Source organism: Camelus dromedarius, chromosome 12 (assembly GCF_036321535.1).
Source record: "Camelus dromedarius isolate mCamDro1 chromosome 12, mCamDro1.pat, whole genome shotgun sequence".
NCBI classification, from domain to species: Eukaryota; Metazoa; Chordata; class Mammalia; order Artiodactyla; family Camelidae; genus Camelus; species Camelus dromedarius.
The window spans coordinates 25,123,448-25,267,626 of record NC_087447.1 but is presented as its reverse complement, the minus strand read 5'-3'; the positions used below and the strand labels follow the sequence as shown (position 1 = coordinate 25,267,626).

General features: G+C 35.4%; 2 protein-coding genes across 2 annotated transcripts; one reads left to right on the top strand and one right to left on the bottom strand.

The window, feature by feature from the left end:
- The first annotated feature begins 48,628 nt into the window (after positions 1 to 48,628).
- On the top strand, positions 48,629 to 64,474 carry EIF3M (eukaryotic translation initiation factor 3 subunit M). The gene is made up of 11 exons (XM_011000476.3): positions 48,629 to 48,761; positions 51,149 to 51,281; positions 52,109 to 52,247; positions 52,523 to 52,646; positions 52,801 to 52,895; positions 57,584 to 57,667; positions 58,635 to 58,734; positions 59,362 to 59,443; positions 62,714 to 62,857; positions 63,769 to 63,829; positions 64,280 to 64,474. The coding sequence occupies exons 1-11, from the start codon at positions 48,720 to 48,722 to the stop codon at positions 64,398 to 64,400; spliced, it is 1,125 nt and encodes a 374-aa protein (XP_010998778.2). The 5' UTR covers positions 48,629 to 48,719; the 3' UTR covers positions 64,401 to 64,474.
- A 138-nt stretch (positions 64,475 to 64,612) lies between these two features.
- Positions 64,613 to 141,863, bottom strand: CCDC73 (coiled-coil domain containing 73). Its single transcript, XM_064492471.1, has 17 exons — positions 141,302 to 141,863; positions 126,849 to 126,920; positions 115,679 to 115,750; positions 113,969 to 114,004; positions 112,982 to 113,056; positions 109,825 to 109,863; positions 103,992 to 104,127; positions 103,676 to 103,755; positions 92,425 to 92,556; positions 91,875 to 91,934; positions 90,235 to 90,351; positions 84,303 to 84,413; positions 79,779 to 79,913; positions 75,006 to 75,186; positions 72,441 to 73,913; positions 70,230 to 70,363; positions 64,613 to 65,095 (listed from the first exon to the last, which is right to left on the bottom strand). The coding sequence occupies exons 1-17, from the start codon at positions 141,518 to 141,520 to the stop codon at positions 64,877 to 64,879; spliced, it is 3,291 nt and encodes a 1,096-aa protein (XP_064348541.1). The 5' UTR covers positions 141,521 to 141,863; the 3' UTR covers positions 64,613 to 64,876.
- Between the last annotated feature and the right edge of the window lie 2,316 nt (positions 141,864 to 144,179).

Below are 144,179 nucleotides of genomic sequence, written 5' to 3'. Positions count from 1 at the left end.
AGCAGTTCCACTTCTGAAATCTATCTTCCAAATTCAAACATGTAGATATAGTCATCACAGAGTTGGTTATACAATTGAAAGAGTAACAACAGAAGTAAATCAACAAGGTGAAAATGGGTAAGTACATAATAATATATCCAAATTATGGACTATTTTGTAGGCACTAAAATATTTTATGAATCGCTTTTAGGACTGTGGGAATGTGCTTATGCTAGAATGTTAAATGTTAAATGAAAAAGAGGAGGATACAAAATTGTATAGGCATTATTATCACAGTAATATAAAATATTATTTTTAAAATTAAAACATGCACTATGTAAACTCTTTGGAATTTTTTTTCTCTGCTTCTTTATACTCAGCTTTTCATTCTGTCTACAATTAATAACTGTGGAACTTTTACAATCAGAAAAGATGCCAGTAATAAAATATAAAAACATTTGATTGATTAATATTAAAAATACTATAAAATAAAGAAAATGTCAAAATAAAATTTGTTTAGAAACTTACAATATCACCACAATAAATGCTAAATGGATCCAAGATCTAAATATAAAAAATAAAGACAGAGAGTTATTGAAAAGAAATATGGATGAATGCCTTTATAATCTGCAGTGAGGAAAGTTACTTTCCAACTAGAACTCAAAGACTGGAAGCAACAAAAAGAAAAAATAATAATAAATTTGAATAGACTGAAAACTTTTTATGGAACAAAATAACACTATAAGTAAACTACAATAGTAATAGCAACAAAAGACAAATGATGGAGCCATGTTTGCAGCTCTTATTTATAATAAGGGATAATTTCCCTAATATAAAAAGGGCTCTTAAGAAACTGAGCAAAACAGAAATGAGCTTAAAACATGACCATGCAGTTTATAGAAAAAGATACACAAGTAACTCATAAGTATATAAAATGTTCCCCTTCTTTCATAATAGGAGAAATGTACACTAAAACTGCAACGAGACACCATTTCTTCGCCAATTAGCCAGCAGAAACCCAAAAGCTTGGGAACACTGTGAGGCTGTGGGGGAACAGACCTCTCACACATTATTGGTAGGATGCAAAAGGGTGCATGATTATATAGGAGAATTTGGCTATATCTATCAAAATTATCCATGTATTTACCCTTTGACAAACCATATTACTGATAAAAATCTCTGAAGACATGCCTCCTCAAATGTGAAACAACGTGTGCATGAATAAATATAGCTATTCACTGTAGCATTATCTAATGGCAAAAAACAGAGATGGCCCACATGTCCATTAAAAGAGGACTGGCTGTATGATCCACGTAACAGTGAATTCTGCAGACATAAAAGAGAAAGTGAACCATTACAGAGAGCCCTCCAAGGCATATTGTTAAGTGAAAAAAATCAAGATGTAGAACTGCATGCATAGTTTACTACTTTTTATGTGAGAAAGACAGGGGGATATGAATATATATATATATTTCTTATTTTTTTTAAAAAAGAACTATAAGAAGATAAACTGCAATGGGTTAAAATGTTTATTTATGGGAAGAGGGGTTGGGGATGGGAGTGAGACTTCTCTAAGGATACCTTTTTATGTCACCTGGACTTCCTAACACTATAAATGTTTCATGTGTTCTAAAAATATACTTATATCAAATGGAGAAAACAAACAAGCCCTAAAATGGAAGCAAAGCAGAAATAAATGAACCTAACTGTACATCAAATTGATATCATAACCATACAGGGGAGAACTTTTCAAGGTATCTTTTGAATATAGTATTATTTACTGGGATTTATTGTAAGGACCAAAAGAATTGTACGTAAGTCTTAAACTTTACTCTGGTTTACAGAGAGCAAGAGAGAAAAATATCAAGCAAACATGGCAAATATTAAAAATTGTTGAATGCATGTGGTGGGTAGGCTGTTCATTGTACTATTTTTTTCTGCTTTTCTGTAAGTTTGAAATTTTTCAAAATAAAAATTTATAGCATTTGTTAGCACTGGCATGACTATTAGAAGATCTGGGCTTCTGGACCTAACAGTGCCACTTAATTTGCTTTGTGAACTAAGAGTCATTACGCTTTCTTCTTTTATTGAAGTATAATTGATTTGAAATATTATATTAGTTTCGGCTGTATCAGACAGTGATTCAAAATTTTTGTACATTACGAAATGGTCACCATGGTAAGTCTAGTTACCATCTGTCACCATACAAAGTTATTCCAATGTTATTGACTATTTCCCTATGCTGTATGTTACATTCCCGTGACTTACTTATTTTATAACTGGAAGTTTGTACCTCTTAATTGCCTTACCTGTTTCACTCATTGCCCCATCTCCCTCCTATCTGTCTCAGGTCCCTTTCAGCTCTATAGGTGTGATTGAATGACCCACAAGTCAATCTCTCACAACACTGAAAAACCCAACAGCAGCATAAAACTCATTACATGAGGGGACGGTGGAAAGAAGTTATCGGTTTTTAAAACATTTTTTTTTAACTGTTCTACTGAGTGCTTCACAGAACACTTAATCATTTAAGATCTTTGATCTATTCTTTGTGCTAAGTCTTCTCCTGCCAAAAACTGCCAGGAGTTGAAAATTTTTGATATTGTTTTATCCCCAACATTAACCCAGGAAGGAAAAACCCCAGAAATGTGTTCTTGGTAGGACTTGCTCCCAGGAGTTGTTCCCAAATTCTCACAAGCAAATGAAAAGCAAAATAAAGCAAATATCAGTGAGGTCAAAAGTCATCTCATTAGAATGAAAGTGTTTAGTACAAAGATATTCCCTAGTATTTTAATTAAATATAAACTTTTTCATTAGTTGAACTTCTGAGTTACTCTATGAAAAGCCAGCTCACACACATGTGTATGTGTGTACATATATATAAAGATATGCAAACGTATATAAAATTTAAAGCAAATGATTAAAGACTTTTATTTAAATTTTTCAATAGAGACCATATAAGCCCCAAAGCAACATCACATCTAGAAAAATTATCTGCTTAATCTTCCTTTTATTAGATATAATTACATTTTATTACAATCATTCATGGGTTCAAGTTGTGTGTGTGTATATGTGTATGTGTAAGAATGTGTGTGCACACGTGTGTGTGAGTGTGCATAGGCAGTGGGAAGAATGCCCTGGTCAGAAGCAGCTGTGTTATTCCCAGAATGCTCCTTCCTCCTTCCTTCCTTCCTTCCTTCTTTCCTTCCTTCCTTCCTTCCATGCACATTGACCAAAGTCCTACCACATGCCAGGCACTGTACCAGGGCCTGGGCAAACAGTGTAGAGCAGCACTGTGTCATCTCTTGGAGGAGACACCTGGGTTGAAAGCCTGGGTCAGATTAGCCTAAGAGGTGCTCTTAGGAAAGTTCTGCCTCCAGCTGCTCCTGAGGACATTGGACATGTGTGCTGTGAACAGAGGCAGAGACTGTCATGGTGGGGAAAGATGACATTCACCGCAAATGTGTGAGGAGGGACTTCTAGGGTCTCAAAGCGTGTCATGCTGTGGCTTGTGCTTTAGGGAAGCATCGCAAAGTCCAGCAGGAGCTGGTGGTTCTCATCCTCCACTGTCAACACTGGGCTCACCACCTCTCTGAGACTCATTTCCTGTTTAGCAAAATGGAGTGAGGATTTAACAACAACAACAAAATGTCAGGCACTAGAACTGGCATGCAGCTTATGCCCAAGTTGGGGAGAGAATCAGAACTTTAATCCTGGAAGTGCTTAGGCTCACTGCAACTAAGCCTTTCTTTCATTTATTCTTCACCACCACTCTATGAGATAGCTGTTATCATCACCTCCATTTTACAAATAAGGAAACTAAGATTCAGAAAGTTGGGAGACGTGTCCAGGATCCCATAATTAGTGGGATTAAGAATTCAAACCCAAGACTGTCTAAGCCCAAATTTTATGTTCTTGATTCTCACACCATAATGCTTGTGGGAAAGGGAAAGTCTGGAAAGATTGTTTTGTTCCCCGACCTAAAGGAATAAGTTGACCTATAAAGCTTTTTCTTTTGATAGTTTTGATCCATGACAGCTTCATATTTGTTAATATTATTTCTATAAACCAGGAGTTGAAAATTATTCCTACAGCAAATTGTCCTATACCTAGCCTGATTCCTCATTTTCATTACCCACCTCTCCCCTTTGACAACTGAACTTACGGACTTTTCACAAACCTTTTATATTTCTTATATTTATTCTTGCAAAAAGACTTGGTGTCTCCACATAAAGACATACATGAATCTTCATAGCAGCTTTCTTAAAATAGGGAAAAAAAACTGGAAGAAACTCAAATGTCCATCAACAGGTGACTGGATAAACAAATTTTGGTACATCCATACAATTAAATATTGCTCAGCAATAAAAAAAAAAAAGAACAAACTATGGGTACACATAGAAATACAAATGGGTTTTTTAAAAATGTTTCACTGAATGAAAGAGACAAGACACAAAAGAGTACATGCTCTATGATTCCATATAAATGAAATATAAATGAAATTCTAATCTATGGTGGCAGAAAACAGATCAGTGGTTGCCTGGGCCTGGAAGGTAGGATGGTTGGTGAGGACTGACTATGAGGGACACAGGGAGATTTTTAAGGTGATGGAAATGTGCTATATCTTGATTGCACTGGTGGTTACACATGCATTTGGCAAAACTCATTAACCTACACACTTAAAATAGATGCACTCAATTATATGTAAATCATACTACAAAAAGTTGGATTTTTTTTCAAAGCACCCTTGTGTCCAGTTTTGGAGTTTTTGTTGCTGTTGTTGTTTTTAAATTCTCCTTGCTCCATAACACTGTGTGCAGTTTGTGGCCATTGCGCTGTAAAGATGTCCTAAGGAGACTGGCTCTTAGACTTGCCACTTCCTACAAACAGATCTCCCTGGGAAAGATCAGATGGGTCTGTTTGGAAGTCAGCGCTGTTTTTCCATCACCAAGGGGATGGCTGCGGAACACCGCCCCCAAAGTTCATTATCTCAGCATTTAATGTTTTGTTTTTGTTTTTTCAAAATACAGAAAAGTAATTAAAAGACATAATGGGCAATAACCTCTGTGCCAAATTACCTTGTTTTAATTTGATGACGCTTTTGAATTGTTCAAGCTCAAATAATTAATTTAAAAACTGCCAGTCTCAAGATAGGATTTTTATTTTTGGAATGTGCATGCCAAGTATTGTAAGGAATGTTTTTCACGGTAAAATCTTAACCCCTAAGACACACAATGACCACTGGACCACTGATCTGCTTCAAATATTCAAGAGATAATAAGCCACAAGCTCACGGGGGGGAATTATTGCCCGGCCAGCCCCTCGCAGTCTAGGTGTAGACTATTTCTTAGTGACATTTATAAAACCCTATTCCTTTAATCAGATCATAAGAAGACCGAATCAGGTTTCAGATTCACTCGGGGTTGATAATTGAGCTCATTCCTGAAAGGGCTGAGGAGCACTAAAGCACTGAAGTGAAACCATGGAAATTAGTGATTTGAATAGGAGAATCGTGAACTTTGGTAAAGAAAACACTCCCCATCGGGGCGTTCACGGAGCAAGCTTCGCGGAAACCTAATATGATTAATGAAGGTAACATTAAGGAAAACACTGTGAATCTTGTTTTCTGTGGGAGAAAAGAAAGGGAAGGGGAAGGAAACCACCAAGCTCATCTCCACCCTCCAGTGTGTCACGAGGGGCCCACGTGGAGGGGCCGGACCCATGCTCCTCGCCCCGCGCTAGAGCCGCCATCAGTTCTCTGTTCTGCGGCTGCGAGGGCTGCCTTGGGAGCAGCTGGCCTCCCCTGACAAAACCAGAGCAAAATTCCAGGCCATCTTTTGTAGATGTTTGCTCTCCACAAGGGCAAGACGAACTTCCTAAGTGGGTAAGCTGGCTGAAGATCTGAGCAAACTGAGAAAAGAGAGGCAGGCCTGCCCTTGAACTCCGGGAGCCTGCCCAGCGGCTCACACATGCAGACCCCGGGGCGGGGGGCGCGGAAGTGGCGCCCCAGAGTTGCAGAAAGGTCGGGGGGTGGGCAGCCAAAGCCAGGCCTCGCGTCTCCGTCTAAGTAGGCGTTTTAGTGAGGGCAAGTTGGGGGGGGGGGGGGGGCTTTTAAAATCAGGTTTCTGCTGATACATCCCTTACAGGATGGCCTCACAGTCCCTGAAAGGATGGCTGAGTTTTAATCTCATCTATAAAATGGTTCGCAACCTGTGGGGTATTTCACGGAGAAGGGATCTGTGGGCCATGTAGAACCTGTGCAATGTTGAGACTATTCCTTTATCTTTTATCCCCAGCACCTGCCTGGCTCTAGCGTAGGCACTCGGAAGTGACTGCTGAATATACTGATCTGACTTCAAATTCAGCCTGTGAGCAAAGCCCTCCATCTAATTTTAGCTTGTACTTCTCTCCCAGCATCACCTCTTCCTCTAGGCGGTGTCCCTGGAAACCAAGTTTACTGTCGCTGCTGTACAGTTGACTTTGTCTCCTCCTACGCTCCCCTCACTCCCGTCACCTCGGCCACACTGGCCTTCAGGGAGTCTGTAAACCCACTAGGCAAACCCTGTCTCAGGAACAGCCTACCTCCCGCTCCTTCTTCAAGTCCCTGCTGAAGTGTCCCTTCTCAGTGAGACCTTCCCTCACGACCTTCACGTCTCCCAACCCACGTCCCTGCTCCCCGGCCCAGCTTCTTCCAGTAGTTGCCGCCTTCCCACCTGCTGTATGATCCACATCTCTGTCATGCTCATTGTTACCCTCCCAATTCCCCAGGCATCTGTCCACAGATGCCTGTAAGAGCAGGCTTTGGTCTGTTTCTAGTGTGACATCACTGATGTGTGAACAGCACCCGGTGCACAGTAGGCATTTAATAAGTTTTTGATGACTAAATGAATGAATTATCCAGCACTTGTCTTATCATACACTGTTCCCCTCTGTTGCAATTGTTTATTTAATTATCTGATTTCCTTCATGGATTCTATGCTCGATACAGGCAGGGGTGTTGCCTATTTCACTTAGTAAATACTCCCAGCTCCAGGCATAATGCCAGGCACACAAATCAGCCTTCCATAATCACTTATTGAAGAGTTTAACCACCTGAACCATCTTCCTAAGTATACTGAAATGGCAGTAAGGAGACTGAGATTCTAAGTGACATCGGGAAAATCTCTTGACCTTAGTGGACTCAGCTTCTCCATATAAACAATGATGAGATTCGGCGAGAGCAACAATAGGTCCTGTCCAGCTTTTGGATTCCACGGTCCTAGGCCTTCATGTCACATCTTCCTCTCTTCTTACTCATTTTAGAAGTCTAAATCATGTACAGCTACTAAAGATATATGATTTTGGAGATTGTTGTGATCATTGGGATTCCCAATAGGCATTTGAATGGGATGGAAGGTACATCTCTTGATACTGATGTCATTGCCCAAAGTCTGAGTCTTTCCAAGGAGGGATAGTTGATGTCAGATTAGGAAAGCATACGGATTTTTAAAAACAGGTCTACTTACAATAGTTTATCCCATTATTAGATCACTTTCTTCTAGTTTGAGAGTCAAAAATCTTAGACACATTACTTCAGAAAATCATAAGATCCACAGAAGTGACAAAAATCGCAGAGTTTCATGTCTTTTATGAAGTCAGTGAGAATTGGCTCAGAGGTCTCTGCTCACTTATTCAGGACCTTTTCGAGAGTTATCCCTTTGTTCTACATTCTAGATCTCTATCTTGGTTTCTACTGTTGGATGCCCATGTGATCTACAAATACCTCTTGAAACCATGAACTGAACTTTTGTCAGTTTTCATGGTGGGTGTAAGAATGGCTTTATTAATAAAGCATCTAGTGAGATGCTTTAATATTCCTATCTTTAGTTTATATTTTTAATGTTCTCACTGCTTTAAGAACTGATTGCAAATATTTGGCTTTTATTACTCTGCAGTCCCAAATCTGCCAGTTTTTTTAGTGTGCTAAGAATGCCCATGCTTTTACTGATTCTACATTCTCAGTAGATAAAGAGGTATTAAAATATTCTGAAAATGACTACACTCTGTTTCTATTTTTAAAATTCATTCTAGCTAATTCAGAAAAGGCTACATGTGAAGGTCCCTGGCTTAATGGCAACCAGTCCTCTCTGGGTCCTCCAGGTCATCAAGCCTGTCCCTTGCTGTGTCAGTCACCAAGCAACACTGGGCAGTTTCATCAGGTTGTGGACAAGTGTCCTCAAACAGGGCACCCTATTACATGTTGAATCCACCCCAGTGAGATCTTCCACAGAGGCTCAGCCAAGCTGGGGATGAGAGGAAGCAACGTAAGATGGTTGAGGAGGTAATAGTTGAGGACTCAAGGCAAAGTAATTCTTGGGAATTGGGGCTAGCATGTGCAGTGGTATGTGGTATGAATGTGTTTTGCGTGTACAAGAAATAGAAAATACCAGGGAAGGTGATGTATGGTGAGTAAGCAGTCACATGAGTCAAATTAATCTAAGTAAGTTTTATTTTTAATACTGAAGTAATTCCTTCATAGTTTAGTATAAATGATGGCTCTGGCAATAGTAGGAATGAAAATTTTCCACTCAGGCTGGGAATCCCCAAGAAAGACTGGATTCTGGACTTCTTGGCCAGACTAATCTTTAACTGGTGGCTGTTTAAATAAAGTTTCTCTACCTCTGAACTAATCTCTGTATAGTTCCTTTGCATTCTGGCCCCTGCCCCTCCTTTTCCATCTTTTACCACTTTGGACTTCCAACACCACTACCTTGTCCATAGTCCAGGACCCCTTGGGCCAGTTTGCACCTTTCTTCCTGACCTGTCAGAGCTTCTTGATTTATGATGTAGCGAGTCAGCTTCCTGATGGTCACTTCTCCTTACCCCTGATATCTGTTAGCTTTCACCCTTTGTCCAGCTTCCATGTCTGTCTCTTGTCTCTCTAACTGCTCACCTCTGGTGTCTGTACATAAGTACTCTGCCTGGTCCTGCCAGCATCTAGGTCCCCTACACTTTGATGAATGCTTTTATGCCTGGAGCTCACTTCCCCACCCTTAGGACCAGCCAGATGGCAAGACACCTAGAGAAGCAATGTTGGCTTGTAAGCACTGCTGGAATCAGGGTAAGGATTTGGGGCGCAACATCAGAATATGTCTTCAGAAACAACCTGCACAGGATTTGCTGACAAATACTAACCACCCACCTTGATGGAAAAGTTTCTTAAGCTCAATCAGTTTCTTCTCTGAACTCAGCACCTCTGTATTTTCTGAACCACACTGTTTGATACGGTGTTATAGTTTTACATTATTTTTTGTTTTGTGAATATTTTAATATTGCATCCCAACAAAATGTAAAGTTCTTGAAGAACAAGAACAGTGTCCTGTATTTTATTTGTCAATTTTATAAGTCTTGCGAGAGTGTTGAGCATACAATTAGTGCCCAATAAATACTGGTTGATTGACATTTCATTGTTTTAATTCAGCTGATAGTTTCTGACACTGGAGCAGAGGTTAGAGAAAGCATAGCACTTCTCAGTAGATCTGTGTCGTTAGAGATAGAGGCTACCTCTAACTTCCGAGGTAGCTAAAGTTAGAACGCTGGGAGGCTGAGCAGTACCACACTCCCACGTCCCTGAAAGGCCGGCAGTTTCATGATTCTAGACAAAAGGGCAGCTCTTCATGCTTTGTGTGATGATTAGATTGTTCGCTCATTTGTTAATTCAGTGAATCCTACAGCAGCTCCCCCTTATCTGAGGTTTTGCTTTCCACGGTTTCAGTTACCTTTGGTCAACCACAATCTGAAACTATCAAAAAGGAAAATTCCAGAAATAAACTGTTCATAAGTTGTAAATTCTGGGGTGTTCTGAGTAAGGAGCTGGAATCTCACACCGTCCCCCTCAACCCGGGATCCCCAGCCGTGGACATCGTCTGCTCCTCACATCCAACCATTGACAACCTCATGGCTCCATGATCCAGGATCACCCAAAGCAGATGATCCTCCTTCTGACATATCATCAGAAGTCAGCAACAGCCTAACGCTACATCACAATGACTATGTCATTCATCTCATCATGTAGGCATTTTATCATCTCACATCAGCATGAGAAGAAGAAGGGTGAGTACAGTACAATAAGATATTTTGAGAGAGAGAGAAAGAGGCTACCTTCATATAACTTTTATTACAGTATATTGTTATCATTGTCCTATTTTTAAATTATTACTTTAATTTCTTACTATGACTAATTTAGAAATTAAACTTTATCATATATCTGTATATATAGGAAAAAGTAGTCTATACAGGGTCCAGTACGATTCACTGTTTCTAGCATCCACTGGGGATGTTGGAATATGTCACCTGTCGTTAAGAGGAGACTACCATATTATTATTTTTTGAGCCATGAGCATCTATTACGTGTCAGGCAATGTGCTAAGCATTATGGAAGATGCACAAAAAATTCTGAACCATGATGTCTGGGGTGCCTTAGCTCAGCCTGAATTATGATCAGATAAATTCCTTGGCTCTTCCTCACGGAAGAACCTTGGGGGCAGAATCTTCAAACAATGGGCATCCCACGTCAGTATCTGAGCTGCTGGCTGGACTCCTGACTCCTCTGGAACATGTTGTCCTGGGGGACGACGAAACCATGGATCAGGACCTTTTGAATAAGGACTTCCACACTTCAGAACTTTCCTCTTCTTTTTGTAGCAGGATGTCAAAGCATTCCAATAAACTTCAAGAAATCAGAAGTATGAAAAAGAATGATTTTCAACTACTTAACTACTTTGTGTGCATAGTGTTAAGTGAAATAAGTCAGACAGAGAACAACAATTACCTCATGACTTCACTTACGTGTGTAATCTAAAAAACAAAACAAACAAATAAAATAAAACAAAAACAGACTCAGAGATACAGAAAACAAACAGGTGGTTTCCAGAATGGAGGAGGGGTGGCAGAGGAAATAGGTGAACCGATAAATACTAACTTGTATTCCAGTTATTTATTAAATGACAGGGATGTAATATACAGCATAAAGGGTGTGGTTGATAATATTGTAATAACTTTATATGGAGATGAATTATTACTAGACTTAGCTTGGTGATCATTTCATAATGCACACATGCAAAATTATTATGTAGCACCCAAAACTAACGTAATACTGTACATCAACTATATTTTAATTAAAATAGTGGAAGTCTGTCAAAAACATCCCAGCTTTTTATTCTACTGTTAATAAAAATAAGCCATTAAAAAATGAAACACCTGGTACAAATGCTAGATGGGAGGCTGGGAAAATAGGCATAAACTCAGAGCATCCAAGCAAACCAACACACTTGGTCACAATAATTTATAGGTAATTGATGCTGCTGAAGCTTTGCATTCGAAAATATTATTTCTTGAATGAATGCAGGACAGCCCTTTGGCAATGCCAATAGAAAAAAAAAAAAAGCTCAGAAGAGAAATTAAAATCCTCTACTCTGAAAAATGCCCTTGGAAATGTTGCAGAAGTTAGTGATAGCCCCATAGTCTTGATAAGTATTCTGTGGGTAGAGCACTCTGTCAATACAGGATGTAAGAAAACCAAGGTCTTGATGAATATCAACAAATGCAAACTGTCAAGCGTCAACTGCCAGTTTCTAGGGTTTCTGTGATTTGCACACGTGAACATTTCCTCCATGCAGGTTGAGGGTGATGGCATCCATGGCCAGTGTGAGCAGACATGGAGGATTAGATGTAAAAAACAACCATTTCAGACAAAGTAGATTTTTTTAATTGAATTATAGTTGATTAAGTTTGTTTTCTATGTCTGATGCTGTTTCTGTTTTGTAAATAAGTTCATTTGTATCATTTTCTTAGATTCCACATATAGGTGATATATAATCTGACTTACTTCACTTGGTATGCTAATCTCTAGGTCCATCCATGCTGCTGCAAATGGCAGTATTTCATTCTTTTTTATGGCTGAATAACATTTTATGGCTGTGCATACACACACACACACACACACACCATGGAATGTATATATGTATACACACAGGTATATATATATACACACACACATACAATCTTCTTTACCTATTCATCTGTCACTGGACATTGTGGTTGCTTCCATGTCTTAGTTTTTGTAAATAGTGATGCTATGAACATTGGGGTCTATGTGTCTTTTTGAATTAAAGTTTTCATCTTTTCAGGATATATGACCAGGAGTGACACTGCTGAATCTTTGGTAATTCTATTTTAGTTTTTTAAGGAACTTCCATGTTGTTTTCCACAGTGTCTGCACCAATTTACATTCCTACCAACAGTGTAGGAGGGTTCCTTTTTCTCCACACTTTTCAGCATTTATTATTTGTAGACTTTTTGATGATGGCCATTCTAACCAGTGTGCAATGAAACTTCATTGTAGTTTTGATTTGCATTTCTCTGATAATCAACGATCTTGAGCATCGTTTCATGTTCCTGTTGGCCATCTGTACGTCTTCTTTGGAGAAATGTCTATTTTGATCTCTGTCCATTTTACGATTGGGCTGTTCAGTTTTTTTTGGTATTGAGTTGTATGACCTGTTTGTATATTTTGAAAATTAACCCCTTGCCTGTTTCATTGTTTGCAAATATTTTCTCCCAGTCTGTCAGTCAAAGTAGATTTCATTGAACAGTTTAAATGTACCTGGTTGAATCCTATTTATGCTATAAAAAGTGAATACTTCATAAAGCCATAGAGATTTTGATTTATCACCACAGGTTCTGGAAGGATTTGAATCAGTTATTTAGAATCCAGGGCTTCTGTATCAACTGTAGAAATATCTAACTTGTTCTCTTGGAGGGTTGGGGAATAATGTCATTTCCCAGTTAAATTCAATTTAGAAAGATGTTGATTAAATCTCTTAATACTAGATACAGAGTTCTATGCTTGTATAAGAACTTTATACGTGTTTAATCTTTATAGCAACCCCATAGCATTGAAATAATTAAATTAGTAGATGCAAAACACTTAGGACAGTCCCAGACACCTGGTAAAGACTTAATAAATGCTGATAATAATTTTCTTTTTGGGAGAATTACAAACAGAAGAAATTTCAGAAGTAGACAGAAGTTACTGGAAAATTTTCAAGCAACTATTTAGATATCTGTTTGGGATTTTCTCATTCATTATTCATTTACTCAGCCAAGCATATATTGAGTGCCTAGTCATTGTAACCATTCTGATTATTTGAGACTGGTTGTCATGTAATCAACATAACTTAATCCCATCAAATAATGATCAATACAATTCCATTGTTACATCTAATTTAATTTCTTCAACCAATCTGAACTGAATCAGATAAACCATACAATAAAAATTTATGAGGAAAATAGCTTTAAAAATAGTTTGTAGATTAAATGAATTCATTCTGATGTTCAATTTCCAGACAATAATTGCCCTTCAGAAATGCCAGCAGGACACAAGATGCTGTAAAGTCAGAGAAATGTGAACATTAACTGAACAGCCGGGTCAGTTATGATGTCATTAAATAAAACGCACACTCACATAACCCCAAGCCAAATAGACCATAAAGCAGTTGATTTCTTTCCACACAGAAAGACCAAATGCATCTACCTTAAGAGTGAGGACTGTTTATGCCAATTAGATATTTTCCATAAGTTGAATAAGTATAATCAGAAGCTCCTAGGATTTGATTAAAAATATATTTAAAGCATGTGACAATATAAAATAACTGCAGCAAAAAAAAAAAATCAACAACGGAATTTTGAAATTAAAAATGTTTTGATATTCCCAAATCTTTCTGACCATAGTAGGTTAAATAAGATACAGCTAAGTGAAAAAGTAACAGATGTAATTAATAGTCATTCAATAAGTTTTGCTAAAAACTTGGAATTTTCTATCCCAGCAATTGAGAAAGCAAATTATTCTAATAGCTGAAGCACAAATCCTTTTATAAAATTAAAGGAGGATATAATATAGTTGTGAGCCAAAAGAAAATTTTAAATAATTCTTTATGCTAGATAATAATGTTATTTTAAACACACATTTTGGAGGGAGCTCAAGGAAAATGACATTGCCCTAATAAAACTTTGATTCTGTTTGTGAGTGAGGTTTTGCAACGCTGACATATATAAAAGAAAAATTGGAATACAATTGATGCAGAAATGCTATCTCATTCCAGTAATAAATAATAGCTATCCGTGGATATATAAATCATTTTTAAAAAGGCCTGTCTGTCTCATTAATCTTTTACTTTTTGTGGTTCATTATCATTCATCAAAATTTATAGTATATTTTTATAATCTTTGATTTAATTATGTACTGCCATGTGCGATGTTAGATTGTAATGAAAACTTAATCCAGAAGGAAAAAAGTGTAACTCTTAAAGGTTTGTGATCATAGAACTTTAAACAATTTTTAAAATTTATAAATTTCTGTGGCAAAGAACTATGACAGAGTGATCAATGAAAGACTTTCAAGATTAAAATAATTTACATGAGGGTGAAATTCTATGGGGAAAGTAGAATGAAAATATAAATTCAAAGGGAAGGAGAAATTTTAAACCGTTAAAGAGTGGGTCTATGTATCCCTTAAAAGGGTGATGAAAGGCATCATATCACTGAAGTATTCAAAGTATTTAAAGTCCAGTTTTACTTGAAAATGTCAATGATTCTAGTGAGCCAGAAATTATCTCATTTGCAACTTTCTAAACTTACGATAGCACTTTCTAATGGTCAACATAAATTATGCAGGGCATGCATAGTTCTTTTTTTTTTTTTAATGAATTTGGTACACATGACAGCAAAAACGTTGGAAGATCCCTGCTGTGGGATATAGAGCTGAACTGAAAGGGATGCAGAAGAGCTATTTCAGAGGAAATGGATTGGGGGCTGGGTGGCAACCCCTGCAGGGCATGAACCGCAGCTGGAAGACTAGAGAGAGAAGACGACGCATTTAAGGGGAAAATGTTTTAGAACAGCTTCAGTGGAGCCCGGGGCAGGTAGCTGAAGCCATGGGAGTAGTCAGATCATCCAGGTGAAAAGTTAGAATAAACAGAGCATCAGAATCTAAGGATGGAGCCTAAAGGGTAGAGAAGGTGGAGAGGACCTCCTGAAGATACCAAGAAGGTGTCATCCAAGAAGTGGGAAGAGAATGGGGAGGGGATATCATGAAGGCCAACGGGAGTTTTAAGAAAAAGAGTGGACAAGAGTGTCCATTGGATTTAAAGGGGAAAAGGATTACTGATGAATGTGTTGGTTAAGAATCTCCAGGAGGGAAGCCTCAGAAAGCAGGTTAAGCAAGAAAGGGGTGATGTCAAAAGTCAGAGGAAGAGCTGAGTCAAGGCAGCTGCAGTAACTTGCACTGGAGCACCTGGTGGCCTCGCCTTCAGCATGCTACCGTTCACCAGCTCAGCTCCGATCATTCTCAGTCTCTGAATTTCTATTCCAGTTTCAGACTTCTGGGAGATTGGTCCAGCTCAGGTCAGGTACCCACTCTTAAATTATCAGCCATTGCCAGCAGCATCATTCACACTCTTCAGAAAATTCTATGCACTTACTAGTCTAATAGTATTTTTGTTTTGAGAAGCATAGAGATTTGGAGGTAGAAAGGTCTATAGCAATCATCTAATCAAACATCTCTGAGTTTGTCAAAAAGAAGCCAATGCTCAGAGAAGTTTAGTGACTCATCCAAGGTCACACAGCTAGTAAGAGACAAGATAAAGACTTGACTCAAGCTTTCCCAACTCCTAAACCCATACTCACTCCACTTTAGTATGCTACTTCTCATATTTGATTTGTATGTTGAAGTGTAACATACTGTTTCTACTATACTATATGTGATTTTTTTCAGCATCCTTCCACTGTTGTGAAATCTACTTCTTTGGAAAAAGAGAGAGGTCTATAAACTGCAGAGTCTCAAATAGGAAGAGGAAGAGAAATTTCCATTAGATCACAGAGTCCTTGCCTTCCAGTCATGGGGATAAAGAAATCGCACTGGTTTAACTGAAGGGAATGGCTACTCAGGGCCAACAGCAGTCTCAAAACATGTAGCCTTCTGGGGAGCACAGGTCTGAATCTTGGCAGGGTCAACACGAGAGCTTAACCTTTTAAGACAGATAAATTGAGTTCTTGGAATGCCCCTGTCTAGTGGGCTCACAGGGGTCTTTTGGAAGAGTCCTTAGCTAAGTGAAATTCGGTCTGCTTTGCATCAACTTCACACAATCTTGAGATAATCTCAGACTGGATCTCCATGAAGCCAAAGCCAGCAATAGGAAATTCAGTCTATCAACTCTTTATTTGGCATGGGAGAAATTGCTAAATTATTCATTGCAACATTATTTATCTTAGTGAAGTTTGGAAACTGCCTTCCCCAAATTAGGAAATGTTTGAATGAATTATGATCCATTTGTACAAAGGAATATTGTATAACCAATGAAAATTATGCTTTCTTAGAATCTAAGCATCTTATACAGTTAATTTTTTCAATGATTTAGCTTATATTTTTGACAAATGTTGATAGAGTATTGACCCAGCCTGGGTGATATCATGTATGAATCACTTTACAATGTTTCCATTGATCAATAATATTATCTGGCCCATCCTGTAGCCTCCTACCTATGACTACTAACAGAAAACTTCTGGGGTGGGGTTCCTGAGGATGGGGGTGTAGTTACATAATTCTAGAAGTGGGGTTTTAATCCTTTACAGTATACTGAAAGATATGAAAACTCTCAAAAAGTTAAAGGTACTATATAAATTTGAATGCTGTATCTCTGTTAAATACTTTTTTCTAGTCTAATCATTTAATTAAATACTTTTTCTACTAATACCTTTTTTAACCGAATACTTTTTCAGTGTATAATTCTGGCATTGTAACCATGGTACAAATAAACTCAGACAGGCTATATAATCAAAAAGACTGTAGTAACAAGTCTTAGAAACTATGTGGAGAAATTGGAACCCTCATACGTTGCTTGTAGGAAGGCAAAAATGGTGCAACCATTTTGGAAAACAGTTTGGCATTTCCTCAAAGTATTAAACACAGAGTTACCATATGACCTAGAAATTCCACTCCTGGTATATATCTAACAGAAATTAAAACACATGTCCACACGAAAACTTGTGCACAGATGTCAACAGCATCTTTATTCATCATAGCCAAAAAGCGGAAAAAAACAAAACTTCTGTCCACTGCTAAATGGACAGACAAAATATAGTCTATCAATAAAACAGAATATTATTTGTCCATTAAAAGGAATGCAATACTAATACATGCTACGACATGAATGAACCTTGAAAACATTATGCTAAGTGAAAGAAGCCAGTCACAAAGGACTGCATATGTGTGTGATTCCATTTATATGAAACATCCAGAATAGGCAAATTGATAGAAATAAAGAGTAGAACAGTGGTTGCCTACGGGTGGAGGGGTTTGGGAGAAAATAGGGATTGATTGCTAGTGGGTACAGTTTCCTTCTGGAATGGTGAACTGTTCTAAAACTGATTGTGGTGATGGTTACACAACTCTGTGAAGATACAAAAAACCAGTGAATTGCACATCCTAAATGGATGAGTTGTATGGCATGAGAATTATATCTCAATAAAGCTGTTAAAAAATAAACTCAGATATGAAAGAGCTCTTCTCCAATTAAATGCAAGGTCACACACATTGGGAAGGGGAACATTTGTTTTCTTCTCTGAACTTGAAAGATTTGAAGTCCCTGAAAGTTAAGATTTCAAATGAATAAGAAAAGGCATATCTGAGGCCAACAACAAATGGGGAAAACACCCAATCTACAACTTAGATCAGAAATGCAACACACCTAGACTCATTTTTAATTCACCATCAAATGGTAGACGGCAAAGTTGATGCAAACAAACCGAAACATTCTGCTTTATACCTCTCCCATAAAAATAATCTAAAATATCACAAAAGTCAGTGGAAAACGATAATTTGCATGGTATTTAGTGATATCAGCTCCGTGATTTCCTTCAACAATTGATTCTAATATGCCTATCAGAAGTGATGTATCTTTTGATGTATCTTTTGCTTTTGCCAGAGGGAGGAAGCCATTCCCACATCATAATCACATCCTTATAGAAATTGAAAACGTGTGTTCAAGCCATGGTGGTCCTGCAAAAATGTAAACTCATAAAGGGGTTCTTGATTCATTGTCATCATTCATTTTGCTCACTGGAATAACCAGAGTTTTGCCAGGCTGTACAATGACGGATAGCTTTTTCATAAAAGGATATTTTACAAAATATTGAGATTTAGTCTATTTCTACCTGATAAATTCCTAGACCTGTAAACTTTGAACCCTCACTGGCCTTTGTTGCTTGTGACCTTGTTTAAATGATTAATGCTCTTTTAACAACTGCAGGCTGCAGGAGGCAGTATGCACTTACTGTGTGCAGATTTCTTTATTCAAGGCCAAATGAAGTTGTTCAAACATAAAACTGCTAATAGTATGCACTCTAGTACCTAGGGAGCTGTATCACTTTTAAATTTCAGGTGCCCTACAAAAGGACAGTATGTATTTTGAGATACATATTATTTATTTTAAAAAATTACAAAGGCCCCCTCAGTTTTTTTAATTTAAAAAAGAGTATGTTGACACGATTTATTCATCATCTCTAAACTAAAAATGAATGAATGGACAACAGGATTATTTAATCACATATTTAGAGTTATTATGGTTTTATCAATGTTTGGTAGCATTTTGTACCACTTTGCTGTCATGATTGTTATTGGTGAGTTATATCCTTATTGAACTATTATGAAGTCCCACCCCCACCCCCAACTCTATCCACTGTTAATATCCATCACTTAAATATTAAAGATGTGCATTTGCCAGAAGCCAGCAGAATTGCTTTTAAGGACTAGATGAAAAATGGACTGGATTTTTCCTAATTAACATCACTCTGGAAATGGTGAAGACGTAACAAATTTTTCTCACTGGCTTTATACCAGAGCTGAAAGCAAAACAAAACAAAAAGTTCCACTGGCCTGCAAAATGTTTTATTCACCCAGTGTTCCCTGAAAATGTTCATAGGAAATAAATTAAATTAGATGTCTTTAGCAACTTGCTTGGTATACATCATCACTTCCAGTGGATAATAGGATATTTGCAACCCTGAAAATGAATGTCTTTGATAAAATACATTTTCTTATGATTATGGTAAGGAGGATCTTCCTTGTTTAAGGATAAGGGGAAGCTGGGGGGGCATCCCAAAGGGTTAGGAAGAGGAACTTTGTTTTAAAGAGCTCATCTACAATGAATCAATGGATCATTACTTTAACACTGCAAACAAGACATTCCCTACCTCATTTGGGATCCACATCACCATATGCAGGGTTTTGGTCTAGCAGTTTACATAAACTATTACTAGAGGTAAGTTTTTTTTTTCTTAATAGCTCTAAGGTTAAAGTTGAAAATACCAACTTGAGGTTGTGCAGAAATGTGGCCATATTGAATGTCATTTCCACGTTTTGCAGTAAATCACTTCATTATCCATACTAATAATCTTCACTGGCTTTACAAATAATTGCTTTGCTAAACTTAAAGGAAGTCTGATTTTAATTTGCTATCTACATCTACATTCTCATATTCTTTTTATAGATTTCTTAACAAGTTATCAGTAGAATCTTCCTTCACTCAAACATAAGTGAAAGTTTTATCTATCTTGAGATATCACTAAAATAATTTATTGCTGGGGAAACAAAACCTTTTGTCTCAAAATATATTTCTTCCCGACAGCTGTGGTATTTCAGGGAAAGCACCAAAGCTATGATGATCTGGACGGCAATCAACCATTCTTAATAGGAAATTTTACAGACTTTTAATAAGATATCCTCAAATAATTTATGGGGAGAGGTTTTGAAGTGAAGAGGCATTGTTTGGCAATATGTTCTTCCTCTAATCTCAGGAAATTTAAATAAAAGAGTGCTCATTTCCTCTGAACTCAGCAGTTCTTAAAAAAAAAAAAAAAGGAAAGAAAGATTTAAAAAAAACACCTGCTACAACAGTCACAAAACACGGCTTACTTGCTTCAAACAAAAGAGTGCTAAAACAAACAAACAAACAAATACTTCAGTACTGTTAAAGGCTTCTCTTGTATACTTTCCGGTTAGGAATTTGCAAAAACAAATCCACAAGTCCAGGGTTGTTTGAAAATCAGCAGAGAGGCCTCCTCTGTTTACCAAACGTATAGAATCATGCCTGGGTCCCTTTGCTCTCTTGGACAAGTGGTTCCCCATTTGTCCTAGATCTTGACCGACCCCCACCTCCAGCTGTTTGTTTGTTTTGATGTTATCCTGATGCTACTCTTTAATTCTTCCCATTAAAGTTTCTACTTTCATCTTCCTTGATTTCCTACCATTTTGTTGTGGATTTTGGTTGCTTGGTTTTGGTTTATAATGTTGTTTTCCTGCTTAAAAACGGAGCTCTAAACTCACTTTACCTGTCATTACAGTGATGATTTCGTCATCCTAGGATACACCAACAATCATTCCATTTGGTTCCTACTTGTGTTCCGAATTCCGAGCCTCTCAGGCTTTAATGTACATACATATAAACCACTTGGGCATCCTGTTTAAAAGGTAGCTTTGACTTAGTGGTTCTGACGTGAGGCTAGAAATTCTGCATTTCTAAGAAGCCCCCAGGTGATACCAATGCTACTGGCCCTTGGACCACACTGAGTAGCAAGGACTAGATGATATCAAAGGTCTCTTCCAACTTTAAGTGTCATATCCTAGGAGTTTCAGTGAGGTTCCTCTGGAGTCACTAAAAGAATCTATGAAATGACCCAAAATCCTTAGCAGAAATTTTCTTTTTCATTTGACAATCACAATATATTGCTCTTCCTTAAGAAATGCAACCTGGAGGGAAAAAAAAACAAAACAAAAGAGACATTAGCTGATTAGAAGCAAGTGTGATTTTGAACATAATCTCTGTCTTGGGTCAAGAGAAATTTATTTTACTCATTTTCACCCTATCTCCTTCTCTCTTTCTCTCCTTTCTTCCAGTAACCTTGACCCCTCTCCCACAAACACGTTCAGTTGGGTAGCTCCTGTACTCACATAAATTTTGCTTTCGCTCATCAACCATCATCTAGAAGCTCACAGCTGTACTGTTAAAAGAAAAGAAAAAAAATAAAGGATCCTAAGCTATGCCTCTTATTAATTTACTTAAAGCCCAGTTATGTTCTCAAGGAAGGATAGGAAGAAATGTGGATTCATCATACATGTTCCCAAGATATCCTGAGGGTTTAGCCACTAATTCAGAAGACTTCTTTCTTCAATACCAACACATTGCTATATCCTTCGTACTGTATGTACAGCTAAGGATGGACAATGCCCAAACTTTCAGCCAAGATATAAATTGAAATTTCCCCCAAGCTTAAAAAAAATTGACTGGCTTTTAATCTATTGTTGTGGGCTGGGTTTCATGGATTTTTCTTTTTTTCCTCTTTAGAGTAAGAGCTGCACTAATTTAGAAAGGTGGGAGGCTGGTATCTCAGTTTTCTCTTTCACTTTTCTGTATTTTTTAAGAGCATAGGTCAAGAATGATGACCTCAGTTTTCCACGTCACTGGATGAATATCCAGTTTAATGAAAGAAAAGATTTCAAGAACATTTGTGTTTATGTTGGACAAATACAAGTGGAAATAATTTTTAAATCTTTCAAGAAATTACTTTTTGTAAAATTTCCAAATACATTTGCATATGATAAGCCTTAGATCAGATTGTCTGAACTACTCAGAGACCAAAACAACTAAGGTCTGACATAAATTCAAAGGCTTTCAGCAACAAGAGCAAAGCAAACTACAAGACAATGGAGAGTGGGGCAGGGGAAAAGGGAGAAGAGCAAGCTAGAACTGAAACAGTCCTCTCTTTCTGGGAAGGCTTCCCTTTGGAGAACACTTAGAGCTGTACAGAAGGAAGGGGATATCAGTTTATGCAGTATAGTCAATCCAAGGGATCAACGGTATAGCCGATGATGAAGACGTTATTTATTGCTGCCTAACAAGCCATCCTGAAACCTAGTGGCTTAAAACAATAGCTCTTCTTATTGTGTCTCGTAATTTTGTGGGTCAAGATTTTGAGAAGTGCTTGGCTGTTCCATGTGTTATCAATAGAAGTCACTTGGGGATTTTCAGCTGATGGATGGGAGGATTTCTGCAGGATCCAAGATGGCTTCACTTACATGTCTGGAGGTTTGACTGGGATGGCTGCAAGGTTAGGGTCAGCTGGGACTGTCGACCAGAATGACTTCATGAGGCTTCTCCAATACAGAGGCTTGAGGGGCAGACTTCTTACAAGAGCCAGTGTCTCAGTGAATAAGGCAGAATCTGCATGGCCTTTTTTGACGCAGTTTTGGAGGTCACACAGCATCACTTCTGTGTTCTCTTTTGGTCAGAGCAGTCATAAGCCTGCTTGTACTCAAAGGAAGGAGACATAGACTTTGTCTCCTGAAGGGAGAAGTGTCAAAGAATTTGGGGCCATCTTTAAAAACTGCTACGCCCTCAAATTGGTGAAATACTTCTCTAAATGGTAGAGGTTGGTATTTAACTACTGGCTAGCATAGAGAAGGCAAACTCAAATGTATCTTTTTTTCTCAGGATGTGTATAAAAAAGATATATTTGAAGTAAAAACTGTATCTCCTTATTCACATCATTTTCAGATGTACAAAATCAATTCTCTAAAATTTTATTATATAATTGGGCGATGATTCAGTTACTTTTTTTAGACTACTCACTAGTGGTACTGTATTCTGTTGCTACCTGCTTTGTAAGGCCTGCAAATATTTGTATCCACTGTCAACTACATGACAATAGGTTGTATCTCTTACCAATAATGATATACTGCTAGCATGTTGTAAGGGTTTTTTCAAGGTAGGGTTTTATTCAATTCCCTGAAGAAGAGATAATGAGTAGTACAAAGTCTCTGGGTATGTATGAATTAAATATTACACGGGGGCACAAAGATCATTGGTAGTAACAGTAGTCATGGTTTGTTTAGTGGCTTTGAGCCAGATATTGTTTTAGATCCTTTGCTCACAGTTTCCAAACTCCTGTCCACAACTTTGTGAGTCAGTTATTAAAGTTTTATTATTATTAACTACTAAAATATATTAAAATCCAGGGAGGATTTTTTTGAAAGAGAGTGATGTAAAATGATATGCAGAACTTTGCACACCACTCATTATCTCACACTTATAGTTGTTCGCTGTCCAAGCTGCTCTTCTCTGCTCCAACAACAGATGACATTTGCATGCAGTTAAAAAAATATTTGGCAAGAATCAAAAAAAAAAAAAAAAATTGAGGACTGGCCACAGACTGGCTCATCAGGGATAGTGGCACCCTCCCACCACCTTAAGGGCACATCTCAAGTACCTGATTCTCATGGGGGATGTATTTCTGAGCAACCTCTTCTACCTTTTTATCTGCAGGTCAATTAAATGTAAAAAATACATGGGGAGTGACTGCTAATGGGGATGGGATTTCTTTTGGGGATGATGAAAGTGTTCTAGAATTATATACTTGTGATGGTTGCACAACTTTTTGGGAAAAAAGTCCCCATTGAACTGCACATTTTAAAAGGATGAATTTTATAGTATGTGCATTCTAGTTCAACAAAAATATAAATATACTGTTAATAATACATGATTCTTATAGAAAAACTTGGGAAAGGACTATTATGAATAATTGAAAACCTTTCAAAAGACTTTAACTAGCAAAGGAAGTTATCACACTCAAGATATTGTAGACCACGATCTAATTTATATTTTCCACCATGGTGTTGACAGTACCAGCCACAGTGAGGTATTAAATTCTGCAGTCAGGCAAAATGAATAGTGAGTTAATCTTTGCCACTTGTCCCCACTTACTATCACCACACCAGCCACACTCCCTAAACCGCTCATTAAAATGTCATGGAAAGAATGTGACCCAACCTCCAGCCCAGACTATCATGGCTACCAAATCAATATGTAAACTCACACACTCCATTTGATCAACTATCCAAAGCAGTGTTTACTTTGAGATTCATTTGAAGTCACAGCACCAAAAAAACCCCACCAAACCAAAAATTGCTGCTCATGGTTACTAAGGTTTTCTTCTTTTTGTCTTTCCTCTACTTAAATGGTTTTATTCATTATTAAGGCTCATGTTATGTTAAAAATTGAGTTTTTATTTATGACCAAAAAAAAGGCCCCCCAAAAGGCCTGCCAATAACTAGAACTTAGTGAGTATGACAGTGGTACTAAAGTACACAGATAAAACACACAAAATATCTTAAATTCCAAGCATATATTGGTAAAGAAACATTCTTGAATCAAGTCACTAAATCCTAGAGCTGTAGCTATAATTGCAAAAGCTCCCCTCCGTGTGCTTCCACAACAAAAAATATTGTCCCAGATTTTTGCCACTGGAGATCAATATATGACGAGTTTGCCTCTGGAAGTGGCGGGGCTGTGAGACTGCTAAAAGTAGTAAAAGAACAGATCAAAGTCACATAGCTGAGCAGCAGAGCGAGTGGCAGCCAGTACCTTGCTCTGAGTTGGGGGTACAAGACACTGAAGCGGTGAAGTCATCTGGAGCAGGCGCTCCTTTGTAGCGCGCCCTCTCCTGGCATCCTCGGGCCCCTGCTGGCCCCGAGTGCCCTCAATGCTTGGAGCCCTCTGATGTCTTTCCACTCTAGCTGTCACCTCTGACCATGCCCTCTGCTCCCAAATTAGTCCTCCCATCTCTCTCCATCAAAGCTCCTATTTCCTCCCTGATCTCTGCCCATAAATGTTGGAAAAGGGATATGGAATACTTACAAGATGATGCTTTGAAAACTGCACAGCTCTATAGAAATGGCCCTTGTTAGTATGACTAATATGTTAATGCTCAATGTTGTTTATTTATGTATTAAAAGCAGTTGCTTGTGGTGATACCTTGACCCAAGGAAGGAGTCTGTAATGGTAGAAAGGAAACGGGAGGAATGTTTTGAGAGACGAAGGTTTCCCAACCATCTATCCATCTATCACATCACATCATAAAGCTGCTATCTACTCTCTGATATTGTTAAACATATAAGGATTCTGAATTTCATTAGTTTATGGCTAGAGGCTGAACTTTGCATCTTTAATGCTAAATTTCTTATTATTGTATGCATACTATCCATATGGCTGAGATAATGTGGATCACTTCACCTCAGTGAGTTTTTGACTATGTTTATCAAATGCTTATTATTACCCTGGGGCGTTCATTGTCCCAGGGGTCCCTTCTACTTCGGTTCTTTAAGTTACCCAGCCCACTAGCACCACACCCTAGCTCTTCCTGTAGAGAAGGCACAAACAGCAGAAGCCTCCTAGCCCCCACGAGGAACTTTTCCTAGATTCTCTCATCACTGTATTATCATGCTACAGTCTCAGATTCTTAGCTCCACACTCTTACTTCCATATATGCTACTTCCACTTCTGTTTGAAGACCCATCACGTTGCCTTCTGACTTTTCGAACTTGGATTTTCACAAGATTCTAAACTCTGCTCCTCCTCCCAGGTTTGGTATCCTACCTAGTGTCGGATGAAAACGCCACCCACACAGAACCTAACAGGGTCCACCTAGTCCAGTCGCCCAACAGAGAGGTGGCAGAATTTACACGAGAAGTCTTACCTTCAATGCTAGTATTTGTTTATAAGATAATAATTTGTCACATAATAGCTTACTTAGATTCAATTTTGCTGGGACAACCTGAGAAAACAATTCTTCTATTTCATAAGACTATTAACCCCATTTAAACAACTTCATTTGATGCCAGAAATGTGACGTATTCCTGCATGTCTTAAATAGAATGTATATTCCACAGTATGGTATGTTATGCTTCACATTTACTTTCGGGAGGCACGTTGTCATTTGCCATCAAAGGCTGCTGTGCCTATAGCAGTAGAAATAAAGAATACACCATAGAAGGAGGGTGTAGCTCAGTGGTAGAGTGTGTGCTTAGCATGCATGAGGTCCTGGGTTCGGTCCCCAGTATCTCCATTAAAAAATACATAAGTAAATAAAAATAAATAAAACCTAATTACCTCCTGCCACTAAGAAAAAGAATCTTTGTTTTGTCATGACCCATGTAATTTCTGTTTCCTAGTAGTCAACGTGGTAGATTAGCACTCAGCATCCATCCAGCCTTCTCCTAGCACTGTCCTTAGATGGCAGAGGCTGGAAAGCTGAAGTGAGGGACACTTCCTAGAGCCACTTTAAGCTACGTATATTGTTTCCTAGGGTTGCCATTAATAAATTACTACAAATTAGATGGCTTAAAACAATGGAAGTATATTGTCTCACAGTTCTGGAAGCCCAAAATCCAAAATCAAGGTGCTAGCAGGGCTGGGCTCTCTCTGGAGGCTCTCGGGCAGAATCCCTCTTTCAGCTTCTGGGGGCTCCAGGTATTCCATGGTTTGCGGCTACATCATTCCATGTCCATCTCTGCCTTCACCTTCACGTGGCCTCCTCTTCTCTCTGTGTCTTCTCCTGTCTCTTATCAGAACACTTGTCATTGGACTGAGGGTCCACTCAGATAGTCCGAAATGATCTCAGCTCAAGAGTCTTAACATATTTACTTCTGCAAAGACTCTTTTTCTAAATAATGTAACATCCCCGAGTTCTGGGTGAACATTATCTTTGGCAGAGCAACCATTCAACCCACTACACGAGGTTTCTGGATGTGAACTAGGTTCTGTCCGTTAGATGCACTGTGTGAGAGTCAGAAGGCAGAAGTGAGGAGGGGGCTATTTCTCCACTACCTTGGCTGAAGCTCTTGACAATCACAGTTATGAAGATCTTGGGATAGATTGCAGCAAATTAACGGGGACAGCCTTTAAATCTGTGAAGAGCAAGGGAAGTTCTTTAAAAACGCATTTAGGAGGCTGGGGGATCCTCCTGAGGAATGTGACAAAATAATCAAGTCTACTACAATTGTATCAAACGATCTGGCTGAAGCTGTGGGGGAGAAAACATGCCAACCAAGTGCCTTTGGAAATGGGGAGCCTGTATGATTGAAAACCAGAAGAACTTTCTAAGTATCATTTAAGATTCCCTTTTTAAATGATTATTTTCCTTCTTCATTCTTACCTAGGGCCTTCTATATAGAAGATATAAGAGAATCCTGGCCTCTTCTCATGAAAAAAAACTACATATTCTTGAAAATGCAAACTTTGTTCCTAGGCTAATGCAAAGGATGTGAAATGGTGGCCCAGGGGCCTAATTCAGCCTACAGACACACTTTGTTTAGTCTGCACAGTGTTTTAAGAATACTGCAATTAGTTGTTTATATTTCAAAAGCAGAGGATTACATATAGAAATACAGATTTCCGCCTTTTTTTTTTTAAATCAGAGGCTCCAGCAAGACTGAGCCCATACTTGCATCTGACAATGTGCGTGGCAATGATGAGCTGCAGTTAAGAACATGGTGGCCTCTTTAGACAAGACCTGCTATCCAGTTTGCCATGGTCTTCGCCGCTTAGCTTGCCTTGTAACATCAGATGCCCATGGACACCCGACTTTGCGATCCCTGAGATAATAAGAAGATTCAGGGCAACCCTATGAAAGATTGTGAAGAGGATGCAGCTTGTCCTTTCAGCCTGCATCATCTCCCCTTTCGGCACTATCCCCATCTTTCAACTCCACTTCACCCCTATTTCCCCAGGCTTCATAACGTCCTTCCTGTTTTCCCAGAGAAAAGTAACCGAACAGTGTGTGACTTAACATAGCATCTTTGCATTTGCAGAGAAGAGAGTCTAGAAAAGACTTTTTAACTGAAAGCAGTGGACCTTTAATGACAACATTCTAGGCACCATGGCATACTCTTGGCCACGAACCTTCACATCCCTGTTCTTCCTATTCATAAGATGGGTCTTGGCACATTCTCTGTATTAAAGCTTGAGAGGTGTGTCAACTAGAGTCAGGATTCTTTTTTTCTTAACATGGACATAGTAATAGTGAAAGACACTGGCTGGTGAGCCTTTAGTGTTGAAAATGACTCATTAAATTTATTTCTTCTTTGATGTCCAGTTCATGGCAAACTCTCATGGTTATTTTGCAAAGGAAGTCAGAGTTATCAAGTTGTGTTCTTTAACGGGGATTGATACACTCTTATGAAAGGGACTTTGCGGAATTTTAAAAGAACATTCATTTCCCTTCTTCCTAAGTACAGTAACCTTGCCGTGGCCCCTTGAGGATACTCAACAGCAGTGTGAATTTGCTGCTCTCTCATGAGTTTCACAACCCATCCAGCAAAGTATTCTGACTTTTCACCTAAATATCAAAAACTTTCAGTTAGCCAAGAGAAGAAAACATCATTATCAAAAGCCTTTCTCCTTGATTCTATGGAAACCGCTGACCATATATAGGAAAAATAGCAGGCAGCTGAAGTTTAGAGGGGGACATTCATCTTCCTTTTGCGATAAGAAGTTCTGCTGGTGACCTGGGAACTCACTCCACGCTTCATTGGCAGAAATGCTCTCTTTCTGCTTGAAAGCGTGGGCACTTCAGAAGTGCCTCCCCTCACAGGATGAGTCAAAACAATATCATTTTCCCTGATAGCTGCTGAATTGAAATGAAAGATTATTTATTTAAACTTTTGAAGCATGAAGCAAAATGCAGCCAGTATGCACAGTGTCTGTCCTAGAAACCATAAGTCAGAGGGAAGAGTTTATGAAGCATTCCGTCAGCAGGCTGATTCCCAGTTTCTTGTGTAAACCACACAGAGCATAAGGTTGCAGCACCAGCCTCTGAACTCTTATTAAAAAAAAGCAATAGTTTCAGCTCCTTAGTTCCTGCTACAGCACAATCCTATTACCTCTTCTTTCCTGACAAAATATGTTTTGAATTATTCCAAGGCTGATGGTTGATGAAAAGCTCTTCTATTACTTGCTAACAGTCATTGTTACTACCAAGAACAGTGGGTCTGAGAGCCCTTGCTGTCCCGCCTCCTGCCCTGTTGCCAGCCCCAGGGAACCCATGACATCAGCACCTAATTTCTCCTGTGAGTCTCACACAACCTCTAAAACCTGGTGTGGCTACCTGCGATCAGACCTCCTGCAAATTATCTACATTGCTGCTTCAGCTTAAGTTCAAGTTGCTAAAACAGATGTGGAAAGTGAAGTTTAACAACTGCCCAGTTAACTAGTCCTTTTTACTTTCTTTCTTCTAAATACGAGCCCTTCACTGGGTCCCAGAAGCCCTCGAAGGCACAACTTTTCTGCTTTCCTGTTCCTCTCCAAAATGCATTGCCTCACTCCCTATCTCTCATTCTAGGGTAAGCCTTTGTATTCATTTCCTACTATTGCTTTAACAAATTACCACAAATTTAATGTAATTTAAGAGACTCAATTGGCATAACAATTAGTCACAAGGTATAGAATCTAGTTGCATCCTTATTCAAGCAAACTACAAATATCTGACAATAAGACAATCAGGGAAATTTGAACTCTGATTAGATATTTTGATGATACAAAAGGAGTTTCCATCACTTAAAGCTACAATGATAATAAGGTTTTGGATGTTTGGAATTGTTTCAAATTAATCCGGAATGGAGTAAGGACCAATGGCTGAAACAAGATTGGCCACAAACGTATAACTATTGAAACTGGATGATAGGTACACAGGAACTCATTATACTATCCCCTTAATTTTTGTCTATGCTTGAATTTTTTCACATTTGTCTTTCGGATTTGAGGTAGAATCTTGCTCTTGCTCTTGGCTTAAACCTAACAGCAATGATGATAGCAAACTACTAGACATGGATTATTCAGGACATTTTATTTTAGGCTAAAAAGACACAGTGAAATGTCTTTAGCTGCCACGCATTAGTAGTCCAAAATTCCCCATGGACTTGTTAGTGAGGAACATAAGTTTCAAGTTCAGGCATTGGAGCGCTAGTTAGCTATTCCGTGCACCTTGCATTCTACATGAATTTTACTTGAATGTCCCACTGTGTTTTGTTATATATTAGGGCTAGACACGAGACTTAAACATGCTATAAATCCTACCAAGTTCATAGATGGCTCTTATTACCTGTTCTCAAATATCTTGATAATATTCGAGGCTGTAAATCTCAGGTGGGTTCCTGCCCTCATTGTACCTTGGCATTGGAGGGAAAATTACAAGTGAAATTCGGCCCTCCTCCTAATGCAGATTTTTCTAGGAAGAAAGGCTGAAAAATATAAAAATTATTCAAAGTAACAGCATGTTTATTAGATGGTAAGAATCTTCCAACTAAAGAGTTAGCTGCCTCTCAGTAGCTACATTATTATCTCAGTAAACTGGACTTAACACTTTGGAGTCATCACTGATGCGTCCTGTGTGCTCTTTTGGGGAAATATTTTTGGGTGGTTGCTGTATGCCTGTGTGCGGGGCACTGTGCTTGGCACTGATGACACAGAGGAGATGCAACACATTCCTGTCCATGAAGAAATCAGGCTGGTGAGTGGGAGAAGTGCATGAATGAAAATATCTGGCAAGCACTCTGATGGAAATGCCCAAGTTCCCCAGCTTTTGTCTGTTACCTTTCCCCCTGATTCTTAATGGACGTTGCCTGAACCATCATCCTGTGAGCCTGCAGGTGGCATGGTCCCTTTCTAAGAGACTAGACTTCAGTGGTTAAGAGTACAGACTCCACGACTTTCCTAGATATCTTTGATGCGTTTAACTTCTCTGTGCCTCTGTTTCCTCATCTATAAACTGGGGATGAAAAGGTTGTTGCTAGGATTAAAGAAATTAATCTCTATAGAGGTCTCAGAATAGTAGGTACCAGATGTGATAAGGACCTTATCCACTTAAGTGTCTTAAGTATCTTATCAATTTCTTCAGGCTGCTATATTCTCATACAGCACTTCTAGCTGTTAATAATGGCTTCTTTTAATTCTGCAGAGCACTGCTAATAAAAACTCTGGTGTTTATGAAAGCATTGCTAGAACCTAGGGTTCATTAATGATGCTCTTTTTCAGGAAGTCACTTTAGGACATCCCTCTGCTCAGCCCTCAGCCTACTGTTGGGTTGCAGGAGTCAGCTCTTAAACCTCAAGACAGAAGTCCTCGACAGCCTGTTCTCAGTCCCCACCCAAGTCAAGCATCCCCAAATTTCTCCCTTGTCCCCAGCAAGTAAAAGCCCTGTTTAAATAGTAATTTATACAGAAACACTCCCTGATCACAGCCAGACTGACTTTCACATTGCTCTATCCCAAAGTAGGATTTGCTTTTGCCTTTGCATAACTCTAAAGGCACAATAAAAGAGCAATCTTCTTTTCAAGAAGAATTCCGATGTCACTCCTAGAATAACTGACATTGTTCATAGAATAACTGACGATTACATTAATTTCATTTTGTTTAAAATTATTTGGGGCTCCTGCTACATATATAAAATATTATAAGTACAGAGAATGAATCCTGCATGGAAATCCAAGAAGGCTTCCCAGAAGAATGACATATAAAGTTTACCTTTATTTCAATATTCTCCCCAAATGTCTATGAGGGAATATGAATGTGAAGGAACTCGGAAGACATACGGCAAAACATAAGCAATGAGTATCTCCTGTGAAGGACTTTTGGTAATTATTTTCTTCTTTATATTTTGTGTACTTCCCGACTTGCTATAATGCACATGTTACATTTAGTATAAGAGGACAAAATGGCATTTAAAAATGTCTCTTATATCTGATTTTTCCTTCCCACACCCATTATCCTTACCCTCTCCACGTTCCTTCACTTTCATCTTGACAGTCCCCTGCTCAAGACCTACTAGTGGCCTCCTGTTGCTTTTCTCCTCAAGCCCTAATAACTCTGCCTAATTTCCAAGTTTCTTCATAATTCATCCCACCCCACCTACCCATCTGTGCTTTCCACGGCACACGCTCACCAGCCAAGGACATGATCCTCAATTTCAACAGGAAAATGCCTGCCTTTTCCCTGGTTCTGAGGGCTCTCAGGAAAATACCCCACAATGGCTAAGAGGCAGAACTAAATACAGAGATGCTCATGTATTTATCTTCTTTCTAGGAACTGCAATTATTTATTTACAAGAGCCATGATCGCTGCTATTAATAGCAGCATTTCATGAGTGAAGTTAAATAATTTGCCCAAAGCTATATGGCTAGAAGGTGTCACAGACTGGCTTAGGACCCAGGCCAGCTGGATGCCGAAGCCATACTCTTTCCAGGATTCCAGGCCCTTGGCAAGGGGAACCAGTCATATTTATAGTCACTATCAGTTGCGCTCATTGATACATCAGCTTTGAAACTAAAAAATTGTTTCTAACCAAGCTAATTCACTCCCATAACTCTTTTAGCTTATGCCTCATAATTTAGCACATTTAATTTAATTTTTTAAAAATTTTTATCTGGGGGAGGTAATTAGGTTTACTTATTTTTTTAATGGAGATACTGGGAATTGAACCCAGGAACTTGTGCATACTAAGCAGGCACTCTGCCACTGAGCTATACCCTCCCCTGGTAAGTATATTTTATACTATAATGTATTTTTGCTAATAGTTTCTTATATATAAATCTTATTTCCTTAATCATGTTATTGGTTTAATGAGGTGATGACCAGATGCTAAGAACTAACAATAGCACATACTAAGTGCACACTAAGAACTCACGGGCCGAGAACTCTATTTCAATTGAACGCTTGCTTTATCAAAATGGTATCTTAAAGGTTATATAATTCCCAGCTAAAAACCTTGAGTAAAAGGATGATTTACCAACTCAGAGGATGTTTAATAGACAATGTTTTTACAAAACCTAGGGAGAAGCTAATATACTCCTTATTAAACTAATTATTACATCATCCTTTATCAATATCTCCGACACACCAAAGGTTCTGCCACTCTTACAAAAATATACACCTTGTCATCGTCATCACCTACAAGTGAAAATGCAGATGGACATAAATTTTTCAGCGTAATGTATTTGTGGAACAACATGGGCTAGCAGGAAATGGATATAATTCAAAGGAGGAGACTTGCATTCAAGAAGGAGCCTAGAGAAATAATTTAATATGCCTCCAATCTGTTTTTACCCAAAACATACCTGAGAACGGAAAAGCAGTTGGTAGATGGACCCCAGATATTTCCGTAGCAAAACTTACTCATATTTGTTACCGAGTAACTCATAATTTTGAAAATGTCAAAATGTCATAATTTATTAGCATTGCTTTGGAAAGATGATCTGCATGATGCAACCTGTTATGAAACAAAATTTTCTACCTGGTGAAATATTTTCCTAGTTCCTCTCCCCCTTCTGCCTCATCAGGGGGAGTGGAATAACAGAGGATTTTATGTTATTTATCAAATTATCATCTTCATTAGAGCAAATTACATGACTTTCTTTTCTGGTAGGGAGTCTCTCTTGACTCCTTCAATCTCCACCCTCCTCCAGCACTTCCCTTTTGGATTGGGTCATATTTTCATGTACTTGTTTTCCTTTCCTAAAGGGATCATATCTCTCCAGTTTAGACTATAAACTCCCTGGGGTTGGTTTTCTATTTTCTATAAAAACCTCTTTAGCTCTTTGTACGATGAAGGGCTGAAATAGACATTCAATAAATTAAAGTATTATTGGGTTTTATTCTTTGAGGGAGACAGAAATGGGGTCTGCTCTGCTCCTTGATTCTTTGGGCTTCTCTAAAACCACATTCCCAAACAGAGCACAGCTGAAATAACACAGCACCAGCCTGCATTTTTACAGTACCATCTACTTTTCAAAGTGTTTTCCCATCTCTTATCTCATTTATTTCTCACCAAAATCCTAGGAGGTAAGTAGAGCAGATATGGCTCGTCTCATTTGATAGATGGTAAAACAGAGGAAGGGAGAGGTTAAGTGACTTGCCCAGTCTCTCACCACTCCAGTACATCTGCCAGAATTATCTTCCTAAAAATAAATATAAACATGACATTCCCCTGCATAAAATCATCAACAGGACTCCGGCTGTCTACAGGGGAAAGTGCAAACTCTTTAGCGGGGCACGCAAGCCCCTTCCCATCCTGGCCCCATGCTCCTCGCAGCTTCATCTTCCACTGCTGTGGCCGCCTCGCCACCCGCCCCCAGCCACCCCGAGCCCCCGCCCCCGCCCCCGCCCCCATCAGCAACTCTAAGACTGTGCACGCCTTTGGACATGTGGCTGCCTCTGCCTGGAATGTTCTTTTGGGTTTAAATCTCTTACTACCACCTTCCAACCTGAGAAATTCCTATTCAGTCCCCTCTGTGTAGGTCAAGTAAAACTTCCTTTACAGTCTTGCTTCTGGCTTCCCCTCTGCGGCTAAGTTGGCCGCTCCTTTATAAACCACCAGACCCTATGTGGTTGCTCCCCATTACCCTGATCGACTTTTTCCTTTTTTTCTCCATGGAACTTGTCACCTTCCAACATAATACATGATTTACTTATTTATTAAGCCTTCTTATCTGTCTCTCTCAGATGGAGTGTAAGCCCCACAAGAGTGTGGACCTTTGCTGGTTTTGTTCACTGATGTATGTATCCCAGGTGCCCAGAACAGTGTCTGACACATAATGAGTTCACAGGAAATTCAGAAAGCGTTGATTCAGCAACTGGGATTCTGGCCCTGGGGCTACAGAGATGAGACGCAGTCCCTCTCATCCAGGAGAAAGAGACGGGAACTGAAGCATCACGATGTGTGCAGGATGCTGAGTGCAGTGATGGTGCTATGCGCTGGAAGAGATGAGAGCACAGATAAGGAGCAGCCAACGAAGCGGGGGCCAGGCAGGGTGTAGGTGAAAGCAGCAGACAGGAAAGGCTTAGGCTTCATCCAGAGGGCAATATGTAAAGAGAGCCTTGACAGCCGAGCACAAGTTCACCAAGTTCAGAAGGAGGCGGGGAGAATCTTTGCGTTTGAGAAATTACAAGGAATTTTTATAGCTTAATATTAGGGTGCGTGTGGGGGTAGGATATAAGGCCAGAGAAGTAAAATCTGTTTATATCTGTATAGAAGAGGGAGACAGATCTCCTGAGCATAAAGACCATGTCTCTGCCTCGGATTCAAATGTAATTGGGTTGTTTCCACTTTCAAAACAACCAAGCTTTGGAACACCCTTTCTCTGTAATGAAAAACTGCCAGAAATGATTAATTCTGATGTTAATAGTTTAGAGAGGAAAATAGTCTAGAGTCAGGGCATTAGACCTTGATCTCCTGAAACTTTAGAAGAAAATCCTAGAATGCATATCTTGAAATATTAATCCTACTCATTCATGGAGCTTCTGGATCAGCAGAAATTTGATATGTTTTCCTTTATTAAGCTCCTTCTTTTACCCTTTTATAGTTTGAAAAGAGCTTTCATAGCTAGAGGTATATCTAGTTAGAGATGAATTGCAGTACTTGGCTTAATTTCAAGAGAGTAATATTTTTACTCTGAGTGGCTCAACGCTTTTAAGTCATCTGATGAGTATCAAGTACTGTGCCAGGCCCTTGCTACAAAGACTAGTAACCCAGGGCCATGGCTGTTGAGGGGCCTGTAGACTAGTAGGGACAGGCAGATGTAGCAGGATAGTGCAAAGTTGTAGGGGCCACACGTGGAGGCGTGCACAGGAGACGGGGAGCAGGCAGAGAAGGAAGGGCTTCATTCCTCTGGGGAGAGGGGAAGAGGGAAGTGTGCACACCACACACGGTGCCCCTTCCAGAAGAGGTGGTGCTTGCTCAGAGTTTTGAAAGTGAATGTGTGCTCACCAGTGGACAGTCAAGGTCAAGGGGGAAGCGGAAGCACAGGTTTGAGGATATGAAACGAGCTGGTGTGTAAGGAAGTATAAACAGTTTGATATGACTGGACCTGGGGTGTGTGTGTGTGGGGGCGTGTGTGTGTGTCTGTGTGCATGAAGCCATTGAGGTACGTGACCCTTTATATGCTATAGTAAGGAGTTGGGATGTCATTCAAGAGGCCAGTGTATCTCAAATCGTAATCCAAGGAATACCTGGCTCAGACTGTTCTAGCGCTTCTTCATTAAAATGCAAGTCCCTGGGCTCTAATGATTCAGAATTTCAAGAAGAATGATGGGTGAGGTCAGAAGGCCAAGAATCTGCAAAGCTCTCCAGGTGATTCCTAAGTGTGAGGACTGTATTACAGGCACTGGGGAGCCATTCAAAGTTTTAAATAGAGGCCAACAATCAGATTTACTTTTACAAATATTTTTTGGCAGTAGTATTGTGCAAGATCCTAAACTCAGATGCTTACATGCATGCGGCATGTAAAATGAATGACTAAAGTAGGCTGGGTGTAAGGAACTGGGAGTGGTGGGGACTGAGACAAACCAGCCCTTGTGAGGCCTCAATCCATTATTGACAAGTAGGAATTTTAACCCAGTGTTAACTGATCATCTATATTTTGATGTAAAATCTCCCAGTATTTAAATAGCAACTATATCACCAAGGTTCTTAGTTATAAAGAACAGAAACTGATTCTAAATTATAAAGCAGAAAACGTATTAAAAAATAAGTTTAACATAGTAAAGCCACTTTGGAAAATTGTTTGGCAAACATACATGTAACTTGTGTTCCAACAACCTCATCCCGACATACATACCTCACTATGAAAGTTGTGCTCCTCAAAAGACATGTAGTAGGATATTCATAGGAGTGCTATGCACCTTACAAGATGTGGAAACCTCCCAAATGCCGATTATCAATAGAAAGGATAATATAGTGTAATACATCTACAGAGTGGAAGACTGTATACAATGAAAATGAATGTACAGCTACGTACAGCAATATAGATAAATCTCACAAACATAATGTTGAGCAGAAGAAGACAGAATCCAAAGAGTACCTATTGTGTGATTCCATTAATATTTAACACAAAAACAGGTAAAACTAACCCATGCTGTTTGAAATCAGAATAGTGTTTACCACTATTGTGTTGTGATTGCTCTGTCAGGAGTGTTGTGGTTGGAGCAGAACACAACAGGGTATTCTGAGGCTCCCATAATACTGTCTCTTGATTTGAGTCTGGTTACATTGGAATGTTTGTGAAGATTTATTGAGCCAGAGTTTATGATTTGTGCAGGGGTGTCCTTAGCACCTTTATTTTTAAACACCTACTCAACTACTTCACAAAATAATTTTCAGTAATAGTCATGAAATAAAACTAAAATAATAGTGGCGGTAAAAGAAATGTAGACAGTGAAACTTTCTTTAGTTAAATTTTATATACTTGTGTGTATAGGTGCATATACACAGATACATATACACACTTTTAAATAACTGACAATCTAAAAAGAAGAAATTTCAATTTTAAAGATATTGTTCAAACTCTGAAAAATATATTATAATAGGAAATAATATTTACATTTACCAGGCAAAAATATTACATCTTACAGTTCCCTCTCTGTTTCACTGTTTTAAATTCCGAAGACAAATTCAAGTACTCACATAGATGGACAGAATGAAAATAATTCAGATTCTGTTTCTTTGTCTTTACAACCACTGTACTCTTGGTCATTTATTCGGAACCTCCTATTTAAGTGCAGAAATCTGTAGGACTGTAATCTGTGCAGAAAACCAGCTCAAAAGATTTCAGACCTTTGAGACTTACCCTTGAAATGTGCACATGAAGCTGAGCCCACATTTATCAGGGCCCAACTGTACAACTGAGTGTCCTACAAATTAATGTCTTTATAAAATACAGTGCTTACTAAAGGAAATGAAAGTGTGCTGATTTGACTCGTGTGTGTGTGTGGATATAATATATATAGTTCTCTCTATATTCTATGTGTATATAATATATATACATATATATTTATATATAGTTCACTTCTAAATATGTCAGCGATAAAATAGTCCTCCCAGAAAAAAAAATCTTTTTATGGTTAAGTTTTAAGCAACTGGTGTAGTTACTATTGAATTTTAAAATAAATATATTTTATATTATATATCATGATATATTATTTTATATCACATATAATAATATTTTAGAGATATATTTATTTGTTTTTAAATGATCTACAGGCAAAGTACCTTCTTATTGTGGCCTTTTCCACATGCATATTATGTTTCAATAGAAAGGTAAAAAGAAGAAGGAATATGTGGGGCAGCTCACAGAATTGTTGGGTAAACTGGACAAACAGGCTTGAGGACAGTCTTGAAACAACACCCCAAACCACACGGTCCACCTGACCTAACAGAACCACTACTGCAGCTGCTGCCCCAGGTGGCATAAGAGGAAGAAGTCTCCGTGCCAGTGCCAGTGCTGCCCTGACAGCCAGTGACTCCGCCACCACCTTTGCCCAGCAAACAGCTTTCTTCTTCAATTGCCTGCTTCCAAATATTAGTTTCAAGTGGGTCTATCTAACCGATGGAGTCTAAGGTCAAATTTGGCAGAATTTGTCTTCTGGATTCTCCCTCAAGGTAGATGGGAATCAGAAGGCTGGAAATCATAACAGGTATGTCCAAAAAGTGACAGGTAGCCAAACAAATATGAGAAAGTTCACTACAACATACTTCTTAGCTGTTCAACATCAGTAAGTTCTTATCTTAAACTTAATATACAAACAATCACAATTTAAAATTTTCCTATTAATCATAATGCAAATATCTCTCATGCATATAAATACACTCGCTCTCTGTCATAGGGAGACAGTGTAGAAAAAGAATCTCATCCAAGTACTGCATCCAGCTCAGACTCTTAGCTCCCTGGATGATGTGCGGATCCAGATGGGACTCCTCAGGGCCCACTGACCTTAACACTAAAAGGTAAGGTAACTGCCTTTGATACAGTAAACATACAGTAGAAAAGGAGCAGGAATGCAGTAATAACTCCAATTCAGGGAAGAGAATGGGAAACATGTGGCAGTCATAGCAAATATCAACCCCTGTATTCCGGCAGTGAGAAGGAGGACTCTGTGCCGTGGTGGTGTTATAAGATCTGGTCTGCCCTCTGGAGGAATCCTCCTAGTCCATTATTATCCATGGCCTCACATAAGAAGGGCATTAGAAAGGATGCCTTTCCTGGAGACCTCACAGAACCTTCCCAGTCCACTCCTAGTGGGTATGAGTTTAGGGACCTGGGGTGGCCTAAGTGACTGAAGAATTACAGGCTCTTTCCAGACAGATCTGAGTTTCTTTGACAATATACTGTTGTGCAACAATTTTCCTTGAGTTTCTTGCCTCTGATATCTTAAATGCAGAGGCACTGATCACCATTTGCTTCAAGGGTGTTTGTGTCGAAAACAGTCTTGGGAAGATAGAGATAATGTTTCCCTCTAGAACAGAGGGAAAGTCTGCTTACAGTCTATTGGGCTCCCTAAGTTCAGGGTTCCTGACCGTAACGTGCACATCTGACACACAGCTGGGCCCATCCACGTCGTCTCAATTCACCCCTATCCTTGGGACTTTGCTGAAAATGGTAAGGAGTAACCAGAATATGTCAACATGGATGATATCCACTCCTTCTAACAGCAACATACATCATCATGGTTTATGTCCCAAGAAATAAGACAGTTTTCCATGGAGAATGTTTTGACATCATTTAACAGGATTCATGCTGTTTCTAGCCTGCAAAATCTGGGTCCTCAATGTCAGAGCCTTACTTTTTTCAGTAAGTCAAGACCAGATTTTAGATTCTCTTAGCTGAAGCTCTCTACTTCTGGTACCAAATCTGTTTGGTTAGATGGCTCCAAAGTAAGAAACTAACATACACAGTGGCTTAGACAGATAAGGGGTGAATTTTCCTCACAAAACTAGAGATCTAGAGTTCCCCAGGGATGAAAAAGTGGTTTCATGAGGAACCAGGACCCAGGTTCCTTCTCGCTTTCTACTTCATCCCTTTAGCCTGTGGAATCCATCCTCAGCTTGTCACCCTGGAGTAGCAAATGGCTGCCACACTGCCACTTCGTGTTTACACCTAAGGCAGCGAGAATGGAAAAGGCAGAAGTTAGATATGCCTCTGTTCAAAGAGCTTTTGTGAAAGTCCCACAGAGCAACTCTCCTTTCATTTTTATCAGCGCAGAGAATTCACATCCTCACCCCCAGCTGCAAAAGAGGCTGGGAAATACAATTCTTTAGGTAGGCATGATGCCATCCTGGACAAACGCAGGGCTCTACTAGTAAAGTGAAAAGAGAAGACATGTGCTGGATACACTACCAGCAGAATCAGCCACAGAAATTAATTTTTTAAAATTTCAATGCTGCATAGGACAAATAAAATATATCTTTAAGCTGTCTCCGTGCTGCAGGTTGTCTGAGTACAGTCTTAGAGAGTGAGTAGCTTGGTAGTGAACATGGAGGTCAGAGAACAGACAGGAGACAACTTCAACAGTCCAGATAAGAAATGACAGGGGTCTGAATCAAAAAGTTAATCAAAAGGACAGAAGAGCTGTTTGTTCAGAGTTGGGAGAAATTGTCCCTCCCTTTTCTTGATGTTTCCTTCCAAGTGAAGAGGGCTCCACAGTGTCCGCTTTGGCACTTCTGGTCTCTCCATATATATCTCCCTCCACCCAGTGGGCAGCTGAGTGATTTCTCTGATCAGTAAGCGTGGGAAGAATAACTAGGCTCATTTCAGGCCCACCATTGTATGCTTAGGGCACGGCCTTGTGCTGGAAACTGGACGTTTCTTTCCCTGCTGGCCCTGCATCGTGGGGAACTGGTCTGCCACTGCCTCTTCTTCCTCTTGGCCACAGAGAGCAAGGGTTCTATGCTCCTCCACTGTGTAAGTGTCATCATGGTGGAGGCCTCCCTATCTAGGGGGCCAGGTGGATAAATCTGCCTAGTGCTGGAGTTGACGTTTACCTAGCATATCTAGTTAACAGGTCAAAAGCCACACCATATGACTTACTTCTATGAATGATGAAGATGCTGTTTCTTCTCTCATCTGCCTCTCTCATGCTTTATTTCTTTTTAAAAACAGCTCTGTTGATAGAACTCACATACCATGCAATTCACCCATTAAAAATACACAATTCAGTGGTTTTTAGTATATTCGCAGAGTTGTGCAACCAGCATCACAATCAGTTTGGGGACATTTTCATCACTGCATAAAGAAACCTCTTACCCTTCAATCATTACTCCCCATTCATCCCCTTCAAACTGACATTCCCACCAATAGAATCATTCAATATGTGTTGTTTCTGGCCTCTTTCACTTAGTGTAACATTTTCATGGTTCATTCTTGTTGTAGCATATATAGGAACTTCCGTCCTTTTTATTGCCAAATAATATTCCATTGTATAAATATACCACATTTTGTTTATCCATTCATCAGTTGATGGACTTTTGGCTATTATTATGAATAACACTGCTATGAACACTTGTGTACATGTTCTTTCATGGACATATACTTTCAGATCTCTTGGAATATATACCTAGGAGTAGAAATGCTGCATCAGTGGCTAACTCTATGTTTAGCCTTTTAAGAAACTGCCAGAATTTTGCTGAAGTGGCTGCACTTCTTTACATTTGTATCATTAGTGTATGAGGGTTAGAAATTCCCCACATCCTCATCAACACGTGTTACTGTCTTTTTTATCATAGTCATTCTACTGGGTGTGAAAGGGTGTCTCATTTTGGTTTCGATTTGCATTTCCCCGGTGGCTAATAATTGCTCTTTCCCTGAGCTGAATGATGGTTACTTACATGTGTATGTTCACTGTGATAATTCATCAAAATGTGCGCTTGTGATTGGTGTGTTTTTCTGAACATCTTACATTTCAATACAAAAGTTTACTTGGAGAGTACATGTTCCACCTCAGGCAAAGACTTCTTACATTCTATTTTTAAAATCTAATCATCGCCAATCAACAAAAAGAAGAGACAAGAGCAGCAGTTTTTAAGTGAGACAGATCTGGATAGGAATCCACGCTGACTGACAGTCTCGGTCTCATGCTGGCAAAGCTGCCTAACTCCTCTGAGCCTCTGCTGCCTCGTCTTTAAATACAATTTAAAAAATAATAATACCCCATGGACTTGCAATTAGTGAGGCTCATATAGGAGCTCAAAACAATATGTTTTTTTCCAAAAATTATTAGCTCAAAAAATTACTCTTGCATTTGCATGTTTTGCAGCTGATACATCTCTTAACTAGTGCAGTAAAATTTTTCCTCTGGTATAGACATGTCTGTCAGAGGTCATTTAAAAAACATAAATGATGGATGTGTCTTCTTTGGATTCAACAGATTTATGAATGTTTTGAAAATCGGCTATGTCATGTGAAATGAAGAAGTTAACCTTATGAATTTTGGGAAGTTAATTGGGAAGATGAATGTTTTCCAATGGCCAAAGTGTTTGAGATTTAAGGCACTGTATTAGTTCTACTGCTGAATCTACAGCTCAGGTGCAATATATTTCAGTAAGACACCGATCAACTGGCTTCAACATTAGTTGTTTCACCTACTGAGTCACTATAATCATATGTTGCATCGCTGGTATAAAATTTAATTATTAGCTATAAATCTCTGAGATCCTAAGATGATAGTTGCTTTGTAAATTCAGTGTTATACCACAACAGCACTAGGAGAGATTCCAAGATTCCCACATTACAAAAATTTGTTAACTTGCACATACATAAACTTTTACGTACAAAATTATGACTTTAGATTTCAAACTTTTCTCTCTGTGTCAGTCAGGATTAGGTTCAGCTGTAAGAGAAATCCAGCATAATGGTGGATTAAACAAGATGGAGGTTTATTTTTCTCTTATGTAAAGTAAGTGAGGGGTAGGCAGTTGTGGGCTGACACTGTATCTTCCTGAAGTCATCAGGGATATGGGTTCCTTTTCGTCTTTGCTCTCCATTATCATGGCTTCCACCTTTAAGGCCACATCCTGGTTTTAGCTTGGTTACTGCAACTCCCACCATCAAATTCAATTTTTAGGTGGCAAGAAGGAGAAAGGGACAAGGGAAAAAGAATCAGCTTCCGGGTGCTCCTTTTATAGAACTTTCCCAGAAGCTCCTCCCAAAATTTCCATTTCCATCTCATTGGCTGCCCCAGCCAGAATAAAGCTGATAAATTTAGTTGCATGGAAGGTTTCATTGCCACACCTACACTGCAGATAGGGTTTTGCTACGAAGGAATAACAGGTTGGATAGCAGGCTGACAGTCTTTGCCATGCTTTTTCCCCTTAACTCTTTTCCGTGTCTTTCTAGAATGTTGCAATCATATATTTTTCATTCAAAGTTAAAATTTAAAGCAATGATCAGAGATTTATTATAAACTGATTTAGTAACTTCCACGTTATCACTAATATAACAAATATTTATTGCACTTTCTTTGTATCAGGCAGTTTGATAAGTGAAGGAAAGGAATAATGAACACAACCCCATCTTCTCAGAGTCCACAGAACATTGGTTCAGTAAAAGGACAATGATTACTTACTATAAATAATGCCCATTTCAAATGGGTCACCCTTCATAATTTAGCATTACTATTTAAGTAATCAACTACATGTATTATTTTAGCATAAAAATATACTTCCCTTTTTCAGATGAATAACTCCATAGTTTTGAGAAAACTGACAAAGACAAATTTTGGACATCAATATCATGTAAAGCATTCTCCTTGCAAAAAAAAAAAAAATTTATGTAGTTTTGATCCAGTGAAAAAATTTCAAGTGAATATAATAATATGGCCATTTAAAATAAGATAATTTAAAAAATAGTGAAGTATAGGTTTTCCAGAATTTTTAATCAGAAAGAATTTTTAATCCCTTTAGAGGGAAAGCAGATGGATCAAACAATAAAGAAAAACTATAAATATTTGGTTGCATTTTTCAGGTTAAAAAAATCAGCTAAGAGAGCATTGTCTTTTAGAAGATTGGGTACTTGTTCAACTTCTTGGTACTAATTCATTTTTTGAAAGTTCCTAGGTATGTTTTTAAGAAACCCTAAAGCATATTATACAATAATAATAGGTTGCTATTGTGATGGCATAAATGACAACTCTTATTTCATTGCCTTTAACACACCAGTTGACCTGTATTTTATTTTGAGCATAGGATCAAGTTGCAGTTTGCCAGCTCCAATTTCAACTGGCTCCAGATTTCTTCATCTGGCTCCAAATTCTTTTATCTGAAACATTTGGAACATATGGAACATGCCTTATATAGAGGAATAGACAATATTTCCCGTACCACTTGTCTGAATTAATGGACACCTAATTGAAAAAGGGGGGAAAAATTCCATAGAACACTTACTTTACTTAACAAAAATAAAGTGAAAAAATTTTTTATTTGTTTAAAACCTGAGATATTATTTGTAAATGAATACATAGCATAGGAATATAGAACGGACATCTTTTATGCACCCTTCCTCATGAGGTTGGTTCCTACCGCTCACTTGAGAATGCTTCTCCTACCAAGTAGCTATTAGGAATGGAACCCAATTGCCTATGTTTTGAAAACTAGAAGAAAAGTTTAGAAAACCAAATTTCAGGCTGATTTGTAAGTATTCCTATTCCCATTCAAGATGTAGCTCTTAACTTCACTCTCTCTGGTATCCTAAGTGCCTAAACAGTGTCTGGCACATAATAGAGATAAATATATACGAATGAATGAATGAATGAATGTTTAAAGTTTGGAGTAATTTTGCCCATATCCTTTCACCATCTCCCTCTCAAGAACTTCCCTTGAAAGAATGCTCTTTTACTATATAAGGGCCACAGAATGAAGAAAGATAATGGAAAGAATAAGACTTTGAAACTTTTGATGAAATTGTACGTGTATTTTTTAGTTTGTATTCCTTGAACTTTGCAAGAATAAGGTGTCTTGCGGGGAGGAGCTCGAGGATTATTCCTTTGGGACCAACAGACTGCCTGCTGGGTGCTGGGCAATGAAGTAAGTGCTGGGAGTGCAGTGTGAATGTGACACCTAAATTCCTGGCCTTCAGATTCAGTTGGTTTCTACAATATAAAGGGTATTCCATGCAAGAATGAATCTTTTTAAGTCTAGGCTCTCCAGATGTTTTCTGTCCTATCCTATCAACCCTTCTTTTTTTTTTTTTTAAACTGCTTTGACTGCCATTTTTTTATGTTGAAGTATAATCCTGGTATCAGTAAACTACACATTTTTAAAGTGTACAACTTGATAAATCTTACATGTGAATCTAACCATGACACAATCACCACAAGATAATGAACATATCCATAATCCCCCAAAACTTCTTTCTGCCCCTATGTCATCTATCTCTCACTCCTGTTTGATTAGTCCCCCTCACCCAGGCAACAACAATCTACAGTGTTGCCGCTTTAGATTGGTTTGTATTTTCTAGAGGTTTATATAAATGGAATCATACAGTATCTCTGGCTTTTTTCACACAACAAATATTTCAAGATTCATCCATATTGTTGCATGTATCAATAGTTCATTCTTCTTTATTGCAGAGCAGTATTCCATTACATGGATATATAACAATTTGTTTATCCATTCACCTGTTGGTGAACATTTGGGTTGTTTCTTGTTTTTGGCTATTAAAAATAAAGCTGTTGCCTTTGGTAAGTAGTTCCTCAAAAAAGTTACCACATGACCCAGTAATTCTACTCCTAGGAAAGAGAAGTACAAACATATGTTAAATCTTGTGCATGAATGTTGGTAGAAGCATTGTTTATAACAGCCAAAAAAATGGAAACGATCTAAATGTGCATCCACTGATGAATGGATAAACAAAATGTGGAATATTCATAACCATGGAATATTATTATGCAATAAAAAGGAATGAAGGACTAATATATGCTACAACCTTGAAAACATCATGTCAAGTGAGAGAAACCAGACACAGAAGGCCATATATTGTATTTTTCCATTTATATGAAATGCCCAAAATAGACAAATTCCTAGAGACAGAAGGTAGAAAATGGTTGCCAAGGGCTGGGGAAGGGGAATTGATTGCTAATGAGTACATGGTGTCTTTTATGGGACGATGAAAATTAGATAGTGGTGATGTTTGCACAATTCTGTAAATATACTAAAAACTACTGGACTTGTATATCTTAACAGGGTAAATTTTATGATATGGAAGTTATATCTCAATAAAACTGCCTTTTTCAGCTTTAATGAGGTATAACTGACAAATAAAATTGTTAAGATATTTGAAGTGTACAAAGTGATGATCAGATAAATGTATATGTTTTGAAAGCAATCCTCCCACCAAGTTAATTCACACATTCATCACCTCACATATATGTATTTTTTTCTTTTTTTGTTTGCTGAGACTATTTAAGTACTACTCTGTTAGCAGATTTCAAAAGCTATAATGATCATTCATGTATATGTCATTATCTGGACATACATTTTCATTTCTCTTGGGTAAATACCCAGGAGTAGAATATCTGGGTTATATGATAGGTGTATGTTGGATTATTAAGAAACTGCCTCTCTTTGGCTCGTACCACTTTATATTCTCAGCAGCAGCATATTAGAGTTTTAGTTCCTACACACAGCCAGCAACATTTGGTAGGTCAGTCTTTTAATTTTTGACATCTTAGTAAACATCTAGGGGTATGTTTTAATTCTCACTTCCCTAATAACTAATGCTAGTATCTTTACCTGTGCTTGTTAGATACCTGTACATACTCTGTGATGCAATCTGTTCAAAATTTTTGCCCAGTTTTTAATTGGTTGGCTATTTTCTTATTACTGAGTTTTGAAACTTCTTTATCTATTCTGAATACAAGTCCGTATCAGATGTGTAATTTGCTAATATTTTCTCTTAATCTGTGGCTTGACTTGTCATTCTTTTAACGATGTCTTTAAGAGAGTAGAAGTTCTTAATTTTGATGAAGTCCAATTTACCATTTTCTTTTCATTCATGGATCATGACTTCAGAGATGCATCGAAAAAATCTTTGGTCACAAACCAAAGGTCACAAAAATTTTCTTCTGTGTTTTCTCCTAGAAGTTTAGCAGTTTCAGATTTTACATTTAGGTCTAAGATTCATTTTAAATTTATTTTTCCAAACAGTACAAAGTATGGATTCAGTTTCACTTTTCTCAAATATGGATATACAATTGTTTCAGCACCATTTGTTTAAAACATTAGATTCCCTTTGTATCTTAGTCAAAAATCAATTAATCATGTGTGTGTCTATTTTTGAGCTCCTTATTCTCTTCCTTTAATCTGTCTAATTTGATGTCAATATCACAGTCTTGATTACCATTTTGCATTCTTGCTAGCAATTTATTAGAGTTCCCATTGCTCCATATCCTTATTAGCACTTGGTATTGTCAGTTTAAAAAAAAAAAACACTTTCATAGTAAGTGTGTACTAGCACTTACCATGTTTTAAATTTGCATTACAATTGGGTTGTTCTCTTTCTTATTTTATTGAGTTTCCTATAATTTTTTAAACTTAATTTTCCCTAATTTCCTAAACAATAACTCTCAGGTGTGTATCAAGGCTTCCTTTTTTTTTTTTTTTTTTTGGCATTTCCAAATAAGAGGCAAGCTTGCAATTACTACAAGTAGATAGTCTGCCCCAGAATGTTAGAAAGCATTGGCTTGAATTCAGGCCAACCCTCTGGAGTCACCTTGAGTTCCTCTTTCTCTCACATCCCTTATCTGATCTGTCAATAAATCTTACCAGTTTTACCATCTTCTACTCCATCCTCGTAACAGCTTTCTAACCAGTTTCCTTACTTGGGCCCTTGCCCAACTTACATCATTTTGGCAATACACCTGCCACAGTGATGCTTTACAAAAAAAGTGAAGTTTGACCTCCTTACTCCTCTGCTCAAAACCTGTTAGAGGCCCATAAGAGTCAAAACCAAAATTCTTATAAAGGCTACAAGACCATGATCTGGACGTGGCTATCTCATCTCCTATTCCTCTCTTTCTCAGATCCAGCTCACAGGCTTCCTTGCATCTGCCTCAAATCCTTTCCTTGTTTCCTCTGCATGAAAAACTTTCCTGCAGATTTCTTCATTGGTACTTTCACTCCCCTCAATTCTCCTTATCATTTGAGGCATCTTCTTTGCTCACTCTGTCCAAAAGGGCATGCACACACACTCATACACACACCATTTCTCTGTTTTTGTCTTCCCAGTAGTGCTAGTTAACATGTTACATACAATAACTAATTCATAATGGCCAAGACATTCGGAGATCACCGTGTTTTGGGTGCTTTATAAATTAATTTACTTAACCCTCACAACATCACCGTAAGATTAGTACATGATCTTATTTTCCCAAAAGGAAGCTAAAATGCAGAGGTTAAGCAATTGCCCCAAATCACACATCCATCAAATGGTGCAGCAGGGATTCCATCAGTACCAAAGGATTCGACTCTGGAGTCCATGCTGAAAAACACGACGCCATTCAGGGTTGCTTTTCTAATCACTTTGTAATGTTGGCGCTTCTCATGCGCCCACTGGACTATGAGCTAACCCCCAGTGCAGAGAGCACTGCCTACTAGCTAATCGCTCAATGAAGGCTTAAAGTGAGTTAACTTATAACTCGAAAAAAACTCGTTTAAAATTTAGTGGGTAGGTGGTCTAGGTGAGGCGCAAGCGGAGCGGTAACATGAAAGAGAGTCGGAAAGTCCACTCCAGAAGTTAGAGGCCGCGAGAAGCGGCGCAGGAAGGTATCGGGGTAGGGCCCGTCCGCGACCCGCCCCAACCCAACCCAGCCCCGAGAGCGTCAGCCCCGCCCCCAGCAGGAGCGCGCGCTACGATTGGCCCCACGTCCCAGTGACCCCGCCCCGCAAGACCCGCGCAGGATAACCCGGAAGCGGTTGTGAGACGCCGCAGCGCGGCCCAGCTGCCTTTTCCGGTCGGCGTGGTTTGGCAGCGGAGTGTCCGCCGTGCCCCGGCCTTCACCATGAGCGTCCCGGCGTTTATCGACATCAGCGAGGAAGACCAGGTGTGTTCCCGGGCCGTGGGTGCTGACAGGGCGGGGTTGGGGGGCGGCCTCAGGGGTGTGAGGGGACGAGTCGGGGCCGAGCCAGGGCCAAGAGGACTGGCTGCCGCCCCGCGGAGCCCGCCGGAGAGCCTAGAGCCGCGGTTCACTCCTCCACATGCGGGAGTGGGGAGGCCGCGAGGGAGGGGCGCGCGTTCCTGGTCTGGAGTTGCACTGGCTCTCCGCCCGGCGGTTCCAACGCTGGGCCGGAGACTCGACCGCCAACTTCCTGGTCGGCGTCGGGGCCCTTCTCGGCACAGTACTTTCTGACTCATTACGGAGGGGTTCTGCTTCCGTCCCCCAAATACAGCCACATCCGGAGTGGGAGGTGGCGAATCTAAACGAGAAAGCAGCCCAGGGAAAAATAATTTGATACTTAAGGTAAAAGTGGTTGGAAAGGCACAGGTGACACCTCTTTTGTACGTAGGTCGTATTTTATATTATTACTTGAGCAAGAGTGAGAGTTCTGTAACCTGAAAGCATAACATCAATTTCACTCATACTTCGAGGCATATACCTGGTGAACAGTCCAAATAGTTCTACACTCTGGAGTTTGCTCTTTGGTGGACGTTGCTAATGTTTCTTATTTTCTCCATAACAAGTTAAACTTTGGTTAGTGGGAGTTAAACCAAGCTTGAAATTATCTTCCCTAAGTTAATTTTGCAGAACTGAAAACTGTATTCTGTGAATTTGTAAGTGTTGTCATTTTGTATTTTTCTGTTACTACCCTAACGTGAGGATTTTTGTTTCCGTAGACGAGAAAACAGCATTACTAGTTTAAGATAACTTAGAATTGCAGGTGTGACTTTCCCCCCTTGGTAGAAATGCAGACCCTCAGCTCTGAAGAGCAAAGTAAGAAGGGGAAAGGAATATGGGGCGCGGGGGCGGGAGGAAGCTAGGGAAGGAGTAGAGCACAATTAGAAAGGAAGGTTTGTGAAAGACAAGGGAAAAAAGCTTATCTGATTAGGAATGGAATCATGTTATCAACAATTGGCTATTAGATTACTAAAAAAAGCTTTTTTTTTTTTTAACATAGAAGAGGATTTGTAGATGCAGGAAGTTCTTGTCATTGATTATATTAGTTTTAAAGTGTCATTTCTAGTTAGGTTATGCTAGCTACTGTTCTTGTAACAGTTTCACACCAGCCATTCCTTTTGAGTGGATAAATACTCAGTTTAACTTTTGTCAAATTCTGTAAAGTGGAGTTCAGAATCCTTGTTTCCTTTGCTTTTACCACTCCACAACCATTTGTGGCAGTAAGGATAACAGATAAAAACAATAAACTGCTGACTAAATAGTTCTTAGAAAAAGTTTGCTTTGTGTGTACAAAGCTGAAACTGTGGAAATGCCTTTTTTTTTTTTTTTTTTTACCATAATGTGTTTCCTTCATAGAGAAGCATATAGTGGTATTTTGTGCTCTCTGATATGGTGACAGTTTCATGAAATCTTGTTTATAATACTAACTCATATGAGAAGTTACTGTGTTATCTGAAACTATAGCACCATCGGGTTTGCAGATTTAATGTATTTTTCTTACGTAGCCAAACATATTTGTGGGTTTAGAAAATGTGATGTCTGTGTACTTACTAATGGTATCCCTACATCTTCCTGTTTCAGTTCTTCGTTTTATTGTGTTACATACTGTTTGCATTCATGTTTGGCTGCTACAAATACCAAGTCCTCAAAAGAATAAGTTGTTAAATATTATATATGCATTAAAATAGAAGATGTCTAAATACCTGGTTGAGGTACTGTAGTTATGTTTTTATAGGTCCAAAAGTGCTTTCTGATCCAGATAGGCATTTAGCATGTTAAAAGATTAATTACATAGTAGATTCAATAAATATTTTGTTCAAGGCAGCATTCAAAAGCAGTCTTTTTATCTTTATATCTCCCAAAATGCTAGTCTCAAGAGAGGTTCTCAAACATTTAATTAACAAATGATACCCCCTTGCCGATGTAACATCTAACTTTTAGGTAACTGGGTACACCTGAGAGCAATAAAACTTTATATCTTTAAAGCAAATCAAGTTTACCTACTCAGATCATACCCCCCCCCCCCCGGCTCCGCTCCCTCAGAAAAGCTTTGGCTTATATTAGAACGGTTTTTTGCTGTCTACTGGAGGTCCAGGTGATAGAGAAATTCTGAAGGTGATCACTGTGGGTCTGTGTAACCACTTGTTAAGGAAAACCTGGGGCTGTGATGGATGAGGAGGGAGAGAGGCACTTTTAAGTCATCATTAAATGCAATATTTACGTTTTATTTTTTCAGAAGTGGGACAGAATGGTTTGAGGTCTTGTGATTCATAGTTCATTTTATAGATACATAGCAACCCTGTTTGATTCAACAGGCTGCTGAGCTTCGAGCTTATTTGAAATCTAAAGGAGCTGAAATTTCAGAAGAGAACTCGGAAGGTGGACTTCATGTAGATTTAGCTCAAATTATTGAAGCCTGTGATGTATGTCTTAAGGAAGATGATAAAGGTTTGTTTTTAAATTTTTGTAATATTTTTTACTAATCATAAAGGACCTACTTTTTAAACTTGTGAATTAAATTTTTTGTTTGTGTAGAACTTTAAGCACTGTTTTAAATCTTACCTTTGCATATACTTTTAGTTTCTTCTACTCTGTTATACCTACAAAATAAGCCTATTTTGAAAAAACATTTTCACGTCATGTATGTTCTTTTGAGTGTTACTGCACACAGTAAATACTAGTAATTTCAGGATGAACTGAAGGAAAAAAATAATCTCTTCATAAGGTTTAGATTAATATCAAATTGGATACAATTTCAAGTGATCTAAAAGCCATTAAGTTATTTGGCTGATTCTTCATTTGCCATTAAGTTATTTGGCTGATTCTTCATTTATTGTGATAAAATAGGAAATTTTGAAAATTGGGAGTCCTGAAATCTCTCGTTAAGGTTTGAAATTAAACTTGGCATATGATTAATATCCTGCTAGTAAAAGTTGAAACCACATATTATGTAGGCATGTAAGTCAGTCTTCTGTTTTACTGGTTGAAAGCCAAATCTTAACTAATAATTTCCTCCTTTAATAAAATGTATAAGTTGCTTTCTTAATGTTAGCTGTACAACAGAGCTGGTTTAATTTGACCTCATGTGTACTATATTTTTTAGTGTGCACACCATTGAAGGAAGTGTCATCTAGAGCTGCCTTATAGTAGCCAGATTATATCTTTAAGTGTTTTATGTTTAATGGTCTTTAGTGTATTAAAACATTGGAAATACTTATTTAACTAGATACATTAGGTATTATAGTATGGCTGTTGTGTTGTCCATACACATGTAGATGTTGAAAGTGTGATGAATAGCGTGGTATCCCTCCTGTTGATCCTGGAACCAGATAAGCAAGAAGCTCTGATTGAAAGCCTGTGTGAGAAACTGGTCAAATTTCGGGAAGGTGAACGCCCATCTCTGAGACTGCAATTGTAAGTTAAGAACTACAAAGCTCAGTTTTTCAAGGACCTCTTCATGTTACTGTCATTTAATGATTGAAAACAATTCTGGGACTTGACTGTCAGCTGTGTCTCTTATTGGCTGTGTGACCTTGGACAAATCACTTAACCTTTCTGTGCCTCAGTTTCTTCCTTCTAATGTGAAGTTTTTAATAGTATCTCTTTCAAGTTTGTTGTGGGAGCAGATAACATCAATGTAATCACCATCATTACTGATCTCAAACATTGTTTCATTGTTTATTAACCAGGCTAAGCAACCTTTTCCATGGGATGGATAAGAATACTCCTGTAAGATACACAGTATATTGCAGCCTCATTAAAGTGGCAGCATCTTGTGGGGCCATCCAGTATATTCCAACTGAGCTGGATCAAGTGAGTTATTGGGTGGAATACTTGTTCTACTTATAAGAAGTATAGTTTTATAGCTAAAATAAGTAGCAAATATTTGTCTTCTAAATGTTATCTTTTAAATTGTCAAAATATGTTCACTGTGCCACTAAATTTCCTCCTGTCAATCTCATTGTAGGTTAGAAAATGGATTTCTGACTGGAACCTCACTACTGAGAAAAAGCATACCCTTTTAAGGCTACTTTATGAGGCACTTGTGGATTGTAAGAAAAGGTATTCAGAATTAATGTACTAACTTAAAACTTAATAGGCAATATAAGTAGTTGAGACTGCTTTTAAAGACAAGTAGGATAAGATTTTACTCTACTTTGTTCTCCAAGAAGTTGCTGTAAATCTCTTTTTGTAAATTTTACCTACTAAACTAAAGATAACTGCAAAGTTAAAAACAGTTTTTCCCCCATCTTTAAACTTTTTAAAAAGCAAAACTTGCTTTTGTTCTAAAAATGGTACAGCTGTTGTTACCAAAGCTGTATGTAACATTAGACTGAGTTATTTAATGGCGCTTTGATGTCATAGCACAGGCTGGTGCTGTCGCTTTTGTTTAATGGTAGTGAGGGGCTGTCAGTCAGAGTCTCTTATGTAGCAGAGCCCCTGAGATGAAACTGCAACAGACTACTTCAGTGTACCAGCTGGGCTTCTGCAAGGTCTTGGGTTTCTAAGGCTTGTATTCAGCCCTGCAAACTTCATGCCCAGAATATTTATTTTTCTCTATACCCCGTTTATGGGTGGTACGAAACAGTAGGTTTGGCCCAGTTTTTAGAATTAGTGTTGAAGGATAATCCTGCCATTTTGGCCTAGCTTTTCAATTTCTCTTTTCACATAGTGGTTAAAAACTTAGAAAAGGTAATTAGTCTTCAGTTTAGTTTTATTGTACAATTTTTATGGTGGCTTTCAGTGCTGAGGTGTTTAATATATTAGAGAGGATCAACAAGGTTAATGTTTCTGTTATGTTAAATAAAATATGGGTTTTTTGCAGACCATTTACATTTAACAATACAAGAGGAAATTTTTCCATCAAAGTTGCAATGTTTTATTATAAAAGCAGATAAGCAGGGAATCTTGCATTAATAACCTGTTTCATTCTGAATCAGTAGCTGCTGTTTGTTACATGTTGGCCCAGTGGTGGCAGCATTCCAGCCAGTTGTCAGTAAGTGTTGGGAGGAAGTAGTTTTATGACAGACCGTTTCAAATGGGGAGGGCATAAAAGCAACTGCAGAAAGAATCCATATTTTAGTATATACTATAAAGGTGCAGACTGTGGAATAAGACTATTGGGATTCAAGTCTTGGCTTCCCTACTTGTTATATGACCCTGAATAAATTAACATCTCTGTACCTCAGTTTCCAACTTCAAAGTGGAAGTAATAGTGGTACTTGCCTCATAAGGTTGTGGAAAAGGTTAAATAAGATGATACACACATGAAGTTCTAAAAACAGTTGCTTCATTATTGAGAAAGCATTCAGTCAGTATTGGGTATTTTATTCCTATCATTATTCTTTTCATTTTTTTCAAACTCATGTTTAAAAAGTCTTTTTTTCTGGTACAGTAGTCTAAAATGATGAGTCTTACGGTTTTCCTTGAATGTCTAGTGCTTATCAGAGATGATGAATACTGACCGATGATTTCTCTAATTGCTGTTTAGTAGGTCCTCTGTCTTTTGTGTGTAGAAGGGAAGTGACTACAGTAATGGTCTAAAGAATTCCCAAGGTAATTCGCAGAGGACTTGAGCTAGGACACTAGTACGCGTCTGTGCTCTACTCTACATACCCTCGTGCTAACGTATTAGGAAATACCTGCAGCGTTTGCCGCAGGTGATCACTCTTTCCTTCTTGAAACCCTTCCTTCAATTGGCTTTTGGTGCCCTTGTGTAAATTCTTTGCTTCATTCACAGCTCCTCATTTGTGGCTCCCTCCCTTCTTCATTTCTGCTCAATTGTTACCTCATCAAAAAGGCCTTCTCTGGCTCTCTAAAAATGACAGTATTCCTCCACCCTCACATTGCTCCCCCCCATCTATATTTTATTATTGCCCTGTTGCACTTATTACTAACATACATACTATAATGTTTATTATCCTCACTAGAATTTAAGTTTCATGTGGGCAGAGACTTTGTTTTGTTCACAACTAGAATAGTGTCTGATGCTAGTAGGTACTCAGTATCTATGTGCAAAATGAATATTTCTAAAATGTGAACATGCTGTGGAAGCAGTGGATGTAAGCAATATGAAGTGGTAGTCAGTGGAACTAGAGTGTATGCCCTTCCCAGAGGCATTCAACTTAAATTATTTTAAAACACTTCAGAAGTATAAGATTCCTGGCTTTCTCCCAGTTTTCTGATGTGAAAATTAGTTTCTGATATTTGAGTGTAGGTTTCTTTATTTTTAAGAACATATGCAGTCCAGTGGTCACTCTGCAGTCCCTGTCTTCCTTGACCTCTCAGCATTGTGGGACTGTTCCCCTCTTCCCTCACAGAAACTTCTCTCGACTTAGGTGACACCACTCTTTGGCAGTTCATTTTCTCTTTGTAAATTACTCCGCCTCTGCTCCTTTAAATGCTGGTATTCCTCAAGATTTTGAGCTAGGACCTTTTTCTCACTCGGTTCCCTCTCCCTGAGTCATCCATCTATTCCTATGGCTTCTGTCACGTACTGAATGAAAATTCCTGTCTCTGACCCAGGCTTCTCTTCTCAGCTTCAGATCTTTGTATCTAACTGCTTTCAATCTGTTTTTGCCTGTTTCCACCTGGATGTGGCCCACCGGTGCCTCAAACTCAATGTGACCAAAATGAATTTATCATTTTCTCCCTGTAAATTAGTCTCTATCCTTCTAAGCAAGACATCTTGAAGTGGTCTTCTGTTTGTTCTCTCTACAATGATTTTCTGAAGCAAAAATTTCAGCATTTCATTCTTTAGGTTTCCGTTTCCTGTAGCATACAGTACAAAATTCTTAGTATAGCACGTTTAGTCTTTTCCAACGTGGCCTTCTGTGTGTTGCTGTAGCATGGGCTTGGTGACTGTGATGATAATCACCTTGTTATTTTTGTATGGTGCAGTGCCAAACTACAGAAACTATGTGTGTATGGGTGTTTCCTCCCTCCATTTCTCCCCCCCCCCCCTTTCTCATATGCACCACCCTCACCCTTTCTCTTGGTTGTAACACCCGAGACGTAGTGAGCCTGTGTCAACTACAAAAGCACTCTGCTCTTTCCCAGTCTGGACCAGAGGCTGGTACCTGTTTTTGTATGGCCTACAAACTAAGAATGGTTTCTACATTTTTTAATGGTTGAGAAAAAAAAACCAAGGGAAGAAGAATAGTATTTCTTGAGATGTTGAACATTATATGAAATTCAAATTACAGTGCTAAAAAATTTTATTGAAACACAGCCATACTTATTTACATATTGCCTATGGCTGCTTTTGCCTAGACTTGAGTAGTTGCAACCAAGACCATATGACCTGCAAGGTCTAAAATATTTATTGTCTGGTCCTTCATAGAAACTTTACCTACCCTTTGTCAAGACCTGCACTCAACTCCTTTTCTGCCTGAAAAGCTCCTCCCATATTTACACGGTCTCTACTTTTATCTTGGCACTTAACACCCTTTATTAAAAGGTTTTTGAGGTTATCGGCTCAGTGAAGGCTAGGAGCCTTGTCTGTCAACCATTGGATTCCCAAGATGTTTGGCAGTGATGGGCCCTGAATGGATGAATGCTACCCACACTTAGGGAACGAGGAGAGTATGTTTAATAAGACTTGGTTTTTGCCTAGTGCAAAACAAAAAAGTGGTGTTTTTCTTGTTTGTCATTTTACCTTGTTCCTAAGTAGAATTCTGAGACTCTTTTAGTAAGAATGCTTACATGTATGGGTGCCCCCCTTCATGATTTTATTTATATTGGTGGTTGATGAGTGCAAATTGTATAATATCTTCTGAGTCCTTATTATGTGTTAGATGTTGTGAACTTAAATGGATTATTTTATCTGATCTTTGTGAATTCAGATTTCTTAAGCTGATAAGGTATATTAGATTGAAGTATACTGTGGCTGCTAAAACTGGAAAGTGTGCCTGTGCTTGCAGCCTGGAACAAGATTATTAAACCTTAGCTTTATGGGAAGTTTTAAAATGACATTTAACTTTAAAAGAAATGATAGAGTTCTTACTGATTTTGCCCAGGTTAAATCCACATGTAGGGGGAAGAAGGGTTTTTAGAAAACAAAAAAGAGAAAAAAAATTTTTTTCTGCTTAGCAAAACTTAAGCTTTCTATAACTGGCTGAAGATTCATCAGGTTAAAGGAAGAAATACAGGGTGAAGATAAACATTTTCTAAGAGTTCAGATTGAATGAGTGCATTTAGTTATTTTGTGCTTTTCATAGCAATTAATCTATGTAATTTTAAGGATGATTTAATTGGAAAGGTGTTGTTAGTAGAGTTATTTACATATTTGACGTTGGCTCAGCTTTAGCCATACTGTCCTAACAGTTTCTCAGACACAAAACTTTTTTCTCACCTAAGGCCTTTATACCTGGTCTTCTCTCTGCCTGGAAAGTCATCTGACCCCACCTTCCCCCTCCATCCTTTAGATCTCAGCTTACATGTCATTTCCTCAGAGAAAGACTTTCCCTGTTGGTTCTATGAAGTAGCAGCCTCTTTTCTATCTCTGCTCTTGTTACTGTTACATCACCACTTCTTCCTTTATGGCAGTTACTTTTTAGTTATTTTTCCTTAGTTGTGTCTCTTTCCGACTAGAAGGAAAAGTTCCTTGACTTCCCAGAGAGAGGGGCCGTGTGTCTCTGGGTCACCATTGTATATCTCATCAGCAAAGTACTTGGTACTTAGGAAATATTTTGACTGAATGAATAGCAGTAATGATACTCTGAAATACCTAAAGCTGTATTTCTTTTTAGTGATGCTGCATCGAAAGTCATGGTGGAATTGCTAGGAAGTTACACAGAGGACAATGCTTCCCAGGCTCGAGTTGATGCCCACAGGTAACATTAAACAGTGTTCCAGTGATGGTATGTATCAGCAGGGTAGAGCTGGATCCGCCAGTGATCCAGAGCCATTTGACTGCATGTGCTCTGTGATGATTCTGATGTAGAGACCAAAATTCAAGAGTTGGTATTGATGAAAGAACCATAGAAAGCATGGGAAATAGCCACATGGTGTTAGCTGTTTGCTGTATTGCTGAAATGGGGGTTTCCAACCTGAGTAGCAGAACCTAATCTTGGGTTGATTCTATCTTATTAAGGTATGTTGATAGGGAAAAGTTTAGGGCGTTCCAAAAATTAGCCCATTAGCTAAGAGAATAACTACTTCAAACAGTCCTAGGTGTACTTAGTAGCAATACAAATAAAATCAGTTTTTTAAATCTATGAAATGAAAATTATGATAACTTATATAATTTATAGGGTTATTTCTTCACAAAATCCTGTACATGGTAGGTGTTGGTAGAAAGAGTAGTTAGTAGAAAAGGTCTTTGACTCTGAGGTCAGAATGTCTGCTTTCAAATAGTTGACCACTTAATTAGCATTTACTGGGGAGGTTCTTTCTGAGCTAGTGTCATCACTGATAAAATGGTCCTGATAATACTGTGTGTCTCTCAGGGCGCTGTGAGGAAGAAGTGAGATAATGCACGTTAAAGTACTTACCTTCGTGTGACATACAGTAAAATACTACTGCTGTTTTATTTAGTCTTTGATGATGCTGCTGTTTTATTCTTTGATTACTTTGGTGATGCTTTCTCCCCAGATATGTTTTTGTCTGCAAGTAATTTTGTTAAAATGGATGTAACTGATAGATTTATTGGCCTGTTTTAACCCCAATCTTGTAGCTTTTTTAATGCTGTGTATATTGAACTCTTAGATATTTTACTTAATGTATTTCACAATCTGCAAAGGCAGTGAAAAGGACCTGAATTTCAAGACTGTGAGCTTGTATTTTTGTTTTCTAATTAAGGTGTATTGTGCGAGCATTGAAAGATTCAAATGCATTTCTCTTTGACCATCTTCTTACTTTAAAACCAGTCAAGTTTTTGGAAGGCGAGCTTATTCATGATGTAAGTAGTTTATCCTTAATGTGAGAAATGATTTTTCCCCCCTAAATCTTAACATACTGAACCAGAACTCTCTTTGTATTAATGAACATGCCAGTTAGATCTGGAAAGAGAAGAATTATTTATTCATTTTATATGAAATAGGAATAGGCTGATATTTAGGACTGGCTTTAGCTTTTCTCCAACCACTCAACACTCCTGTTCTTCCTCCCTTTCCTTCATTTCCTCGCTTGCTTGGCCAGTATGAACTTAGATGATAACAAATTTCTTTTTAGTATGTAGTGTCAGCTAGCCCCAATTAGGAAGATAAATCTGATATTTAAAAACACATGAGTGCACTTTTCAAGTGCAAGTATAAATACATTTTGGATTATTTTCTGTTTGTGTTATGTCATTACCGCCATCTTTTGGGTTAGATCGTTTAGAACTCACTGTATTTACTGATTCTTTCATCTGAGTGAGTCTGATGAACCAAATGGTTTAGATGGTAATTTGATCAAACATTGAAGTTTCTGCCTGAAAGAAATGTAGAGAGTCTTGTTGCTGTGGGTCAGTATCTTAAAAATATCTTGAGTATAAGTCTTGATTCTTTATTGACTATTTATCTTTTTTTTTTTTGTCTCTGTATAGCTTTTAACCATTTTTGTGAGTGCTAAATTGGCATCATATGTCAAATTTTATCAGAATAATAAGGACTTCATTGATTCACTTGGTAAGTTTCAGAGATTATTCTTTGGAGGGGTAGAGAGAGAAATGGGAATGTGAGATTCAGCAAATATGATCATGGCTTTATGTGTAGATTACCCTAACCAGTGGTGTAAAAGATCTTAACTCCTTAGATGCATGGTGATTTACATTTTTGGTACTTAAAAAAAGCCATGGTAATATAATTGCAATAAACAGCTTTTTCCTTCTAATACAGTATTTTATACTTGGTGCCCACCTCCCCCAGTAACAAATTATAGAAGTATGCTGTGTTGCTAAGCAGATCTAAGTGATGCTGTAGATGGGGGTAGAAATGGAATTGTAGTGATTTTACATGATAGGAGAAACTTTCCTAACTGCAGTTTGTTGGGGACAGCAAGTACCCATTTTCTGAGAGTGAAGTCAACTACAAAACAAAGCTGCTTTTTCTACTCGGCCGTAGTCACATTCGAGGCTAGCTATATTTTCTGTATTAAAATTGGTATGTTAGTCTTCCTGGTTGTTTGAGGTGTACGTAAATAATACATTTATAATCTTTGATTATATTATTAGTTCTCAATTTGGTAATCATTAATTCCTCTCAGCTGTAAATTTTGTGCAGCCATTGGAATTGGGGAAGATTGTATTATTCTGAACATAATAAGGCATTTGAAATACGCTAAGATAAAGTAGATGCAAGTGTGTTTGGGTTGAGTGCTTTGCCAGGTGCACTAGACCCAGAAAACCACATTCTGTCCCAGTTAATTTGTTTTGTGGCATGAAGCTATGTGATGGAATGTTAATGTCAGCAACCTCTTTATTTACGCACTGAAGAAAAAGGAGTAGTAATTAACACTTTGACACTCCCCCATTGATGTGTAATTGACTGTTTCAAAGGAGCACTGGTTCATAAGCTATTGCATGCATTAAAATTACGTTTTCTATATTGCAGCATTTTAAGACAGGGGTCAGTGACAATGCAGAAATTGCTCAATGATGCACATTTTTTTATTACTGCATTAAGGTTTTGACATATTAGTAATGAATAAATGTTTCCATAAAATTAGATTTTTTTATAACTTTAAAATTGAAATACGACACAGAACACTGTGACTTCCTCTTTGAAGGTAGTACTCTACTTTCATGAAACAAAACAGCTTCCTACAAGTCTTTTTAACTCATACTTCACTGGTTTAATAGTTTGATTTTGAGAACAAGAGTCCTAAAGGCATCAGTTTGAAATGTTTTTAAGGGCAGGTATCAATGTGTAAGATAGATCATGGTTTTATATAATTCACTCTAGATATAATCTTCATTCCTCTGTTAGGTTTTTTGATTTCTGGTAAGCTTGTAACTGCACAGAGTAAAATAAATTTAACTTCAAGAGAATTTTTAATTATATTTTAGAAAGTTTAGGACTTTATCATTTTATTGTATTAAAAGACAGCTCTATCTGCCCATAGAATTGATAATGTTAAGGAATTTTCTTGTATTGCCAGATATTGAGAAAAATCTTCAGTATTTGTTCTCTGTGATAGGAAAGACATAGTAAGTAGCATATAGCATTTGTAATTTATTATGCAAACCAGAAATCAAATACCCTGTTTTGCCTTTTGTTTCTTGGAATTCATGCAAATTAACAGTTACTTATTAGAAATCTGTTTGTAAAAGATACTTTGGGGCAAACATAAAATGTGTGTATTTTTGGGTTTAGGTGTAATATTAAACATCTATTACAGCTGAAAGTCTGGTTACAAATGTCTAGATTCCACAGGTGGTATCAGTTTATCTCAAAACACTTTTAACACTTGGCCCAACAAGTAGCACTATCTCGTGTCAACTGAATTGCCCTAACATGTCCACATGTAATCTGGTGTTACCCAGTTGCTACCTTCTTGCTTCAGAAAGTTAATTAGCATCTAATTTGCATTTGTTAATTAGGGTTAATGTGCATTAATTGATTTTTTGATGCTTGTAGATTTCCATTAAACCTAGTTAGCAGTACTTACTTGGGTACCTCATTCATTTGAGTTATGATCATGTTTTTGTTGAGTCTGTGCCAAATAGAAAGCCTGCATCATAATTACAGCTAATTAACAGACGATTAAGTCCTATATTAATGGCTTCCCTAGTCTTCTGCTAATATATGAATGTTATAAATTTCAGTTTTATTTATGGAGTGGTTAGAACTTTTTTAACAATACAAACTTGAGGCTTTTAATTACTAGAGGGTACATGATCAGTCATTTGCTGAGTTTACATAATCTGAAAGTTCAGAGAAAAGAAACGTAATTCTAGATTAATCTTAGAAACTTGTTTTTATAATTAAGAAATTAGCATCGAATCAAATATATTTGATGTGTTATATATAATTCAGCTTCTATTTATGAATAGGTAATAATTTGGATATTCAGGATTAGTAGATAGTTGTATTTCTAGTTATTTTATAAATGAACTTGTTTTCTAGGCCTAGTACTGCCACTGCCACTTTATGACTAGTAAGTAAGTCACTCAATCTTTTTACTCCTCAATTTTATTGTCTTTTAAAGTGAAAGGCTCAGGCATTAAGTTTCCTTTTAGGTCTAATGATTGTTAGTAATCCAAATAATTGTAACAATGTTTCATTAGAAATTATAAGGCAAAATTCTGAATTATTTATAGTTTTCTACTTTTGCCTTAAAAAGAACAGGTGTCACTGTTAATTTTTCTAGTACTTATCACTTTAACCTATAAATGAAATGAGAAACATGCTTTTAAGTATTAAATCCAGAGTAGCCTGAAGGGAAATGGAATGCTTTCATAGCTGAGTGTGTATTAAAATATTTTAAAACTCCATGTTTACCAGTAACACTGACAGAGGACAAATAGTAAGTAGATAAGGAATCTAGTGTTTAAAGGGAGAGCTATTAGTAAAAATAAACTTAAGTAATCCAATTAAATAAAAATGTTCTTATGAAATGTACTTTGTATACTTTAGCTCCTAAAATGTATAAATATTAAAAATGTAAATTATATAAAACTTCTAGGGCCTGAAAATCCCATTTTATAGGTTATTCTCAACTTTAAACCTATCACCAGTGGCACTGGAGCAATAAATGTAGTTACAGAAAAAATTTAAATGCTCCATAATTTAATTATGGGGTCAGTTTATGGTTTGCAAATACAAGAAGCTTTGTCAAGATTACTCTATGTAAGTGCTCCAAACACAGTGACTTCCACAGTTTCACACGAGAGTTGTAATCGTGCAGATCTTTGATTAGTGTGGATACTTAGCTGGTTTCACTGCTGTGTTACTTAGGTCTCCTACATGAACAGAATATGGCAAAAATGAGACTACTTACTTTTATGGGAATGGCAGTGGAAAACAAAGAAATTTCTTTTGACACAATGCAGCAGGAACTTCAGATCGGAGCTGATGATGTTGAGGCATTTGTTATTGACGGTAAGGCAATTAGAACACTTCCTTTTTTTTCTAGAATTTCTCTTTCTACCCCGTGAAACATAAGACTTTTAAACTGCGCTTTATGCTAACAAAGCTAGATTCTTTTGTCGCAAATGTGTATGTTTAGTAGATTAGCAGATTATATTTGTAGTAGAGTGAAAATTCAGTGGAAATATAAATAGCTGTGTGGTTTTTGGTGTGTGTTCTATTCCTTTAAGTCGTGTAGAACAGAGGCCTTTTGGCAGTATTGTAGCATATAGTATGTAGTGGTTAAGAGCCTAGATTTCAGTATCAGGCCTGTGTTTGAGATCAGGTCTTCCTCTATGAAACAGGAATGTAGGAGTTGCGGTTGTGAGGATTAAATTAGATTAATGCAGGTAAGGCACTCAGCTCAGTGCCTGGCACATAGTAAATGACCTACAAATGTTAGCCTTTATCAGTTTTTTATGATTGGCCAAGAAATAGGACCTTGTTCCCCAATAATTGCATTATAAAGTGATTTAACTGTTAATTAGGTTTTTTCTAGAAAAGCTTTTTAAGATTAATAAAATGTACAGAACTGTTGACATGGTTTGTTTCTAATGCTCTAAGTCTCAAACAGTCCTATAAAGAAGTAATATCTTATTAAGAAACCAGCCCCCCCCCATGTGATTGTAGGCGAGAACGCTAGAATTAATGAAAACCGCGTGTGATATTTAGTAGCGACAGGCCCAGCAACCAGAGGACAAACAGCCTGCCTTTTGGTTGCATCATCTTGCTGTGCTTGTTATTAAATTCAGAGAGCGAGTTTGTAAAATAATGTTGGAAAACTGTAAAGTTTTATTGTGGCTTACTTGGTCACAGTTTCATACCGTAGGCTTTTTTCCTGGGGATTTTCCATATAACATGTCATGTAAAACATCTTTTTTCAGCGGTAAGAACTAAAATGGTCTACTGCAAAATTGATCAGACCCAGAGAAAAGTAGTTGTCAGGTAAGACACTTAATACTTTGCAGCATTTTGTAGAGCAATTTAGTTTGTTCTGATTATTTCACTTAAATATTTAGAGAACCAAGGTGGTGTTCTTATCAGTTGACTGTAGTTAAATAGTTGCTATTTATCACAATTTTATTAAAGTTCAGACTGAATGTGATTAGCTTATTTAATGAAAGAGTCCTATTTTCCAGCACATTTCATTTAATGGCTCAGCACTGGCTAGAATACTAATGACTTCTGTGTCTGGTTTATGTAGTTCAGGAGAATAGATGGTTTAGGGTCAATATGGCAAATAAAGGTTTTAAAAATAAGTTTCTAATAATTCTCTTAGAACTCTAAATTATGTTGTCTGTATATTTAACCTGCTTTTAACTAGATACAAGTGTGTAAAATTGTAGAATACCAGAGGATAAAAGGTTGACTAATAACTTTTTTTAATTTTCCCAGCCATAGCACACACCGGACATTTGGAAAACAACAGTGGCAACAGCTCTATGACACACTTAATGCCTGGAAGCAAAACTTGAACAAAGTGAAAAACAGCCTATTGAGTCTTTCTGATACCTGAATTTTTATGCTATATAATTTTGTCCCTTTTGGAAAAAAAATCTAAATCATAGTAAAACATAGACTGAAATCTGACTACAGTCTGGACATTTATTGGTCTCAAATTGAAAAGAAATTGAAAACAAATCACAAATCTTCAGAGGATGCAGAGTAATAAGTTACAAAGGGTCACTATCTTGTAACACATAGGTTGTGTTCTGTAAGGAAGGGTTTGAGGTGGAACAAGAATTGGTGAAAATACATGGAGGAAGGAAATTTAATGAAGGGGAATTGGATGCTAACATCAAACCTTGCAGTCTTAGCGATCTTAAATGAAACACTTACTGAGTGAAAACAATAGTAATAGAGTTTCATAACATCAGGAAGAGTGAGTACAACTCTAAAGCTTCGGATCTAACAGTCACTGTGTTCTAGTCTAAACAACATCGATGTTTCAATTAAATCAGTTCACCGCTGAAAGCATTTATCAACATTGTTTTAATCTGTTGTTTTTTCTTCCATCTCCTCTGCTTTTCTTTTTTTAGGCTGATTGTCATCTGAGCTTAGAAACTTTTCGATTTCATTTATTTGGTTTGTCACCAGGCTCTGCCAGTCATCTTCACAAGTAGGAGACGCAGCCAAATCAGTAGTGTCTTTAACCTTGATAGCCTGAAAGTGGCTTTGTAGCAGAGTTGATTTCAGAGGCTTTGTTTTCACCTAGGAAATACCAAACTAGTTTACCACTGAAATTATTACTCATTTTCTAAACAGTCATCAACAAGAGTTTAAAGAATATCCTTAAGCCTCTGCAATTATAAACGGTGATAAAAGCCACCGTTTTCTTGGCTAATTTCCAACAACTACCTTAATAATTTTGACTCCAAAAAACTAAAATGTCAATTTGTAGGCTTATGTAGTAGCTCTTCAAGAGCCCTAATACATTCCAGGGGTACCACATTTTCTTGAAGGTTTTTAGCTTACACTGAAAGAAAACATTGAAAACAAGGCAGATAAAAATCTGTTTTGTCTTTTTCTCTTCCCTTCCCAAGCATGTCTATGTTTTTTATTTTCTATGAAAGCCAAGAGGAGATTTTAAATGCTAACGGAAGTAAACTGCCATGTAAAAGCTACCTTTTACTTCATGTTTCCTCTTATGCTTCAGAGCACCATTGTTGGAGAAACAGGAAAGAGCAGAGAGGTATTTGGAAGTTGGCATGTTTCCAAGGCACTGCATTGGGTCATGCTTCTAACACTCTTTAAGAAATAAGTTCTTCATTTTAAGGTGTTTCTCTGATTGTAAAATAATTACTGGAACTTTAGAAAATAAAGTGTAAACTAAAAATCACGAGAAATCCACTATCCAGACAGACCTGTCAGCATTTTGGTATTGTTTGCTATTAGTCTTTTTTCTAATTTTAGCATATTTTCCATTCTATAGAATTTTATATCTTGCTTTTTCCCTCTGATTTGTTTCCTAGGTCAATAAAATTTTTCATAACAGTCAGTGGCTGCAAAATCCTTTTATGGATGTGTGATAATTTATCTCCTATTGTTGAACATTTCTTTTAAATTATCCTTATCAAAAAATTTTTTGAGTTAATTTCTTAATTCTTTAATGGTCTTTCAGGTAGATTGTCAGATAAAATCTTCTGTTCAAAGAGGATGCATTTTAGAAGTATGGAATAGGATAAGAATTGCATGAAAATTACCCAAGATTCCAACCACCATTAAAACATTTTGATGTAAATATTCTGGTCTCTGTATATACACTTAAAAAATTGGTATCTTAGTTATTTTTATGCTGGGTTAAAAACATTTTTAACATTTCCCTCTACTCTTAAAAGAGCATGGCTCTGTTGTATTCCATGTTCCATAATACATCGTTGGACATTTAAGTTGTTGGAAAACATTTACTGTTACAAGTTAGACTGTAATGAATGTCATTTGTTCATAAATCTTTGTGAAGATCTTTTGAGTACTGCCTTACATTAAAGTCTTTTCCAAACTGGTAAAAGTGGCATATTTTTAACATTGTGTTTTCAAAGGGAGATTATATAGTAATTTTTAAAATGAGTTTAAATGTTTACATTTAGTCTCAGTTCCGTAAAGGACTGCTCCTTTTGGATTCATCTGTTTGGCTCCTGAAATTCTAATCAGGCACCAGTCCCCTCAAAGTCTTAGCCTTTGATCTTTGGGATGATGCTGTGTTCATATTTGTCTAGTTTCCTAAGTTCTTATGAAATGACAGAGATGAAAACAAAAGTATCAGACAGGACCTGTAAAGAGTGAGTGGTAATGGATAAAAATGTGCATAAATGTACATTTCCCATAGCGTCTGGCATATGTGTTCAACATAGCTTATTTAGTGCACAGGCCCAGCATGAAAGTGAGTCACCCGTGCCACACCGAGAACCTGCCTCCTACGTGAGCTGGGCAGCGTGTCAGTCTCATGCAATCCTGAGCATAGACAGATACCAAATAGATTTAGATACCAAATCTAAATCTAGGCTGTTACTGACTTTGGAGTAAAATGATTGATGATCTGTATGATACAATGATCCTGTCTTGCCATCAAAATGCTAAAGGCATTTTGGTGCATTTGACATCAAGTACAAATTACGGAATTTCCACAAATCCTGATTCTTAGATTTTTAATTGTGATGGGAAAGGAGGCATTTACATATATCTAGTTTCTTTTTATCTACTTTGTGGGAGAGGCAGAAGCAAGGATTGGCTGTAGAGAGAAACAAGACAATGTCGATTAAAGATTACACTTAACAAAACTTACCCTGTTTAGCTTGACTGAGATTTTGCAGCCTACAGCAGTAATTCTGGTTACAAGTACACTGCCACATACCTTTGCTTCTTTCCTTCTCTTTTTTAAAAATCTCTCTAACCTCTTCTTTCTGCCTGGCTCAAAAGATCTCTTTGGCTTAAAATTTCTCCTAGCCTGGTACTAGCTCTTTAAGCCTGTGGCTGCATTTTAAAATTTAACTTAAATGAACCTAAGTTCATTGGATTTGTAAAGTAAGTGCTTTCTTGACTTTCTCTGGCCCCTTTCTCCCATCCTCATTCCTGGGTATAATCAAGATTGCAGCAGGCTACCAGTTTTACCCCCAAGAACAAAAACTTTTCAAGTTGCTCTGGGTCTATAAGGGGAAAAGTGGGTTAGCACGTGATAACCTACCCAGAATTTAAGGGGACTGATGTGGAGGGTATGCATAAAAATATGTTGAAAAATATAAAAAGCTGATACCCCTTTCTGGTTATAAAAGCACTTGTAAAATTGTGTTCATTTAGAACAAGAGTTGGTAAACTTTCTGTGAAGAGCCAGAAGTAAATTTTTTTGGCTTTGTGGACCAAGTGGCCACCCTCACAACTGCTTGGTTCTATCACTGCAACACAAAAACAACCATAGGACTAGACTACGGGTAAAGGAATGGGTGTGGCTGTGCTCTTAAAAAAATTCTACTAAAATAAGGCAGTAGGATGCATTTGACCCACCAGCTGTCACTCAACAGCCTCTGATTTGGAAAAGTATAAAATACCAAGCAAGTAAACACATCACAGAGACCAGACTGGCCTGGTTTAATCCAGGGATCACAGCCTTTTCAGTAGACTAGGCAAAAAAATTGATCTGCTTTTAAATTTGCCCCACCTTAGCTGTTAATTGGTAATCAAGCGTCATCTGGAACAATGACGCTTAGCATGGTGCTTGCCACCTAGTGGTAATCACTTGTTTAAGTGGACAGTTAGCATGTTTTACATCCACCAGTATTTTGAGAAGAAACTTCTCTATTAGGAAAGTTGAGAAGGTATGTAGCATGTGACTAAGAGCCAAGATACCTAGTCTGAGTCTATCACAGACTGTTTTTAATGACTTTGGGAAATTACTTCATATTTGTCTCACTGCTACCTCATCTGTAAAACAGATTGTTGTGGGAGTATTTCTTTGAAAAAGCTTTAAATTCTGTAAATACAAATTCTTAACAACATTAACTACAAAAAGCATTAGGAGTTAGATGCAAAGAACTTCCCTATTAGGTTAATTATAAAAATGGGCTTGAAAAGGAGATGTGAAATTTCCATCATACCCTTAAAACTGTTTGAAAATAGGACAATTAGAAATGTTACTCAACCCAATTAGAATGAGTGTCCAGCTTTGATGCTCTCCAGCAGCTGCTTCCCAGTGCCCCAGCCTACTGTGCTTGAGTTACCATATTTGAAACATCACACATTTAACATCAAGCAGAAACTCTTTTTAAGCTCAATTATGAAAAGGTTGGAAAAGGTAGGCCCTGATTTTAGCTTCAACTTTCCAAAAGGGAGAGTTATGCTACATTACTTAAGGTTTCTTCAATTTAAAAAGGGCAGTATAATGTACTGTTAAAACCTGTTGCTTGTTAAGGTTGTGTTAGTACTATAATTTCCACTATATGTGCTTAAAGAGAAAGTTGTTTACTGTGCATCTCTACAATTTAAAATACACAGTGACTTTAAAATCTGTCACTATGCAGTTGTTTTTTGGTCATCTTTACTAACCTTTTTAGGTTACCTTTTAGCAGTTATACCTATAATTGTTTTTGTAGACTTTGAACAATATAGCCTTTTTTGCAGTAAAGTTTTGTACACTAAGATTAAAAAAAAAACAACCTTATAAATTTTACCCCCCCCCCCAAATACCTGTCACCTGTAGTTATTTGCTTTTCATATGACAATGGACTTCTGGAGCCATATACAGTCTCTGCAAATACTCTGCTTACTATTTATATCCATACTTGATGTCATATATTTATGAATATTTGATCCTTTCACATACTGTGTTCTAAGTGAAACAATTTAAAATAGATAAAATCTTCCTTTGCAATAGTTCCCCAGAATAATGTAAATGACCTTAAGCACTATTAAAAACAACTGAACTTCACAGCAGCACTTTTAAAACAGCCAAGACATGGAAATAATCCAAATGTCCATCGACAGATGACTGGATATGGTGTATTTATACAACAGAATACTACTCTGCCATTAAAAAAAAAAGCCATTTGCAGCAACATAGATGGACTGGAGACTGTCATTCTAAGTGAAGTATGCCAAAAAGAGAGAAAAATGCCATATGATATTGCTTATACGTGGAATCTAAAAAAAAGGACACAAATGAACTTATCAACAAAATAGAAACAGACTCACAGACATAGAGAACAAACTTACAGTTACCAGGGGCTAAAGGGGGTGTGGGGTGTGAAGGGATAAATTGGGAATTCAAAAATTGCACCTCTTGGGGAGTGATGGAAATCTTGATTGTGGGGGTGGTTTCATGCGTGTACACGTCTATCAAAATTCATCAAGTTGTACATCTGAAATATGTGTAGCTTACTGTACAGGAACCGTACCACAATAAAGGTGTTAAAAAAAGAAATTTAAAAAATGTGGACTCCCAACAGCAAAATAATTTTAAAAATAAGTGAACTTAACTGATTAGATTATTTAAGGCATCTTTTATTTTAATTTTAAATGCTCAAATGAGTGAACTATTTTTTTCTAGTTCAAATAAATAAATGCTCAAATGCCATTATTCCTAAATTTAGGTGACTGAAAAAATATAAGTACATAATACACTACCTCACACTCTCCTTCCCAAAACAGGCTGGATTATATCTATTTGATTTATACACTGTGACTTTTTCCTGCTGTTTTCCATCAACCTTAATTGTGAAAAATGGTGCCATGTTGCCCTCTTGATATTATTTTGGAGATCAGTTAGGTCTTAAAGCATCCAGATGCACACAGTTCTACACATATCTGTAGAATTAGCTCACTAAGGTCTGCTCGGCAATATTTTTAATTGACTTACATGTTCTGTGGGAAAAGAAGAATCATAAAAAGTCTTTGCAGTTGCATTCCTCTCTTCACTGGGCTCTCCCTCGGGACCTGGATGGATACTCGAGTTATTCAAAGTGTCAGCAACTCTGTTAATGCTGGTAGTATCTGGTTGACAAAGAGGAAATGACAACAACCGAATTTTATTCTCCAGGCACTCATTTTAGTGACTAAATTGTTTTCCTCTTACCCTATGCTTTTGTATTTAAAAAGTAAGAATTTCTATTTTCTTCTTACTTTGAACACTGTAGTTTCCATAGACTTTGCTCTTACATTAGGCATTTCATTTCAGAAAATAATTTTTTATTGCTACTTTCTGAAACCTGATTTCACATTAAAATTAGTGACATGGTACAAGTATCTTCTAAAACAATACACATAAAATGTTACCCTTATTCCCCTGGTTACTGCACTGCCTACACTTGTAAACATTTATACAGTGAACATCTTACCAATTCAGATTAATGGGAAAAGGCTGAGCCAACTAAAAGTCAGATTTATAAAATATATTTAAATGACACTGGCCTCAGTAAGAAACTTAACGGGGCTGTGCAGTAGGGGGTTATTGGGCTTTAATAAATAGATAACAATGATTTACAGAAACATGTCTTTGAAAATTAAAAGATATTTAGGAATATCTTTTATGAGTTTAAGTTTTTTATAAGTTTAATTTCTATAGAATTTAAGTCATCTCTCCTTCCATCCTAATTTATATCACTGAGATTTAATTTAGAAGAAAAGACTTGTGAGAAAATAGTAGAGTTAGACTAGTGCTCGACTAACAGCATTTAACCATAGCATTTGACAGACAAAAGTAATGAAATCTGAAATTAATGCATTTTATTATATCAGGAAAATTGTATTTTGTGAAATGTGATTACACAGTGTTTCGGGGTTTTCTATTTTTCCCTATTTTACCTCCACATTCATGCTAGTAAACAAGATATAGTTTTTTTTGTTTTTAATTTCCAATTTTTCTTTTAAAATTTTTCCTCAATTTCCTTTTTAAAAGAAGCCTGTTAAGACAGAGGGCCATTCAAAGCTTTCCTTGTAATCCACATTTCTTTAATGGCTCTAAATGCATACTGTTAAAGAGGCAAAGTTCCCTTTAAAATATAAGAACGTCTTTAACAACCTCAGCAACTTTAACTATGAAATTGCTAGGAGCAAAGTAAACAGATATTTTTATCATGATACACTCCTTAAACAACAGTTACCTTCAAGTTATATTTATATAGCACCCATTGATAATACGCAGTATTTCTATTTTAAAATCTTTAATATGAAAAATTTCAAGTATACAAAAGCAGGGTATGAACCTCAACATACTCATCACCCAGCTTCAGTACCTTTAATATTAAGTCACATGTATTTCATCCATTTACCTCTCCCTATTTTTTTAAAATTCTGGAATATTTTTAAAGCAAAACTTGGATATTGTTATTTCATACAGTGGTTTTAAAGAGAACAATCTATTACCTAAAATATTTAATTGAATGTGTTAAAATGGGCATATAATTATTAAGGGATTCAACTTAAAGTGTTTCAAACAGTGATAAATATCAATGATGTGAAAGGTATTAATGTTACACATCACTATTACTTGCAAAACAAAAGAAGAAACCTGGATTTGTGGTGCTAGTGAAGGGACACATAAAAATAGTAAAGGGAAGAGGGAAAAAAGTTGGAGGAAGAAAGTAACAACATAGGAGAGAAACTAAAACATGGTTCTTAGCGAAGAAGGTTGTTTTTGTTTTTGAGTACAGAAAGAAAAGGAGTAACATACAACTTCACTGTATTTGCTCTACAAAGTGAAAAAGGGGACTTGGATTAGACAGACGTTCCTAATTAAAAATTAATCCCAGAGTTGTGGTTGTTTTTCCTATTTTCAGTTCTTTGATGATGAAAAGAAATTTTTTTAAAAAATTTCCAAACTGCAGTTTACCTCAGGACATGTCGATAATACTGGCTCAGATTTAGGTGACAAGAAGTCCACTTGCATTCAAATAAAACCTTTCCTACTTTTACATATATATGTATGTGGAGGCTTTTAGGGTTAGGCAAGAAATACATACATACAAATATAAATAAATTATCATTTTAAACATCTAAAAAATTTTTACTAAGAATAAGAATTAGAAATACAAATTTTAAAAGAATTAAGACATAAACCTTATTTTCTTACCTGGTCCAATGTCCTTCCTGGCATCCACACCAACATTTTGACAAAGTGTCATTGAAACAATCTTCTTGTTTTTGGATGGACCTACTGGTCTCTCCTTCAGCAAAAGAGGAATGCTAGATGTTGAAGTACTCGCTGTTTGACTTTCAATTTGATTTACTTTTGACCAAGGACTAGGGTCTAAAAAATTCACATATACTGGAGTTTTCTCAGTTTTTTTATCTGAAGTCGAAAGATCAAAGGCTGACCTTCCACTTGTGTTTACTAAATCTCCAGATGGCTTTATGTGAAATGAACATGATTCTTCCAGCTGTCCTTCACTGTAAGTTTTTCCTGAAACAATGTCATTTACTGACTCTGTTTGCTCTGTATTATTTAACAATGCATGCTGTCTTTCTTTAGGGAAGAAGTCACTTTTTGTGGCTTCAGTTATCTGATTCTCTTCAATCTGACTCTCTTTATTGGAAAACTGTATCTCTGTGGAAGTTTTCACATGAACTCTGGATTGTGATGCACGTATATTCTCCTTGTTCCCCTGAAGATGAGAAACAATCACATTGTTCTCTAAATGTCCCAAACAGTTCTTAACTGGACCGTTTTGCATCTCATTCACATTTTTCCATACAGTTCTCCGAGGGCTTGAGTTGGGTTTCACCAACATAGGCATAATATTAACATTTTTATCTGAATTCTTGAAAAGTATGTTCGAATTGTCACTGAAAACAGCAGAAGTGAGGTGGTTGATTGTTCCATCACAGGGAATATTTAGTTCAGGTTTTTCTGAAGTATCATCACCAACTTGCTGAAAATCTGAAGTTTCTTTAAATGGCAAAATACACTCACTGTTTTTATTTAACAGCTGTATTGGTCTTATTTGACATTGCTTATCATCTAACATCACATCGCTTGAATCCTGTGAACTGTATTTCTGACCCTCAACAAGAGTCCTTTTTACAGCTAGAGATGAATCCAAATCTGCTTTGGTTTGGTGACTATTTTTAATTTCCTTCTCTGTGGCACTTTCCTGAGCCCTCGGAAGCAATCTGAATTGTTGTTTGAATGGCTCATCTTCAGAAACATCTTTTTTATGATTTGCATTGCAAGCCATCTCATTTAAGATACTGTTAAATGGTGTTCTGTTATTTTCAGTCTCTAGGTGCACATCTGCATGGTGACGACCTAATCCTTCAGTTCTTTCTAGGTCTATCTTTTCAGTTTCTACTGGTGCGTCAGCCACTAAAAAAGAAGTATTTGGTGATATAAATTCTGTGCATCCATTGTCTTTTTCCAAGTCCACCTTGTCTTTTATTTTTGTAGTCACCACTTCTCTAAATTCGGCAACATTCGAGGTTTGTCCTTGACTAATTAATTCTTTGTCTATGCAGAGGGTTTTGCTTAAGGAGATTTCACTCTGATTTTCATCCTGATGTACAATATCAGTTTCATTCTTTGAGCTTTTTTCAAAAAGCCCTAAGTCTGTTATAATGAGAACATAGTACATTTTTATGTTATTTATACACTAAAGCCTGCTTTTGAAAGACATGTATTACTTATTTTTCTAAAAAGACACTTAGCCTTAAATATTTCACTGGCAAGCGATTACACAAACATAATGACACTAATTTTACCTAAATACTGAGTTCCCTTTAAAAAGCATACATTTAGCATGCTAATCTCTACCCATAACTAAATTTTTATCTTATAACAGCAAAAATATTTTGGTTTAAAAAGGAAGAAGTAACTTGAGAGCATTACAAAATGTTTTTTATTTCTCTAGTCTGTTGCTTCCTTTGGGACATACAGTACAATTCCACATAAACACATAGCTGATTCGATAAAAATTTACACTAACAGGTCATACTGTAATTTCTCTTACTACCTAGATGCAGAAATTGCTAGCTGGTTTCTTCATGACTAATAATCATCACATTTTTACTCACTATCTTGTAAATACTTTAAAATTTTGGAATACTTAGTGTATAGAATATTTAAGACATTAATTTTACTCATCTGGGTTTTAACCACAGATTTAGAAACTTCAGTATAGTTACAATAATCTAGAATATAAATTTAGGGCGTGAAGGGCTTTTTTAATCCAATCATTCTCTCTACAACATCTCCACCAAGTGGTTGTTCAGCCTAGTTTGAACACCTTCAAACTGTACCATCTTTAAATAACTCTTTTTCAATATGGACCAATTATTCAATTATTTCTATAGTTACAGAAAGGTCATTTGAACTAAGAAAAGTGCTCTAGGGTCTGGTCATCAGAAGGTATTGGTAGCTCAGAGAACATTCTCAGCAAAGCAGTAAAGAGAGAAATCAGAATGCAAAAATCCAATGAGCAAGTGATGAGAAGTGAAAGTAAAAATGTATTTTTTTACCAAAAATATTGACTCTATTAAAGAATAGCTCAAAAAACATGCATGTACTTTTGTTAAGATACATACAAATGGAGAACTGTTTCTCCAATTATACTACTAGGTCCTCAAATCAAAGACTGTAATTGATATCCTCCTAAAAAGATCAATATAAAAATTAGAAAATATGAATATAATCTTAAGTTACCTTCTATAATGATTTCTTCTATAAACAGGCCTTCTTTATTTTCCTCTTCTTTTCTGTATTCAGTGTCTAAACAATAATTCACACTATTTTCTTCCCTTATTTCTTGCCTGGAGTTATATTTCTGTATGATTGTGCTTTCTGATTTTCCCATTGACATTTCGGTATTTATTTCTGGAATATTCTAGTGTAAAATGGAAGAGATTCCTTTAATGTAAAAACAGACTGTTAAAAAGTATAAAACATTTAAATGAACTTTGCTAATAGAAGTGGAATCTGTGTTTCAGTTCAACCATTCAGCAATTGCTATTTGAAAGCCAAATTATTTTTTTTTTACTAAATTTAATATAGTACTCTTTGTAATAAGATGACTGTAAGTTCATTTTGTATAGTCTATCATATTTAAACAAAATAGAGACCCTTGGATGTTTTCAAACATGCATTCCACATTATTATACAATACCACATATTATATGAAACAAAAGTACCACTCCTTTATTAAAAGCAAGGTAGTCATGGCAGGCAAGTTGTTTTTGAGTGTTTGGTATTTTTATGTATCTTTAAAATAGTGACTCAATTCAACATCTTTTTATTCTCTCTAAATATTAAACACATATTACATGGAAGCACTGCACTAGGCTGTGGGATACGATGATGAACAAAATATAGTCCCTATCTTCAAAAAACTTACGGTCCATTGGGGAAGATAGGAAAAGAAACAATGAGCAACTTAAATACAGATGGGGATAAGAAGGCACTCTAGGGAGAATAAATAGCATAAGCAAATGTTAAAAGAAAACAAAATTATAGTCTTTTCATATAGTTCTACTTCATGGAACTACTTGTGATTTACTTTAGCTTGAGCTTAGGTGTTGGGGAAGAATGAAGAAAAATGAGGCTTGAGTTAGGCCTAGGTCATTAAGGGCCTAACACAGCATGCTAAGGAGTTCCAGCTCCGGAAGACAATGAGAAATCACTGAAGGGTTTTAGACAAAGTGTTTAACATGAGCTGACTGGAAAGACCATTCTGGCTGCATTCTGGAGAACAGATTAGAGTAATGTTTTCCAAAGTTCACTGCTTAAAACCTGCAATACGAAATAAATATACTTTACAACACAATGAGCATACCAAACAATACTGACTCTTAATTGAGATACATTGTAATATTTTTATGCTACACTATTTTATTTCATTTTTAAAAGAATTCCAGTCATAAACCACTAAACTGATTTCCATGACCCACCAATAGGTTGCAGTTAGAAATCTGAAAAAACACTGAATTAAAAGAAAACAACACGTGAGCAGAGAGATGCATCAGAAGAATGCTATAGTAGTGCAGGTGACATCAGTAAAGATGAAGAGCCTGAATAGAGTCAGGAATTATTTACTGAGCTAATATCAACTGTTGAATGAGGGCTGAGAGGAGAGTCAAGACTGATTTTCAGAGTTCAGATTAGATATCTAGGTGACATGTAGATGTTATTTACTGAGCTAGAAAACAGGAGTAGCAGGTTTCAAGGAAAATACCATGAGTTCATTTTGAATCTCTTGAGTTTGAAGAGTTGGTAAGACAAAAAGGTGGACATGTCTAATGAACATTTAGATGTATGAATCTGGAGCATATAAGAGAAAATTGAACTGGAAATGTAAATTTGAAAATCACTATCAAAATTATGGGATAATAAATGTTTGCTGTTTTAAACCACCAAGTTTTGGGATATTTGTTACACAGCAATGGATGACTCTTAATATGGCTGATGCTGGAACAACTCAGGGGCTAGGGGGCACCAACCCTTGAAGCAGTCAAAAATCTGTGTATAACTTACAGCTGGCCTTTTGGATATGCAGTTCCTCCGTATCAATGTTTCCACATCCACAGATTCAACCAACTGCAGGTCGTGTAGTAATGAAGTATTTACTATCTGAAGAAAACCTGTGTATTGCTGGGACCTGCACGGTTCAAACCTGTGCTGTCCAAGGGTCAACTATAAAAGTATCCTTCTAGGATTTCACAGTTAATAGGAGCTGAGACAGGATTTGAACCTATATTTATCCAGCTGCAAAGCTCCTGCTATTTTTCTCAATCTTCTTTGCAAACTTCTCCTTTGCAAGTTTCTCTTCCTCTGCCTCTCCCCTGGGGATTTTCATTAGCATTTCATTCTTTATTCTCATTCTTCTTAAAATTACTCTTAATCAGTCTCATCAACTTGTTCATCTTCAGTTGCCATCTATCTGCCAGTGATTTTCTTAAAGACCCCCAGTACAATCAGTTTTGATAATTTTTATGTTTCAGTGGACTTGTCCTTTTCATCTAAGTTGTCGAATTTATTGGCAAAGAGTTGCTCATAATATTTCCTTATTATACTCGTCTGTAGGATCTATATTGATGTTCCCTCTTTTATTCTTTTTTTTTAAGTATACAACATAACATTTTATTGACCTTTAAAACTCTTAATTTATGTGTCCTGTGATAAATAGTATATATTGATGAATATCAGATATTCCTACTTATCCCCATTTTTAAATTAACAGACAGTTTTTTTAGAGCAGTTTCAGGTTCACAGCCGAATTGAGCAGAAAATAGAGAGTTTGCACATAGCCCTCCTCACCCAAGTTCCTTGAAAAAGAAAAACTACCAAAACTGATTGTGTTGGAGGTCTCTAACACTACCCCCAGGCTCAGTGATTTCCTATGAAGGCTCATAGGGCTCGATATACGGCCATACTCCTGACTAAGATTCGTAACAGCAAAAGGATATAAAGGAAAATCAGCAAAGGGAAAAGGCACAAGAGGTGAAGTCTGGAGGAAACCACTTATAAACTTTCAAGAATCCTCTCCTAGTAGAGTCACGTAGAACATGCTTAATTCCTGCAGTAATGAATTGTGACCACAGTGATGTGAAGTGTCTACTGGACACTCATGAGAGACTCAGTACTCAAGGTTTTCTGGAGAGGTGGTCACCCTCTGCCTAGCACTTGCCAAAACTCCAGACTCTCAGAAAGCAAGCAGATGTTCAGAGCAAAGCACTTAATAGTTTAGGCACAGTGAGCCACTCCTGTCTATTAGGAAATGGTGGGAAACCTCGCCATCCAAGTTTCCAGGTGTCAGACAAGAGCCAACCTTACAAGCAGGTCTTTCAAAGGCCTTTCACAGGCCTGCTATGTCACTATTTTCTGCGCACCAACACAGGAAGAAATTGAGAATCTGAATACCCCTATAAATAATTTAAAAACTAACTTTGTTATTAAAAATATTCCCACAAAGGAAAAGCCTAGATAGCTTCACCACTGAATTGTATCTAATATTCAGTAAAGAAACAATACCAGTTCTACACAAAACTCTTTTGGGAGGAGGGAACACATTCCAACTCAATTTATGTGGCCAATATTACTCTGATATAAAAACTGGACCAAAAGAGTACAAAGAAAAAACAAATTAAATCTACAGATCAATATTCCTCACCAATTCAAAACCCGAAACACAGCATTAGCAAATCAAATCTAGCCATATATAAAGAGGATAATACATATCCCAAAAATGCAAGTTTATTTTAAACACATTAACAGAATAAAGAAAAAAATGATCTTCTCAACAGATACAGAAAAAGCATTTGACAAAATTTAACACCTATTCATGATAAAAATTCAATCATGATTAAAAAACTCCACAAACTAGGAACAGAAGGAAGCATCTTCAGGCTAACAATATGAAATGGTAAAAGACTACACTCCAACTAAGATGAGAAGCAAACCATGCCTGTCCACTCTCACAACTTTCATTTAACATTGTACTGAAGGGTCCTAGACAGTGCAATAAATTGAGGGAAAAAATAAAATGCATACAGAGCAGAAAAGGAAGTAAAATTCATCTGCCTTAAATTCACAGATGACATAATGTACTTACAAAACTCCAAAGTTCAACAACAAAAAAAACCTACTACAATAGTAAGTTAATTAAAAAGGTAAAAGGATATGAGATCAATGCACAAAAATCAATTTTATTTCTATATGCTAGGAAGGAACAATGAGAAAAATTAATTTTTTAAATACTGTTTACAGTAAGGTCCCAAAATATGAAATATTCAGGGATAAATTTAATAAAATATTTGTAAGACCCATATAATGAAAACTATAAGACATTTCTGAGAGATATTAAAGAATATCTAAAGAAATGTAAAGACACAACACGTTCATGAATTGTATGTTAAGATATCTATTATTTGCAAATTTATCTATACATTCAACACAATCCAAATCCAAATCCCACAGACTTTTTTCGTTAGAAAGTAACAAACTGATTCTAAAAGTTACATGGAAATGCAAAGGACTCAGAATAGCCAAAACAATTTTGAAAAAGAACAACAAATTGAAGGACTTACACTACCACATTTTAAGACTTCTTACAAAGCTACACTAATAAAGTGTCGTACTGGTTTAAAGATAGACACATAATCAAAGGAATATATAGAGGGTACAGAAATAGACCCACATGTATTTATTTGGTCAACTGATTCTCAAAGAAAGTATCAACGTACAAGGGGAGAAAAAAAATTGTCTATTCAACAAATGTACATGCTGGAACTGAAATTCATGACCAAAAAACTGACCCTCAATCCTTATGTCATACTATACATAAAAATTAACTAAAAATGTATTACAGACTACATGCTTATACACATTTTTAAAAGTTGAGAAACTGAAAATATAAAGCAAGGAGAAAATCATCGGTGATGGTTCTAATTTATAGCTTATACCTCTAGCATACTTGAATTTTACCTGAAACTTCTTGTCTTCCTCAAACTTTTTCTGATCACATAATTTGTCATAATGTTCTTGTAACTTAGTATGAGTTTCTTTAAATGATGATAACTCATTTTTAATCTCATTAATTTCTCCATTAAGTTCTTCAACCTAATATAAAATTTAACCAAAGTGAACACACATATAAATTTGTATTGTATGAAAATACTTCATTAACAGAAGTTTGGGAAAATAGTAAAAAAATGAAAACATTCCCAAAGTAATAACTAATATTAAGAGCTACCATTTATTGAATTGTACTGAGTACTTAATAAACACAATTTCATACTCATAAAAATCCTATGAGGCAGTTTTATTGCTTGTTTCATTCTTTCTTCGGGGTGAGGTAATTAGGTTTGTTTGTTTGGTTGGTTGGTTGGTTATTTATTTATTTATTTAGAGTTGAACCCAGCATCTCATGCATGTTAAGCATGCACTCTACCAGTGAGCTATACCCTCCCTTCTCTGAGGCAGTTTTAATCTCCAATTTACAGGTGAGAAATGTGAGGCTCACAGACGTTGTTAACTTGCCCAAGATCAGGTAGATATAAAGTAGCAGTTAGGATTCAAATCCAAAGCTAAATCTAGGGGTTATGTTCTTAAGTACTACATTAAACTACCTCTTGTTGCAAATGAAAAATTATTTTTAATCATAAACATTCTATGAAAGTTTTATTTTCTTGTTGCAAATTAGACATACAGATTTTAAGTCAGCTAGATGAAGAGTACTGAGTACTAGGTAGTCCAACAGAAACTGACACATTAGCCACAATACTCACATCTACAAACTGGGCTTTTACTGGCTATAAAATGTCATAATCTTGTTCTTGGAGAGGTTCTCCTTCATAGAAACCTCAAATGTGAGACAAAGTTAAGTTCCATCGAGGAGGAAAATACCTTTTTGTCATTAAAGACTGCAAAAGTTTCTTGAACAATTTTAAACTACCAAAAATTCCACAAATGTGTGTAACACTCCTTATGGAGGCTAACCTATTACTTTCCCTTCATCTTACCTATTTTTCACCATATTTTAATCTATCTCTTCTTTTCCAAGGCTCAATTCTCCATGCGCTCTCTCCCATCCTCTCCTAACTCCCTGAGTGCCTGGCTCAAGCAATGATCTCTCCTGCCTATTCTCAATCTTTCCCACTATACCAGCATTTCTCAGCCCCCAAATATGTTCTTGTTACATTCCTAAATTTTTTTCTCCTTTACCCAATTACTTTGTCTCTCTAGCTTCTTAAAATAAAGTTTACTCTTGCCACTTTCAAATTCTAACCCCCCATCACTCCTTAACATCCGGACTTCGCCTTCGTTGCTCTACTGATTCTCAGGTATCACGTGCAAATTAGCAAAAGGACTTTTTCCAAGTTTCATACCATTAACAGCACTGTGGCATGACTATGTTGACTATTTGTTCTTGAAACAGCCTCTTCGTTTGCATCGTCTACTCTCTATTTATCCTCCTCCTTTCTCACTGTTTTTATCAGGCTCCCGCTCCCCTTCTGCCCCAATACACACACTAACCACTCACAAAATGTTGGCATCCCCCAACATTCTTCTTTAGCTTTCTCTTCAAGTACTCCACTCCTTCCGTAGATAATCTTATTATACCTTCAAATTTCATTTTTACCCTAATAACTCTTAAATCTAGATCTCATCTTCCGATCTCTCTCCTAAGATTAGATTGTTTACAAATGCATGATTTACATTTCAAGTCAGATGTCTTGCAGTCACTATAAATTCAACAGTGCCTGAATTAAACTCATTTTCAACCATCAAACCTGCTTCTTCTTTCACAACCCGTATGTCAGTTAGGGACATTATTTTCTGCTCGTTATACTAATCTCAGAATCATAGTTGACTCCCTTCCCTTCTAAAATTGATATTTAAAATGTCACTAATCTGCTAATTTTACCTCCAAAATGCTTGCTGCATCTATCCCTCTTCTCTGTTCTCACTACCATTGCCCTAATTCCCACCCTCATAGCCTCACAGTCAGGTTATCTGCAATATTCTTACTGATCTCTCTCCATAGTGCCATCCTCCAAACTGTTCCAAGAGTTATCTAATATGGAGATCTGACTATGTCATTTTCTGCTTTAAAAAATCTCACTGATTATCATTACTTATAAAATAAAATTCAACTTCCTTAGTAAAGAACTCTTCAGAAGGTGATCTCAACCTAACTTCCAATGTCACAGTCTAGATCAGATTATTCATCATCCTTGAGAATGCAACTTCATGTCTCCATCATGTTTTCCCTTTCTTAAATGGAATGCCAACAGAGTGGAATGGGAAGTGTAGAAAATGGGCACCTTCTGCCTGGTGAAACCCTCCCTACTCATCTTTCAATTCCAAACGTAGTGTCAACTTTTCTCTAAAACTTTCTTCAACCTAGTTAAGCAACATGATTTATTTTGGGCTTTCATAGTAATTTGTTAAGATTAATGTTAATACTACTAACAACATTCTACACTATTGTGGTTAATTTAATAATTACCTGTATGAGAGTGTGAGCGCTTTAATACTCTTTGTATTTTAGAAATCTTTGAAAATCCAGCACCTAGAATAATGCCTAATATATAACAGATGCTCAACAAATGTGAATTGAATTCCTTTTGTGATTTCCCCATCTTTCCCTAAATAATTTCTGCACATCTTCATTTATTATCTTTTTTATCTATACATATCCATTGGTTATATAACTAACCAAATGAAAACAGATACACATACTACATTCTTTATGAAACTTCAATGAATTTTAAATACGTTGTCTAATAATATTCACTGTTTCATTTGTACAGCATTTTCTTTCCCTGTTTATTTTTTCTACGTTTATAGCAACAGTTTATATGATTTCATCTTACTTTTGTTAATATCTTAGGTTTTTTTTAAAAAAATCCATCTTGATCCAGTCTCTGTGGTATGGGATCTCAGAAGCAATACCATAATTCTCCCTCACTCAAGAATGGTAAAAAAAAAAAAAAACCTTACACAGAGATAGAAATGCAATTAAAGAGTAGATCTGATCTCCCATCCAAGAAAACTCTTATTGATTCAAAGTGGCATTTAAAAAATTTAACTATGTTCTGTTTAGTAGTAAAGCATATAGAAGTGAAATGATTGTAGATGCTAATAATCCTAAGACAAAACTAACTTTATCCAAATTATAGACTTAGGCCTTACTAGTGAAGCTGAATGCTTATCTTTTTTTTTTATTTGAATGATTTTTTTCTTGGGGGAGGGACATGGTTGGGGCCTAATCAGGAAAAATAAATGTTTAATTTTCTTAGTTCAACTAATTTTTTTGGCATGGTTGGCATATTTAAGTTTACATTTTCTTTTCACTTTAGTTTTCCTTACCCTGACAGTACTACTTCCACAGTCTTTTAAACATTAGGAATGAGGAGGAAGTGTTGGGATGCCAGGTGGATTAGATGAAGCTAAAATGAATATTATTATGCTTGTTGCTTATAATGATAAACTTTACCTATATAGAGATAATTAAGCATTCTTTAGTATTCTGATACAATTAATTACAAAATATTTTCTGAGAATTGGGTAAACCTTATCAAATTCATCAGTGAAGATTTGATTTCTTAAAAATCAAATTAAGAGAACATGTTAGCTGCAAATGGATTGAAAAATCAACAATCACTTATATAACAATTTATATCAAATAAAGTCACCTAGAATGGTACGTAGTTATATATTAGTATAAAATATATTAGTATAGTATTAGAATTATATAGCATAATACTTTAAAATATAATCTTATCTTCCCAAAATATAGCTTCTATAAACTCATAGTGACTTTCTATTTTGTTAGTTCTTTTAAAATAATTGAAGACAATAAAAATAGATAATAAAATAGAATAATCGATTTTGGGGTTCACCAGTCTTTAAAGTGAAACTTAATATTTCACAACTTTAATTTACATCACTTTACACTTTTATTATCTACTTCACTGAATTAAAATTTAGTGTAAAATAAACAGATGTGCTTTAAGGAAATAGCCATGTTTATAACAACTCTCACGATAAAATGTTAATGCTATAGAACTCAACTACTGCATACATGTTCCAAATATGGCTTTAATATGACTCAACAAAACTGCTGAAGAAAGCTAAAGAGATCAGCTAACAATAATACCTTTATATAATTCGTTATTTTAATCATTTACTAAAACACTATCAATGGTTTTCTGAAAAGGAAAATTAATTTTTACATGTCACATATGAAAAAATCATATGACATATATATATATATAAATACACATGTATATGTGTGGTTTTTCATGCATGGAAGCATTACAGAAAATTTTATTAAATTTAGCTTTACAAACATTCACTTCTTGGAAATGTAAGTGCAAGAAGAAAATGTGTCTGACTTTATTCCTATATTATTTTTGCAATATTTTCTTAGCATTTAATAGTTATTTTAAATGTCTACGACTACTTAAAATATTTTAATATTTTACTATTTAATAAACCTACATGCTTTTTCCAAGTTCCCAGTGCTTTTTCATGCTCATTTTGAAGATTAAGGAACTTTTCTTCATTTTCTTTTACCTTCTCCCTTTGCAGCTCATTATCTCTTTCAAGGGTCTGCAATAAAATTAATTATCCAAAAAATAATCAATACCACATTAATGAATTTTGATGTGTTTTATGTTGCTTGGACCTTTGCTTCTAACATGCTGAAAGTGCCATACAGATCAGTGATAATGTGCTATCTCAACAATAATTTTCATAAATTAACAGAAAGGTGCTTATAGTTTAGTTAACAGGAGATAGGGGGAGGTTATGAAAAAGAAATGGCTATAAAAGGGTATAAAAACATTGCCATTATTCAGTTTCACTGCATAAGTTTTAATGTACTGAAAAAGTAATATAAAGTACAGCACTGAAAAATATGAAATGTAGCATAATCCAGCCTAACCCTACTAAAAAATTTTAACTACCACAGAACATTTTTTCCATATCCATTTCAGAAATTAACTGGCTAGAAAACTTTTAAATATAATTTTAATTTTTAATTTCAAATTAATACATTTTAGTAGAGCTTTAATATTTACTATATTAACTTACTACTTCAGAAATTAACATACTATGTAATCACCAACACACTCCCCTGTCCCTCTCTCAAAAAACCTTTAAAGGGTAAAAATACTACTGTTTTCTAAGACAGGGGTTTAAAAGCTATTAAATCAGCATCACCAATATTAGTGTTTCTTCAGTGCCTGCTGATAATCCAAGTCAACTTCTGCAAAAAGACAAGTAGTAAGAATTCTATCTACATGTCTAATACATCTGGAATATTTATGTTCATTTGTTTATCATTAGTAAAGCTAAGTACATTCAGGGTGAACATTCAACCACACAAAAGATACAGAATGAAAAGGTGAAGTTCTCTTCCACTGGCTCTCCAGTTCTCCTCCCCAGACGTAACCACTTTAGTAGTTTTTGTGTATCTTTCCATAAATTGTTTATAAGCATACAAGCACATAAAAATATCTTTTCAGATAGAGATGAGATCATATACATATCATGCTGTCTTGCAATCTGCTTTTCTAAAAATATGAATACTATTGTCTTGCTTAATTTCCATAATATTATATATGGATCTATCTCATTTTAAAGGCTTCATAATTTTCCATCTATTTAAAGAGTTCTCAATTACTATATAAAATATTAATATGCAAAGACATAATTATGCAAAATTATGGAAACATCTAATGAAAATCATTTTACAATTTTAACAGGAAGATTATCCTCTAGCTCAAAGGACTATGCATTTTGAGAACACTCAATGAATATGTATTTTGACTGCCTCTACTTCAGGACAATGTAAAGTTTTTAATAGATGTCATGATTTTGTTTAAATTTATAGGTACATTTTATAATAGGGCACTTTCTGAATATTTACAACAGTGTATATTTAATGGATGCTTAGTACTTTAACATTCTAACAAATATTTTATGGTATCTATTTATATTTGTAACAGTGCATTTTTAAAAATAGACAAATTGAAATTTAAAGGAGATATGGGAGAATGTATCACAGACTTTATCCTAGTAATAAAAACTGACCAAGAGCATTATGTTCTTAAAAAGTACATTAGATATATCAATAATTTCCTGTCCCTATCCATACCCCCTTCTAAAAGAAACTGCCTACAACAGGTATTTTCTCAGTTTCCATGTTCTGGAGACATTCCAGCGTTCCCTTAAAATTTGGACTTACTGCTCTTTCATTCTGCTACACTGATCAGGTTATCTCTGAGAATTTCCTTCTCTCTTCCGTGGTGGGTCTCCTGTTTCCTAGATCTCATGATTTCCTCTTGTTTTATTCCCTTGTTTTAGTAAAGTAACCTTTCTATTACTTCTTGATAAAGGAGGCAGAGATTTTTTTGAGACCTTGCATGTCTGAAAATATGTTTATTCTACTAAAACTTAACAACTCGTTTGGCTAAATACTGTACAATTCTGCCTTGGAAAGCAATTCCTCCCCAGCCTGTGAAGGCATGGTTCTATTTATCTTCTACCTACCAGTGCTGCCAATGAGAAGTCTGAAGCCGTTACGTTGCCATTCTCATTTTGAATCCTTTTTACATCATCTATTTTTTTTCCCCACAGAGGGTTTTATAATGTTCTCTTTAAGTGTAGTATGAAATTTCATTATGATATATGTATTGGTGTTGGGCAAAACAAACTCAGATCCCTCACTTCTGGGTTGCTTTCTTGCATTATTTCTCTGGTTGTTTGCTCTCCTTCCATTTTCTCTGTTCTCTCTGAAACTCACCAGACGTCTTGGACTGATCGCCTCATTTTCTTTCTTTCCTATTTTCCATTTTCTTGTCTTTTGATTCTACTTCCTTAGAAGCTTAGCTCAATATTATCTTCCAATCTTTGCATTGTACTTTTATGTCTGCTAATATATTTAGTTTTATTCTATGAATGTCTTTTTTTAGATTCCAAATTATTGTTTTGTGGATTAATAAATAAAATTCTCTTAACTGAATATATTTTCTTAACTTTTCCATGTTTTTTATTTTCATTAGCCTGTTTGTTTTGTCTCTTTTTCACACTTCATATTTAAGAATGAAATATTAAAAAGCTGGCTAAAAGTTTCGTTAACTACAAAGTTTCATTGCTACAGCGATGGGCTTCACTGTATGTAAATCTAGCTGAGCCGTTTTATCAGGACAGCTATAGTCTTTTCTCTTAAGTAAGTTTTAGTTGCCCTAGAATGGAATCTTCCATTCACCTGCCTGGAAGTTGTAAGGCTAACTGCCCTCTAAAACGGGAAACGTGGCTAGGAGTCTTCAGAGTTCAGTATTTAGACTTTCTAAACTGTTTTCAATGTAATACTTTCAGTGCTGTGCTGGTAAATTGGGTCTCAAAGGGGAAAAAAAAAGCATGATTTGCAGCATTTACCAGTTTCTTTAGTGTTAAATAGACCTACCATTGTCAATTTCAAGCTACCACTGGTTTAAATCCACTCACAAAATGACAACAGTTCTAACAACCAACTCTCCTGGTGCACAATGTCTCTAGCACACTACTGGATCTCCCCAACTTTAGTTGATCCTCAAATTCTCCAATGTAATCCTCCAATCTTCTGCCAAATAGGAGACAGAGAGTGCCTATTTGTGCAGGGTAGGAAAAAGAATCTGGAGGTGCAATAGCTTCTTATATAGACCTAGTTTCTGGCTTCATTTGTACACCTCACTTTTGGAGTCCCATGATGCTGGCAACTCCTAATTATTTCTGTGTCTTTGACTTGGGTTTCTACTTCCTCTCATTTGCTAAGTGAATTACTAATTTTCCATTTGGTTTCCACTTTTAAAAATTTATTTTTATTGTTTCCTTTTCCCTATTTCTTTGTCTTTGTGGATTTATTAATGTCATTTTATTGCAGTTTCAGAAGGAAAAAAGGAAATTCCTTTTTTGAAAGGAATGTATAAGTTCAGTTCAATATGTTTAACCAGAAGCCCTGACCTGGCAATATTTGAACTTCCAAAGAGTCTGAATTTGTTTATTGTTAATCATTCATTAATTTAATAAAATTTAATGAGCTTCTACTAAGAGCCAGATGCTCGTTTGGGCTCTTATACATTAGTGAAAATGTTACTGTTTTTATGGAATTTATATTTTACCAGGAAATTATTTGGTATTACTTGCATCTGGATTAACAAATCTGAAAACCCTCCTGAAAAAAATGTATATTGTGGAAAATCAAAATAAAACCACCTGTTAATGCTTTAATATACCAAAACCTAAGTAAATTATTCTTCAGAACACTATGACTATAGCAGTATAACTATACTTTTATCTGGACTAAACTGTGATTGAATCACAGTAGAAAACATTCTCTATCATGAGAATTTAGGTCTCTATGTTCCAAATTGAACTTAAAAAGAAAAAAAAAAGATGACAGCATGATTGCAGAGCACTGAAAAACACTAGGCATTACGAAGAGTAATGATCCCTTTTAGTACAGGTGGAATTAGAATGCTCCTCAAGAAAACACTTGAGATATCTGTGCAGCATAATCCTCAGCAACAGTTCAACATTAATATTTTGTCATACTATATATCAGTGGTTCTCTAACAGCAGTCTGTATATAAGTACTGATCCATGACAAACCTCACTAGTCCATGGCAAAAAAATGTCAGTGTAAGGTCATCTAATATGTTTTCTTGTAAAGGACTGTCCTTTTTCTGATATTATATCCTTAATATACTTTAGGTGTTAAAATATTCTCTTTTATAAGATGAAAGTGATGATAGATGGTATTGTTTATTTTTTAATGCCCTTACCTGTTAACATAACAAGCTGACAATTATATCCTGTCCTTGCCAATAATTTGAAATTTTACTATATAAAATCTAGATTCTCTATGTACTATCAAGGCTCAGGTGGCCTCTCCCCACCAATGTGACCCAGTCGATCCACAGCAGTGGCAAGACAGGAGCAGGGAGGATGAAGCTATGCCAGGCCCAGGGCACCAAAGGGTAGGAAAGCCAGCATCCAAGAATGGGTCCTGGGAGGCAGTGGGAGACAGGAGAATGCTGGAGCTGAGGCTCCAAGCCCTGCTTCATACTACATTTTCATATCAGACTTAATTTACAAAACATACATTCAAAGAAAAAAATTAATAAAAATGTCAAGAAGTGACCACAGAATATTAAACCTGAAGCTCGTAGCTCTTCTGGGTATTGGTCTTATGCAATTGCAGTGGTTACATAGCCATGAAACTGGTCCAGGCTTCTACCGATGGTGGCCCCTATATAGGAGGTGAACGTACTTTTCTTGGGAAATGTTCAGCCTCATCCTTAATTACCAAGAATCCCTTCAGAGGGGCACAAATATCTTCTACTGGCCACCCCAGTGGAACATGTCCCCAGCTCCTCTCTTGAACTGGACATCCCTTCACTTGGCAGTTCCCGCCCTTCCACTAACCTCCACATTCCTTCACATGGAGCCAAGGAACCACCAGGTTCTCTCTTCTGCACCCTTCCAGTACCATACAGCATTAGAACAAGCATAATACCCACTTCACGCCCCACTGGAACAGATTACTCCAAAAACTTTCCTCCTTGAAATTTCTAGACTAGAACTGGGCATCAGTCTATTTGTTCCTGGTACACTTACAAACTTTAAGAAACATATGCCACGTTCTCCCACGTGACCTTAACACATTTTACTTTACTGGCAACACCATAATGGCCCTACAGGTTTCTACAGCACCTCAAGCATCCATCTCAAAAACAAGATGGCAGTCCCCCCTTCCTGTAACCCAACTGTACACATGATTTTCCTGTAGACTCCTTCTCTTAGATTTGTGAGGGAAAACGCATCCCTCTATACTAGGGATGTAAGAGAAAAGGCTCTCTTAACAAACCCTCATTCCCCAAACATCAGTGACCATAACTTCTTCCCCTCCCCAATCATTTTCTTATATATACTGAGAAGAGGATGATGGCGGTGATTGTTGTGGTAACAGGGCTAATTCTATCATGTACCTGTGAAGAAGGATCTGCCCCACTTCCTGCCCCACAATTTCTGGGAGCTCACTGATTGTTCTCTTAGAATCTGATGATATTTGTCACCTTTTATTTTCAGTTTTGGATCTTGGCCACAATTCTAAGACACAGGAAAAACCCCATCCAATCTGTTTCAAAATTAAATCAGATACTTGATAAAATTCAAAACTTAACTAGTGGCTCAAATGTTAAAAAAAAAAATGCTCATTACTTTGGACATTGATACCAAGCTGATGAAGGAGGACAATTTTTTACCCTTAAAATTCAAAGTGATCTCAGATAAAGTTGGACAAATGCAACTAAACAGGTAAAGCTCATTAGATGGAAATACACTAATAAATACATGTTTTATAAACATTATATACATATATATATACACATATATATATCCTGATTATTTCTTTTAGCACCTTCAATTCTGCTTCCATTTCAGCATTAGCTTGAGCCTGTTGTTGAAGTAACTGCTGCAGTTGTTGGAAAGAATTTATGATAGCCTTTAAAAAAATAAAAATTTATTAATTTAAAAAGTTTTAAGACATCAGGTATGTTTCTAAACTCATTCTTAAAATACATTTTCTAGCTTCTTAACTTACTAATTTTGTAGTTTGATTTTAATGCCATAATAAACAATATACTGAAATAAACTAATGGCACATTTTATTAATTTAATATCTAACATACGTTATTTTACATAATTTCTTACAAAATACTATTTCTAAGAGTTCCTCAAATAATTAACAAAGTTCTTAAAATGACCATGGATTCTGAGACACTACTGAAAAATGTGAAGAACTCAAAACTAAAACTTTTGTTGTCTTCCCCCTCAAACAGCAAATATATCACTACTAAAATGTCATACCACTAATGGGCTAGAATGTCACTGCATGTGTTCAGAATCAAACAGAAGAAAAGCAGAAGAGAAAAAAAAGAAACAGTAGAAATTTTTTTTCACATATCTTTCTTTTTAAATAGATGAATTATATTTTATTTAATTTTGGAGGGGGAGGAAGTAATTAGGTTTATTTATTTACTTATTTTATTATTATTTTTTAAATGGAGGTACTGAGAACTGAACCCAGAACCCTGTGCATGCTAAACAAGCACTCTACCACTGAGTTATACCCTCCCTCAAAACAGAAGAATTATAAATATCAAATTGATTCAAATGAGAGTATAATATCCTATGAATGCATGCTCTAAGCATATAAACATGTCACTAATCATCTGCTAGGGTACCACTGGTCTAAATTATCAAGGAAAAAGCTGATTCATTTTTGTTCTTTTATCTTATTTATTTACAAAATATTTTACTGTAATCTTTCTCCAGTTTTATAGAGACATAATTGACATATAACATGTGTAAGCTTAAGGTGTATAACGTGTGATGATTTGGTACACGTATATATTGTGATATAATTACCACAATCAGGTTAACATCACACATAATCACCAACTTTTTTGTGTGTGGTGAGAACATTTAAGATCCACTCTCTGTATAAAATAAATAAGCTACAAGGATATATTGTACAGCACAAGGAATATAGCCAATATTTTATTATAAATTTAAATGAAGTATAATCTATAACATTTTTGAATCACCATGTTGTAGACTTGAAACTAATATGATATTGTAAACTAATATTGTACATCAACTATACCTCAACTAAATAAGTAAATTTTTAAAGCAACTTTTAAATATATAAAAGAGTACTGTTAGCAAAAATCATCATGCTGTACATTACATGTCCAGAACTTACTCATCTTACAACTGGAAGTTTGTACCCTTTGATGAACTCCTCTCTCCATTTCTCCTCTAATTTATTTTTTAATGGGCGTATATGTGAGACCTGGTTAAAAGGCTCACATGTATCTATTTAATACATAACAATGAGTGCTTACTATTTGCTAGGAATCAACCTAGGCATGATTCTATCTGTTATTTAACTTACTTTACCTCCCATATTGTATTGGTTTTCAAAATATTTACTGGCTTCCAAAATATCTTATGATTGCTTGCCTGTTTTTCTTTTTGAATATGGGTGATTTCTTCATTAATCTTCTTATTTAATTCCAATTCCTAAAAAAATCGAATAACTTTAAAGTTATGATAGAAAATTCTATAAATTCTACATTCAATTCAGTGCTTAACAAATTTGGCTGTGTCATGACCTATTATTACTCCAGAGCACCAACATTTGTTTACTGCTGGACTCTAGGTACTAAGTACCCAGTACACGCTGGTGCAAATTTGTAGATGTTAATGTTAAAAACAACAGAATTTCTCATCTCCAAAAGCTTTTCTGGAAACACCACTGTACCAGAAGATTACCTGATACCATATTAAGATGAAAATACAGTGATTATAGCCAAATTTTATTATCCTAAAGTCTTGTTTATGCCAAAAATTATCTAACAAATTTTTTAAAATTCATAAAATCTTTTTTTACTATGTATATTAACTCTATAAAGAAAGAACATTTTTGTATTATAATCCTAACTGTTTATATAATCTCATAAATTTTACAAAAATGTTAATTTTACAAACATGAATATATTTAGTTAAATACCATTTTGAGTCTTTCTTGAAGTTCTTGAAATTTTTGTTCTTTAATTGTTAAATTGATGTTTTCTTCTCCCATCTTATACTGTTGACATGTGACCTTGGTCTTTATCAAGTCTGAGGTTACTTTTTTTAGTTCCTTAACATAAGAAACATCAGAGAACTCAGTACACATATTTCATCAAAGCAAGGCACTTTTCTGATAGCCAAGGTGGGAATGCTATTTTGGCTATGGAACAGGCGAACACAATAACACAAAGATAGAATGCACTATCTCTGTTCTTAAAAACAATACACTACCTAAGTGAACTAACCATTCAAAAGTAGCGTGCTTTCACTGATGACTTACTCAACAAAAATCTTCTAATATACAAAAGATGATCAATTCCCAAGTTCATCAGCAGCTAATAGGAAAAATTTATGTAAGAAATAACTATAATATAATGTGATGAGTGCTATATTCCAGGAATGTGCAGAAATATAAACAATGAAACAGTTTGGTTGAGGGCATCAAGAAGCCATCAAAGGAAAGTGGAATTTGCACTGTAGCAGCAGCAGCGTCCACTGTAGTTAACGGTGATGGTACAAGCTGCAGTGTACAGTACTTAGTAATGGAAGCTGGTTTTATGCTGTGGTCCTAGATACTGCATAGTTTCCCTTGTTTCTGACCATTTTCCAAGTCTGAGATGACCAACATCCAAATTTCTTTGCTGAATCTCCTTACAATTAAGAATCTTGTTTAACATACTTCAATTTTTAAAAGATTATATTTAGTAACTGAATAAATAATAGTAATAAACAACTCTTTCGTAGAAAATGTTGGTTCATTAGGGAGGTGTGATTATAGCAAATTTTAATTTTCACTGCACTGTTTAATATTTTCTCTTTTTTTCTTAAACAAACATATTTTTCATGTATCAGTTTTAAAAGAGTATTTAAAGCTAAGGAAACAGGTACAACTAGTTATTAGTTAGAGGAAAGAAGATGACAAATGACTGAGTCCCAAAGAACTCCAACATTCATGGATTAAAGAAGCTGCTAGTATAGAAGGCTGAGAAATACAGTCAACTGAAGTAGGAGGAAAACCAAGAGAATATGGTATCAGGGAACCTGAGAAAGGAGCTGCAGAAAACAGGGGTGTCAATACCTCCAGGATTCCACATGTTACAGCCTCAGCCACCGAGAGGGAAATGTGCCTGATCACCTTTTAACCCTCAGTTCAAAATCCAGGAGAAAGGATTCATTGGTCTTAGTTCATATATCCCTTTTAGATATGCGCATTACATAAAATGACTGCTAAAGTAACCACATGGGTCAAAAGATAGGGCTTTATTCTCAGAAAAGCAGGTACACAAAATAATGTCTGGTACAAAGAGAATAACTGGCATGTACTGAGTAATAAAAAAGAAGTCTGAATAAAGGAGGTAGGCCTTTAAGAATGAGCAGTATACTGGCTGTCCTTATTTGTCCCTCCTGATTCACTCTCTACTCTTTGTCTGTGGCCTATGTGGCTGGTATCTGTGGATATAGCAAACAGGCTCCCTTCCCTCTGGCTTGGTTGGGTTCAATCTATGGGAGGCATCAGTAAATCAGTATGCTGGGGAGAGAAAGAGAGACTGAGGTACTTTCTGAGTTCCCTCCCTACATGACCACAAATCGGCAATAGCTCTGTACTTTTACCAAAAGTCACAGCTTCTGAATTGCAGCTTTCTTTTACAGCTTTACCTATAGCTTTCCCCAGGTTCCAGTACTGCTTCCTTCCCTTGCCACCTTCAGGTCTAGGCGGTGTAATCATTCCCCTACTTCTATCCCTTGTTGACTTCCATTAACTCTGCCCAAAACTTTGTAAATAGCTTCTCCATCAAACTTTTCTCAATTACCCATTCCGATGTGCCATCTGTTCCCTGCTTCAATCCTATTTAATAGAAGTAAATTGAGAGACGGCATTTCAAGTTGGGGTAGGGGATATGGAGCAGAGAAAAGACAAAAGACAGGAAAAAATTAAGAACTATGATAATGGCAACAAAGATTTTGGATTAAACAGAATGCAAGATGCTTGTTAGGAGGTAGTAGGAAACAATGCTGAACACGCAGAATGGGACTAGACCATGGAAATTCTGGAAAACAAAGAACACTGGGACTAAATCAACATGTTGTACATCTTACACTTACACAATGTTATATGTCAAGTATATCTCAATAAAGCTGGAAAAAGATTTTGAGACCTGATTTGGTGGACAAAAGAGAACTATGCAATCTATCATTCCTTCTACATATGCTAAGTATCTAGCATGTGTCAGGCACATAGAAGTAATATATTCAACTAGTACCTTAGTAAAGTTAGTCTGGAAAAAAAAGTGAATACAAATTGAGAAAGGAACACTTGCTAAGAGGCTATTTTATTAACCCATGCATGGGATGATGAATGTCTATACTATTGAAAAATGGAGAATGAAAAATATGAGACATTCTAAAGAAAGATATAATTGAACAGAAAAAAGGAAGTGAAGGAGAAAGGTAATTTCAAAGAGTCTAGGTTAATCTAGAAGAAATAAAAAACCATAAAATGTGAAAGAGAGATGCATGAAAATGGAAAGTAAATGAAAAGTCAGCTTCACTAATGAACGAGATGAAAAATCTATTAAAGACAACAAGAAATAAGGGATAGACAATGTTCTGAGATTGACTCTTAAGAAAGTCAAAAAGGACAAATTAAGCCTAAGTCATAGGCTGTTGCTGATCTAAAACAAAAATCCCTCATTCATTATTTTTCAAATTATAAAAGGTAACACATGATGAATTCCCTCAAATGAAGTTTCAAAGTATCAGTGATGGTTCACCTTCACAGGAAGCAAGATGGCTTTCTTTTTTCTTGGTTGGGAAGAATGAAGAAGCAATCCCTATTACAATAAGTTACAATATACTTACTGCTAGTCAATACACTTATTGAAGAAGATGAATACACATAAAATAAGATGACCTGCAGCCAGTTGAAAATATAGAACTGGAGATTAAAAGAAATGTGGGGCTGGAAATATAGATATGAAGTCATCTATATGAAGTGAATGACTGAATTGAGGAGTAGGAACTAATTGAAAAAAAGAATATGAAAAAAAGAAAAACAGACACCTTATGATAAAGCTTTGGAGGAATAGGGGGGAAAAAGAAGACAATCAGGGAGCCAGAGGAATTTATTTGCATCCAAAGACCCTTAAAAAATTAATACATTTTATATTTTAAACACCATGTGGAACAAAACACAATACTCTGTAATGGAAAACACAAATTGTCAGTATCAGGGTGCTTCAGTTATAATTATCAGAAAACCATACTTAAACCATTAAATAATAAGGAAATTTATTCCATAGCAAGTGGTAATTTAGGTAATACGTAGTAGCAACTCTGTCTTCCTGGAGCTTCTTCTAAAGAGTAAGAAAGTTTTTCTTTAAACCACCTCCTGCAGGCCAGAATTAGATCCCATGCTCCTTCCTGAACCAAATACTGGCATGAGGAATGGAAATGATATTGATTGGCTTAGAGACTGGCAGTATACTGATGTTGAGGAATTATCACAGTGTCCACTACAAGAAGAATTTCAACTAACATTGTAAAATTTATAGGTTGTTTAGACTCTTACTGACTACAAATAGTGTACAGCACAAAGTGAGGATAAATGAGGAATCTTTTTGACAAGCTGCTTGACATTCAGTAATTCATCTAACTGTCTTTGGGTTTTCAGTTTCCTTTCCAAAAAAGGAAGAGGTTGGATGCAGTTAATGGTTTTTAAATTGTGCTCTAATAGTCCTAGAGGGTCCATGGAGTCCCCCTGCAGCTGCTAAAAGAGCAGGAAGAGCCAGCACACATGGCTCCAGTGCCTCCGACCCTCCCTTCAGGCAGGTGTAGCTCTAGTTTATTTAATATTGAGCTTCCAAATCTTGAACAGAAGGTTCTGCTGTGCAAAGATAAAAACCAGTGGATTAGATGATCCCTATGCTTCCAAGAAATTGAGATGATCTGAAGATAAACAGCTGGGAGAGAACCAGTCATTGTAGAAACAGAATATAATTCAAGCATAAAGGCAGGAAGAGCAACTAATGAGTTAGAAGGAACATCAGACTTTCCTGATAAAAATTTAAAAGCAAATGAGGCTATTTTTCAGTTGTCTTAAAAGCCTCTACAAATAAATAACTCACCTATAGTTTTGGTGCAGAAAAACTTACTCCATCAAAAGTTGCCTTAATTTTAACCTAATTTCAGTTGCAAGTAACAATAACCTCATAAATAACAATAGCTTGTTAAACTTTCTGAAGTGCTTTTCCATTATATTTATTACACATATATAAAACACAGAAGGCAGGTATCATTAAACTCATACTGCAGATGAGAATACAAAGGGAAGAAAAAAGAAAAGCAACACTAGTATGGTCTGTGTCATGCACCTCCTTAGGATGACTCCAGTTGGAAGGTTTAGTTTTAAAGAAGAAGGTAAAGTGGTGAGTTAAGATAAACAGAGTAAGTAAGAAATGTTATGCAGAGAATTCTGTGTAGGCAGGACTAGGCCAATGGACTGGGTGACGTAATGGGGACTGAAAGACTAGAAGTTAAAAGAACAGAAAGGAGTGCGTAATGGTACAGATGATAGAAAAGGATGCTCTAGTTGGAGAATAGGAGGGCTGGATGAAAGAGCCCACAGGAAGCAGTGTTTAATGATGAGTTTCAAGGTAGGGACATAACTAGTCTATACACAGAGTCAAGGCATACAGGGAGCTGGTAGTTCCGGAGTATGAATATTAGCAATTTCTCCTTTTAATAAATATACCCTTTCTAATGGCGAATGAAGCAGAGAAGGAATTTATGTGAATAAATTGTTTATGCTGGTACTATTATCAGTAGAATGGCTGAGATCACAGGTTCTGGAGCCAAAGTTGTCTGGGTTCCAATCCTCTCTCTCTTTTCCTTGTTGTAACTTTAGGTAGCTTACTTAACTGCATTCGTCCTCAAGTTCCTCATCTGTAAAAGGGGGATCTGATTTTTTAAAAAACTAACAAAGTGCCTGGCATGTAATACTCCATGCGACAAGTGTCTGTTGCCCATCTACTATGTGCCAGGCATATTATATGTTATGCTATTATAACTACTGCAGTGAATTCAAGGGATACTGATTATTTTCTCTACTTTTAAAATAAAGTGTCTGAAGTCTTAATAGTGGTATGAATAACTAAGTATTCTTTATTTGAAAAGTTAAGATTCATTGTTTCATAACTTATAACAGTAAGAGTTTTCCTGCGGACTATGAGCTTTTCAAGGAAAGGTACCATGTTTCATACTTATTCCATAACACCTTAATACACTCAGGGATCTAAGAGGAAGTAAAAATGTTAATCAATATAAGAAGAAAAGAGTGATTTTAAAAAATGTGATTTACTCTTTGCCTAAAATAAGATTTGATGAAATCAAAGTTGATTTATTCAGAATAAAGTAAATGGCAATAAAAATACTTGGTGAGAGCAGTCAATGTTAGCCAAACAGACTACTGTTAATGACACAATAGTTCATAGTCAATTTGTAAGACTGCATAGAAAGTGGTAAGTATAAGCATAGTGCTGAGAGTTTAATCACTGATGGAATCAGATCACTTCCTCTGATCAAGGTAACAACCACAGCCCTGCAGAACACTATGTTACAGACGGATGCTCCTTGTCTAAATGTCAACAGACCAGTACAATTTTATTATTGATAATAGAAAAATAAACCTTAGTAGGTGGTGAGTCACTAGCATTATGTTAACTTTGAAAGAACACCATATTTGGGGGCTAGAAAATAACCTTGACCGTCTTAATCCTCACCCTAAATTTATGAGATTAAAGTGGGTTAATTCTGCATTATAAATTCAGATCCATGAATAGTCTAGAAAACAATTACAGAAATAAGACAGTATAATAAAGCATTATTTTAGTTCATCAGCCAGATTCTCTGACTTTGAACAAACTTGCTGAATAAAAGAATTTATCAAAATAGCCACCCTGGATAAATATTCAAAAACATGAGATGATAGCTAAATTGACTACGGATACTGAAGAATACAAAAGTAAAGCTAGTCATTTTAGCAATTAATTTAACTTTTTAAAGATTTAGATTAATTCAAAGGAAAAATATGTTAGAGAACCTCAAAGTTTTAATCTCAACTCAGATTTACAAGATGTTTGACTAATATTTATATTGTCACTCCATATTTAGTCAAACATCACCTGAGTAACAAAAAGAAATATTTTATTCTAAGTTGATTTTTTAAAAGACACCAATCATATAAAGTTTAAAACAATGTACATATTTCTTTACACATAGCATTTTAAAACCCTGCTTTCAAGCTCCTTGAAAATGAAAAGAAAACTTGCAATAATTTTTTTGAATTTTAAACTTTTTAATATTGGGTTTTCCTTAAGCAAGATACACTTGTATGAAGTGAATAACTTAGAAAGTAAATTATGGGGGGTGGGTGGTATAGCTCAGTAGTAGAGCACATACTTGGTGTGCATGAGGTCCTGAGTTCAATAACAGTGCCTCCATTAAGGGGAAAAAAAGAGTAAATTATCAGATGGCTTGTTTTATACTAGTGACCTGTTCTAGGTTCCCTACAATGATCTACTGATAAACATACAATTAAACTGAAGTATATGGCTAAAATTCATATTCATATAAAGTGGCTTACAATTCTCTGAATTAATAAAGGAAGATTGGTTTTCTTTAAGTTTTTTCTTCTGTCAAGGTTACAAAACTCAACAAACTTCTATGTCTTTCTACATTCCTCAACAACTGAAAACATGGAGCTGTTGTAATCATCTAAGTTTTATAGAAGATACTCTAAAACTCATCAATTCCTAATATAATAATTGTTATGAAACAACAGGGAAGTGGGAAGGAGGTGAGAAAGGGTGAAAACTCAGTATGTGGCTGACAAAAGTAAAAACTAATCAATTTTTATGTCTTTCTTTTTCTCTTACATATTAATTACTCAATCTTAAGAGCATATTAAATTAAAATCAGAGACCTCCATGAAATGATTTTCCACTGAAAATATACTTTTGATTTTATAACCTTTACAGCTTTTAAATATCCTGAACTTTTAGTACACTGTCTGTTTTCTAACCATTTTTTCAAAGCTGTTAGTGCAGCAAATAAACAGCACATGCTTTGATCTCATTAAATTACAACCTATAGTTCCTAGAGTCATAAATATCGTGCCCTTTTCTCCTTTACCCCTCATCTTCTGGTATGAGGTAGTCTGCTAAATATCACTATCTCCTTGAGTGCTCTGACGTTTACTCAGACAAACAGCAGAGGTTATGAATGCTGCTCACAGATACTATCGGGAAATTTTTCATGATTGCCATAATGGTGAACCCAGCATTCAGAACTGTAATACCTAGTTTTATCTAACAACTAAGTTCGGTCTGTTTAGCTTTGCACCACGCACACAAAAAAGAATTCCATCTTATCATAAACCAATAACTTAACTGCTCTGGACAAAATCATAGGACAGTATAAAAGAAAAAAATTATCTTTGAGAAAATTGATGATTAAATGTTTTAAATGAGTGCTATAAAGCAATGTTGCTAGGCTTGATCAGCCTCTGAAAAAGAAAATCAAAACAGAAAAAAACTTTTCTTAAACTTAAAAATCAAGACTACATACCAAAAAATACAAAACTATGATACTCAGAATGTCTGAAATATTAAAAATTGTCTATTAAAATATATTCATAAATTCTTACCCTTTCAGCTACTAGAACTTGGAAGCCTCAAAGGTAATAATATTCTCTTGCTTTACCCTTCTACACAAACTCTCTTCCGAGAACTATTTGGCAGCGTGGTTACTGACTACAAAGCATTTGAGAGGGACAGAGGCCACCACTGTATGGCACATCAGTACATTTAGGCAACCCTGGCCAAGGCTGCAAGACCTGGGGAAAGGGGGCAAGTGTGCTCATGAGCAACACTGCTCCACTTGTACACAGAGAATGTTTTTACTCTTTTCACATAAATCCACCAAAGGAATCTCTCCATGGATTTACATGAGCCTTGTCTCCATCTATGAGTCAGTCTTACACTACACATTAGAAATACAGTAGTGTATTATGTTACAATGAAACACTTGTCTTTAACGAAAAAACAATTTAGTAGGGAAATTTATGGGGTATAATATTTTCATAACAATGCAAAAACTAATTGAAAAAGGCATATGACTATTTTAACATAATCACCAAATTAATGATTTAACCACTCAAGACACTGAGAAAAATATTAAACAAAAAATAAACCAAACAGGTATCACTGAAAATGTGCTTATTCACAACTAGTCAGTATTAGTTATTTATATTTGCCTTTAAAGCTTATACTGATAAAAATGAATAGTCCATTTGACAATTCTCTGATTTGAGACTACTAACAAAATTTTCAAATTACAGTCTTTTCTCTTTATATGAAGAGAGTCGTCTTTAATATTCTGAAATGTGACTGAAAAGAAACATTCTCTACATATAAACAGTCCTCTTAGGTAGTTTGCCAGATAGGCATAAGACTTTTAAGGGCTAGAGACATAGGCTTATTACTATTCTAATATTCTGTACTGAGCTACCTGTATGCTCTTAATTTCTGATCCTTCGGGTATAAGAATAGAGTCCAGGGAATATAAAACCAATTTATTGGCAGTTATAAGAACAAAGATCTAGATATAACAGTGTTATAAATATTAATGGTCTTTAAACTGTGGCTTAGCATTTAGAAGTCACATCACTCTTTAGCCCAAGTGGTCCTGCTTTCCTTGAAATTGTGCTAAAAGAGAAAGTGGTAAAAATTTCCTGTTTTCTTGAATTATGCATTAAAGTATAAGTCATTCATCTGGTAGCACAAAACACTCTCTTCAAAACTTAAGCCTGTGTCTCTATAAATAAATTATTTTAGTAATTTTTTTTTTTTGGTAAAATTATAGCTAAATGCAAAAACAGAGGGTCTTTTGGTTTCTGGTCCAGCATGTAAGAAGCTTAGTTAGAAGTTTCCACTTCATCCTAACACAAGGAAAAAGCTGAACAAGCTGAAAATCAACACCTCCTCTTAAATCTGCTGGAGAAATGAGGTCATAAGGCAAACTGCTGCCTCAAAAACTAGACAGATGGACAGGTGAATACTGAGAATCATAAACAAAAGCCTCCACAGGAACTAGTACCAGGGTAGGAAAAACTGAACTCAGACTAATTCTCAGAAGCCCAGTGTGGTCAACTCTGGGGGTTAAAAAAAATTCAGAGGGACACAAGTCATGCAGGCCCTCACACTTTTGTAAAATTTTACCTCCAGGTCCTCTCACAGTGAATATCACAGAAAAATTCCTTCTAGCAGGAGGAAAAGGAGAGGAAAAGGAACCATTTTGAAATACACCAACTCATTCTATTCTTATCAGCAAGTCCTGCCCTCAGGAAAGACTATTTGAGCAAAGCCTAAACTACCTGAAGGAAAGGTGATACCCAACTCCAGCCCCCTCCAACCATCCAGCACCACACAGGGAAGGGAGCGGGGACTGAGGAGCACTGGTGTGTGGTGAAGGTCACAGTCCAGGGGTAACAGGCTCATCTAATCCTAAGACACCCCCACCCCCACCACTACATTACTATAGGCCTATTTACTGTAGTTCCTTTCACCCAGCATACCATGTCTGCCTTCCAACAAAAAAATTAAAAGGCATACCAAAAGGCAAAAGACACAGTTTGAAGAGATTGAACAAGCCCCAGAACCAGAGTGAGATATGGCAGGGATATTAGGATTATCAGACCCTGAATTTTAATATACTAAAGGCTTTAATGCAAAAAACAAACAAACTAACAAAACAGACAAAACATGGGAGAATAGATGGATAATGTAAGTAGAGAGATGAAAACTCTAAAAAAGTCAAAACAAAATGCTATAGATCAGAAACACTGCAACCGAAATGAAGAATGCCTTTGATAGGCTTAATAGTTAGACTGGTCAAGGCTAAGGAAATCATCTCTGAGTTTGAGGATGTATGTGACAGTAGAAATTCCAAAACTGAAAAAAAGAGAAAAAAACTAAAAAGAGCACAAGAGAATATCCACCAATTGCAAGTCACCTAGTGTAACATATGCTAGTATTTAGGATATGCATAATGGGAGTACCAGAAGGAGCAGAAAAAAAGGAAAAGCAGCAATATTTGAAGCAGTGATGACTGAGACTTTCCCCAAGTTAATGTGACACCAAACCTCAACCCAAGAAGCTCAGAGAACACCAAGAGGAAAAAGTGACCAAAAAAATCATATCCAGCCATCTCTTATTCAAACTTCAGAAAATCAAAGATAAATTTAATATCTTGAAAGAAGCCAGAGGAGAAAAAAATCTTACCTATAGAGAAGCAAAGATAAGAATTATATCTGACTTCACAGAAACCATCCAAGCAAAAAGTAGTGAGGTGAAATATTTAAAGTATTGAAAGAAAAAAATCCTCAGCCTAAAATTTTGTATCTTCCGAAACTATCCTTCAAAAGTGAAGGAGAAATGAAGACTTTTTCAGACAAGCAAAAATCAAGAGAATTTGACTGATAGTGCTAACTACAAATGTGCAGTCAACAGTAAGTCAGAAGATATGAGAGCACTGATGCAATCCATATAGGCAAGCCTTACAGAAGAGAAGGGTAAGTCTGGGTCTGGTGGGACAAATGGAAGATATTTTGCACACCAATAAATTAAATAATTACAAAGTAAGTGTAATTTAATTAATAAATATTTAAATGACACTCAATAAATGTTGTTTCAAAGCATCTATTGAGCGTCAGTAAGGACAGACACTTAATTCTCTCAGGTATAAAGAGGTGGTCCAAAGTGGTATTATTTCAGTTGGGGCTTTGAAAGATTAGGCAAAGGAAACAGAACAGGACTTGCCTGCTTCTCCTTCCTCTCGTACCACTCTCCTCTTGTATCAGTGGCACTAATGAGATTAACATATAGTGAATGCTTATCACTGCTATTCATGACACCATAAAAATGCATGTCACTGGTCACACATCAAAGAAATAACATTTTGAATGGGTTAGAACAAATTCATTCATTGCTTTATCAAAATCATAACTCAAAGTTTATGAAGCTGTATTTAAAACATTTTATTTATCTTTATACAAAAAACTACCCAACTTTTCTAGTATTGTTTCATAAAATTATTTTAGACTAATTTTTATATAATGCAATAATCAATCATACCTTCTTTAAACTGCATATTTCAGATTCTTGCTTTTTATTGACAGCTGAAAGTCTTTTGTTTACCTGTATTGCTTCCTGTACTGCAACATGAAAGACACTTAGTAAAATATTGTATTCAATGAACATTTTAAGGAAAATATTAACATGGATGAGGAAAATAGCTTCAATGCAATGTATATAATTATTACTGAGTTTGATATTAATTAACTGCCATTTACTATTGCCAGTTTCAGGCTAAGTTCAACTTATTCATTATAAATAAGTCCATTTAAATATTTCCTATTAAATATATAAGTTTAAATAAGAAAGCACCTACCATTTTGTTCTAACTTTTCATGACTCTCTTTTACCAATCCAAATTGACCTGTTATTGTGGCATAGTATTTCTCAACTTCATTCAGTTGCTTCTGATGATCTTCTTTAGCCAGAAGATGTAACTGGAGTTTTTGTTCCTATTTTGAAGAGTTATTTTAAATGTTATACATATATAAAATATACAAACATAGTACACATATTTACTAATCGTATATAAAAAATTATTGTTTTTTAATATCTGTTGTTGTTAGCATAAATATGTCATGAAAAAGTACTCTCTGAGTACACCGCACGCAGGAAATGTTTGTTAGGACACATATCTAAGTCTAGGTAAAATTAAAGCATTTTTCCCCCCATAACAAAACAGTCACTTAAGGTTTTATTTCCCTTGTTTAAAATTTCTTTTTCAAAGTCAACTGGTTATTCACAGGAAAGTTAACTAGTTCAGTCCAGTACTAAGCAAAGTGGGAGGAATATTATTAAAGCAATACTCTTGATAATTTGGGAAATACATTTTTTCCCTCTAAATTTGCTGGCATAATTATATTGTACATTATCAAAACTTGGGTAATTTTTCCGAGATTAATTTTAATGAATATAGTACCTTCTCACTGCATTAAAAAATGGAATCATGAGAACAATATCAATCAGTGACAGGGAGGCAATATAGTACAGTAAAAAGTTTCCTTTAGCTGGGAGACAAAATTGGTAAAAACTGGACCCTATATATAATATAATATCGGCCTTCACTTTTCAGCTAAAGGAACTTGTTTTACTATACTTAGAAAAATTACTTAAACTTTTTTAAAAGAAATATTATGTTAACAGAATCAGTAACATTTTTCAAAGGTTTTGATCTTGACTTGGCATTAGCAGAATCACTGGTTGGTTTCACAACTTTCATTCATTTCTGCCACATGCTTCAGTTTCTACTGAGAGGTAATAAAGTGTAGGCCATCAACTGGTACAGAGTAATTATCTTCTGAATGAATTGTTGTTGTCCATAGAGTTCCAACAGTGGTGATCTGTTAGATTTTCCTGGCCAGCTTCTATTTCCTTTACCCAACAGTAACACAATTTCAAGTACTTACTTGAAATACTTCTTCACTACAATCTAGTAGGACTAAAATTCAGGGGTCCTACTCTTCCCTAGTTAACTGTAGGGCATATTACCCAAAATAAACCAACTGATTTCTACTTTCTTAGAATTTGAATCTTGAGTAGAAGAGACTATAAAACCAAAAAAGTTCAGTGGTGATCCTATCTAGACTGATATGAGACCTCTGTCCTGGGTTCCTATATTCTGCTGCACAGACCCTGGAATTTCCCTGGTCCTTGTTTACTTTCAAAACCATCGACTCTCTGATGGATTGTGAGTGCCTTCACTACATTTCCTTTTGCATAAGTTAACCAGAGCCATTTTGTACTGCTTAACACCAAAGTACAGGCGGTATAGTAGAGTGGTCAAAAGCTAGTCTGCCTATGTTTAAATCTTGCCTCTGTAATTTAATTGCTTTGTGACCTTGGGGAAATTATCTATCCTGCCTTTAAGACAGAGATTATAACGGTATCTCCCTCATAGGGTTGTTGCAAGGATAAGATGAAATTAATACACATAGAGCACTAAGAACAGAACCAGTCACATAATAAGTACAATATAATGTTTCGTTATTATTATTCCTTAAATGATAAAAGTGCCTTCAATAGCTTAATTTTCATCTGGAATAAGAATAGCCCTCTCTAATATTAATAAGGAACACACATTACAATTTAAGTTGTACTTAACTATATTAACTAGGCAAATCTGGTGATAATCTTCACTTTTTCAAAGATATCTTTTAATGATTTTAAGCAAAGTGATAATTTCATTGGCAACAGTTATGAAAGGTCAGTTGAAACTTTCTCCTGTGCTTTCTATAGGTTTTTCAAATTCACCACTTAGCCATTTGCATGTGTGCAGCAGTTATAAATTCAAACAAGTTGACAAATATACTTATTCCCTGAGATCTTTTGCCTACCTGGGTAGTCACTATTATCAGTAACTAAACAATGACCAACAAAGACCCATATTCTGTTCCTCTAAAATACCACTTAATTGTCTAATCTAGAGAATTTATTCCTTTCAGCAGATGTGTAGAAATCTAATACAATTTCACTGAAAATTGGTCCAAAGATATTTTTTTCAATTCAAGAAATTATTTCCATTTTTCAATTCAAATCAATTTTTATACAGCCTTTATGAGAAAATTGTCTACTACATACTAATACATATTAATATTGTCAATGCTTACAAAGGTTAACTTATCCTGATAACTGAAAATACAGCAAAGACCAAAGTGAGTTCATAGGTATTCTCTACATAGAGCTCTATACACATTGGAGTAGTTTGTGAATACTCTATTCCAACATCCTTTACTAGAAGCCAAAGTTGAATTCAATTAAAATGCAGTTTCATTTGTTTGCATAACACAATTTTGATTTTCAAATACATTAGCCTATTCAGTGGCCATGATAAATGCTACAAAGACGTTTAAATCGCATGGGCACCTATAGCTCATTAGCTCATACAGGCCTATACAGGACTGTTCATATATGAACCTAGTTGGCTGCCCTGATTTAGTTTTGACAATGAGATGAAGAGGGCCGTTGTCAAGTTTGCCATTAATTACATAACTGTCAGCAAATAGTTTAAATTCTTTGGGAAGCAACAACAAAAAGCAGATTGGTAACACCTGCCTGAGAAACCTAAGAACATTATAAAGAATAATACAAATAAATTGATGGTGTTATCATAACTTTAACATTACAAGCCAAACCATAATAAAGATTATTTCATTGAAATGAGTAAGAAATAGCTAAGTATATAGTGTTTTTGTTCTTTTTACCTCTGTGGATTGGTTTAAGCTATTTTATCTTTTACACAATTTTACTACTAAATGCAAAGACTTTGTCCACAAGCAAATAATGTCAGGATTCATTGCTTTCCAAATATGTATGTACCTCACTTTAAACAAACTTAATCTTGGAAAATCAAGATAAGAGGAAGACAGCATATGCATAATTATGAGTGTGTGTGGGGGGGGTCTAAAAGTTTACTTTAAAAGCCTCTTGAGGCATTTAAAATACAAATAATTTAAAAATGACATTTACACACAACTTTTTAGAGTTATATTTACTAATAAAAGGCATAGCTGCTCATTTCCCCTCTTTCTTATTTCCTTATAGAGACTGATTTGAAAACTTTTGGAGATAAAACTAATTTCCTTTAAAACAATTTGTTCATTACAAGTAAATTTTAGAGAAAAAGATCAAAACTCAAAAACAAGCTTCATATGTTTTTCATTTCTATTTTTGCAATTTGCCTTTCAATTTCTGTGATATGAACCCAAAATAAATTAATGGGTTATAGAACTCACTTTCTAAAAAACCTATGGCATCTTTCTTAAGATACTTTCACTTTTTTAGTCACAATATAAGATATACACTACTTAAAAAACTAAAGTTACACATACTTTGTATGTACAGATGTACATAATATCTATAATCATGAAGATTATTCCCAGACAAGCCTTCAGTCTAAAAATATTCTACTCTGAAAGAAAATATGAAGTAATTCCAAATCTGATCAAAGCTTTCAATACTGAAACTTTGTTTTAATTTAATAAAGAAAAATTTTTTAAAAAGAAAAAGAAAAAAGAAAAAGAAATCCTTCTTACAAGTTTTTTCTTTAGAGGAAAGTGATATACAAAAATGAAATAAAATATAACTAAGAGATGGTTGGATAAGTTTTTACTTTGCTCATTAAGCTCTATTAGCTCTACTCAGTCACACAACACAGTCACCTATAATCATGAGAAAACAACAGGAAAGATTTTCATCAATGACCAAATCAGTTAATTTAATGTTCTAAAGTTGTTTTTTTTTAAATATTTTGTTACACTGTTTTTATTGGTAATGATCAGTGTAATCATTTGTTCAAGAGAAGGTTTGGGTACTTTTAGAGATAGGTGAATATTTCCATTCATAATTGTATTAATTTATCTAGAGACATTCTACCACCTCTACATGAAAATCACCTAACTGAATTTCCACAAGACAGAAATTTACTAGTAGTTAAGATCTTGCCTATAGGAGATCATGAACTTCTTTTAAAATGTCTTAATACTATTTTTTAAATTATTTCTTTTGGGACACTTTATCAATTGCTCCTGCTTTGACACAAATCTTGTTCCTGTCCTGCACACAGAGTCAAATAATGTAAAAGAAGAATGTGCTGATTTGAATAAAATTAACTGAACTACTTACTTAATACTGCATAGTACTTTTGAATACAGAAAAGGTCACCTGAATTATATAAGAGTAATGCAAAAAAAAATATATAAAAATGTTCAGAAAAAAGATTATTTTAGACTTTTATACCAATCATCTAAAATACATGTAATATGCTGCCAGAATGGGCATAAAATATTATGCACATAGCAATATATAACATTATTTTAATACAAAGTGATTTATTTAATGCTTTGAACTGTCAGAAAAAATATAGTAACTATAACTCAAAAATCATTTCAGTAGGTTCTTAAGACACTTAATTCACAGTAACAAAATGCTCAAAAGTGACCAAAAATTATCATTAGTATACTGCATGTTTCCATTTTTTTAAATTATAAGTATCTATCTGATGAAATTTTAAAGTGGAATAAAATAACACATTTTTATGTTGCCTTTGATCTTTAACTTGTAGCCTTATCTCCCAGGTCAGAGGGTACATTATTCAATTTCACTATATTTTGTGTAAAACCACTGTAGCGTTGAAGATGACTTTCAGTACAAATGTCATGGTACTTAAAGCTAAACCAGAATCTAGTTTTTCAGCTCCTTAATTAAAATCATAGTTTAAAGTAGTCTGATAATGTTATCTTTAGTCTTTCCAGTTGAACAGCAACAGAATTTTCACATCTTTTATTCAATCAAGCCTAGCAATCTTTCCATGGCTCTTTTATTTTCCAACACACCAAAACAATTCAAGAGGCAAAATACTTACTTTATATTTATGTATTCAATGTCATAAGGAGTGATCTTTCATTCCCTACTCCTCATAGATATAAAATATATATATATAAACCTTACTCAAAAATTAATTTTACTAGCCTTACAGTCTGTTCCAAAGAAGGAAGAATGAACTAGTGTAAACCCACCCAAGAAGCCCTCTGAAGATACAAAGTGGATATGGGAGAATTTTGTTCAATCAAAAATACAGAGAAAAAGAATTCTGAATCAAATAGGGATATAAAGAGAGATATCAAACTAAATATTTCATAAAATGCTATGCTGTAAAAATGAAGATATTAATTGTAATATACCATAGAAAGAAGGATGCACAACAAATAAACACGGGCTGAACAGTAAAGGAGGAGAACCACATCCCCAGTGTGGTATTCAAATGCTACTTCATATTTCTTCAATTGTTTAGGCTATAAGTAACAACTAAATGTTTACATAAACACCTAGAAAAGACATCATTAAAGTAAGAGTTTTCAGAGTTTTATTTTTACTCCTTTGTGGTTTGATTTTGGCGTAAGACCTCTACCAATAACTGGGAACTGTGTTAAATTTATTTTATAATATATAAACACTATGTTAGCTAGAAATAAATTTGTGAAGTAAGTTCATTTAAGCTATGTCTGAAATTGTAATTCAACCCTTTAAAGGGGATATTAATATCCAGTTTCAACTTTTTTTAACTATAAACGTCACATTAATATTGCCAAAAATACTGTGCACATTATGTACTAATCTGGGGTGGTTAGGTATGTATTTTGAAATCTCCTTACCATTTCACTTACTTTCTTCTGTAAAGAATATTTAGAAACCTTGAAAAAACAAGGGGAAAAATCTCATTAAAATTCTTCAGTTATTTCCTACAAATTCCTCCTGATATTAAAATTGCATATTATAAAAAGTGGCATTTATCTTCTATGCACTATTTTTTCCAGTAACATTTTTTTCAAAATGTTATTTACCATTAACTTTCTTCCTTATCAAAAATAATATATTCATTTACTTATTCAACACATGTTTACGGAGCACCTACTATATGCCAGCCACTTCCCTAGGATCCTGGGATACAACAGTAAACAAAACAAAGTCCCTACCTTAACAAGCCTTCTGTCTACTGGCGGTGGTGGCAGACATACAATAAAATATAAGTAAAAGTACAGAAGTTAGAGAGTGACAACCACTATCAAGACAAATAAAGCAAAAGGGATACCAAGAACACTCCAGGAGAGTTTGCTACTTAATTGCTACTTAATTTCTTCTTTGAAGAAAATTTGATAAAATAGAAAAGCACAGGGAAAAAACACTGTTTTAAACAAATCATCTCACAATGCAGAAATAACAATCATTAATACAGTGGTACTTCCAGATAGTTTTCTATGGATTTATACTTTAAAAGAGAGCCAGTGGGGGTAGAATAGTAATATATGTACTATTTTGTAAACTATTTTCACTTAATATATAGCAAATACTTCTCTATTACAAATTAATCCACAATGCAAGTTTTTAATGGCTACAGATTATTCCACTGTTTAACTTTATACCAAAGTTTATCAAATGACTCTCATTTTTATAGATATACCCAGCTTTCAGTTTTACCGAAGTATTCTGAAATAAACGTGCTGTACCAAGAAAACTCTGTAGTTACTCTTTTTAGCAGGATAAATTCCAAGAAGCAGAACTCCTAAGATTTGTTCATTTTTATAGACTTTTAACAATTCTTATTATACACATAGACCTCTAAACGGTGGCCCAAGCTAAACTCTAACTAGCCATGTATGAGTGCAAATTTGCTTAAACCCATCAAATATTGGTTAAAATTTAAGCAAAAATTCAGTAATTACTTCACATTTCCTATGAAAATTTTTTAGCATACTGCCTTGAACAAGCTGATAATTTTATTTCATTTTGGTTGAATGGGTTCTGTGTGATTCATTTCTTCAACAAAAATGCCGAATGCTTACTGTAAGTAAAGCACTGATGTAGACATTGGGGATACAGTATTGGACCAAAAACTTCTGTACAGCTTAAATTCTGGGGAATGTAAATAATAAGCAATATAAATAAGTTAAAGTAGTCTATTCGATATTGATAAGTGCTTAAAGAAAAATAAATCATGTAAAGGGATTACATAGGATGACCAGGAAAGTCCTTTCTGAGACAGCACCTTCTGAATAAAGATTTGATAGAAAGTAAGGAAGAGTATTCCAGCAGGCTTGGAGCTGTAAGGTGGGAAAATGTCTGGGGTATTCAAAGAACAGCAAGGAAGCCAATGTGGCTGGAAGGCTTCAGTAAGCAAGGAGAAGCACAAATTGAGTTCAGAGAAGAGCAGGAGAAAGAGGCAGGGGAGGGCCAAATTTTGTAGGTCTTGTAGTGTATGATAAAGACTTACACTGAATAAGACAGGAAGCCACTGAAGAGTTCCAAGCACACACGTGGCACAGCCTGACTTCCTTTTTAAAAGGATCACTCTATTATGTTAACACTGAAGGAGAACAGGAAAAACACTTAATAAACTACTGCGATTCAGATAGAAGAGGATGATGAAAGAGAACTGGTGTTAGTAATGGATGTAGTAAGAAGTGGTTGGATTCTGGACATACTCTGAGGGAAAAGCTGAAAAAATTTTGCAGTAGGAAGAAGGGAGCCGTAATTAACAAAAAAAGAAAAGATAAGTTAGTTTTCAGGAGGCAGAGATTTTAGGAACTTGGTTTTGAACAGGTCAAATCTGAGAAGACTGTTAAGACACCTGACAGTCAACGCAGGCTGGATTTGGGGCTGGAGATATACATTTGGAAGCTCTCTACATGTAGATCCCATTTTAAAGAAATGAGACTGGATGAGATCAGAGTATTTTTTAAGACATACAGAGAAAAAAAAAAAAGTAAAAGGATAGAGGTCATCTAGAAAAATAAGGGGGAAAAAAGAGACAAAATTTAGAAGACTTTCAATCTAATCCTGAATTTATTATCTGCTACTGTGATGGTTAACATGTCAACCTGGGCCAGCGGTGCCCAGATTCAATATTATTTCTGAGTGTGTCTGTGAGGGCTTTTCTAGGTGAGATCAGCATCTGAAGCAGTGGACTCAGTAAAGCAGATTACCTTCCCATAATGTGGGTGGGCCTCATATAATCTGTTGAGGACCTGAGTAGAACAAAAGGCAGAGAAGCAGGATGAATTCACCCTATTTTCTACCCGTCTGCCTGACTGAGCTAAACACTGATCTTCATCTGCCCTTGGACTGAGATTTGCACCATGGATTCTCCTGTTTCTTAGACCTTGAGACTCAGACTGGAATTAAATCTCCACCTTTCCAAGTCTGCAGCTTGCAGACAGCAGATCATGGCAGTTCTCTGCCTCCACAATTGTGTGACTGTGTGAGCCAACTCCTCACAATAGATAGATAAACATATATATATATATCCTGCATTTCTCTTCCTCCCTACCTCTTTCCCTCCCTCCCTCCCTCTCTCTCTCTCTCTCCCCCTCCTTCTCTCTCTCTCTCTCTATATATATATACATCCTATTAATTCTGTTTCACTGGTGAACCCTCACTGATACAGCTACCATGAACCACTAAAATTGATACACATAGAGCAAATTTACCAAATTCTTTCAGGTCACTGTTTTTCAAATATTAATATCCCTGCATTTTATTCTTTCTGAACCATTATTCACAGCTCTATTTTGTCAATACCTCTAGAGCACTGCCCAACTTCGTCATTTTAATATTTCCTTTTAAAATAAAAGATGAAGCAAAAATCCTACTAATTTGAAATTCAAGGCTCTCAGGAAAAAGTACTAAATCATGTAATATATGATATATGAATTTTTGTCAGCTTCACTTTGCTAGATTACATGTTTAATGGTGTTTTACTGACATAATGCTAAAATACCAAATTACTTTTCAAGCAATACTAAGTTACTTTACCTGTAATGCCTTTAATGTTTCCTTCAATCCTTCTATTTCTTTCTCTTTTATTTCTGTAGCAAGTTGATATTTTCCCTTTAAGTAAAAAATATACTTCAGGACTTCACAAAAGTAAATGACATTATTAATGGGGAAAACTTAAGAGCTGAAAAACCAAAATCTCTAAACCTAATACTTCATAGACTTTAAACTTGTATCTGTACTACAACTTACATTTCTAATGATTTCAAAATATCATAATATTACAGTAAGGTCTATGTAAGAGTACAAATACCATGAAAAGGAAAATCTCATTGTAACAATAAGTCATTTTATCAGTAGAGCATTCCTGAGAACTTACAGACACTATATAATTATTTAATTCACATAGCTAAAATAAATATATTCTAATAGAGACACAAGTACATTTGTCTTATAAATATGAGTATGAAAAAAATTTTAAAACAAAGTCTTTTGCCAAACATAACTATAAATTATTAATATTATAAATGGCATGTCCTTTGACATAATAAAAAATGTATTAACTATTAAATAGATAGAGAAAATATTCAATACCAGATGAAGTTCTAAAATTGTTCATTTATGTATTCTTTTCCAGTTGATCGGCATGCAAGTACAAATCATCTTATTGTTTTTTAAAGAGGTAATTTCATTGAAAAGACACTAAAAATATATTATACTTAATAGAAGCATTGCAGTAAAGTAGAAAGAGCATGAATTTAAGGGTTGAAGAGATCTGGGTTCCAGTCCCAACTTTACCACTTCAAAACGAGAGCTTCAGCTTCAGCAAGTCATTTAAATCTTACTAGGCCTCAGTATTCTCAACTGTAAAAATAATAAGAGCTCCAGTAACTTTATTATCTCATGCCCTTTCTGTTTCTAAGATTTGAAGAAATTAACAGCCTCCATTTGTTTATTATTTATCATTACAATTGATAATTAAATTATTTAACTATGCTTGAAATTGTTAAAAAAATTAATACATACCTTTTCTTCTTCCAAGGCACACATCTTCACTTGGAACTGATAAAGAATTTTAAAAATTAAAAAATAGGTAAGTAAAATGCTACCAGTGATTTACACCAGTTAGCGAGACTATAGAAATGTTCTACATGTCTATATTGTTTGCACTTAATACAGTGTGATTATGCTATTTTTCCATTGAGAAAATAAACAATAAAAGATAAAAAAGGGGAAAAAAACACCAGTCACCAAAGGAAATGAACAATTCAGTCACATGATAAGAGCGCCAGTCATCCTTGAAAATTTAGTCTTTCCCTCCCAATTTTTTTCCTTAAATGTTTCAATATTTTGCTGTCTACTCATAAATAATAACATGCAACATTTTCTGAAGGCATACGTTTATGAAATTGATATCATTTATATTTGCATTGACAGTATTTTCTGACATTTTATAAAAATGCATGTGGCAGTCTACTACACAAAGACATTTTAAAACAGAAAAACTAAAGTGAACTTGCCAAAGGAAGCTAGTTAAATAGTCCAAGCAACACAAGGATACAAGGCAAAGGTGTCAAGAAATAAACTTTTTCTATGGAATTTCTCCATTTCATTTTCAATATTACTCACTTACATTCAAGTGAGTAATTTTACATTACATTTTTTAAAGAAAAGAAGAAACAAACAACATATTAAAAAAAAAAAAAAAAGCTGGGGGGAAGAAGCCAACAGCACTTTCTCCTCTCTCCTTCAGATACCTGGATGTTCTTATCTTGCCCAGAGTCCCTTGCGGTAATAGAGACATAGAATTGCTCTCTCCTAAAGAATACTATGCTGTACATTTGGCTTCTGCTTCTTTACCCTTCAATTAAAACTCCCATAACCGAGGTAAAGCCAATTTTAGACTACAGGAAGAAGTTATCACCTACTTATACAAATCCAAACTACAGTATAAATCGCCAATAACCTTAATCCACTAGTGATTTAAGTTATATAGGTTTATCTCTTTTTACGCATTCCTTTCTAAACATACACACTTGTATGGAGATGAAAACTAAACAGGGGAGGAAAACAGAAGAAAAATGGTGATGCTGGCATGACTGTAAAGAAAAACACTTCCAGAGTATATTTTCCATAAGCACATTTCTTACACTTGTATTTTAGAGAAATTTGAGGTAGTAAAGATGAGTTATAGAATTCAAAATAACCAGAGTTGCTATTCATTTCTTTAAAACATTTTTCTTTTATTTTTTTTCTATTTTTCTACTGGTCTTTCTTAGTTGCTGATGGTTAATATTTATGGAGGTGCATGATAATCACATTGCTTCATCCTTTACATCTCCTTACTTGCATCTCAGCTTTTTATCAGCATTATAATTCTGGCTTGGGTAAAAAATTGCGGAAAAAATTAAGATCCTAGGATACACTAATTAAAGAGAGGGAGAAGGGAGAGAAAGAGCAAGAACACATATCACTAACATATTTTACTTAGGACAAATGAAAACATATCTCCAAGAAAACAGTTCTCCCAATTTCTCTCCTTAACTAAATCATTCTGCTACATTATACTCTTTATTATCAGTTGTGATTCAAAACAACTTTATTCATTTTCTGCTTCCAATAATATCTTTTTTTGTCTTCATTGAGTAGGGAGAACAATTTGTCATAATATTCATGGGAAGTGAGCAAAGTGCAATATTTAAAACTATAGGGTTTGTCTGAAATTTTTGAAATTACCTGCTTTTTAAAAACTGCCATTGCTTCTTTGTGTTGCTTTGCTAATGTTTCCTTTTGATTCTGAAGAGTTTCCTATTTTAAAAATTATGAAAAGTTAAAACATAAATTCTACCAACTCTTTTGGTTTTAAATTTTAATTGAGTTCACAATTTAAATAAATGTTAAACATATTAATTACACATATCTTATGCTCTTGAAATGCAACTTAAGCCAATTTTATGATGTTTTAACTGTCATGGACTCAGTACACAATAATGTTGCTTCCAGTTGCTTCTCCATGATAAAACATTGCTTTAAAATTTTTTTTAATTCTGAACATAGCTTACTCCAAAGTCTTCTTCAAGAAAATATCTTTCAGCAAAAGTTATCAAAACTAACAGTCCTAGTATACAAGCACACTACAGTCTTAGAGTTTCCAAAGAAATCAATTTTATTGTCTAAGCACAAATGTTTACATGGCAACATATAATTCTGTAAATTCACTGAAATAATTTTTTACAAAATCAAAACTAGCATAGGGCATTAAAAAAAATCCACATATATGATTCCATTTCTTCCCTCCCCCCTATTTTTTGGGTAGAAGTTGTGTGTCCTGTCCTTTAGATTCCAGACAAATTTTTTTCTTCTATTTTTATCAAATAATTCTCATAATTTAAAAAATTAGATCTACAAGTGGCAACCACTTTCAAATGTTTCTGTAATTTTACTCCATGTTTCTAAATATATGTTGATTTATCAATTTAAAAAATTTATCTACTGACCTCTTACTATGATAGTTGGGAGTTTAGCTTCCTTGTACAACCATTATCCTACATCTTCACTGAAATAATTTTTTACAAAATCAAAACTAGCATAGGGCATTAAAAAAAATCCACATATATGATTCCATTTCTTCCCTCCCCCCTACTTTTTGGGTAGAAGTGTGTGTCCTGTCCTTTAGATTCCAGACAAATTTTTTTCTTCTATTTTTATCAAATAATTCTCATAATTTAAAAAATTAGATCTACAAGTGGCAACCACTTTCAAGTGTTTCTGTAATTTTACTCCATGTTTCTAAATATATGTTGATTTATCAATTTAAAAAATTTATCTACTGACCTCTTACTATGATAGTTGGGAGTTTAGCTTCCTTGTACAACCATTATCCTACATCTCCTCCCTCCATTCTTCAACAGTTATATAAAAATAGAGGCTTAAATCAACAGTCCATATTTACACTCTTTTAACTATGCAATTTTTATTCAGTGCTGAGCCCCATACACTATACCATGATTACATTTCTATTCTCATATAACTTTGTATTTCTCCTGAAGTTAGCAATTACTTTAAATATTTCAATTCCCATAGCTAATTAAATAAAATAATACTGCCAGTTTCCAAGTCTGTATCAATTGGTTCATATTCTCAGAAGCAAAAAAAAAAAAAAAAAAAAAAGGAAAAGTGAGATCCCAAGAATGATTTAGGAAATCTCAAACTGCATAGGAAAACAGATACTTAGAAAAGCTATAGATGTTGGACAAAATCTTTCAGAGGCTACTGCCCAAAGTTTTTCCTGTGAAAATGTATTAGACTCTAATATCCTGCAAACAACAAAAGAATAAATTTATAGGAGACTTCAGGGATAGGTTTTTTGAGGAGTAGATTTGAAGTAGATGTGATCTCCAGCTCTTGCCCCACTTTTTGTGAACAGCCTTAAATCCAGAAACAGGAGATTTAATATGCAACAAAAACTGGAATGGGAAATAGCCCCATTATCAGATCTCCAAATCCAGATCTTCAAAAAGCTCCAGTTCCAGTTCAAAAAGCCTTAGAACAAAAGAAGAATAAACTGATGGCCCTACAGTTAAAACAATATAATACTCCCACTCCAGTCATCAAGCACTAGAGGAGTGAGTCTCTTGTAAAGACACCTATAGATACTTAATATAAGCAGAAAAGACACTGGGAAAAAAAACCATCCTGAATTAGCTAAGAAAATGAAGGGAAAAAATATAAGTGGGCAAATCAATGACACTCCTCCAAGGGAAATCATGCACCCAATTTCTCATTTATTCCTCAATCTTACAAAGAGAAATTTCACTACATATTAAAAAAAACTTTAAAATTTTTTATTCATACCATAAACTCTGGCAGCATCGCACAACCTCTCCCTCAGAGTCAATGAGCTACTCAAATAGTGTGTATCTCTAGTAATCAAAAGATACATGCCCCATTTCAGCCTGTAACTGTTATCCTTGATTCTCAAGTGAGGAATATTTTCTCCTTTATGACACCACACCCATCAACTTAAGAGAAGGGAATCTATAGAATTGCAAAATTAAATTCCTTATTTAAAAAAAAATTTTAACACCTTTATTGTGGTGTGATTCCTGTACAGTAAATTACACATATTTCAGATGTACTATTTGATGATTTTTGATAGATGTGTACACCAATGAAACCACCACCTAAATCAAGATAGCTGACATTTCCATCACTCCCCAAGAGGTGCAAATTTCTAATTCCCATTTTATCCCTTTACCCACTGGAAACCATAAGTTTGTTCTCTATGTCTGTGAGTCTGTTTCTGTTTTGTAGATAAGTTCATTTGTGTCCTTTTTTTTAGATTCCACATATAAGTGATATCATATGGCATTTTTCTTTCTCTTTCTGATTTCACTTAGACTCCAAGTCCATCCATGTTGCTGCACATGGCATTATCTTATTCTTTTTTATGGCTGAGTACTATTCAATTGTATATATACCACAACTTCTTTATCTAGACATCTGTCAATGGACATTTGAGTTGTTCCCATGTCTTGGTTATTGTAAACAGTGCTGCTGTGAACATTGGGGTGCATGTGTTTCTTCGAATTATATTTTCCTTTGGATACATGCCCAGGAGTGAGATTGCTGAACCATATAATAAATCTATTTTCAGTTTTTTGATGAATCTCCATACTATCTTCCATAGTGGCTGCACCAATTTACATTCCCACCAACAGTATAGTAGGGTTCCTTTTTCTCCACATCCTCTCCAGCTTTATTGTCTGTGGACTTTTGAATGACGGCCATTCTGACTGGTGTGAGGTGATAGCTCATTGTAGTTTTGATTTGCATTTCTCTAACAATTAGTGATGTTCAGCATCTATTCATGTGCTTGTTGGCCATCTGGATGTCTTCTTTGGAGAGATGTCTATTTAGGTCTTCTGCCTATTTTTTGATTGGGTTGCTTGTTTTTTTGTTTTTGTTTTTTGTTTTTGTTTTGATATTAAGCTGTATGAGCTGTTTGTATATTTTGGAAATTAGTCCCTTGGTGGTGGGATCATTTGCAAATATTTTCTCCCATTCTGTGGGTTGTCTTTTCGTTTTGTTGATGGTATCCTTAGCTGTGCAAAAGCTTTTTAAATTTAATTAGATCCCATTTGTTTATTTTTGCTTTTATTTCCATTATTGCAGGAACTGGTTTGAAAAAAATATTGCTGTGATTTATGTCAAAGAGTGTTCTGCCTATGTTTTCCTCCAGGAGTTTTATAGTATCTGGTCTTACATTTAGGTCTTTAATCCATTTTGAGTTTATTTTTGTATATGATGTTTGAGAATGTTCTAATTTCAGTCTTTTACAGGTAGCTATCCAGTTTTCCCAGCACCACCTGTTGAAGAGACTGTCTTTTCTCCATTGTATATGCTTGCCTCCTTTTTCATAGATTAATTGATTATAAGTGTGTGGGTTTATTTCTGGACTTTCCATTCTGTTCCATTGATCTACATGTCTGTTTTTGTGCCTGTACGATACTTGTTTTGATTATTGTAGCTTTGTAGTATAGTCTGAAGTCAGGGAGCATGACTCCCCCAGCTCCTTTCTCCTTTTTCAAGACTGGTTTGGCTATTCAGGGTCTTTTGTGTTTCCATACGATTTTAACATTTGTTTGTTCCAGCTCTGTGAAAAATGTCATTGGTAATTTGATAGCGACTGCACTGAATCTACACTGCCTTGGGTACTATGGCCATTTTGACAATATTGATTCTTCCAATCCAAGAACACAGTATATCTTTCCATCTGTTTATTTCATCTTCAATTTCTTTCATCAGCATCTTACAGTTTTTGGAGAAGAGGTCCTTTGTCTCCTTGGGTAAAAATCCCTGATTTTTTTTTAAGATCCCTGAGAATTTTTCTATTCACAATCAGATCACAGGTAATTTAGATAATGGCTTAGGTACCTTCATCAATGATCAAACCAAATTAGAGATCTACATGAAGTGGCACTCTCTGTGGGCAAAATGTCTTACTGATATTGACAGCAAAGTTCAGACTGGTCTATCTAAACCTCTACCTAACTTTATATAATAGATTTAAAATCAGAAACTAAGAAGAACTAAAGCCAATGGTCCAAAAGCCTAATAAAGAAAAGATGAATTATACCCGTACAAGTCTTTAAACTCTTGTTCCCCAGTTAAGAAACCCAGTGGGTGAAGATTTGTTCAAGACCTTAACACCATAAATAAAATCACTATTTCCCCAATTCATTGTAGTACTGAGCCCAAATACTACTTTATCTTCAGTGCCACCTGACTCTACATATTTTATTATATAGGGGTGTGTGTCTGCATGTGTGTGTACTGCTTTCTATAGTGTCCCTTTAGAACAAGAGAGTTTCACCTGTTATTTTGTCTTGGCAAAGTCAACAATTTACCTGGACAGTTATACCGCAGGGGGTTACTGAGGAACTTAGGGACCTTAAATTTCCCTATAACTCTACACTTGTATAATATGTAGACACGTTTTTGCTTTCTCCATTTATCTACTTACTGTTTTAGCTCAGAAAGGACTTGAAAATCCCCCCCACCCCTAAATTTAAATATTTTGTAAGAATAAAGTATATTATTTAGGGTATAATTTTTGCCAAGGGGGTAAATATATCATTCCTGATAAATCATGAGCCATTCAATACTTTCCAAGGCTGGTTCCTAAGAGAAAATTAAGAAGTTGTCTAGATTTAACTGGCTACTGCAGACACTGGGTTCCAAACATACCTGAAATGGACACATGTCCATATAATTTAAGTCCTCAATAATGGAACCTTTCCCTTAGGAACTAAAACATGAACAAGAATTTTGTAATTTAAAAATAATTCTTCAACAGTCCCCCCTACCCCCCACACACACCCCCAACTAGGGCATTCCAAATTGTCATACAGCTTTCTATCTCTTTGTATCTGAGCAAAATACTCTAAAAGAAGACTGGAGGTAGCATCAGGGTCCACCTACTAACTACAATCTTCCCCTTAACTCAGTAGCAAAATCCTATCTAAGGATAGTATTAGCAGCAGCCAAACTAGTAGAGGCCTCTACTGATTTGGTTTAAGGATACTGTTTAAACTTGATGATTCTGTATGCTGTACAATCCTTGTTGCTTACTGAAAACATATTTCTCAGCAAGAAGCCTTACCTCCTATGAACTTTTATTACTTTTTCCTCACACATTTCCACTCAGTGCTGTACTTTAAAGATTGCTACTCTTGTCCCATTACCTAAAGAAGGGAATTTCATGAGATTTAGCCTTTGTCCAAGCAATGGTTCTGCCTGAAACAGATTTATTAGAAACCCCTCCTAGAAAATCTAGGTTTAATATTATTTGTTGATATATCACTTTTTGAAACTGAAATGGGAAAATATCAGGCACTGCAACCGTCTCAACTAACCCCTAAAATATGACTCCTTACCAGAGGTAAAACCAGCCCAGATGACAGTACTTACCCACTCAGCAGAGCCTGCCAACTGTCAAGAGATAATAGAGTTAACATAAAACTAGTTTCAGGTATGCCTTCGGAGTAGTCCATGATTTTGAAACAATGAGAGTTTCTAACCTCAATAGGAATCCCAGTGTAAAATGAACAACAGTTTTAAGAGCTCTAATGCTTACCATTAGGAGGTGGCTATCGCAAAGCTACACTATAAAGGACAAAAAAGGCTAAAGGAAATAACCTAATTTATCTTTATGACACACAGGCAACCCGCACTCAGGTCCTGGCCCTATGACACTCTAAAAAGCTAAATCTTTGTGTTAATTCCAAAACACTATTTTGGAATGCCCACAAATGGCTCCACAGTCTGAAAAGAATACGTGGTTGTAAACTGCAAGAAAATCCCTGGCACTTTCAGGACAGACACTTGGTGGCACTAGAGAACCTTGATGAAGCTGCAAAAAATTTTACAAGAAATTACCCATCAGAGCAAGGGCATATTGAAAACTATACTCAATTATCATTAGTGGGGAAATTTTACTAAAATTTTTGAGGATGTCTCTTGGGAAGAGATGAGCTTGTACTGTCTCCAGTACAATCCTAGTAAAACTGTTTTCCTTGTAAACTCAAGCTTCAGGATCCTATTGAACATGTCCAAATGGATTTCCTAAAATTAACCCCAGCAAAGGGTTCGGAATATGTTCTGATCATTGCTTGCTACTTCTCTGGATGGCTTAAAACTTTTTGACAGACAGCTACAATTATGAGAGAAGGAAAAAATTTCTTGATTTTATGTTCCCAACATGAAAGAGGCACTCAATTCACTAGGCCCTATTACTGGAGAACTTTGCAGAGCCTTGTCATTTACTTAAATACTTCATTGCCCCAATCACCCCCAATCTTGAGGAAAAGTATTGAGAATTAATGGCATATTAAACCTGATACTCTTGAACTTCCATGACCAAGAAGGTTATGTCTAACTCTCAAGGCGACTAAGTCCATACTCTCCTACACTCAATGGCTTCCACCATACACACATTAGAGGTTACTAAATGAAATTGGGTAATTGTGCCCTAATTTTGGACATAGTCTTACTTCAGACAAAACTGCCAAAGTACTCCAAAGACTCAGGAAATATTCTTTATAGTCTTATCACCATCTCATATAAGTTGCCTTTCTTCTACATGATCTAAAATGCATATAAACAAAAACTGAAAGAGTTTATTACTGTTAGATCTGGCCTGCAAGAAATGATAAAAGGAGTCCTGCAGGTTGAAATGAAAGAACACAAGAGAGTAACTCAAAATCATATGAAGAAATAAAGATCTCAGTAAAGGTAAATACATTAACAATTATAAAAGCTAGGATTACTCCAACAATGGTTTTTATTTCTTTTTGTTCCTATATGACTTAAGAAATTGATACATTAAAAAATTATTAGACTAAAAGCTAGTATTATTGTAACTTTGGTTTGTAACTCCACATTTGCTTTCTACATAATTCAGAGACTAATGCATTTTTTTAAATTATTATTTTATGTGCTTGGGCACACAATATATAAAGATGTAATTTTGTAATATCAGCAACTGAAAAGGGTGGCAATGGAGCTATAAAGGAACAGAATTCTTGTATGTAACTGAAGTTAAGTTGATATAAATTTAAATCAGAGTGCTATAATGATAGATGCTAACTGTAATCCCCATAGTAACCAAAAAGAAAATAGTTATAGAAAATATACGTAAGGAAAAAAGAAAGGAATTTAAACATTTCACTACAAAAGTCAGCTAAATACAAAAGATGGTGGTAATGCAGGAAATGAGGAACAAAAAGCTAAAAGATACTCAGAAAACAGCAAAATGACAGAAGTCAGTCACTCCCTACCAGTAATTACTTTAAATGTACATGTAAACTCTCTAATCAAAAGACAAAATTGAAAGAATGGATAAAAACATGATCCAACTTTATGCTGTCTACAAGAGACTCACTTTAGATCCATAGACACAAGCAGGTTGAAAGTGAAAGAATGGAAAAAGATATTTCATAAAAATAATAACCAAAAGGCCAAAAAAAAAAAAAAAAGGACAAAATAAAAAATAGACTTTAAATTTGAAAAAGTTAGAGACAAAGAAAGATATTATATATTCATAAAACATTCAATAAGTGAAAGATATAATAATTATAAACATTTATGTACCTAATCACAAACCATCAAAATATATGAAGCAAAAAAGGACAGAACTGAAGGGATAAATAGTTCTACAGTAATAGTTGGAGACTTCAATATCTCATTTTCAATAATGGATCGAACAACCAGACAGAAGATAAGTAAGGAAACAGAAGACCTGAACAATACAGTAAACCACTTAGACCTAACAGACATGTACAGAACACTCTACCCAAAAACAAAATATACATCATTCTCAAGTGCATCTGGGACATTTTCCAGGACAGATTATATGTTAGGCCATAAATTAAGTCTAAATAGATTTCAAAAGTAGATATTATGCAGTGTATCTTTTCTGACCACAAGGGTATGAAGTTAGAAATCAGTTACAGGAGGAAAGCTGGAAAACCCATATATTTGTGGAAATTAAACAACAAACTCCTAAACAACTAATGGATTAAAGAAGAAATCACAAGGGAAATTAGGAAATACTTACAGACAAATGAAAACAAAAATACAACATACCAGAACTTATGGGATACAGCAAAAGAAGTCCTAAGGGGAAAATTTACAGCTATAAATGCTTACATTAAAAAGAAAGATCTTGGGAGAAGGGTGTAGCCCAAATGATAGAGTGCATGCTTAGCAATCCTCAGTATCTCTATTAAAAAAAAACTGATAATAAATAAATAATAGACCTAATGACCTCTCCACAACCAAAAAAAAAAAAAAAAGAAAAAAAGATCTCAAATCAACAACCTAACTTTACACTTAAGAAAGAGAAGAACAAACTAAACCCAAAGCTAGCAGAAAGAAGGAAATAATGAAGAGCAGAGCAGAGATAAATGAAAAAGGGACTAGAAAAACAATAGAGAAAATCAGTGAAATTAAAGGTGGTTCTTTGAAAAGATAACAAAATTGACAAACCTTTAGCTAGATGGACTAAGAAAAAAAAAAGACACAAATTACTAAAATCAAAAATGAAAGTGGGGACATTACTATTGATTCTGCAGAAATAATACGTATTATGAGTACTATGAACAATTGTATGTTAGGCACAAACTGAGTAACCTAGATAAAATAGAGAATTCCTAGAAATGCAAAACTTACTAAGACCAAATTACAAAGAAACAAAATTTCAACAGACCTTTAAGTAGTAAGGAGACTCAGTAAGTATCAAAAAACTCTCAACAAAGAAAAGCCCTGAACCTAATGGCTTCAACTGGTGAATTCTACCAAACATTTAGAGAAGAACTAACAGTAATACTCTTCAAACTTTTCAAGAGTTGAATAGGAAAAGACACTTCCTAACTCATGCTTTGAGGTATGTATTGTCTTGATACCAAACCCAGATGAAGATACATCAAGAAAAGAATACTATAAACCAGTATCCGTGATGAACACTGATGCAAAAATCCTCAACAAAATACCAGCAAACAGAATTCAGAAGTATATTAAAAGGATCATACATCATGACCAAGTGGGATTTATCCTTAGGATAAAAGGACAGTTCAACATACAAAAATTAATCAATGTAATACACCACATTAACAGAATGAAGTGGGGGAAAGTACACTATTTCAACTTTTGCAAAAAAAAAAAAAAGGAATCCGACAAAATTCAACAACTTTTTATGATAAAAACACTCAACAAACTAGGAACAGAAAGAACCTACCTCAACATAATCAACTGAAAAACCCACAGTGAACGTAACACTCCATGGTAAAGGAATGAAAGCTTTTCCTCTAATATCAGGAAAAAGGCAAGGATGCCCACTTTTAAAACTTCTGTTCATTTGAACACTGGGGTGCATTTATCTTTTCAAATTAGAGGTCCCTCTGGATATATGTCCAGGAGTGGGATTGCTGGATCATATGGTAAGTCTATTTTTAGTTTTTTGAGGAATCTCCATACTGTTTTCCATAATTCTGCACCAAACTACCCACCAACAGTGTAGGAGTGTTCCCTTTTATAACACCCTCTCCAGTATTTATTGTTTGTGAACTTTTGAATGATGGCCATTCTGACTGGTGTGAGGTGATACCTCATTGTAGTTTGGTTTGCATTTCTCTGACAATTAGCGATATTGTGCATTTTTTCATATGCCTATTGGCCATTTGTATGTCTTCATAGGAGAATTGCTTGTTTAGGTCTTCTGCCCATTTTTGGATTGGGTTGTTTGTCTTTTTGTTAATAAGTTGTATGAGCTATTTTTATACTCTGGAAATTAAGCCCTTGTCAGTTGCATCATTTGCAAATATTTTTGCCCATTCTGTAGGTTGTTTTTTCATTTTGCTTACAGTTTCCTTTGCTGTGCAAAAGCTTTTAAGTTTAATAGACCCCATTTGTTTATTTTTGCTTTTATTTCTATTGCCTGGGTAGACTGCCCTAGGAGAACACTGCTAAGAGTTATGTCAGATAATGTTTTCCTATGTTTTCTTCTAGGAGGTTTATCATGTCTTGTCTTATGTTTAAGTATTTAAGCCATGTTGAGTTCATTTTTGTGTATGGTGTGAGGGAGTGTTCTAACTTCACTGATTTACATGAGGCTGTCCAGTTTTCCCAACACAACTTTCTGAAGAGACTGTATAGACAGGTCTCTTTGTTTTAGACCTGTCTCTCATATATAATCCAACTTTGGTTTTACTCCCATTTCTATACAACTTTGGGGTCTGTCTGGCCTCAAAATTCCCATTGTTGGCCTATCCTCTGTCATTTGAATTCTGATTCTGACATATCACCTCCAAATTCCTGTTTCAATATTGCCAAATAATGAGAAGAAGGGCCATCTTAACTAAGCTTTTAAATTTTAGCTGTTAAGATTTCTTTGGTGGAAAGGCATAAGAAACACTATTAAAAAATGCCTCCATATGGATAAGGATAGAAATAGAATCAGATTCAATACTATTTTTTTATATTTGGTTATAGTATATAATAACAACCTAAAAAAATGGTACTATTCTGAGGTTTCACTTCCTAAAAAACATTTTGACTCTTCATAACATAAAATATGTTTTTCAGATATGAAATAATTCATGGTAGTTTTCAGAGTTATCCTCAGTTATTTTCTTATCAGAAAGCCTAAAAAAAATGGTTAGTCTCAGTTTTCTGGAAGCCCAAAATGTTACTAACATTTTAGCTGGAATTTTCTTTAGAGTCTTTAAAATGATGCACAATTCCTCAAATATGTTCAGGAAATTTAAAAATTAAACTCTGCAATTAAGGATTAGAATACATTTTAAAATAGGTTCTAAAAATGCTAATTACAGGGGGAAATACTCACCTTTTGCCATTTAAGTTCTTGGGTCTCCACAATAATTTTACCAATCTGCTCTTCATACTGAGTTTCTGCTTCCTAAGTCAAAAACAAGAAAAATGCTATGAAAATTAGGACTTGAAAAGTTCCAGTTTCAGCTCTTTCTAAAGAGCTAAAAAGATCATCCTCCCACACTTTCAATAAGAAAAAAAGCTGGAAAATTGCAAATTAAATAGACAAAACCATCAGAGGACTGAGGTCCCAGATCAACCAAGTAATCCAAAATCTGGATAGAGACGGGTGCCTGCAGGGAGAACAGAACCACAGCATTTGTTTAGTGGGGACGTAAGCCATGCAGTACTGATTAAAAAAAAAAAATTCAGCTAAACATACTAAATAAATTTCTAAAGGCAGAACATAGGTTAGTGTAAGAACATGAATCTCCTGAGGGCCCCAGAAATAAGGAGGTTTACACTTTTGAACAGGTTTTTCTTCCATGATACCCACCAGGTGCTTACAGGGAAGGATGGGAAGAATCTGAGAAAGCTTTCGCCTGTGGTACTGGCTGGAGACAAGCGCAGTCACAAGCCATCTTCCCTGTTACCTCCTACAGACCAAAAACCTAAATCTGCAAGGGAAAGAACAACAAAAACTGTATCTCAGGACACTAGTGGAAATCCTCTGCAGCTGGGAAAGGGGACCAGGAGCCACCACTGAGAACTCCGCCTCAACAGACCTTTCTTCCTTATCTCCCCTGAGGAACAAAAGCCTTAATCTACAGGGGGAAGAGCAACAAAAGCTCTAGCGTGAGAGCACTTGTGGGAACCCACGGCAGCTGAGAGGAGAAGGCTAGGAAAATAAAACAACAGTTCTATCGATGGGGAAGGGGAAGGAATACATGCTAGTACCACCATTAAATACGAAAGAGGGATCAATATTCTTATGAAGACCTCACCTTGAGACTCAGGTTCACCAAAGACTGAGGCTTAATCAGAACGTCAGAGAATGCTCCTATTCCCCCACCTGCCACCACCACCCAACTGACAAGAGTCAGATGAAAAAACAGAGAGATACAGCTGGGAGAGCTGTAAAGACAGACTCTCTCTGGGAAACAGCACAAAGAGAAGAGCCAAAGTCAAGAGGGGGAGGACCAAAGCCAAGCAGGAAGCAGTTATTTAGAAAAATCCTCTGATTTTGTTTAAAATATTATAATACTCTTGAATTAGCCCACACCATAAACACAAGATATCACTAGAGAAATGTGAAGCTTCTGTTGAAAACGTCAAACAGGTAGACTTGAAAGCTGCCTGGCTGAGTGCTGAATGCATGTCCCAACATACACACACACACAGCTCTTCCACGAAGACTGGGAGTTTTTTCATATTTGTTTTGGCTCCAGGTATTTAAGGGAATCTCTGTCAAACAAAGCACTAGCTGATCACTAAGCTAAGAGCACAATGACTTCAATTGCCACGCATGACAAAAACTTAATGCTTAACAAACTTATTTCAGAAAAGTTATTAAACAAACAATGACAAAAACAAGCAGTAACCTTGGGGAGCGGGAGAAATCTGATCACCAGAGTTGTCACATATTCAAAATGCCCACGTCCACTTCTCAACAAAAAATTACAAGGCATGCAAATCAACAGAAAAGTGTGATCCATACACAGGAAAAAGAAATAACAGTAACTGTCCCTGAGAAAGTGCAGACAACAGACTTAGACAAAGACTTTAAATCAATAATTTTAAATATGCTCAAAGAGCTAAAAGAAACCACGTACAAAAGTCCTGTAGCCATTAAAAAGTTAAGGGAATGCTACAAACAAGTTCATGCTCATAAATTTGACAACTTACAGAAATGGACCAATTCTCAAACCACAAACTACAAACCTCAACCAAGGAGATACATACAGTCTAAATAGCCCTATAATCATAAATTTAAAAGCTCTCAAAAAGGAAATTTCCAGGCCTGGATAATTTCACTGAAGAATTCTACTAAAAATTTAAAGAAGAATTAACAGCACTTTTACACAGTTTCTCCCAGAAATACAGAAGAGGAAGGAGCACGTCCCAACTCATTTTATGAGGCCCGTTTACTGGGACACCAAAACCAGATAAAGACAGTACCAAAAAAAAAACCAAAACAAACAAACAAACAAAAAAAACCAAACAAAAAAACTAAGCCCAATATCTCTCATAGTTTTGATGGAAAAATCCTCAATAACATATTAGCAAATAGAATCCAACATTGTTGGATTCCAGGTATGCAAAGCTGGTTCAACAGTTGATGTAATTCACCAAATCAATATGCTACAGAAGAAAAATCATATGACCATATCAACTGGCAAAGAATAAACATTTGACAAATACCAACTCATTCATAATAGAAGTTCTCAGCCAGTTAGGAATAAAGGGAATCACCTTAATTTGATAAAGAGCATTTATAAAAACACTACATTTAACTTTTTTGTTGTTGTTGTATTCACTACTTGATTTTATTTTTCAGATTCCATATATAAGTGATAACGTATACTATTTGTCTTTCTCTGATTTATTTCACTAAGCATAACACCCTCCAAGTCTATTCATGTTGTTGCAAATGACAGAATTTTCATTCTTTTTTACGGCTGAGTCATATTCCACTGTATCTTCTTTATCCATTCACCTGTTGATGGGCACTTGGGTTGCTTCCATATCTTTGGTTATTGTAAATAATCATATTTAATGATGATAGACTGAGTGCTTTCCCTCTGAGATCAAGAACAAGAAATGGATATCTACTCTCTCTGTCCTTATTCAACATAGTACTGGAAGTTCTAAACACTGCAATAAGGAATGGTTAGATGGATGGATGGACAGACAGAGAAAAGGAGAGGGAGAAAAAGAGAAAAAGAGAGGGGTAAGGAAGGAAGGAAGGATGGATCAGACAGAAAAAAGTAAAACCATCTTTATTTGTAGATGACATGATCATATACATAGAAAATCCTAAGGAATCTATTAAAAAAACTCCCAGAACTAGTGAGCTGATCAAGGTCATAAGATACAAGATCAACACCCCCAAAATCAATTACATTTCTATATACTAACAATAAAAATGATGAAACTGAAATTAAAAACATAATACTAGCTGTACACCAGAAATTGACACAACATTGTAAACTGACTAACCTCAATTTAAAAAAATAGCGTAGCACAAAAAAATAAATAAAATAAATAAAATTGTGTAGCACAAACCTTAAGTTCTTTGAGAATTCAAAGAAGAAAAAACCACAATACTATTTATAATCACTCTAGAGAAAATTAAATACATAGGTCTACACTTAACAAACACATACAGGATCTGTATGCTGATACACAAACAACATGAATGGATAAAAAACATTACGCTGAGTGAAAAAAGCCTTACCTAAAAGAGTATATATTGTATGATTCAATTTATATGAAATGTCAGGAAAAACTAATCAAGTTAGTGTGGAAAAATCAAGAGTGGGTTGCCTCTTGGGGAGGGTAGCAGGAGTAGAATTTGCCTGAGAAGGAGCTTGAGGGAATTTTCTGGGTTGATGGAAACATTTTATATCTGGATAACAGTTTGCATTATATAGGTGTATGAATCTGTCAAAACTCATCAAATACACAGTTAAGATTTGTGTCTTACATTCCATGTAAATTTTACTGGAAAGAAAAAAGCTGTACTCTGCTTAATGATGTGCATTCTGATGTATTTAGGAGGAAGTGCACTGATGCCTGCAATTTATTCTGAACTCATCGAAAATAAAGTTGAAGGAGGGATAAGTAGATAGACAGGTATGTTATAAAACAAGTACAATAAAATGTTAATGGTGTACGAGAGTTCACTGTCAAATTCTGTCAGTTTGCTGTATGTTGGACAATTTTCATAACAAAATGTTTGGGAGAAATCAAAGAGTGGATGTTAACAGACAAAATATGTGTTTGTTATAAAATATTTTTCTGTGACTCTCTTACATGTTCTTTGCTTTATTAGATATACACACACTCTCTCTCTCTTCCTCTCTCTCTCTCTCATGCTATGGTATTCAGAAGTTTTCATGAAAGCGGTCTCATTTTAAATGCTTTCAGCAGCAAGTAGCAACAACAACAAACCTCAACTCACAATGGCTTATCGGACTTATTATCTCACATGACAACAAGTCTAAAGGCGGAGTGCGTCTAGGATTGATTTTTAGTGGCTCAAAAATATCATCAAGGACTATGATCCTGCCTATCTTTCCATTTTGCCATTATCCAAGTGCTTTTCCTTAGATTTTTCATCCCCTGGCTACTTTAACTGTAGGCATTAAGGACAGAAAGGACATTATCCTGCAGTAGAAAAAGTACAACCTCTTATTAAAAGGATAACAAAACTTTTCCCAGAATCTTCCCAATACACATCTTCTAATATCTCACTGGTCATCACTAGGTCATATGCCCACTCCCAAATCAGTTGCTGGCAGGTGGAATTCACTGGACCTTCTTGAGTGGCCAAGATAGTCAGGATTTACCTAACTCACATGGGTGAGAGGTGGACCCTAAGACACAATCAAGGTTCTTCCAACATGGAATAAGGGACAGAATGTACACGGACAGGGTATGCTAAGTGATAAAGTGAGGATAGAATAGAAGCTCTTGCAGTAATACGCATCTAAATTCAAAACACTGAAAAAGGAAGTAAGTGTATACACACTTGTTTGGGGAAGGGGTGTGTTACATATAGCATGCATATCTTCCCAAAGCAGGTAGACTGAAAATGTGTAAGATACTGCTTTCTTCATGTAGGCCTGGTTATACACTTCACTTTTAGTGGCTATAGTGGGTTAGGAGATCTTACTATGATTTAGATATCATTCTAAGCACTTTTTATGTATTGATTAATTTAATCCTAGGTATAATTTTATGAATAATACTCTTATTATTGCCACTTTATAAATAAGGAAACTGTGTTATTAGCAACAGGAAAAGTAACTTGCCTAAAGTCACATAGCAGGTAAATAGCAGAGACAGTTATCTGAACCAAATGATTTGTCTCCAGAGTCTTTTAAACGTGCTATTATATTACCTTTAAGAAATTGTGGATGCTGTGGGACAGTATGGATTGTTATGATGTATTCTTTTCCTTCAAAAACCTCAGAATTTTATCTTTATATCCCACAAAAGTTAGAAAACCATTCAAAATCACACTACCTATTTTAAGTATACAACTACATTCTGATTGTTTGGTAGCAGAATGTTTGGTAGAACACTTCAAAATAAGAACTAGAAGTATCTGTTGAAAGCAAAAACAAAAGAACTTCAAAACTGCTATGAATAATACAAATATTTTTCTATTTAACATATCTTTGTAATAGATTAAGTTGACTAAAATGAAAACAGTAGTTTAAATACTATAATTAGGAAAGAGATTTTTTTAAAACATGAACTTAGCCCATGCATATTAGAGATATTTATCTTGGATACTTTGCAGCTAATCAAACCAAGAAACTCTCTGAAAGAGTGATCGGTATTATATTAGACAACATGAGAAACTGAATTGAGCAATTTCGTAGGAGGTGGATTATGAGTTTGAAAAGGAGAATAAAAGTATCCAGTTACAGTTTTGGCTGCTTGGACAGTGCCTGTTGTATGTACTATATCCCTAAATCTGTTCAGGGTCAAGAATTGAAGAGGTCTGACCAATACACAGCCCATCTTGTAAAACTACAGCCTGAAGCAAGCACTTTAAAAAAAGCATGACACTTTCTAAAAGGTTATAAAGAGTAAATAAACCATCAAATTACTCCTCTTTTATTGTTTTTGTAAAAACACTTAAATCCTTGTAGTCCTAAGGCAGCTAATAAAAAATAAACACTTTTAAAGTTCTATATTCGTGGATACTTCATTGAAGTTACACATGGGATTTTCCTACAAAACTTAATATATTTTTTCTCATTGACAATTTAATAAGAATTTTTATTAATAACTATTTTCCTACCAAACTTAATGTATTTTTTCTTAATGACAATTTTGTAAGAATTTTTACTAATAACTTTTGAAAGTTGCTTGAAGAATGAATAAAATGAAAAGTTCAAATAAAAAGATAAATAATTTTTAATAAAAAGTACGAAGTTAAATCAAAATACTAATATACTAGAAGCATATTATAATGTCACCTTTCATTTTATCAGTTTTCCATGTAGTATAAAGATACATATTCTAATATATAAAATAAATAAACAATAAGTTCATACTGTATAACAGGGAATTATATTCAATATCTTGTAGTAACTTATGGTGAAAAAGAATATGAAAATGAATATATGTATGTTTATGTATGACTGAAGCATTATGCTGTACACCAGAAATTGACACAATGTTGTAAACCGACTATACTTCAATAAAAAAAAAATATATATACATACACACCAAAAAACCATATTCTACAAATCATTATAATTCAAAGAGGTGTGATTCCACTCATAACATAACTAATTTTATGGGGCATTGAAATGCTGCTTAATGTTATTTACCACATATGATATCATTAATTACCCGTTTCCTTCATAATTTCCTTAGCAAATCACTGTTATTTTAGAATACTCAAATTTCCATTGGCTTTTATTTATTGCTCATTTAAAATTCCATGATTTACTTCTGCTTAGATATTTAATAAATGTAATGTGACATCCTCTGAACTCTTATAATACTTCATAATTCTATTATGATACATAAAATTCTCTTATGATACATAATATATCATAAGAGTATAGTAATTAATTTGCAATTTTAAAGTCTCTTAGGGTAAGACTGAGTAGTGGTTTTTCAAAAGTTATCAAATGAATGCATATTTTAAAAGTTTGAAAGTTCTGTGATAGACGTCCTTTATCCCCATCGTATAGATGATTTGGCTTAGAAAATCTGGTTTTAAAATTTTCAACTCTCTTCCAATTTTTAGAATCTAACATATTTCATATTCAGGTCTGGATTTCTAGTTTCTTTTCAATAACTGGAAGAGCTGGTAGTACAGGGCCCGTTTTTCTATATGGCAACAATTTTTTGGAGTTGAATGGCAAATATAGGGTAAACTGTAGATGGAGGCTCTCCAGTTCAACACAATTCCTAACCCTATTCACATCACGAGCCAGCTACTGACTCCTGAAGGAAGCTGAATTTATGACCCCCTGCTATTGTTCATCCCTACTCATCAATTATCCTACAGATCTATCTGATAATGGAATTTACCAGATATGGCGTCTAACTTCCAAAAAGCACACATTACAGATTCAATATGAACTATTTTGTTGGTTCATATTGCTTATTTGTAGATCATTATTAATTAAAACATGCAATTTTTTCCATATATTATATTATCAGTTTCCTTCACAATTTCCTTAGCAAATCATTATTTTTGGATGAGCTAAGTGATCCATGAGAAAAAAATGAGTAATTTTGTTAATTATAGCATATTTAAGCATTGAAATACAGTTTAGTGGCGTGAGAAAGCCTCTTTTTTAGATTTCACTTATCTATTGGGTTTTACTTCTTTAAAGAAACTTTACTATCTAACCCTTTACAGTATGGTCCAATTTTATGCTGACTGCATTATTCATTCCAGTTAATTTATTATATATACAAATGGAAGAGCATAAGACAAGGAATACCATTCATAGTACCAATCTCTTAAAGTCTCTGGATTTTAGGTTAGACCAGAAGCTATCTCAGATCACTTCCAGCTCTAAAATTCTACAATTTCATGATCCTACAAAAGGACTTATCATTTAGAATACATCTTCAAGATCACAGAGGTAGGGAAGCACAGAGAGGTGATCCTGACAATCTCCATTTGATAGTTCACTAGAGGCTGAGGCAGATCCACCAGCAGTCTTTATAGGGATTGATTTAGTGTTCAGGACCCACCAAGAAGAGGGGATTCTGGCAAATATCCCAGGATTTAAATTGGAAGCCCAAAGAGCTATACTCTACAGTGGAAATAAACTAGCCCTCACAAAGATGGAAACTTAGCCTCCACTCAACTCAATCTGCGTAAAATGGGTAAAATTATCTGGCCCATTTTAATTTCCTGAAACAAAAGTGAATCTCTCTAAAGGAAGATAACATCACCCAAGGTCTCAAACTTTCTTTACAATTTGTAATGCACAAAGTCGGTCATTTAATCAAAATTCACCTTCCATCCCAAGAGATAAGATCCAATGACCAAAAATGAAGAGACAAAAAAAAAAAAAAAAGACACAATAAAAATGGATCTACAAAGGGTCCAGACATGGAGTTTACAGACATAGACTTGAAATATATGATACTAATATGCTCAGTAAATTATATGACAAATCAATTTCAAGAGAGGACTAGAAAGTCAGAAGAACCAAATGAAAATTTTAAAACTGAAAATACAAGAAATGAAATTAAGAACTCAAAAGTTTGACTCTATTATCAGATTAGATAAACTGAAGAGAAAATTCATTAACTGAAAAAAGCAAACCAGACTGAAACATGGACAGAAAAAGAAAAAAGGAGAATATAAATAAAAAATCAATAATGATATAGAAGATTTCAACAAAATTTACAAAGTTGACCAAATTCACAGTCCTATAACACTGCACCCAAGAAATACAAAATACATATTATTTTCAAGTTCCTTCATGTTGAAATATTTTCCAAACTTGATTACATGCTTGCTGGAAAGCAAAGCTCCACAAATACTGACTGAAATTACATAAAGTTTAATAACTGATAAAGCAGAATTATACTAGAAATCAATCTTTTAAAGTTAATAAAAGTAAAATAAAACTCCCAAATATTTGTTAAAGAAGTAGTACACATCTAAATATGGGTCAAAAAAGAAATTACAATGAAAACTAGAAAATAATTTGAATTGAATGATAATGAAGATAAAAATCTATATAAATTTGTGGAATCCAGCTAAAGCCATGCTAAAAGAGTTTCCTGAATTTAAATGCTTTATATTAGAAAAGAAAAAAGGTTAAAATTAATCAACTAAATACCATCTCCAAAAGTTCAAGAAAAAAAGAACAAATTAAATAAAGAAATAATAAAGATAAGAGTAGACAGTAATATAATATAAAAAATATGCAGTAGAATCATCAAAGTCAAAATTTAATTCCTTGAAAAGACTAATACAATTGATACCCCTAAGAAAGACTGATCCAAAATTCCTATTCATTCATAATGTCTCTGCATGAGTTACTCCTTCCATGAAGCTTCCCTTCATGCCCCTTAGTAAGTTAGGCATTTCCTTGTCCACAGTCTCACAGTATTTTGTGCACTCCTTTATTATTATGTGATATTATAATCTTTAAAACCTGGCACAGTAAGTGCTCAGAAAACCTTAAGTGAATGACTAAATATAGTTTTGATTGCTTAATATCTCTTAAAAATAAAAAATAATAATATTAATTTGTAGAACTACTACAGTATTTCTTGAGTTTTCACTGTTTCAAAGTCCTAATTGTTCACAAACTTTTTATTTTGAAATAATTTTAGATTTACAGAGGACTTGTAAAGATAGTAGAGTTCATGTATACTCTTTGCCCACCTTCCCTAATGGTAAAATCTTACATAACTAGGGCACATTTATCAGTTAAGAAAATCACATTGTTACAGTACTATTGATTAGACAACAAAGTTTATTCAGATTTACCTAGTTTTTCCACCAACATCTGTTGCAGGATACAATACAATACCATGTTGCATTTAGTCATGTCTCCCTAGACTCCTCCAATCTGTGATAGTTTCTCAATCTTCTTGTTTTTCATGACCTTGATACCTCTGACAAGCATTGTTGAGATGTCTTGTAGAATGGCCCACATATGAGGTTTGTCTGATATTTTCTCATGATTAGACTAGGTTTAGGGGGAAAATACCACAGAGGTAAAATTTCCTTCTCATCATATCATATCATGAGTATTTGATATTCACATGAATTATGGATACCATATGAATTCTTTCTAAGAATCTTAATCACTTAGTTAAGGTGTTATCTGCCAGGTTTCTCCATAGTAAACCTAAATATTTTTCCCTTTATATCTTTTATCTCTTAGGACTTAGTCCACAATCAAGGTGAGGGAAATTAAGCTCCACTTACTAGAGGAAGGAGTACCAAACAATTTGTGAACACATATAAAAACATCACGGTAACTTACTAAATGATTTGGGGAAGATACCACGTGACTATGCAACTATTCTGTTTCTCCTTAAAGTTTTATCCACTAATTTTAGAATTCATCAGTAGATCTTGCCTGCAGCAATTATTACTGTGATGTTCTAAGAGTGATTTTCTAATTTTCTTCTTCCTTCTACATTTATCATTGGAATTAAAGATTTGTCCCATCTCTCCAATTTATTTATTTCATCATTCATTTATGTTAGTAGGGTGAAATGAATATTTATTTTATTCTTTGGGTTATAATCCAATGCCATTATTATTTAATTTGTTGCTCAGATTCTTCCGGCTTTGTTCATGGAAGCTCTTTCAGGTTGGCTTCTGTACCCTTTTGACATGTTGTTTTAAGTACCTCCTTACCTTCCAGCACTACATGACGTCCAACTCTGGAATAAACCATTTCTCCAAGGAGTACTGGTTCCTTTCATTAGATGATTTTATTTAGAACCAAGATCTGGGCCCTACAGATGGCTGCTGCTACTGGGGTGTTGCTATTTCTAGGCCTTTTCAGCAGAGCTAGAAAATATATGCATATATTCTAACCCATTTATACACATATCTATATTTCTGTATCTTTCTACCTGTATATAATTAAATCATGAGTTCATATTGATATCTTCAACTTTAATCCAGCACCACAGAGCTCATGCTAGCCTTCCTTCCAAGCTTATTCTTGTTTCAACAGCAAAAAAATTCTACCTAGCTCTCATAATCCATAATTTGCATATTTGTTCAACACTAGCATACCTGCAGTTTCAGTATTACTCCCATGAGAAATGAATTTACCAACCAGAGGTAGTTTTTAATGTCAGCTTTTAAGCTTTTTGTCTTTAGCCTAATAGTATCAAGACAATACATATTTTCAATATGTTAATTGTATTAAATTTTCTTGTCTAAGATACATGCACCCAAATGTTCATAAAAGCACTATTTACAATAGCCAAGACATGGAAACAACCTAAATATCCAACCACAGATGACTGGATAAAGAAGTTGTGGTATCTATAAACACAATGAAATACTACTCAGCCATAAAAAAGAATGAAATAATATCATTTGCTGCAATGTCAGTGGACCTAGAGATTATCATCTTAAGTGAAGTAAGTCAGACACAGAAAGACAAATATCATATGATATCATTTTTATGTGGAATCTAAAAAAATGACACAAATGAATTTATTTCCAAAACAGAAACAGACTCACTGACATAGAAAACAATATGGCTACCAAAGGGAAGAAGAGGGGAGGGACAAATTAAGAGTTTGGGATTAGCAGACACAACAAGGTCCTACTGTACAGCACAGGGAACTATATTCAATAGCTTGTAATAACCCATAATGAAAAGAATATGAAAAATAATATATATGTATAACTGAAGCACTATTTAAAATGTCCTTTTCTGTTTAAACTCCAATATCCAAATCACATATAATTTTATTTTTATTGTCTGATTTTTATATTGGTATTGATCACATAGTATTTCTTGACATGCCTAATACTTAATTGTTTTTAATTTTTTATTGTTAAAAAAAGCTCAAATTTACAGAAAAGGTGCAAGGATACTACAAAGAACTTCACTCTTCTGAAGTAACCATGGTTAATGGTTTAATATATATCTTTCCGGAACTGTTCTCCTGGATCTATGGCTATACAAACATTTAAAATTTTTTTAGCAACTTGCATTTTTCATTTAATAATATACAGGCAGCCCTCACATTACACAGATCTAACATGCACAAATTTCAGTTACTTTGGTTTGGTTAAACAGTACCAGCTCCCCAACAATATGGCCTAAATTTTAGTTACCATGGTATATTATTGTGACTAACTGCACAAACTTCACTGCTAACTCTTTGATCCACAAATCACTACATAAACAACACACGTGTGTCATGATCAGTAATGAATCATGTCACTTCTTTCATAGTCAATAATCGATCACTGTGTATCTGTTATTCAGTCTACACAAGACAGTAAAGCATGTAAGGTATGTTCCTTTTTTGTCTCCCTGTGATAAATCCATGTAACATTAATATTGTCAGTGCTTACAAAGGTTAACTAATCCTGATAACTAAAAATGCAGCAAATTTCAAAGTGAGTTCATAGGTATTCTCTATACACATTAGAGTAGTTTGTGAATACTCTATTCCAACATCCTTTACTTGAAGCCAAAGTTGAATTCAAATAAAACGCAGTTTCATTTGTTTGCATAACACAATTTCGATTTGCAAATACATTAGCCTATTCAGTGGCCATGATAAATGCTATAAAGACGTTCAAATTACATGGGCACCTATAGCTCATTAGCGCAGAATAATAAAGGGATATGAGGATCAAGCATAGAACCTGCTATAATAAATTCCAACACACAAACTGGCTTAAAACAACTCAGACTTAGTCTATTACAGTTTTGGAGGTCAGAAATCTGAAATGTCCTTACTGGGCTAAAATCAAGGTGTTGTTTAGGCCACATCCCTTCTGAAGTCTCTATGGGAAAACTCCTTGCCTCTTCCAGCTTCCACCTGCATCTCTTGACTCATGGCTTCCACCCTCCATCTTCAAAGCCAGCAATATAACATCTTTAAATCTCCCTCTGACCACACCCCTTACTTCTGTCATCACATTTGTTTCTCTGATTCTGATTATCCTCCTTCCCTCTTATAAGAACCCTTGTGAACATATTAGGACCCCCTGAATAATTCAGTGTAACCCCTCCATCTATAACTCTATCACAACTTCAGAGTCCCTTTTGTCATGTAAGGTAACATATTTACAGGGTTTGAGGGTTAGAACGTGGACATCACTGGGGTGACCATTATTCTGCCTACCATGGTGGGTATATGGGTGTTCACTATGAAATTCTTTCAACTACTTTGCACTTCTGAAATTTTCTTATTAAAATCTGGGGAAAAATTAAAATCCAGCAATATGGATGAAGTGTTACCATTATGTAAATGTGAAAATCAATACTTGTCTTTTTCCAGTAAAAGAAGGAAATTCTCCTTTTTAAGAGGAGAAATTCCCTTTTAAAGAATAAAGTTCTCCTCTCAATGAGGAATATTATTAAAAGTAGTATACATTCCTGCATTTGGTTATTAAAAAACACTGTTCCTATTACTACCCTGAAATTTTTCTAAAAATTTTTAAAGGAAGCTTATTTTTCAAGTTATAAATATAAACAGACCAAAACATAATGTCCAAAACAAAATAAAACAGAATATAAAGTTTTAAATAGCTACCTAAAGCTGTTTTACTTTAAAAAAATACCATTTTAAGCTAATTTTGAAAAACAGCTATTTTCAATGCTTATCTAACATATCCTTTTTTTAGTAGGATTTCTTCCTTGTTAAGTAGATTCTTCTTACATTGATAGTAAGTAGCTTTATATAGGATGAAGTGGCAATCGAATTTTCTTATTATGACAACAAATTTCAAGTTTTAAAATTCTAGAACAAGATTCATATAATAAAAATGTTGTTTCAGATCTGTTTTTCTCCCACTTATAGCTATTTCCAAGGAGTCACGAAGTTCTACCAATTCTCCTTTCTGTCTCTTACGTTCTGTCTTCAGTTACGTATAAGGCCTACTAACCCCATCCCCATATCATTATTACAATGTTTTCATAGTTTTTTTCTTCTTTTCAGAACATTACCACCTCCAATCTATTTAACAGAGAGCTGACAATAATGCTCTGCAAATTTAGATCCACAGTCTCAGAAATGAAATGCTTTTATACAATATAGATCTCCCATTGAAACCAAATAGCTTTTATTACCATTTTATACTAGGTATCTCCTTTTTAAAGATCTCAGGGTTATCACTTTAAAAATAAGGCTATTTTATTATGTGAACTCTGAATACTTACTACATGCATTTGCTTTGTCACTTAATTATGTTGCTTGTTTCATTACTTAATCTTTTCATTGGCACCTATCTTACAACCTTAACAAAACTGTAATCTCCTGAAGAGCAGTTCTATTTCATCAGGCGCTGGGTCTAATCATAATGCTATTTATGCACTCCAAGGCACTCAATAAATACTAGCTGACTTACCAAGTATTTAACAACCTGAAAATCTGTTTTATTTTTTACTTTAGTTTATAGATTCATCTATTCCACCTCATGATGTTAACTAAACCTGATCTTTTCTCTTTTACTCCATTTTTTGGGCTATATTTCTTCTTTCCAAATAAGAGGTTATTTTGTCATTTTTTTTTCTTCCCTTAAGCCAAAAAGTTGGACAAAATCAAGTTCTTTGATTTAAAAAAGCATTTTAAAAAGGAGCTTACCCTTCTCATACGCAGTTCTTCTAATGCTTCCAGCAAACTTGATTTGAAATCTAATAGCTGAATAGAAAACAATGTCTCTGAAGAACTTTGAAGAGGAAAGGTGGATGATGCTGACTCAGTCTTAAAATCATTCTCCATATTAACATTTATTTCCTGTAATATAAAAAAGGTTTTAACTGAAAAAAATATATTTAGGTTAAGTAAAAGCACAGTTAACATAAAAACACAACCTATATCCCATAACCATCCAGGTTCAACATTGAATAACAGTCTGTCATCACTCCTATTCTGACCTTGATACACAAAATACTCAGCAACAATGGTCCTATTCTGTTTCTCTGTGGCTGAGGCTTTTTCTTTTATCTAATATCCTTGAGACCAAATTTCCTGCCCCTAAACACCTACAGGCTGGATTCCTAAAGTTACAGCCAAAGCTTGGCCCATTACTAATAGCTTCATCCCAAGATTAAAACAGACAATGTGTTTAATAAACTGTGCCTTGATAGGAAGCATTTTGTAAGGATGGTGTGAGTACTAATTAACAGCAATGCAATCTTTAAACCCAAAGAAGTTGGAAAAGGAGGACTGGAATAACTGCCTTTTATTACAAACCAAGGCATTTAAATGCCTTTCTGAATGCAGAAAATGTATGAATCAGGCAGTAAGAAACTTTTCTTTTCAACTTTTGATTTTAATAATTATCGATTCACAGGTGGTTGCAAAGAAATATACAAGGATTCCTATGCACTATTCACTCAGTCTCTCCCAATGTCAATGTCTTGTATAATAATAGTACAATATAAAACTGTGTATCTGACACTGGTACAACCCACAGAGCTTATAATGGTTCTGCCAGTTATACATGTACTAATATGCATATGGTCTTTGTCGGTGTATAATTCTGTGCAAGTTTATTATATGATCAGAAATAAGGCAGGAATTTTAATTACCACTGCATTTTATTAAAGGTAGCACAATAAGGCAAGAAAAAGAAATAAATGGTATATAGACTAAAAAGCAAGAAATAAAACTGTCATTCATAATGAAATAATTGAGATTATAAAATATCTTTTTAAAACTACAGATATAATATTAGAATTAACAAGAGGATTTAGAAAGCTAGAAGGAAATAAAAACAATATACAATAACCAACCATATTCCTATACACTAAGAAAAAAACATTTAAAATAAAAATATTTATAATAGCATCAATAAGTCTAACAAAACATGTGCATAATCTTTTAGGTAGAAAAATATAAAACTTTATTAAATAACACCTAAATAAATTAAGGGATATGCCACATTCATAGATTGGAAACCTCAACACTGAGGAGTCAATTATCCCCAAATTGAAAAACTTGATTCAGTGCAATCTCAGCCAAATCCCAATAGTTCTTGTGAAACTTATTAAGATAGTTTTAAAACTAATATGGAAACAAGGACGGTGGGTACAGCTCAAGTGGTAGAGTGCATGCTTAGTATACACAAGGTCCTGGGTTCAATCCCCAGTCCTCCTCTAAAAATAAACAAGTAAACCTAACTACCTTCCCACCTAAAAAATACAATAAAATAAAATAAATTTTTAAAAATTAATATGGAAATGCAAATGGCCAAGAACAGCCAAGATACTCTTGAACAAAACAAAGTGGGAAGCTTGTTACACAAATTATGAAGATTATAGCACTAGAGCAATTAGTGATAATGATGCAGGAAAAGACAAACAGACTTACGAACCAAAACAGGGAATCTTGACCCATGGATATGTGTGTGCATGTTTGTGTGTATGTATATGTATATATTATATCAAAAAGGAAGGACTATTTATTTTAAGTAAATATTCTGAAAAAGAATTTGAAAATGAATATATGTATGTATGACTGAAACATTAAGCTGTACACCAGAAGTTGACACACTGTAAACTGATTACACTTTAAATAAATAAATTAAATAGTTCTGGGATGACTGTACATCTATTTTAGAAAAAAAGTGAAATTTGACTCCTACTTCACATCACACACAAAGATAATCCCAAATGGATTAAAAAAACCAATTCTAAAGGCAAAAGTATAATGCTGTTGGAAGGTAACACAGAATATATTAGTTGCTCTTGAACTAAGGAAGGATTTTTTAAACAGGACACAAAAAGGACTAACAATGAAAAAAAGACTAATCTATTGATTATTAAAATTAAGAAGGCCTGTTTATCAAAAGATATCATAAAGAGAATAAAAAGATAAACCACAAAGTAGGAAAAGTTATTTTTAACACATATAACCAAAAAAGGACTAATATCACACAATATATTTTAAATATAATAAGAAAATGACAGATAAACCAATAGAAAAGTGTGCAAGTTATTTAAACAGGTACTTCATAAAAGAAGATATCCAAATAGCCAATAAACACAAGAAAATGTGCTTGGTCTCATTAGTAATCAGAAATGTAAAAATTAAAACTTCAAGATTCCACAACATACTCATCAGATAAGCAGAAATTTAAAAGTTGAACATTACCAAATATTAGTGAAGTGAAGCAATGGGAACTCCCAGACACTGTCAGTGTGTAAACCGGTAAAACCACTTTGGAAAACAGTTTGGTAGTATAAAGATATAAATCCTTCATCAGTATAACAAACCTCCTCAAAATATAATAGCTTAAAATAACAACCATTTAAAAAAAAAAAGTACTTCAACATAATAAAGTCCACATATGACAAGCCCACAACTAACATCATCCCCAACAGCAAAAAGCTGAAAGCTTTTCCTCTAGATCAGAAACAAGACAAGGATGCCTACTTTCACCTCTTTTATTCAATATAGTATTCGAAGTCCCACCCAGAGCAATTAGGCAAGAGAAATAAATAAAAGGCATGCAAAT

What these genes read in the sequence shown, in the direction of transcription:
- CCDC73 (XM_064492471.1), bottom strand. Translation starts at nt 141,520, where the DNA reads ATGTTAACTGTGCTTTTACTTAACCTAAATATATTTTTTTCAGTTAAA. An exon ending in AGGAAGACAAGAAGTTTCAG is followed by an intron (nt 75,187 to 79,778) that starts GTAAAATTCAAG and finishes ATTTTACACTAG; the next exon opens with AATATTCCAGAAATAAATAC. An exon ending in CTTCTTTTCCCACAGAACAT is followed by an intron (nt 65,096 to 70,229) that starts GTAAGTCAATTA and finishes GGTATTTCCTAG; the next exon opens with GTGAAAACAAAGCCTCTGAA.
- EIF3M (XM_011000476.3), top strand. Translation starts at nt 48,720, where the DNA reads ATGAGCGTCCCGGCGTTTATCGACATCAGCGAGGAAGACCAG. An exon ending in TCTTAAGGAAGATGATAAAG is followed by an intron (nt 51,282 to 52,108) that starts GTTTGTTTTTAA and finishes ATACACATGTAG; the next exon opens with ATGTTGAAAGTGTGATGAAT. An exon ending in CTTGTGGATTGTAAGAAAAG is followed by an intron (nt 52,896 to 57,583) that starts GTATTCAGAATT and finishes ATTTCTTTTTAG; the next exon opens with TGATGCTGCATCGAAAGTCA.